General features: G+C 41.3%; 1 protein-coding gene and 2 pseudogenes across 2 annotated transcripts; 1 reads left to right on the top strand and 2 right to left on the bottom strand.

The window, feature by feature from the left end:
- Positions 1–8115: 8115 nt before the first annotated feature.
- On the bottom strand, positions 8116–8350 carry LOC119063632 (guanine nucleotide-binding protein G(I)/G(S)/G(O) subunit gamma-11-like; annotated as a pseudogene).
- A 17782-nt stretch (positions 8351–26132) lies between these two features.
- Positions 26133–91088, top strand: MBD2 (methyl-CpG binding domain protein 2). Of its 2 annotated transcripts, none has more exons than XM_037165043.2 (7): positions 26133–26776; positions 44314–44473; positions 59669–59806; positions 83327–83417; positions 84904–85081; positions 89181–89314; positions 90620–91088. In XM_037165043.2, the coding sequence occupies exons 1-6, from the start codon at positions 26241–26243 to the stop codon at positions 89305–89307; spliced, it is 1230 nt and encodes a 409-aa protein (XP_037020938.2). In that variant the 5' UTR covers positions 26133–26240; the 3' UTR covers positions 89308–89314; positions 90620–91088. The 2 variants fall into 2 exon arrangements, with proteins under 2 accessions (XP_037020938.2, XP_037020937.2); XM_037165042.2 differs by having other exon boundaries at positions 26134–26776; positions 89181–89319.
- On the bottom strand, positions 40643–41892 carry LOC128627259 (metallothionein-3-like; annotated as a pseudogene).
- Positions 91089–122440: the final 31352 nt, after the last annotated feature.

Here is a 122440-nt window from a genome sequence, read left to right as displayed (position 1 = left end):
GGTCAAAGGAACAATTTGAATTGGCAAAGGCACTAAGAGCTTGGTTTTGTAAGGCCTTTGGCCTAGTGCAGTGGTCCTCAATCGGGGTCACTTTTGTCCCCTAGGAGATATTTGGCAATATTTTGAAAATACCTTTTGTGGTCATATCAGGGAACTAGAGCTCTGGCATCCAGTGGGTGGAGGCCAGAGACACTGCCGAACATCCTTCAGTGCACAGGACAGCCCTTCACAGTAAAGAATCATCCAGTCCAATGTGTCCATTGGACCAAAGTTGGGGCGCTCTGGCCTGGTAGTCTTGATACCATCCTGCAGCCCACCCCTAACACCCTCCTCAGTTTAAGGTCCCCAGTTGTAATAAAGAATTGATCTTCAGATATGTGCTCTTAATTATAAAGACATTTTTTAGAGAAAGGAGGATGTAAGAGAGGTAGACAAGTGTAATTTAATTGCTTTTTACTGTGGGAATCTACATTCTGAGGATGCATTTGTGAGAAAAAAAATTTTAAAAAAATATGCACATGTTTATGGAGCTTATGGGTTGCCCCTGGGGTGAAACGCTAATGAGTCACAAATAATTTACAAGGCTTAAATGCAAAACTCCAAAACACAGAAAGGCTTCGGATGGTTGAAAGCAAACTATAATTAGGATACACTGTTGTACAATGTGCGTGCCACGCAGTATTTAGTAATGCTCATCCAAGGATCTGAAATCCTTGGTATTAAAAACTACAGTTGTCATGAAGAAACTCTCTCTCTTTACCTTCTTTCCTCCCTTCTCCCACCCCCCTCTCTTTCTCACCCTTACACACCAAAGCCTCCGTTTCATGCTTTCTCAGTGTAACCTAAAAATATTTGCTGCATACCATGCAATTGTGGCTGATAGAAGGTGTAAGAAGCTGGAGTTTTTCTAACAGCTTCTCTGACCTTTTTTTGTGGTTCCTTGTAGTTCTGATGAAAAGCCTGCATAGTCACTTCGGTAATGACATTTAAAATGTTGCTTGTCAGGGTGTACTCAATGAAATCTGCCTCATCATTTTGGATAAAGAGAGGTGGGAACCAATGTGATTACAATACAAATCATTTGCTCAAGGTTTGTAAATAACCTCTGTAAACTTCAGCCTTTGAGAAAAGAGAACTGCTGGATGTCATATAGAAAGTGTGAGCACATTGACATAGGTCAGGTATACTGTGTTAGACTAACAAATACCAAACTTGAGTGTAACAATTATAAGAACTTTTTCTGACTGTAAAAGTAATTTGCGATTATTGTGAAGAATTTTTAAAACAGAGGAAGGAGGTAAGAAGCAATGGAAATAATCATAATAATCCATAATCTTGGTGCTCAGAAGTAACCATCCTGTGTTTTTTCATAAAGCACAACTTAAAAAGAAAGTTTTTTGTTTCATTTCCCAAATGAATTTCTGAATTTTTTTACCAAACCACAAGACCATTGTGAGATGCATTGCCTGAGTAAATGACATAAACAAAACTTTGTATACTTGTTTTTTATGTTAATTTAAGGAAATGAATTAATATGGTCTCAATATCATCTTGGTAATGTTAATAATTTCAATTTAACCAATAATCTCCATTTTCCTGGTTTAGATTAATATAAACTCCCCGTAAAGGAAAATAGTATTTATATTTATAGGATATATTTCTTTTTTTTAAATTTTTTTTAAAGATTTTATTTATCTATCTTTAGAGGGGAAAGGAAGGAGAGAGGGAGAGAAATATCAATGTCTGGTTGCCTCTCATGCGTCCCCTGCTGGGAACTGGCCTGCAGCCCAGGCATGTGCCCTGACTGGGAATCAACCACGATACTCTGTTTCGAAGGCCCGCACTCAATCCACTGAGCTACACCAGCCAGGGCGGATTTATTTCTTAAAGTTGATTTCAAGACTTCATTAAAGTACTTACTAATCCTAAAAGTACTGCCTGTGTCTCTGGTAAAACAAACAAAAAAAATTCATCCACTGTTTAAGACATTGTGGTGAGACAAAAAGGTACCAGATATAACGTGAAAATCCATCCTAACCCCCACCGCACCCTGAGATAACTGCTGCTAACAGTGTGTGTTACTATGCTTCATCAAGTTTTCTCTGACAACGTTTAACACAGGGTGGACGCAGGGACAGTCATTTATAATTCATGAGTAGGGTCATAGTATGCAGACTCTTCCTGAAGACTCTGCTTCACCAAGTTGTTTAATTTACTTTATCTTGAGCATCATTTCTTTTCCCTGTTGGAAAATTAATGGCATTCTTTTGAATGGATGCACTGTTTTAGCAGGTCCGTATTGATAGACACTTGTTGCTGATCTTCTGCTGCAGTGAGCATCCTTGTGCATTTTGTATATCTCTGCAACCTTCTTCAGAAGTCTGACCCCACCCTTCCCTAGGACTAACCGAATCTCCTAAAATTCTATAGGAATATTATCTGTATCTTTTCAAATTAATAAAAACCCTATGAAAGCATACAATGATACATGAGTCCTGTCCGTTCTTCTTCCAATCGTTCTTTCAAATCCCTCCACTTCCCTGCATACATGCTGATGCATTTCTCGTCCAGACCACACACACAGTCATCTCTGGCTTAGCCTAGAGCAGTGGCCTCCTACAGCTGGCCCATCTGTGGGTCCTAGAGAGATCCTTTAATAATGTATGATATAATGTGACTTTTCTGCTAAGAATCTTTCAGAGGTTTCCAACAAACAACCTTTAGAGGAAAATTCAAACCCCTTTCTCAGCATGGTCCTCAAGGCCTCAATGGGGCAGGATCCACCTTTTGTTCCTACTTCTCATAGCAGCTTACCATTTTTCCTTGCACCTAGCTACACCAGACACTAGTCCCCTTTCTGTTCTGCTGACATATATTTAGTCTGCAGCCATTAAGCTAGAGACCCAGGAGGGCTGATGGTATAGTTCTAGTCTAAGCCTAAGTCCTGAGAACTGGGAGAGCTGATGTAAATTCTACTTCAAGTTCAAGTATGAAAGCGGAATACTGATGCCTCAGCTCTAAGGCAGAAAGAGTGATCTTCTCCCTCATTTCAGCCTTTTGATTCTATTTAGGCCATGAACAGGTTGGATGAAACCCAACCACATTGGGGAGAACAATCTGCCTTACTCAGTCTATTTGAATGTTAATCTCATCCAGAAATGTCCTCATAGACATACCCAGAATAATGTTTAACCAAATATCTGGACACCCTGTGGCTCAGTCAAGTTGACACATGAAATTAACCACCACAGGACAATTTCCGGACTTCAGACCACTGTGCTATTTGAAAGGTTTTTCACAGAACTGGCTTGTTCTCTTTCTCTAGTTCTCAATTCAAATGTCAACACCTCTAACTGACCTTTCCAAACCACAGTCTCTCAGATGGCCACCACCAGAACCACCACATTCTTTCAGGACATACTGAATAGCATTTATAACACATATTTCAATATGCAATTTTATATTTGCCTTTTACTTATTTTTAATATCTCTTCCTTACTAGAATATAAATTATATTAGGGCAGAGACCTAGTATCCCTTGTACTTCTTTGGTACCTACCAAAAACATGCTCAATAAATAAGTAGCAATATTTCAACATCAATTGTATAACTTAAGTTGGGATTTTTTAAGTCCTGTATAGACAAATACTCATGTAAGAATTCCAAATAACATATGGGGGGAGGTGTGCAAAAGTCGATTTACAGCTGTCCATATGGAAACATACTGTAATACTTAATACAAGAACAAGCTCTGTGTTTCACATACAACTGTAAACCTACTTTTGCCCACTCCGTCGGTAGAAAAGACCCTCTCTGGGCGGTGGAACTTAGTCTCCACACTTTCGCAGGTGGACTAGTCATTTGCTTTCAGGAATAGAGGGCAGAAAGAGAGGAGCAGTAAGTTTACAGTGGAGAAACTCGACTGAGTGTCTTAACCAAATTACCATGTGGCTACCGTGCAGCCCAGGAAGGACGCGTTCAGACAGGTGCAGCATCACTTTTGTAGAATTCTTGCCAAAAATGCATAACCTCCATGCAATCGTAAGAAAACCTCAGACAAACCCACCAAACTGAGAAGTATTTTACAAAACAGTTAACCAGTGTTAACTGGTTAGGATATTAATGGAAAAGCTGGTGTAATCCAAATAAAATTGCAAGTTTATAAAAATGTATCACTGCCAATTTCTCGTTTTGACCAAAGTAACAACAGCAGGAAAAATCGAGAAGGATATGTGAGACCCTTTTACTATATTTGCAACTTTTTTGTAAACATAAATGCATTCCAAAATGAAAAGTCTATTTTTAAAAATAGATAATTAGTCTATAGCCACATCACCCTGAATGCACTTGATATCACCTAAAAATAATCAGGAACCAGAAACTAAATAAGCAGCAATTTTTTCTAATCTTCACAAATAAAAAAAAATGAAAACAGTCCTTTAGATTCAACCACACGCACAGGTAACTATGTGAGGTGACGAATGTGTTAATTGATTATGATAATCATTTCACAATGTGTGTGTATATTATCACAGTGAATACCTAAATGTACATACTTTTTATTTGTAATTATACCACAGTAAATCTGAAAAAACCTTTAGATTTTTTTGTTTGAGATTTTTATTTTTTGTTGAGGTATGCTATACATCGCTATGAATTTCCCTCTTAGGACTGCTTTCTCTTTGTCCCATAGATTATGGGTTGTTGGGTTTTAATTTTTATTTGTCTCAAGATATTTTTTGATTTCTTCCTTGACCTCATTGTTAACCTATTCACTGTTTAGCAACATGTTATTTAGCCTCCAGGTATTTTGAGTGTTTTTCAGTTGTTTTGTTGTATTTGAGTTCTAATTTCATACCATTGTAGTTAGAGAAGATGCTTGATATAATTTCAGTCTTAAATTTATTGAGACTTGTTTTGTGGGCTAAGATGGGGTCTATCCTGGAAAATGTTGCATAAGCACTTGGCAAGAGTGTATATTCTGCTTTGGGATGAAATGCTTCAAAAATATCAATGAAATCCATCCAGTCTAGTATGTCTTTTAAAATTGAATTTATTGGAGTGACACTGGTTATTAAAATTCTGTAAGTTTCAGGGGTACGATTCTACAATAACATCATCTGCATATTGTATTGTGTTCACTACCCCAAGTAGAGTCTCCTTCCATCACCATCAATCCCCCCTCCCCCCTCTCCTGCCTCATCCCACCCTCCTCTCCCCACCCCCCTCTTCCTCTGGTTATCACCATATTGTTGTCTGTGAGGTGTTTTATTTTGTTTTGTTCTTTATTTGTTGGTTTTTGCTTAATCTCTTCATTTTTTTCACCCAGCCCCCCAGGCCCTCCCCTCTGACAGCTGGGTCATTGTGTCATTTAAGGCCCTTGTTTCCTTGTTGAATTTCTGGCTAGAAAATCTACCATTGATGTCAATGGGGTATTAAAATCCCCTACTATGACTGTGTTACCTTCAGTCTCTCCGTTTATGTCCATCAGTGTTTGTTTTATATATTTAGGTGCACAAATGTTTACCAGGGTCATATGCTATTATTGGATTGATCCCTTTAGCATTATATAATGTCCTTCTTTGTTTCTTATTACAGCCTTTGTTTTAAAGTCTATTTTGTTTGATGTAAGTATTGCTACTCCAGCTTTTTAAAATTCCATTTGCATAAAATATCCTTTGCCATCTCTTTACTTTCAGTCTGTGTGTGCCTCTCGATCTGAAGTGGGTCCCTAATTGACAGCATATATATGGATCTTATTTAAGCCTGGGGAAAAAACCTTAAATGTTGCCATTGATATTCAAAAGTGCAATGAAAATTCTGCCTTTTTACTAATTAATCTAGATAGATAGATATTACTCTGAATTCCATTCACGAAAATTTTAAACCTCTTCTATCTCAACTATTGTTATTATTATTCTATTGTTAACACTATTACAGGTGCCCCCCATCACCACCTCCCCTCTTTAACCACCTATTATTTTCCATTTTTGTTACCATTCTTTAAAATCCTTAAAAGATGCTATATTTGCAGTGAACGCTAATTTACTGTTTATAACGGAAGGATTTTTTTTAACATACTGGTATCAAGGAGATAATTACTGCTCTTAAAATCATCACTTGTTAAAAAAGAATTTCTCCATGCAATGATTCTTACTGCCTATGAGATTTAGCTTACTTACTTTTGAATAAAAGCCATAAAAATTACTAAGAAATTAATGGTAATACCTGAAGTCACGGTGCTGAATCTCTAGTCCATCTGAGGTGTTAGACATGGGGGCTCTACCAGCAGGCTCTTCCACGGGCGTCTGACCTGGTTCCTGCTGTAGGGCGGTAACTGTCTGAGAGCCTGCACGGCCCATTCGTCCGGGTGTCACTTAAGCAGGTATATTCATTCAAATAATGGCATCTGTTACCTTTATTTGTGTAAAATGGCAAAATGCCATATTAATCAATAATCCACTGTAGAAAATATCCTGGTTTTGGATTTACACAGAATTACCTAAGAAATCAATACCCACTTAAGTCATTTGTAAAATGCTGACTTGTTATACTTTTCTCTCCCTTCAGAGTTACAAGTCAAGGTCATGAAAAACAAAGACAAGGAACTGTCACAGCTTGGAGGAGACTAAGAAAATATAACAAATCAATGATAGGTAGGATCCTGGATCCGACCCAGGACACTGGGGGAAAACTGGCAAAATTCGAGTTAGTTTTGTGGTTTAGTTAATAATTTTATACCAATGTTACCTCTCGCTTTGGATAATTATGGTCATGTAAGTTAATAGTAGAGAAACTGGGTAAAAGGTAAACAGCAATTTTCTGAACTATTTTTGCAACTTCTGCAAGTCTAAAATTATTTCAAAAGATTTTTAGAAATTGCATTGGAAAATTCCTCAGGAAGTTGTTACTTCAGAGAGAGAGATAAGGTTTCTCAATAATTCCCATGCAGCCAGCCTTCCCACCAGCTTTGAAGCAGAGCGTTGTTCTTTTCAGTTGAGCAGCAAAGTGCAGTTGTGAACTTGTGCTTTCGGAATATTTTGCAGAGAAATACATATTTTGAGACACTAGAATTTTATACTTTGTACAGCAAAATGTTCATACTTTGAGAGGCCCGTTGGAAGCAAGGCCAACTGAGAAAAAGATTCACTTTTCTCATCTCATATTTGTGCCAGACTATTTGCTCACTGTGTGGAATATCAGGCTAAGTTGTCTAGGTAATTTAAAATCAGGCAGGTTTTTGCCTCTTTCCATTATTTTTCTGCCTTGTTTAGTGTATATAGGTAAATTGGAGTAAGTACAATGTATTTATCGTGTGACTATGCTGTTCTCCAGTGGAAGAAGTAAACACAGAAGAACTCCACTGAAGGGGTGACAGGGGAATCATTCCTTGAGATTGCCTCATAGGTGATAATCATTAAAAGAAGGGCCTTTTGTCAGTTCAGCAATTATACCCTGTTTTATGATTACCATCCAGTAATCATCTACCACATGCTTGCTCATTCGTCTATCTCTTGTCTAATACATAACTCAGCAAGGAAATGCCCTATTTTACAGATGAGGGAATGGAGGCTCAGAAAAGTTTAGTAACTGGCTGGGTCGAGGCTTCAAACACAGACTGGGCTGTCTCCAAACTTCTATTTATATTGGTTGGCCTACCTTGCAGCAAATTCTCTGCTTAGGGAATTATGTCATAGTAAGTGACAATATGCAAGTGTCACTTTTAGTATATGCCTTTTGACATATTTGAAATATCCTGTTAATTTTCAAAGGAAACATGATATTTCATTGGAAAATGGTCTTATATAAGTATATTTTTTCAAAATACAGAAACAGATAAGAAAATCCAAGGCCTTCTAGTTATTATTTGGTTTTGTTAGTAACAGAACAAATTTAGCTAATAAATTATATATTTTGTGAGTACATTAACTTAACTATATCAAGATCCTAGAGTACCTTTTAATAATGTACAGTACTGCAGTATACTAAATGAGGTTTTTTTCCTTCTTTAAAAAGCATGTCAGTTTTATTTTAGAAATCTAAAACACGCTAAGTTCTTCCACCGAGGATAATGTTTCTCCCCAGGATATTATTTATGGAATAATATTTCATTATTTATGAAATAAGGCAGCTGCCTTGTTCTTTAGAGGGGTTCTTCTGAAATTCCTTTCACCAGAGGATCCTCTCCAGAATGTTCTTCAATGTAGCTTTTTCTGTCTTCAGAGCATTTAGACACCTGTTGTCTCTGCAACTTCACTTCTCTGCGAAGTTGCTCAACTTCCATCTTTAGCTTTTCTTTTTCTAGCAAGTCTTCGATGTGCGGGGCCTGCATCTTTACCCCCAAACTGGGCCCAGGAGCAGCTCTGTGGAAGCGGAGCAGCTGCAAATGCCTAAAGGTGGTTTGTAAAAGCCAGGACAGAGTATCAGGAATCTAAAGGAGTACTCAATGTTTGCTTTAAAAGTCTACGACTTCAGCCCTTTATTTACCATTCAGAGCTATAGTGAAATATTTAAGATAAAACTTCTGGGCACAAAGTTACCCTCTCAAAGCAGAGATAAATAATCAACCCTATTCTGATCTCATGGAGAAGTCCTACTAAAAATTTTAATTATGGACTTTGGGTATGGAAAATATTCAGATGAGCTGTAATTTTAGAATGCTCTGTAATTGGATTGGGAGACAAAGATCATGCACTTGATAAAGAGAAAAAAGACAACTTTGTGGCTGTTGTTGCTTTCACCTTACAATTAAAAGTGACATAATTAGATATGGCTCTTTAGCACCCTGTTATAAGATACAGGTCTAAACCTATCCCTCACGTCATGAAACCAACGAGTTTCATTCCGTGGGGCCCCAGCAGCCCTTTGCAGCGAAGCAGAAAGGCACAAACGGGGCTCTGGGCTCCTCTTTGCCTGAGCAGACAGCTCAAGCTCTCTCTCAAGCTCTAATAAATGCAGCATGTCACCACTCCTTGTTTAGGTTTTCAAAGCCACAGCGTGGCCCAGGGGGTCATCGTTTCCTAAACTTTCCTGACTGCAAGAATCACCCAGGCACCAGACTAAAGTACCTTTTCCTAAGCATGTCATCTATAGATTCTAATAAAATAGATTGAGGTGGAGACTAAGGACCTAAATTTTAGACAAATATCACAGGTCAACAGGCATAGTTGAGGTGCAAGTTTTAAAAAAGAAAGTAAAGCACCTATTCCTCCTCTGGGGTGTTATTTATGAGTACCAGAAAGCGTAGGAACTTGACTGTGCAACACATTTCATTCAGCCTTCCTCATTTATGAATTTTTAAACCTCTCTTTCAATGTCTGCCTTAAATGAAATAATCATCTCTCTCTCTCTCTCTCTCTCTCAAGTTTATTTTAAGAATTAAATATGAAAGAACTAGGTTCTTGCTACACGGAGTATATAACGTAGCAGTCACTGAGAGGTTGTTAAAAAAGCAGAATCTCGGGCCTTGCCCCAGGCCTGCCGGACCTGAACACACTTACTTGTGAGGAAGATAAAAAATATATAACTGTGTGTGGTGATGAATGTCAGCTAGACTTATTGTGGTGATCATTTTGCCATAGATACGAATATGGAATTGGTATATTGTACACCTGAAACTAATATAATGTTATATGTCAATTAACCCTCAATGAAGGCGGAGGGAGGAAAATTAAGTCCCCTCTCCAAAAAGAAGATGCGCTGGATGATTCGCACGTTAAGGTTGGCACAGTGCCGACCTGTCGATGAGTAGGTATCCACAAACTGCCAGCTGTTTCCTTTTCATTACAGCCGCTGTACTCATACTTTCCATCCAACCGGGATTCAGTGGCTGTCACCACCATTTCTCTCTGTTGGTTTAAAGCCACCAGGTCCACTTTCAGCTCTTGCACAGGGGAAAGGCATTCGCAAACAGACAATGGCATGGGCTGGAAAATCAAATGGCTACAAAAGGTAACTGAAGATTTCATGTTCAGGCCTTTGCTTCCGTTCAACACCACAGGCGTGGAGATGACAACACAGATTTTTCAACCTTTAATGATTATTTGCGAGCTGGTATGCACCTCACTGGGAGTCTCCTACACAGCTTTCATACCATTCAGCAATTATTGGTAGCAGGGGAGGCATACAGCTAATAACTAAACTGGTCACTGCTTGAACAAAAATTTGAGGAAGGCTTCATAAAAGCGTTTTGAGTTGTTCTCACTTTCAGAGTTTATTATTGAACCCTGAAGAGTCAGAACAGGAGAATTAGGAAGAACCTGTCTTACTGCATCAAAGACGTTTTCAGTAATTACCTGCACTGAGATGTGCAGTACATGTTAGTACATGACAAATGAAAATGAAGGCTATATTTTAAGCTTTGGAGGCGCACGTACCCAGGGAACTATGGGTCAGGCTGCAATGACCCATATGATGCTGCAATGATGTTTTAGCTGCAATGCTTTTATTAAAACAGCAAATACATTTAGCTTAATGCTTAAAAATATATTCTTAGAAATTTAAAGTTCTAATTTAAAGTTTGTAATTCTAATCTAATTCTCAGACCTATTACCCTTATACTTTATTTCCCACACTTAGAGATATGGCAGCCACAAGAAAAAACAGACTTGTTCAATGTCTTGTGTTCCTTAAAAAATGTGCTCTCTGGCAGAACAAAAGGAAATCTGGTGTTTGTACGTGTTCTACCACTGAGTTGTTCCTTATACGAATATGCTTTTTATTTTCCCTTTAAATTGGTGAACACCCATTCTCGGAGGCTTCTGACCGCACTGTGTTCTGTAGCTGAGCCAGCAGCAGTTTGACTCCAACCACAGCCACACCTGTCCGATTTTCTGTGCGCTTAGGACAAAGTGGTTAGGTGTCTTCTCACCTGCAGTTCCCAACTTCTCGGGGAAAGATCTGTGCCTTGAAAGGGTAGAACACGGAGGTGTTGTGCCTGGAATTCCACGCGGTAGGTATTTTCATTTAGTGACCATTTTCTTCAATATTGCAGAGGGGAAGCTGCTGCTTGCTGCTTCTCCATTTCAGTGAGATAGATTCAGGAAAGGAAACGAGACATGCCCTGCTTGACATTGAGAGTAAAGAAGGAAGAAGCTTTTTTCAGTAAAATCAATGGGTTATTGATGGATTAGTCAAGAAAAGGGCTTTGCACCTAAGCACAAAATATAAACCATCCTTCACGGTATGGATTCAGTTGTGGGGCACCTATATTCATATGCTGAAGTCCTAACCCCCAGGACATCAGCATGCAACCTTATTGGAGATGTGGTCTTTACAGAAGTAATCAGGTTAAAGAGAGAACACCAGGGTACGTCTCAACCCAATATGACTTGGGTCTTTAAAATAGGAGGGAATTTCAACACATGCACTCATAGAGGGAAGATGATGTGAAGAGACACGGGGAGAAGACAACCGTCTACAAGCTGAGGAAAAGGGCCTGGAACATATCCTTCCCACCTGGAGGAACTAAGCCCTGCTGACATTGTCTGTGGGCTTCTAGCCTCAAAAGCTGTGACACAATAAATTTGTGTTTAAGCCACACAGTCCGTGAAACTCTGTTATGGCAGTTCTAGCAAGCAAATTCGCTTCATGAGTCATTGGGAAGGAAAATGGATGTTGTATCTGTCAGGATTAGGACAGCTAAACTGTCTACTATGTGTGTACATGCTAAAAAATAAAAAGACTATTCATTTAATGACTTTCTCAATTTTACCCTTGGCTTGCTTTTAGCTTAACAATAATAACTGTGTATACATTATAGTTATATTGTCCCAGTTCAGGGACACTTTCACTCATCATTATAAAGTACCTTCCTTGTTCATTACCTCTGTTGATCTTTGCAGAAACCTTGAGCCAGACAGGAGCTGAGTGTATCACCCTCAAGAACAGGGCCACATACCAGGACAGAAGCATCACTATCACCTTCTGTCTGTATCTGCGTGGATCTTCCGTATCCTTATGGAATTGAGTAGGTTTTTATTCCCCAGTCAAGAATAAATGTGTCAGATAGCAACAGAAAGTAGGAAGTATCTCTTCTGGTTTCCGAAGAAATCCACTGTCTGGCGAATCAAGGCACAGGTGGAACGAAGGCCAACCTCACGTGGAAACGGTAGATCTGCGGGCACACCAGGGGTGTCGTGTCCTTTCAGGTGCCCACGATCTTGCCCAAATGCCTGAAGCCCCCGCCCCTGGGAAAGGGTTCTTTTAGAGCCCTTCTGTACGGCAAATGTCCCTGGGAGGGAATTACAGAGGGCACACTAGACGTTCCTTTGGACATTGTATGGGGAGAGGCTAGGATCTTGTGGGAAGGGGCACAGACGAACTGTCTAATCACCACCAACGTCAAAAATGAAGCCTATGATGGTAGAACGAGGAAACGCAGCTCACAGTTGGACCCCAGCATGTGTACCCCAGTTATGCCGAGCTTCCCTGAAAGGCCACCTTTTTTTGAACTGAATGTCTATACAGAAGCCACTGGCTTTTTTGAAATGTAGAATTTATAGTGGCTTGCGTATATATAACACAGGAGTTGGCAAACTTTTTCTGTAAGGATCAGATAGTAAATACCGAGAATTTTTGGACACGAGGTTTCTTGGTGTCTGGTACAGCCATTTAGGTTTGCTGTTGTAAGTGAAGGCAGTCACAGACAATCTAGAAACGTGGCTGTGGCTGTGCTCCTACCAAACTTTATTCACAGAAATTGAACTTTAAATTTCATGTAACTTGTATGGGTCAAAAAATATCTCCCCCCCCCCACCAACCATTTAAAAATGTAAAAATCATTCTAGGCATGTGGGTGCCACAAAAACAATCCGTAGGCTGCCTTTGGCCCATCTGTCCTGCTTTGCCAGCCTCTGATGTAACATAGTTTTCCACTAAACAACTGAAGTCCATGCATTCATAACTGAAATTGTTCTCATAGGTCATCTAGTTCGGGAGCTTTGGGGGAAAATTGTTCTGGAACAGTGGGAACCTTTCTTCAAACAACTGCACCGTCCTTCCAGATAATGGGGAGCGGCTCTGGTTGAATGGGGACAGGATGGAAAGCAGGCCAAGGGCGACTCTTGTTTTGCTCTTCTGGGCCTGAAATAACTTTCAAGAATCCACACAACAGTTTAAAATCACTGATTTAGTCTAAAACCACAGTATTTCAAAGAGAAGTCCAAGATGTCAGAGCTACTTAGCAGACAAAGGGAGACAATCATTTATGTCCGTTGATCTCTTCATGAAAGATAATGTGAAGTCTTTTTCAGCTCTGTTAAGAGTCCTGCTACCTTGTTTAATTGCTAAGTGACTATGCTACTATTACCTCCTTTTTAACTAGCGTTTAATTGTGAAATAATTTTAGACCCACAAAAAGGATGTAAAAATAGAAGTAGATAGTTTTCTCATATATATTGTAGAAAGAACTCTCATGTACACTTTACCCAGATTCATCCAGGGTTAACATTTTACCATGTACATGTATACACACACATTTTTTTCTGAACTATTTGGGAGTAGGTCCCACACACCATGCCCTTTACCCTTGAATATTTCAGTGTGTGTTTCCTAAACCCTATCACTCTTTTTGACATGTAATTTTGCAGTCACAATCATTTTTTACTGCAATCCAACCATCAAATTTATATTCTATCCTAGTCTTCCTTCCTACATAGTATATTTTTATGTTTTTTGTATGCTATTGATTTTCAAATATTTTTAGTCCGTAAGTTTCTCAATTTACCTAGCTTAGTAGTGAGAGTTTCCCAATCCCTGGTCTTCCTCGTAGCTTTTTCCCCATACCACTCTCTGTACCTTACTTCTGCATTTCTGGTAATGAGTGATCATAAGTGAGTCATAACTTCTCTCAACACCACGGCTTCAAAGTTACCCACTAGGGCTCAGCTGTTATCTTTCGATCCCTTGTAATTACCCCTATATTCATATCACAGTAGAGCACTGGGCATTTTGTTAATTTTATTTCTGTTATTTACTTTTAGTCTGAGTGTAGAGTGGTTTGAGAAACTAAAGGAGATAGCAGTTGTAGAATTCATGCATGTGATCAGTGATTTCAAACAGTTTTGCTTTTTCTCATGTCTTTTCGTGGTTCACACGGGCATTTGCTGAGGTCAGAAGACCTGCGTTTATGTTCCAGCACTGCTGTTTATCCAATAGGTTGTCTTTGCCAGTCCCCTCACTCCCCACAGACACATCTAAATCATACCTAACCTCTCTGTCCTGTAAAGACTTGCCTCGTAGACTGTAAGGATTCTTTGAGGATAGCATGGTAAAGTATATGTGAAAGAGCTTTAGAACAAATGTCAGAGTATCTTAAAACCGTACATATTCAAGAATTCTGAGTTGGAGGGGATGATAGAGGTTTTCCAGTCCAGCTGGGTCATTTTACAGATGAGGAAACTGAAAACCAGAAAGATTAAATTGCATGTTCACAGTCGTTGAGCTGTTTGGAGGAACCAGGTTTTCTGGTTCCTACACCAGCGCTTTTAAAATCTCAGCAAACTGTCTTCCTAGACAGCGGCTACCTCTTAGGCTGCTCCCATCCCCTCCCTACAGCATGCTTTGATGTTGTGAAAACACAATCCAGAGAGTCAAATTTTTTAAAAGGTACCAATTGTGTGGAGTGTAAGTAAACAGACAAGTTTACACAGGGTGAGACACCTTAAAGAAAGCATACAAACACTACAGGTGACATCAAATTTTGTTTGACCACCTTTGAAATACCTGGCAGAAAATCATGCTCACTGAGGTGCAGGTTTTGTAAAAGTGTCAACAACTAGTATCTCTGTTACACTGGAATGGATTATTGCTTAGTTCAAGGTCAGTAAGTGGCCAATATAACCTGTTAACAATCGTATTTCAATTGATTTCATTCTAAAGACACAAACACAGAATAATAGGTCAATAGTGGAACAGCCTGCCTAAAGCTCACCTCAATACTGGCCGAAGAATTTAGTCTTGAAATTATTAAAGCATAATTTTTAGGTGAAATAGGCAACACATTTGTTTGTAGCATTGAGGTTTGGAAGAATATCCTTTTGGACATTAGGCTGAATCGACTCTGCCCATTCAAACAGAATCTCACTGCTAGACTTTAAGAAAGGTAAGAGGATGGCAGAGCTTGACGCTCACAAATCGAAGAAGATTTTTTGAACTGTTCTGATAGAAAAGTCTTCACTGTGCAAACTTCACTATTTAATTCAAACTGTTTATTCAAGTGGACTAACAGGAAGTAGTACTAGGTTTCAATCAGAAAAAAGGCTGCCATACAAAGTTCAGGGCATTCGTCATGGGGTATTGGAGCAGAGCAGGGCACCAAAAGTTCTGTCAGGGCTGGGTTTTCTGTAACCTCACGTACCAGGGATACTCCACCGTCCTTGGTGAAGGACTGACTGGCCAGGCCTGGGGTTTTACACACATATTTACAGGTAATAAGTGTATAATAAAATGGAAAATTATTGAGTTCTCAGATAGCCTCATCTGAGTTTGTGCCTCTAACTCACTAATCATGGAAGTTTAAACATGAGAAGGATAAAGTCAGTTTTAGGTTGTTATTGACCAATATCTGAGGCAAATTTTAAAAATAATAGAATTTGAATGCCCATTATTTTCAACCACCTAATTGATTTTTCTCTCTTTAATTTAATAAAAAATCCCCCAAAATATAAAAAAATATGGCAGTCCTTTACCAATCATGGAGGTTAAATTAATAAAAGTTACTGTGGTTGGCAAAACCCCTATGGCTGTAATCCTGATACACAAAGAATAAACAATGGGAGCAGAAAAACTTATGTCACAAAAATATCGTGTTTCTAACTCACTAAACAAAAGTAGAAAGTATCCGCTCTAGAAACAACCCAGATTTGCTTCCATTAAATACCTGGTCCAGCAGGTCACCCTCTTCCTGAGTCTCCTTTATCCATTACTCAGGAAAAATTGCTGAGATCAAGTCATCGTGTTATCAGATTGTCATGTAACTAGTGAATGCTTTTGAATTGGCCTTTTCTGTCTTGAAATGACTGTTTCTTTTACTTAGGCTTTCCTTTTCTTTTCTGCTGCTGCTGCTTCTTTTTTTTAGCAAGTCTCAGCAAATGCTTGTGTAATAAACCTGCCTTTTGCTATCTTGATAGTTACGACGAGAGGGGAGAGAGGAGGGAGTCTGGTCTTGAAGGCAAACACAGAGAGGGTGGGGCAAAAAACAGAGCTGGCCGTGACCCACATTTTGTGCATGTCTTCCGAGCTGGGTCATGCTGCAAGGAAAGGAACGGAATGGAGACACACATTTATATAAATCAGTCGAGCTTTTTAATTTTTTTGAATCTCAAAACCTTGAGGTCAGATTCCCTCCAGATTTTACTAATCCAGAAATAGGCCCAGGAGATAGAAGGTGGTTTGATCCTCAACTTGACTAGTGGTTAAACTAGGTTTGAAGGAAAAATTTTTTTAGCAAAAAATGAGATATTTTTTAATTTGTATGGAAATTAACTTAATCGCTGGTTTTTTGATTCAGGATAATTTTCAGGAATGTAAATGTATTACATTTTATAACATATAACAAAATATTATTTTTTCTTTTGAAGTCCACACTTTACAATGTTTATATATTTTGTTATTTTTAAAGTTTATGTTGCTATTCTCCATATCTTATAATTGTCTATACATAAAGTTAAAGTATCCAAAATATATAAAATTATCTTTATCTAGTCACTTTACTAAACACCAAAAGGTAAAAAATAAAAAAAAGTAATGTTCACACTAAAAAAGAGGTTTATGGATTATTACATATTATCATATAATAATTATTTAGAAGGTCTGACCAGCATCCTAATAGACAATAAAGAGAAGTATTTTAACATCGACGAGAAAATATAGGCACTGAAGATCATATTAGCCTATGATAGAAAATCTTAGAGAAATAATTGGAGGAAAATTTTTATCCTGAGGCCTCTCCCCTACTTCCTGCTATGCTCTAACCTCTGTCAATTGAAGATAACCCCATCTAAACAGCCAACCTGATTTTTCCACCCAGTGGCAGGGGAGGAAGCTAGTTCTGAGAGATTGGATGCCTATGGGGGCCTGCAGGAGGCCTAATACACCTGCCTGCTTTACGGACGGGAAGCAGGTGAGCCCACCACGCCTCAGGGGAGGTGGTCCAGGAAGGATTGTAAGGGCTCCGCCTCCGCACCGTTAAACCCACCCCGGCCTTATCATTAATTAAAGGCAGATCTGTTCTTGCCTTGGGGAAAAAGCAAAGAGAGGATGAAGAAATAAACAGAAAGAGAAAGAAAGTACACATACTGCCTCTGGGAGAGTAGAGCAGAAGTCCTCTTCATTATTAAAATATAAGAGCAGATGCGTAACGCCACCGCTCACTCCCCAATCTGCAATAGCTGGAAAAGTAAATAACCGCTGTTGCTTCAGATCTGACTCCATATTTTTACATGTATTTTGTTTTAATCAGGCAGTATTTATTTCAAAGTCCAATTATATACACAACTAAGTTTGGAGACAAACAGCTAGACAAGTTTAAAGAAATAGCATTTGCTGTTTGTTTAGAGTCCAAAATATCTATCCTGAGGAAGGTAGTGAGCAAAGGAGCTTAATTGTTTCTTAATTAACCTCTGGTTGTAGCTAGATAATGCTAAGTCTAGGGGTAAATACCAGATTCCCCTTAGATTTCTACTGGCAACATGCTATTATTTATTGATGCAATTAGAGGAAAGGTTTCTGTTTAAGTGGGCATGTGCTCTCTAGAAGTATAACCATAAAACAAAACAAAAAACCTTGCTTCCATTCTACACTGATTGCAAGGTGGCTTACAGTAGCTCCTGCATCAGTTCTAGTACTCGTGTCTCCAGTAACAACATCTCCCACTGGATATGTAAAATAAAGAGGCACCAAATGTAGCTGAACACTTTAACCAGCATGCTCTGGCTAGAAAGATATAAATACAGAGCTAAAGGACATCTAACATCCCATGTAATCACATCAGCCCAGAAGAGTCTTGTCATACAGAAAGGAAAGTGGCAATCCCCTCGAATTTGGTGGGGAACAAAGTGATTGACTCATCATTTCCTGATCCAAAACTTTCAACGTGATGAGATGGGTTATTTGAGTGCCAAGTCTTTCCCAGACCCACCAAAAACACACTGGAAAACCCAGGAAGCAAATGAGCAAAAGATTTGAACAGATATTTCACACACACAAAAAAGATGATCAACATCGTTAGTCATTGGAAATACTAAACTCCTAAAAACTGCCTACACCAGGAGAAGATGGAGATGCAGGGCGGCTGGAACTCTCATGCATTGTTCATGGGAATGCAAAATGGCGCAATGACTTTGGAAAGCAGTGTGGCAGTTCCTTTAAAAATTAAACGTAACGCCCATATGTCATTTCTGTCATTTCATTCCTATTTACCCTAGAGAAATGAAAACGTCTGACTGCACAAGGACTTGTATGTGAAACTCCTATCAGTTTTATTGGTAATAGTCAAAAATTGGCAACAATCTACATGTCCATTAATAAAGACTGGATAAATAAATTGGGATACACCCACATCATGGAACACCACTCAGCAATAAAAAGGAAGAGATGATTGATGTTCACCATGACATAGATGAATCTTAAAATGAGCAGCTGAGTGAAAGAAGCCAGGCAATAAAGAGCACTTATGAGGTGATACCATTTGTATAACATTAAAAAATGTTCATTAATCAGTACAAAAAGTAGATCACTGGTTCTCGGGGAAAAGGGTGGAAGCGGGGAGGGAGTGCAAAGAGGCGCAGAAAACTTTTAAGGCTGATGGAAACGTTTGTGCTCTTGGCTGTGGTACATGCGAGCGTTTAGATGGGTCCAAGTATACTCCTAGGTGTGTGTGGTTTGGTCCACTTCATAGACACCTCACTAAGATTGGGGGAAAAGCATCTTGAGAAACCTAACCCTTTAGGGCATTTAGATTTAGGAAATTAGCCTCATTCCAGGAGACAAAATCTTTTTCACTTCAATGGCATATACCAAGGAATCTACTGTGTTTGGGAAATTGTATATTTACAATTATGTGTGTGTACTACATATTTATTTAATAAGCTTATATTTTTAATTCTTATGATAAGTGCAATGTAACCAGAGAATAGTAACCACAGACTTGCTATGTAGGTTTTGTGGATGACAGTCGCTGACGCATCAACCTCAGGGTTCATTTCTGTATCGTGTTTGGTTTGCAGAGTTTTCAGAAACTCCACACTCATACAGACAAACAATTTCAACGGGTATATATATTTTTAACTTTATTTTTGTCGTTGGCACTATTACAGATGTCCCCTTTTTGCTCCCTGCTCCTGTGTCCACCTCTACCCAGTCCCTAACCCCATCCCCTGGGGCCATTGCCACACCGTTGTCTGTGTCTGTCAGTGTCCATTGTGAACTGAGTATTCTCTTCCATTAAACTGACCAAGAAGCTTGACAGAGTGTTAACTAATGTTTGTCTTCAAGAGGAATCACTAACAATATGGAATAACTGATTTCATTCCTTACCAAAAAAGGCAGGCAAGAAGCCCCGAAAATGTTCAGTAAGTGTTAGAAAAATTTGATGTGAACGTATCACAACTCAATCTGCCGTGTACTTACTTGTTACTGCACAACTTTTACCGCATGGTAAGCTCGCATAAAGCAGACATACCTGAGTCTCTCCTGATATTTCGCAATGGCGCACACATGTTGTAACAGTGTTTTTACTTGTACCATTTTATGTGTTCAGACATGCGAAACTCTAAATTAAAACTGAAAGAAGAATAAGCTGAGTCAGACCCAAGTAACAAACTCAATAGGCAGCGAAGCAATACAAGAAGTTCAAGTATCTAATCCAGATGGCAAAGGTGAAGGGTTTTTGCAGGTGTAATTAGTGTCCCTCGTTAGTCGACTCTGTGTTAATCAAAAGAGAAATTATCCTCGGTGGGCCTGACTTAACCAGCTGAGCCCTTTAAAAGAAGACCTGGAGATCAGAAGCAGAATCCAGAGACTCTTCTGTGGGTCTTGAGTAAATAAGCTGCAAGGACTGAATACTGCCAACCACCACGTGAGCTGGGGGAAGACCGGAGCTTCAGACTGAAACCCTGGCCGCAGTCAGTGTCTTGAACTTGCCAGGAGCAGAGGACCCAGCTGAGCTGTGTCCCATGGTGACTTGTGATAATAAATGTGTGATGTTTTTAGATGCTGACTTGTGGGGACTGTTATTCAGCAATAGAAAATGAATGCAGGTGCTTTATTCCCAGGCAAATAAGTACTGTAAACATTTCAGGACTATCATTCAGTCTTAAAAATGCTTTAAGCCCAGAAGTATAGCTGAAAGCAATCTCAGGTCATAAAATTCAAGTCAGCTAAAGGAAAAACATGAAGAGTCATTCACAATTACATAGTAAGAATGAGGAAGGCAGTCAATAACCCTAAGCTCCATGCAAATATGAGGTAAGCCACCAACTTAAATTGGCCTCCTCTGAATTAAAAGTTGATTAATAACATATTCAGCTGTGTTCTGTTATCATTAAACAAATTTAGTCTATATATATATATATATATATATATATATATATATATATGAAAATTACAAAGGCTAAATTGTAAGACTTTACAGTGGAGGCACTTGCCGGGCACCAGCCTCATCAAGTGGCCCAAGATGACTTCACCAGTCATGGGACCAACTGAAATCCTGTGTCAGGGAATAGGGTGTAATGAGGAAAATGCAGCATCGCTTCCATGATGTTCCTGCCAAAGGTGCATGTTACCTAAATGTAATTACGAGGAAACATCAGGTAAATCAAAATCAAAGGACATTCTGCAAAATAACTGACCTGCTACCTCCAAAAGCTTCAAGGTCATGGAAGCCAAGACAACACTGAAGAGCTGTTCTCAGCTGAAGGAGACTGGAAGGCATATGCGAGCCAAAGGCACTGTCTCATTGGGGACCAGCTCCTTCTGCGGTGAAGGACACTGTTGGGAGAAGTGGCAGAACCCGAATGGGCGTCTGAGGGTTGTGATCACATATCAATCTTAATTTCTTGACTCTGGTGGTTGTTTGTGGTTGTTACGGAGGAAAATGTCCTTGTTTGTAACAATTACACATTAAAAGTATTTGAGATTATAGGACATCATATTAGCAATTTACTTCCAAAGAGTAAGGGGAACCTGGTGAAGCATTTGACATGTAATCAGTTAAGGGCTGTGTCTGGTTAAGATACAGTAAGAAGGTCCCGTAACAACCTGAGAATGGGGCTGCCTGATCAAATCGATAGTGAGAGAAAACATCTGGAAGTGAGGCGAGGACAGGCTCTGTGCTGAGGAAGCTAGCGATGGTCTCATCAGGTTAGTTCCAGGAAGGGAAGTCAGTATCCTGGGTGATGCGCTGCTTCTGGGGGCAGAGGGGTGGGGGTTAAAAGGACAACTGGCTTGGTCTGCCTCTGGTTAGGAAGATAAGATCAACACTGAAGTACCAATGAGTAAAAGGAATGTTAAAATTTGACAGTATGATTATATTATCCATTCCAACAAAACAATTATTTATCCACAGACCACGCAAAAATTCCCTCCGCGAAGACACCCACCCCCAATCACGAGACTCTTGAATGACGAGGTAGCATGTACGCATAAAATGAGATTTCTCTGGCAAAGGAAATTCACGTTCTCAGGACAGCAACCAGAGGTTCACAATTCAAAGTAGGGGACGTTCAGAGATTATTCCCTTATCTCATCTGCTCCATAATAAGCCAAGGTTAGGCAAAAGTGAGACCTGAATAAAATTATATTTCTTTCCAATCAAATTACTGATTTTCTTTTCTTGTGCCCCCCCCTGCAATATTCATCTGGTAAAATATCAAAACTTGCTGTACCTCACAGAAAATTGTATCAGTATTTTATCTGTCTATCTTATTAGACCATTCAGATCATATGGCATAGTTATTATTCTAAGTTTAGAATGAACTCAATTGAGTATTTTTCAAACTTCTCAGACAAAAAAATAAAAATGTTAACATGATTTTGAAACATAACATTTGAAGGAACAATTTTCAACACTCACATGATACTACTGTTAGAAGGTAATATGTCTTTTCTACTCTTATTTTTAAACAGAGAGGGTTTGTGTTTGTTTGTTTTAGCCACTTCCTCTCTTCTCTTCCTCTTTGGCACTTTGCTGCCTGTCTAGTCTATTTATTCTTGGTATAGTCTTCATTATTCTTGGCCATGTTATAAACACTAAGAGTAGAAACCAGGTCCACCGTGGGAGGGGGGTCAGGGGTCAGGGGTTGAGGGAGAGACTCTATTTATTCTAGTCCTAATTGGACCAGTTCGTGGATTAACGTTTGGCATTCAGTAACAAGCCTACCGGGGAAGAAAGATACTTTAACAACTAATTACAATAAAGTACAGTAAATGGATGGGGAAAATACCTAATAATAGTACGGTACAGAGCACACAGCCCAGGAGGCTTCTGGAGTGAAGGGGCTGGGAGAGGTCAGAAAACTCTTCGAGAAAGGTATATCGAAGGGAGACCTAAGGGGTAAATAGGAATTAGCTAAAGAAAGGTGATAGGGTGGGGGTGGCGGTGGGAAGCAGCAAGATCAAGGGCGAAGAAAACAGAGACAGACAATCCGGCAATCTGTAAGCAGTTAGGCAGACAAGCTCTAAACCGAGTTGTATGCGAGGCTTTGTGAAGAAATTTACAGCACGAGGTGTCCTGGCAGGATTATTTTCCTCTTTACTCATGACCACTCCTCCCCCGCTTATGAATAGCAGCCATAGTCAGCCCTTATTTCTCACAGATCATGTGTGCCAGAATTCTGGTGTTTTGGAGACAGAAATACAGTTAAAAGCCATTGTTTAGCTTGTTAAGTGGTGTCTTAAGGCTTTGAAACCTAAAGGTCATTTTCTTTCTGCTGGTAGTACTGTGTTTCCTATTTTAGGAAGTTAAATCAAATAGGCATCTCCCCACCCCTTAATCCTAAACACGTAATAATATTGTACTAGCCACTTACCTATGGCTAATGAAACAGCTAGCAGAAAATTCTAAAAAATATCACACACTGTTGAAATAATTTCCTTCGGTTCAAAATTGACCTCTTCTTGTGTTCCCTTGCCTTGCAAGTAATTAACTCTTTTCATCTTAGTTTGAGCTAGGCAGTGTAAGAGCCTCTGTAGTCATACCAAAGTAATAAATAAATAAAAAATCTTTAAACTGTATGTGCTTGAAAGTGTCATTTGGCTTCCTGACCTGCCACCCCAGCCACACGCATTTGGTTTCAGCTGGGAATTAGGTGAACAGTAGTTGGGCCAACTCAGTGAATCATAAAACCTGCTCAATAGAGCAGGAAACGTGTTTTTGGCTATGCCCTCATTCCCATGTAATGTACTGATAAATTCTGACCATATAGTTTGAAAAAAGTAAGTTTTTCCAATATTTAAATCCTTCTCTCTCTTAGTGTCTTATCACGCTCAAAAACTCAAATGGAGGGTTATATATTTGTCAATAAAATATATGGGTCTCAAAACCAGCTGTGATCTTCCAACAGTTCACAAACTTGTTCTATTTTTCTCAATAAAAATCCAAACTAACACTTATTTTTCTTGAAACTACTTTTTCTTTACCCTCAGCTTTACTTGGTAAACAATAAAAAGAAAAATATTTTAAATGCAATTGTCTTTCAAGGGTGCAAATTGGCGTTTCAGCATCTGCTTTTACAACTGGGAGGCACAGAGGTGGTTAAATCTCTACTGTTTGTGTAATAGACCAGATTTCAAACAAAATTTTCTCCTGTTGTTGTCTTTCACATTTTCCATAAAGTAAGGCCAGTAAGAATTTTCCCATTGTAAGAGAGATAAAACTGACAAATTTTGTTACAACTTAACTGCCTGAGAACAACAGTATTGCTATTCTTCTTCCAGGAGTGCTATAAAATGCAGTTCTCCAGAATTACAGAAGTTCGTCATTTGTCCACTATTTTAAAGGAAATAAAGGGATCTATCTCATGTATTAAGCATCTGTTCACATTCAGTACCTTTAGGGTCTCAATCTAGCCCCTATACTAATTCGATGTCATTTTCTTTTAACTGGAGAATAAAAAGTGTTTTCCCCCCCTTTTGGTACTTTGCTCTATGGTATCATGGCAGAAAAATTCAAGTGTGACCCTTGAAATCTCTAAATTAGAGTTTCCTTAACAGAGGAAATACTGAACTAGCTCTACTGGGATTTAGCAAGAGGGACCTGGTAGTAGTTAGCTTAAATTGTTAGAGATTTATTCCTTTAAACATGTTTTTTATATCCACTCTGTCATTTGACTTGATCTATAGCCTTGGCAGACACAGCATGGAAAGGTAAAACTTTCCTATCCATTGTCTCAACTATCATTTCTACTTGGATATTTGCTCACATTTACCCTTCACTTTAATTAGGTGTGAAAATCAAAGCCCCTTTTCTTATGGAGTGTTTGTTATCCAGACTTCAACCTCATATTTCTATGATTTTTACTCCTTCACTTGACCCTTAAATGTAGGTGTTCCTCAAGATTCAGTTATTGGTTCCTCTTTCTTTTCTCCTCCACTTTTTGTCTCCTTCAATTGTAACTTTCACAAGTGACATTTAATGCACATCTCCACAACTGATTCTTCTCCTGACAATTTTTCAACTCTTTGCTGGACACATCTCTAGATAGATTTCCTGAAGTGTGTTTCAAATTAAGGACTTTAGAAGAAGTGTAAGGGCAGGCTCAGAGACCGACAAGTAGGTGTGGATGAGCTGGTGTTTGCACATATTGCAAAGGCAAATCAAATAAATTTGGATTTTTCATTATTTTATATGAATCATTTTTTTCTATACATTAAACCCGGCCCTAAACTTTTAGGTCCTATGTGTACAAAAACTGAAGATAATTAATCAGTGATCTAGTAAAATGTACTTTATGAGTTTCAGTCTTCCAAACACTTCATGACATATCTACCACTTTGGTTTTCAATAGCACATTTCTAGAAATGCAAAAGAACAAATAGAAAACATGCTTTTATAAAATGTAAATCAGTTAGTTTCCTTAATCAACTTGGCATTGTTCTTTAACATCATTTCTGAATGACGAGTGGGCAGATCCGAATGAATTACACACATTCTTGTCACAGTGGGCTAAGTTGGTCTTTCAACACAAGGCAGTGTTTACCAAGCCAAAGGCCACTGACATCTGCCAAAGGCCGTTAGTCAAGGAAGTCTAAATTAAGAAAAAAATCCTGAAATTTGGTAAATCCTACGTGGGTTCGGGGATTCTGGTCTTTTAAAAAAGAATTTACAGGTAGACTGTGTAGAACTGGAGTGTATGTTCCAAATTATCGTTTCCCTGCTTAGAAGCCTTACAAAGTTCTAGGAGGACAATCAGTTCAGGGTGCTAAGGCTAATCAAAAAGGTGCACTTTGACTCTTTCAATCAACGCTCTCCAGCAAGCTTTGCTGTAGAGACTAGAAAAGGGGTAACTTGTTATTCCGTTAAGTGAATCATTCAGTCAGTGAATATAAAACATGATACTTTGTTGTTCACTAATTGGGAAGCAAACATGGTTAAAATCACACAGTGGAAGGTATAGTTTCTGGTACAGAAACTGGTATAGTTTCTGAAAAAGTTCCTGCAACTATTATTTGTAGTATGAACCCCATTATTTGAACAATCATTTTTCTAACTGGTCTACTTGATGCCTGTTATTTGTAGTTTTTGGTTTCCTGGTAGTAGAAGGTCCCTGAGTCCTTGGATGAGAGCTGACCCCAGTGCAGTGACAGGCAATATGAATAGTGAGAGCCCAGGGCCGAGCATCTTAGGTTGAAGGTGTTGAAGACAATAGTTAGCGAATAATTTGCGGGTTCCTTTTCCTCTTTGAAACACCTCTGACCTACCCCACCAAGTAACTCGGATCGACCGCCTTCCGGGCTCCGCGTGGGGTGGGGACAAGGGCCGGAAGGGCGCGGCTGGGGGCGGAGCGGGTGGGGTCGGGGGCGTGCCTTGAGGAGGCGGAGACAAGATGGCCGCTGAGAACGTTTGGAGGACCTAAGAGGTGGTGGCCGGGGCCACGCCCCTAAAGGGAGGGCCGCTCTGTGCGCGCCCGCTCTATGATGCTTGCGCGCGTCCCCCGCGCGCCGCGCTGCGGGCGGGGCGGGTCTCCGGGATTCCAAGGGCTCGGTTACGGAAGAAGCGCAGCGCCGGCTGGGGAGGGGGCTGGATGCGCGCGCACCCGGGGGGAGGCCGCTGCTGCCCGGAGCAGGAGGAGGGGGAGAGCGCGGCGGGCGGCAGCGGCGCTGGCGGCGACTCCGCCATAGAGCAGGGGGGCCAGGGCAGCGCGCTCGCCCCGTCCCCGGTGAGCGGCGTGCGCAGGGAAGGCGCTCGGGGCGGCGGCCGTGGCCGGGGGCGGTGGAAGCAGGCGGGCCGGGGCGGCGGCGTCTGTGGCCGTGGCCGGGGCCGTGGCCGTGGCCGGGGACGGGGCCGTGGCCGGGGACGGGGCCGCGGCCGTCCCCCGACTGGCAGCAGCGGCCTTGGCGGCGACGGCGGCTGCGGCGGCAGCAGCGGTGGCGGCGGCGCCCCCCGGCGGGAGCCGGTCCCTTTCCCGTCGGGGAGCGCGGGACCGGGGCCCAGGGGACCCCGGGCCACGGAGAGCGGGAAGAGGATGGACTGCCCGGCCCTCCCCCCCGGATGGAAGAAGGAGGAAGTGATCCGAAAATCTGGGCTCAGTGCCGGCAAGAGCGATGTCTACTACTTCAGGTAACGCCCCCGGGGGGGGGGTGTTGAAAGGGTGCGGCGGGGTCAGCCCGGGGTCAAGGGTCACGCGCTGACCTGGGCGACGTAGTTTAGAAGAGAGTGGGGTGTCGGAGCTAAGTGGCAAAGACGGGCTGGCCTGGTAGTAGAAGGTCTCTGAGTCCTTGGATGAGAGCTGACCCTAGTGCAGTGACAGGCAATATGAATGGTGAGAGCCCAGGGCCGAGCATCTTAGGTTGAAGGTGTTGAAGACAGTAGTTTGAGAAGAAAGGGTTATTCTGGCAGGGATGATGAGTCCACTGAAGGGTTAAAAGGTGTAATTCATCGAGACTGGAAACTGTAAAACCCAGTCACTGTTGGCTCCTTTCCCAGCCTGTCCCAGACTCATCATCACAAGAGTGTTTAATCATGCACATGTACAAGAATTGGGTACCTATGGGAGCAAGGTTTCACTTTGTGGGATCCAGGAAACTTTCATATAAAGTAGTCATTTGGGATGCCTGAAGTTTATTAGAACTCTCTTGTTGCAGAATGTACACCCTTTTGAAAACTAAACACTAATAAGTTGTTAGACTCCTAGACCAAAATTAGACCCAGAGAACATTTGTCAATGTCTGGGGACCTTTTTGGTTGTCACACCTTGGAAGATGAAGCTCCTGGCATCTAGTGGGTTCAGGTGGGGATGCTGCTAAATATTCTGTAATACACAGGACTGCTCCCACCACAAAGAATTAACTGGCCCAAAATGTTACCAGTGCCAAGGTTGAGAAACCTTGGTCTGCATGATTCAAGTTGTCAGCACGATATGCTCTTGCAGTCCTGTGGTCATGTTGTCTGTGTCATTAGTTTGGATGATCCAGTAACATCAGGAAAGTGCCTGTGGCTGTTGATATCAGTGGAATTTTCTTATCAACAAGTTTACTAACATTTTTTAATAAAGCATCCCATTTACAGAAGGCAGTAGAAGCATGTTATATTCAGTGGCTTGTAGGCTGTGTTTGTGGGTTGACTGAACCATTTTCAGGGAATATATTTGGGTGTTTGCAACCAATTGTTGTCAGACATTTGGCCACTGGAATAATATTATGAAGGATTTCCATTCTTCTGACCTGGATTTGGTTAATACGAAAATACATTTGTGTGTATGTATTTATGAGTTGGAAATACTCTTAACTACTTAAAAGGCTAAAAAATACACACGTATGTGTATTTTTTACACATATACACAAAAATATCCTTACTGATATAACGTATAAATATGAATATATTTTTGACAATTGCTCAAATATATGGTTGAATAGTTGTAGTAAATTAATTTCACCTCAGTCAATGAAAGTGGTGTCTTAATAGAACTATTTTGTCACTTTATCTGAGACCACTTATCTTGAAATTTTAAATGATCAAATGGAAAAAGTACTTTAAGCATACAGAGATGGTTATCTTTTGTATTTCCCATCATTAAATATTAGTTTTACTTGAATAATACTAAGAAAGTTATTGTGGAACAAATTGTTACTCCTCTCAAGTTCACTTGTGTCAGGTAGTGCTATTTATAATTGTTCGTTTTTGCATATCCTTTCTTAATAGCTCCTTCTGTTTTTCTAAGCAGGTAGTGTACAGAACCTTTCTGTGAACTGTGTCTTCATGTCTTGTAGCCAAATATATTTGACGGGAATATCCTGCATCTAGGATTGAACTCCTTGAGGAATAGAAGACTAATCTGTTCTCAGTAGAACATCTTAAACTTTGAATTCTACTCACTGTGAAATTTCTCCTGGGAAATGGTTTGTTTGGTTTTGGGATGACATATTTGTCCAAACTAGCTTGCTTATTGCAAAGCTTTTTTGTTGTTGTTGTTTTCCTTGCAGTAGCTGGAAAAATTATTTCAAAAGGGCAGATTTCTGTATTCTGATTTGTGGTCACTTAATGTTGTTTTGAATGTTGTAAATTTTTGGACGTTTACTTTTTTAATACAAACGCAGTACATAATTTATGGTAGAAAAACTAATACAATCAATTTAAAACATACTTTTCAAACATTCACCTAAGACGAATCACAAGCCAATAGAGTGATAACTCTGAAATTAAAGTCTTTTTATGAGACAGTGCAACATAATATGCTTTTTACTTGCTCGTGCAGAATTTAAGGACACATTGAACAGATTTGTACCACATGTGCTTAGCTCAGGGCTAGAAGGAGTGTTGTCTGCTAACTACTTACAAAGTGTTAGTTACTATGCAGGATTGTAATACCCACTCTTAATTTCCTCCTGAGAGGTTACATTCTGAGGCAGGAGGACACGTGTAGCATGTGATACTTGTAATACTGACTTCCGCTTTCAGTGATGAATGATGGAGGTCACCTACTCATAGTAACGGCGAACACATTATTTTTCCGTCTGTAGTGTAATTGCTTTGCATATTAGCATCCCCGTAGATACCTGACCCTTTAAAAACCAATAGCTCAAAACACCCACGGTATCTGTTATAGTGGGTTAAGAGCTAACTTTCCTGTTGGTAACGTGAACACCTGCCCCAGGTTGTACAGCACTGATTCTAATAATGCTAACTCCTGAATTAGCCTGCCCCTGGGGAGATTAAACTTAGAGACGCCTGTGTCTGTCACCGGAGGGTGTGTCTTAACACTTATTAACTGGACTTGAGCTCATCAAGAAAGCTTCACATTTTGGTAGAATGGTGTTCTGGTTGTTTCCTGAGACTGCCAAGTAATGTGATAGGAAGGCGTGTCTCTGGTTGCCAGTTAGGCAGTATAATTACGCCTTCTGTCAGGACTGCTGATAGTATAGTGGCAGTTCATGTATTATCATCCAGAGTTTGTAAAAAGGGTGTGGTTTCATGAAGTGTTGGATCTACTGGTATAGTTTCTGAAAAAGTTCCTGCAACTATTACTTGCAGTATGAACCCCATTATTTGAACAGTCATTTTCTAACTGGTCTACTTGATGCCTGTTATTTGTAGTTTTTGGTTTCCTGCACTTGCAGATTGATGTTTTTGAAATACTATTTTTCTCTACATAGGAACCTTTAAGTAGCTATTTCATGCCTTTTTTAAATCAAGTCTAAACTTGTTGAGTTTTTAGACTTTTGCCCGTAGCTGGATTAAAGACCTGGGAGTTATGGTAAACTGTTACAGCTGCTACTGTAATATATTATCACGTAGGATACTGAAACATTTTTTACTCTTATCAAAATTATGATGCATTTGCACCTGATCACTTCTCTCAAAAGAAAAGACAATGGGACCAGAGGACAATTAAAATAATCATAGGGAGCCAGGTATATGAAGAGAGAATAAGATCTGGAAAGAGGAGGACTTGGATGCAATATAATTAAGGTCTATAAAACCAAGAGATATAGATAGAAGTAGAAGTCTCTCTAGAAGGCAGTAGAGCACAGGAGCTACGAGATCTGAGGTTGTTATTCTAACTCTGTCCTGACCAGTGGTGCAAACTTGAGCGTGTCACTTACACTTTCCAGTGTGGTAGTTTATTTTTCTCTCTATAAAGTGAGTATGGTGGTAGCTTTACTGCAGTGTTGTAAGAAGTCAATTCCAGAACACTAAAATCAATACATACAGCTCTTGAAGCTTTAGATACTCTTAAAGACCAATTAAGGAAAACAATTCATAACTCAAGTTTTATGGGCAGAACATACACAAATAAAATTTTTTAAATGTATAGTGAAAATTGTAAAAAAAAATCCCATCTGTTTCTGAAGACTAGTATGGCCATGGATTCTGAATTATTGAGGTCAAAATTTAAAACCACTCCCTCCCTTTTTTTTGCCTTAAAAAATAGACTCATGTATACTCTTTGTTGGAAAAAACTAGCTGAATAAACCATGGGGAAGACTCATTGCTACAGTTCTTAGATGTTAAAATCTGAAAATCTGGGACTTTCAATGAACTGTGTTCCCGTAATAATTTACTTTGGGTCATCTCTGTGTAGTTAAACCTGGTGTCCCGTGTAGTACTTTCATGTTCGTTTCCATGGAATCTGAGACTTTCTCACAGACCTGTCTTCTTCCCCCAAGTACAGTGCTGAACACACAGATGCTAAATAAGTGTTTTCCAACTGATGCAACAGTTAAAATTTTGTAAAAAAAAGTCTTAAATGGCTTCTTAGCCATTGCTTTATGTTACCTGTGGAGTTGTGGTAGGGTGGAGTAGTTCGAGATATTTTACTAAGTCCAAACATTTTCAAGTTCCTAATTTTTATCATTGATGTTGATGGTATTATAAAAGAGAGAAAGGTTTTTTCTCTCTTACTGTTAGAGATAAAGCTTTTTTAAATATTAGATATTTAGTTTCTATAGCAAATAAGATGCTCATCAGAGAGATACAGTGAAAAAGGTAGATAAGATTTTCATAGGGCAAAGACACTGAGAAAACAACATTAAAATTTTATTGTTGAATTTTATTGTTTTATACTATATACGATGTAGTGTAGGCTCTTATGTACCTTAATTTTACATGTATTCTGTGTCACAGATTGTAATTTTGTTAGTTGTTAGTACTGTTTTGCTAAATGGTTTTTGTGGATTATCTGGTCAGATCCTTATAACCCTATGAACCATAGGTACAGTTATCTCCATTTTACGTGTGGGGAGTTAGGATAGGGAAGTTAAGTAATATGCTTAAGGTTATACTGCTAGTTAGTGCAGAGTTAGAACCCTGATGCAGGTGGTTTAACTCCAGAGCTCTTAACCATCCTGTTCTGCAGCCTCCAGTAGAGATCCCTACTTGTATTTTCAAATATTGCTACACCTTGTGCTTAATCCACTTCATAGAGCTTGATGTGCTACTAAAATAATGTAATTATTTACTAGTATACTTGCATCTTAAAATTGACAAAGGGTAAATTTTAAATCCCATTTGGATTTAAAATAAAAAGATAGTCTTTATGCCAAAAGATAGTCTTCTAGCTCTAATGTTGGAAGAAGAAAATGAAAAAATTGTTGTAAATTACCACTAATTAAAGCAGTTTTATTCTGGGTAATAGAAGTGAACATTTTGTTTAAGAATGTTTGCTTCCCTCTCTCCCACCCCTTTTTTCAAATATGTTTAACCTAGGTTGACTCCTGTTATTTCTTAGATATTTAGATAGGCAACACATTCCCTAAGGAGCAAGCTGTAGGTCTTCATTTTAAAAGCATTTACTGAATTTAGAAGAAATCAGTTGTAACTTGCAGGTTAAATGTAGCTTGTTAAGATAGGTTTATATGGTTCATGCAAAAAGCTCATTTGCTTCTTTCACAGTTGAGATACAGTTGAAATGTACCTTGCCCACCAATTTAAAAAAAGCTTTTCATTGGAGAAAGGAAAGCAATGCAGTATTATTAAGCATTTATTGCATAATTGAAAGTTTGACTTGCTTTTTGGCTTTTTTTCATGATACTGCCTGACTGAAGCCTGGATTCCAAAAAAAAAAATGACATACAGTAAAAGACAGAGGTGTGGTGGAAATTGTGCTCTGAAAAGTCTCTGTTGGCAGTACCATTACATCTTTTTGTGATGTGCTGGAGGAGTTTTTGTTAGGATGCATCCTTGCTGTCGGTCCTACATCTGAGTTCTGGAATCTGACATGCAAAGTCTTATTACCCCCCAGACTCACAATACCTGCAGTAGCGAACATTCATAACTTAAAAGAAACTGATACACATACCTTCTAAAACTAACCTCCGATACAAACTGATAGATGAGATTTTCAAATTGCTTTGAAAATTCCATTTGTGAGACAGAAAGCCATAATTTGGTTTTAATGGAACAGAAATAAGTCATTTGCAAAGGAAGGGAGATTTTATAAATAAATAAATAAACAAACAAACAAACAAATAAATAAATATTTAAGATGTTATCATGGGACTAAAAAATTCATAACCTTTTATTCCTGTGTTTGAGATCTTCTCAGACTTGCATGATGAATTATAAATAAATCATTAACTCTTCATTTCATGGATTTACCGTTTGTCTAGGAATATTAATACACTTTTCAGATCTTGTTCACTGGTATTTTATCGCTGTTTGCCATTTCTACTAAGAAATGGCTAAGCAAGTTGTAAAATGAAGTTTTACTAAATTAAGTAAAATTAAGTAAATTTCTGATGAAATTACATCAGAACTTAAAAAAAAACCCAAACAACAAAAAACCTCTGAAAAACTTCCCAAGGAAGGAAAATAAAAGTATGGAATAGAATGAAATTTGAATAATCTCTGTGGATCTTTTGATTTTGCCTAGTCTTTAAAAAAATATTTTATTGATTATGTCATTACAGTTGTCCTATTTCCCCCCTTCATTCCCCTCCACCCTGCATACCCCTCCCCCACCATCCCCCCTTTAGTTTATGTCCACATGTCTCAAGTTCTTTAGATTCTATATTTCCCATACTATTCTTGCCCTCCCCCTATCTATTTTCTACCTACTGTCTATGCTACTTATTTTCTGTACCTTCTCCCTTCTCCTTCTCTCACTCCCCTGTTGCTAACCCTCTGTGTGATCTCCATTTCTATGGTTCCGCTCCTGATCTAGCTGTCCTCTTAGTTTGCTTTTGTTTTAGGTGTGGTTGTTAATAACTGTGAGTTTGCTGTCCTTTCACTGTTCATATTTTTTATCTTCTTTTCCTTAGGTCAGTCCCTTTAACATTTCATATAATAAGGGCTTGGTGATGATGAACTCCTTCAACTTGACCTTATCTGAGAAGCACTTTATCTATCCTTCCATTCTAAATGAAAGCTTTGCTGGATAGAGCAATCTTGGATGTAGGTCTTTGGATTTCATGACTTGGAATACTTCTTTCCAGCCCCTTCTTGCCTGTAAGGTCTCTTTTGAGAAATTAGCTGACAGTCTGATGGGAACTCCTTTGTAGGTGACTGTCCCCTTATCCCTTGCTGCTTCTAGGATTCCCTCCTTCATTTTAATCTTGGCTAATATAATTATGATGTGCTTTGGTGTGTTCCTTCTTGGGTCCAACTTCTTTGGGACACTCTTAGCTTCCTGGATTTCTTGGAATTCTATTTCCTTTGCCAGATTGGGGAAGTTCTCCTTTATTATTTGTTCAAATAAGTTTTCTGTTTGTGGCTGTTCCTCTTCCCCTTCTGGTACCCCTATAATTCGGATGTTGGAACATTTAAAGATGTCCTGGAGGTTCTTAAGCCTCTCCTCCTTTTTTTGAATTCTTGTTTCTTCATCCTTTTCTGTTTGGTCATTTTTTTCCTCCCTCTGGTCCACTCCTTTGATTTGAGTCCCAGTTTCCTTTCCATCACTATTGGTTTCCTGTGCATTTCCCTTCATTTCAATTAGTTTAGCCTTCATATATTCCTCTAATTTGTGACTAAAATCAACCAGTTCTGTGAGGATCCTGATCACCAGTGTTTTGAACTGTGCATCTGAAAGTTTTGCTATTTCTTCATTGCTTAGATTTATTGGCTCTGGGGCTCTAAGTTCTTGAGCCATGTTTTTATCTGTTTGTGCCTATTAGGTATTAGGAGCGGAGCCTGAGGTGTTCACCAGGGCGGGGCTGCCCAGGTCTCTGGGTTGTGACGCTGTATGTGGGGGCGGGGTCAGAGAAGGGCTACCCAGGTCGCTGGTTTGTGACGCTGTGTGTGGGGGTGGTCCCCTCTGCTGCTTCCTGTCATTGGGGCCTGCGCTGTCTGTCTCACTGCTCACTCCTTCACCTGGTTTATCTGCACGCGAATGTGTGACCACGGTCAGCCTATCGCCTTGCACCCTCACTGGGTCCGCCATTTGCTACCCCACACCTGGGATCCGCCAACGGCTGCCTGCGCGCCTGGGTCATTCTGGTGGATCTTTCCTGCCGGATCTCGCCGCTGGCTCCCGCCGCTGGCTCCCGCTTCTGGCTCCCGCCGCTTGCTCTGCCCCTCTTACCGGTCTGGCAGACTGGTTTGTGTTATTGGACTTCGGTATAGTTCAGTTTTCTGTGTTTTGGTTGTGTTTTTGTTACTAAAACTTTGTTGTCCTTAAACTTGGTTGTGCAAGGAGGCACAGTGTTTCCGCCTACGCCTCCGTCTTGGCTGGAAGTCCCCTCATTTTGCCTAGTCTTATAATTTAAATTCAAACTAATTTGTTTGGAAACTTGACTACATGAGCTGTGTGCGAATATAAATAGTAAATGTAATTTAAAATTAGATTTTAAAATCGAGCACTTAATATTTTTCAGGAATAATTGTGAGTGATTTATATATGTGAGAAATGGAACATCTTTTAATGATTTTTAAATAATGTATCTTGATAATTTTTTTACTTGTTCTTTTTATACTGGAAGAATCCATAGATTAAGGCAAGGGTGCATGTCCTTAAAATTCTTTTTTACCATGTATGTAGTGATGTAGGCATCATTTTCAAAAGATCTATCCTGGAGTCCCCTAGCCTCTTTTAAAAAAATATTATAGTATCTTTTGGGAGTATATTTAGCTATCTATTTTTTATTATGGAAAAGTTCAAGCACATGCAAAAGTAGATAGGAAAGTGTAATGAATAACTCATGTGCTAGTCAACCAGTTTTAACAATTAACAGCTCCTAGACAATCTTGTGTGATCAATATCCATCCTCCCTAATTTTATTTTGAAATAATTCCAAGACATATTTAATTTGACTTTTTCACAGCAGTGTCCTGAGTCCTGTTTAACCAAAATAATAGTGTTTCTCCTTGTTCAGAAAATGAGTGCCTTAAAGCAGTTGTTAGGATAGGTAGAATTTTGTATTCATTCATTTTTTTAAGTTTCTTAGTGGATCATTCTGGCTTAAAAAAAAAAAAACCAAAACTTACGATTTTATAATGGGACTAAGAAATTTATAACCTTTTATTCCCATGTTTGAGATCTTTTCAGACTTGCATGATGAATTGGAAATAAATCATCAGCTCTTAATTTCATGGATTTACTGTTTGTCTAAGAAGATTAATACACTTTTCAGATCTTGTTTCTTCATAGCTGTGATGCAGAGGTAGTAGAACTTGCTACCAGCAATACACTATTTGTATGTAATTTTTGTTACATAAGGTCTAGTTTATGAAATGAAAATGATTGGTACAATTTGAGTTACATTAAGGTATTTTATACTGTTTAAAATTGTGTTGTGATTCCTTAAACATTTATTTTAAAGGAAAAGGGGAATGCTGTTACTTTTTATTCGTAGACATATTGTAAATAATTTTCTTCCTATGAATACTTTAAAAATAATTCTGTATCCTCTTATCCCCCCATCTGCTAAAGAAAATCTTTGATTCTCATATTTACTTGCCTGAACCCTTCATATTTTTAAAAAGAACATTCCAATTTTTAGGGGAAATGCTCAGGTTGTGTACTTTAATGTTTATATTTTAAACATTATAGGAAATTTCAAACATATATATAAAAGAAGAGGGAACTATATAAAAAACTACCAGGTACCCAGTTCAACACTCGTCTGTCTTATTTCATCCATACCCCAATTCACTACCACTGATTCAGTCTTCATTATTTTGAAGGGAATTTGACATCATCGTAGTCCATGCATAAATACCGACTTCAGTATGTTCTTCATGAAGATACAATTTAAAACTTGTGGAAGTTTTATAACCATGTAGAACTCAGTATTTCAGACTAGCATATAGAGATGCCAACAGGCAATGCATGATGATTTGTTTGGTACAGTGATTGCTGTATGGTTTTCTTATGGCTTACAGATGAGGTACAAGGTGGATTGGTATTTCTGGTGTCTTTATGATGTTAGAGGTGAAGTCATGTATTATGGACCAGGTAAAAGACAGAGGGCTGAAGAGGTAAACCATTCAGCCTGTTGAAAATAGAGTGAGTAAATAGACTTGGAGCAAACGTCACTGGGTAGGAGGAGTGGAAGGTAGGGTGGAGAGGTTCAGAGGGGGCTGATTTAAAAGGGATCTTACATGCAGGGTAAGATAGTTGGCTCTCTTTTGCTAACCAGTTAAAGATTGTGGGCTTTAATCATCCGATCAGTGATTGTAGTGTTTTTTGTTGTTTTTTTTTTGTTTTTTTAGGAAGAGCAGTCTGTAGAGTTTAGAATGCAAAGAGACTAGGAAATACTAAATCAGTTAGCCTATCATGGTGATTTAGACCATGATAAACATAAATGATACAGGCAACGACAAAGGAAAGGAAGGATGGATTCCAAGGTGGTTATAAAGGTACTGGATTTATTAACTGATCAGAGATGGACGATATAAGTAAGAGAAGAGTAGATAAAATTTCCAAGAACAAAGTAAAGAAGGGCTCAGGATGGTTCATTTTAGGAGATGTCTCCATTTAAAGATTGGCAGGAAAGGAGTTAAAGACTAGGGAGCAGAGAGCTGGCTTTTAGATGGATTTCTCTGCATGTATGCCATATAGTTTTGAAGCAGTGTTATATATATATATAGTCTTTGAATTAATTGGTTTGGCAGTTTTCTTTATTTTTTTAAGAGATTTTATTTATTCATTTATTTATAGAGAGAGGAAGGGTGGGAAAAAGAGAGGGAAAGAAACATCAATGTGTGGTTGCCTGTCACGTGCCCTGCACTGAGGACCTGGCCTGTAACCCAGGTATGTGCCCTGCCTGGAATCCAACCAGGGCTCCTTTGGTTCACAGGTCAGCACTCAATCACTGAGCCATACCAGCCAGGACCAGTTTTTTGATTATGTGCTTTGTACCTTATAAAGATTCCCAGACCTAATTCTTACGTGTATGTGACAGCTTCCCTACACCAGCAGACGAACCTCTGACACCAGCCGGGTGTCTGAGAATTCAGCTCGATTCTGAAACTGTTACTTGGGATGAGTTCCACAAGTTCAGGGCTCAGTCCCCCAAGACTGCCCTCCACTCAAGCTGCCATTCAGATGCCAGGCTTGAGCCCAGGCTGTTACCCGAACCAAGACCATCTGTAAGTCAGAAGTTCCCACAACCTCCTCCTCGGAGGCTGTTAGTTTTTTAGCACTGTTCACAGCACTCAGTCAGACCCATTGATTCTCTAGATCACTGACACATTACAAAGGATATTGCAGGATACAAGTGAACACCCAGATAAAAAGACTCAGGGCGAGGTACTGACGGAAAGCACTTATGTCCTGGAGCTTGGGGCATGTGGAAGCATTCTGGTTCCCTGTTGTGGTTGCGCTCCCAGAAGAGGCTGACAAGCTGTCCCTGTGGATTTTTGTGGAGGCTCATTACATAGTCATAACTTAAGTCTTTGGCCACTGGCAGTGATTTCAACCTGGAGTCTCTCCCTGCTTCCAGAGATCAAGGGGGTGCGACTGCAAGTTCCCGTTCTGTAACCATGGGGTTGGCTCCTGTTGGCAACCAGACTCCTTAACAAAGCAAGAGACACCATTGTTGCTTTTATCACTTCGGAAATTAAAAGGGGTTTGGGAACAGTGAGCCAGGAAAGGATGAGGACCACAGGGCATTATCACAGAGCCTAAATCCAAACAGAGGACCACAGTGCATTATCACAGAGCCTAAGTCCAAACAGAGGACCACAGTGCATTATCACAGAGCCTAAGTCCAAACAGAGGACCACAGTGCATTATCACAGAGCCTAAGTCCAAACAGAGGACCACAGTGCATTATCACAGAGCCTAAGTCCAAACAGATAACTTTATTTTAGATTTTTAGTCCCAGCTAAAATCTGATTCCTGGAGACTGTTATTATTTAATGTTAGAGAAGTCTTTTTCTTTCAGTACTTTACTCTTGTAAGGAACTGGTAAACTTTAACATTTAAGGAGGTAGGAAAAGGCAGAAAGTTGATGTTCCAATCCTTTCAGACTTTTCCAGTGCTGTAGCTTTACAGCACTTTCAGTGTGGAGGTCTTTACTATTCCTCACGAAATACCCCTTGACATTGTTGGAGAGGGGTTCACCTCTGACCGTGCTCTGTAGCCTCATGGTTAAACATCTCCTGTCCATAGCACTGCTTGCCACTCATGGGCCATGTTCATGCTGCTCTACTCTGATTATTGCCACCCCCTACAGTTCATCCTGTTATAAATGTTTCAAAGCTATACTTGTGTTTGCTCAGACTTCTGGTCCCTTCATGATGGTTCCACTAAATGTCACGATTTGCCATACCAAAGTAACATGAAAAGATCTGTTCTGTTCTGTAGGATGCAGTTTCATATGCAAACGGCCGGTCTTCATTAGACTTAGTTTGTGTGTCACAGAGTGGCACAGCATATCAGGGTTGTGTACTTCAGGTGATTATGGTTACAGGTGAGCTCATCGAGTGACAGAATGCGAGTACCATTAAATTAAGGTGACCATAATTTAAGTATCACTGGTATCTCAGTTAGTTTGTTTTAAAAGCCGTATGCCAAATAAAATATTTCCTGGTTATCTATAATTAGAAATCTCTGAGATAGAGTTTGCTTTAAGAAGTGCTTTTAAAAGTTTAATCAAAATGAAAGCAAGCGAAGACGAAGTTCAAGTGAGGAAATGTTCTTATGTACACTGGAAAAATACAACTCATGCTTTTGATTTCCACTTGATTATCACTGTTCTTCGGGTGCTCAGTGGGTTGAAGCTAGAGGTGAGATCACAGGTTGGTTCAGGATTGGCGCCTACAGGGGGCGGTTGGTAGGGAATGTTTTTTGTGGGTGAAAGTGAAATATTAGTATTTTATTACTGGGATTAGAAGCAGTTACTCTGGACAGAGAAAACTGAAAATGACTGATATTGTTCACTAGTCTACCAGAGTTTTTCCTTTTTTTTGAAGCAAATTTCCTTAATGTGCTTTTAGTCATAATAAGTCCTGGTGTGTCTGAGACTGGGACCTACAGCAGCCATCTTAGGATGTAGACATGTGATGATACTGTCACGCAGGGTCAGGCTAGGGCTTAAATTACTTTTCCTGCTGTTGTCGTTCATCTAGCATTCACTTTCTTGGCCACTTCCAAGGTCATTTTGCCGCTGTGCAGATGCTCTCTATGTGATGGGCAGAATGCCTGCTGAACTCTTTCTTCCCTTGGGGCCTAGTCTTTTCTGTACGGTTGCCTTCATTTTCTGCAGAGAGAGTCCGTGGTCTGAAAATGCACTGGGGTGGCCATGCTGACTTGACTTTAAGCACCAAGCACAAGCTGTAGCTGTTACAGAGAAGGGAGTGCTGTGTCCCACCCTTCTGAAGACCGCTGTGTGTGTGCCCAGTGCCTGTAGCTGTTCAGTTACATGCTTCACAGAAGTCTGTCTTTATGGCAGGAGGTGGGGTTTGGTGTGAATTACATCTAACTGAGTACTGGTTGGTATTCCAACTTATTTTTGTAAACCCTCTTCTGCGGATATGTTCATTGGTCTTAGAGAGAAAGAAGGGGGGGAGGGAGAGAGTGAGAGAAAAAACACCAGTGTGAGAGAGAAACATCAGTTCTGTATGTGCCCCAACCAGGGATTGAATCTGCAGCTCAGGCATGTGCCCTGACCAGGAATCGAACCTGCAACCTTATGGTGTATGGGACCATATGGGGATGACATTCCAACCAACTCGACTGAGCCACCTGGTCAGGGCCCATCTTTCTTTTGATATGCTAATAGTTAAAACTTGATTTCTGCCATTTTCCTTCATTGTTCATTTAGTTTATCAATAGAGTGTGTCAGGCCTTTCTTACAATACCACTTCCTATTTGATTTTCAAAATTACTAAACATAGGAACTAGTTTAAGCCATACTAAATTGCTCATCTAGATCATAAACTGTGCCATCACTTTTCATGAGGTGTTTCTTTTATGCCAGTCACAGGACTTGTCCCTGCCAGCAGTGAGCGGGGGTGGGGGGGCACGGCGAGCCCTCCCCACAGGGAGAGGTGGCATTGGGCCACCCAGCACCACTCGCGCGGTTCACGGAGGGGCAGGCCCTCCTCTCAGTGGCAGCAGCTGCACTTCTGAGGTTCAGTCTCTGCCCCCCACCTTTGCACACGCAATCCTGGGTCTGTTTCTTGCACTGTTGGGACAGCAAAAGCAGTGGCTTTCTGGCAGAAGCTGCCTTCGCATCCCTCACACTGGAAGGATCCACCAGTCAGAGAGGGGCAGGTCTCAGCTCCCTGTGGAGCAGAGATACCACTAGAGAGGGTGAGTTGGCTTCGCCCGGCAACTGGACACTTAGTTGAATTCTTAAGTATTTTGATTTCCTTAATTTGGGGGAAGGGTAACTAAAATTGATAGATCTCTCATGAGTTTTGTTCTGCAGAAGAATGTTTTAGTGAGACTTGAGTATGTTTTCCTTTGTAGTACGTAACTGGCATTTCACCTGTTACGTAAAGAACTTCTTGTTGCAGGGTTAATTTGTGAAATGAAGTCAGTGGATTCAGAAATGACATTCTGGTTGCCTCTCAGCTATAGCCTGAGAGTAATAGTGCTTATTGTTTTGGTAGGGGTTGCTCTCCTGATGTGTTCATCTTTGGACGTTAGCTGTAAAACAAAGTCCACTCTGGACCTCAGCTTTTTTATCTCGCTGAGAAGGTATTACCCGAGGGCTAGCTGATTGGGGACTTTTACTTTATTTTTTAGAGAGATTTCTTTCCTGCTTCTCAGGTACACTAAACATTTTACCAGAATCTTTTAAACCAGTAACTGGAATATGTAATTATAAGGCATGTATAGCTATTTTATCTAAGTCAGAATTAATTGTAGTTATGTAAGTGACATGGTAGTAGACAAATATTTACCAGTTTTTAAAATTAATTTGGATCTCAGTAATATTTTCTTATGTAGTATAATAGAATCATGAAAATATTTTCCAGTTCAATTTTTTTAATTCTATGCAATGTAACTCTTAACTAAGCATAGGATTGGCCATTTCGGTGTGTCTGGAAATGAAAACCATATTCTTTACTGTTCAACTGATACAAGTTTTTGCTTTCAGAAAGTAACTTTGTTTTGTGCTGTCCCATACAAATCGTGTTTGAGGGTTTTCAAAAGTGGCATCCTGACTTCTGGTTGTTTGTCTCAAGAGAATGTATAGGAATTGTAAAGGAGTAGAATTGCAGGGATAGGAGAATTATTTCTAACTAGGATTGGAGAATCGCAGACAACTTCATAGTGAAGGTGACATTTTAGCTGGGCTCATGACAGGTAGGATTGCTTATGTTCATCCTCCCACCTGGAACGACATGGCTGGAAGTCAAAGGTATGGGGCATATTTTGGTGACTTTGAGTTTCCAAAGGTAGTGGGAAAAGAGAGTAGAAAAAATATCTCACCAGATTGAAGGGTTTTGATGTGTTTCTAAGGAGGTGAAGCTGTCCTGTCAGCGTGAGGAGTCTGGGCATTTAGAACTGGGACTGGGTGTGTGCTCAGGGATGGGGGTGCTGAAACGTTGAGATGTGCTTTCCAGCGTGAGGATCAGGTGCGAGTGGGCAGTGAGGCTGCTGCAGAGGGCCATGCAGGAAGACCAGGTTTGAGGTGGAAGTTTGTGATGGACAGAGATGATTCAGGTTTGGACAGTAGTGAGGGTTACAGGCTGTTTTATTTTATGGAATTGAGCATGTTTTGAAATCAGGGTTAGTATGGGAGTCAAGGTTTGCTTCCACATAATCTTTTGCCCTTTCCTCTGCTGTGTTTTTGTTCTTGTTTGTTAAGTCTGCTTGTTACTGGTTATCTTCATCTCTAGGCTGAATTCTATACTTTGAATTGTGTTTCAGGAATACTTACGTCATGTGATTATGGAAAAAGAATGTTGATTTGATCTTCCGTTGTCTGAAGTCGGTGGTGGCAGAGTACCAGAGTGGGACAGAGGGTGTGGGTTTGGGCTGGACCCAGACAGAAGTTCTGCTGGTCCAGGGCAGTGTTTTACTGCTTAGTTTTGCAGCTCTTTCCCTTTTGTCTTCCTGTTGAATTGTTTTTCTTTAATAGTAGTCAGTTGGTACAAGGTTAAGTTATAAATATAACATGTTGGTTTCTTTGAGAGGTGCTCTAGAATTCTCACAATCCCCTCCTGGTTATGTATCCCTCTGATCATCGTAACAGTTAGTTTATGCTACACATTTGGCTCAGAAAATTTAGATAAGACTCTGGGGCAATGCCACACAGGAAAAAAATATGTAAAACAGACTAGTGTCTGTTTAGATTCTATATAAATCTAGCACTTTTTTCCAGCTTTGATGGTATTTTGTGCAGGAAGTAAATTCCTATTGGGATTCTGTAAGTGGTTGCTGAGTGAGTGACCAGAGGGATAATCCGCAGTAACGTGGGCTTTGTGCCCCAGTGGTGTACCTGGTGGAGTTGCATTAGATGATATGTTGTCTCTTTTTATACTGCAGTTACATTCCTTTAAAACGTCAACACTTCTTTGAGAATGTTACAGAACAGACCCAAGGAGGGGTGTACGATATACTATAACCAAAAGGTTTTTTGGTAAGGGGTTCCTCCCCCATACTAGGTTCGCTTTGCCTGCTGCCAGAGGAAAGATGTCTCTTAATGCCAGAGATTTGTGAAAAGGAAAGGAATTATTTATTTAAAGGCTATACAGACTTAGAGTAATGACTTAATGTCTTCATTAAAATACTAAAGTTCTTTAGAATACCCACAGATGCACACAGTCCTTCCTTCTCCCCTCTGCCCAGTCCGGGGTACTGTATTTCAGGAAAAGAAGTAGCAGTCCTTGATTTAGGCTCCTGGCACCCTCAGCTCTATCTGTCGCCACCATGATCTCCAGTTAATCCAAAGCTTTGTGGCACCTTCTCATGGCCCATCAGCAATAGTCCTTTCACCCCTTTTCTTCCAGGCAAAGTCTTTCCTGCTGCCTAAGCCACATGGCAAAAGGGAGCACCCCAAAGCTGCGGGGTCCCTACTCTGCCAAAGCCGTATGGTTCTCTCTTCTACTGCCACAGCTGCGTGGTCCTCTCTCTTGCCCAAACCACATGGTCCCAACAAGACGCCAGAGCCACGTGGTTCCCCTACCCCCCATGGCCTCCCTGTCTCAGTTTTAAATTTCCGGGCCAGTCTTCCTCTGCAGCCCCTTTTTCCAACTCCTACAATTCCTGTACTCTTCCAGCTTTACTGGGCTGCCATAGTAAGTCTGGGCATGGCCCCATGACATGGAGCTGATCTTCTCTAAGGTCTCACACAGGCACTATAACCAGGGGGAGCTGCCCCCCAGTTATTTCTTGGGTGGAAGTCACTTCTGTCTCCCTGGCTCAAAGCATGGCCGCAGCTATTTAACATATCTATGAAACCAGTTAAAGGTTATAGATATGTTCAATGACCCTGCCAGAGGTTAGCTGCAAAGCTATTGCTATTCAGCATAGCTCCCAATGGCCCTGCTCCTTGTGTCCCATGCCCCAGCTTAGCCTTGTGGGGTGGTGAGGACAGCCTGTATATTTTTCTAATATTTCCTGGACACCTTAAGTTCTGGACCCCTTTACAGATCCCTATATGGGGCTCCCCTCTTGGCTGCACCCTATTACAAAAATATAAACATGTGAAACTGTGATGTGGTAACAATTGGGACCAGGAAGGACAGCATGAAGAAAAGGTTTATGTAGCATCTGGGGTAAATATTGCTGTCTTGTACAATTTACATTATCTTTCTTCTAGTCCAAGTGGTAAGAAGTTCAGAAGCAAACCTCAGTTGGCAAGGTACCTGGGAAATACTGTTGACCTCAGCAGTTTTGACTTCAGAACTGGAAAGATGATGCCTAGTAAATTACAGAAGAACAAACAGAGACTGCGGAATGATCCTCTCAATCAGAACAAGGTTGGTTAATTCACTTACAACATCTGTGTGCCATTTCAAACATTCTCCAAAAAGTACCTTATATTTTAAATATAATACTGGAGTTTTGGTTGTCTGAATTCTAGTTTGTTTTTCATTCCTCCCCCTGCTAAGCATTTTGACTTACAGATCTGATTAATTTTCTGGTAGTTGGCAGTACATACAGAAGGGGAGCCTAAGTAAATTGTACACCATTAAAAACTCCATTTCATATCTGTCTAGGTCAACAGACGTCACACTTTTGGCCCATTGGGACTGTTCACAAAAGATTTCTTTGTTGATGTTACTTGTCTCCTTTTTTTTTCCTTTAAAATAGTTCTTGCCCCCAAAGTGGCAACATTTTAATGTGGCAAATATTCTTCCCACATAGTTTATAGTTACCTACCCATTTTCAGGATTAGGATTTGAGAAAGGGGAGTTTTTATTTTGACTTGAGACCATGTGGAGGATAATGACTTTCATGGATAATCTTCTCATCCTAATACTGGGATTGGAGACCTTTCCAGTAGCTCTTATTTTTATTGAGCTGCTTAGTTGATGGCTTGTTATAGGAGTTTAAACTAGTAGCATTTGAATTATAATGCTAACATAATTGTATTAATGCACCCGGTATCATTACAAGGCACCTTTAACATCCCTACCCTGCCCCCTCATCCCCACGCCTACCCCCATGCTCAAGGGCAACTAATCTTACAACCATTTTTTCTTAGTTTTTCTTTAAATCTCATTGTGTGTGTGTGTGTGTTGCCAGTACTGCTGTCTCACACTGACTGTGCAACAGTGAAGGGAAGAGTAAGGGCTTTTCTTTCTAGGGACACGACTGTCGTAAGTAACCCTGCCTGCCACTGGGGAGTGTGTGTTCCTCTTCAGAGCCCGGAGGCAGCGGAGGGGAAGGGCTGTGGATCCTGGCAGGTGGAGCGTGGTGTTCTCCCTGGCTCTGCCGCTTACAAGCTCATGCAGTCAAGAGCAAACCTCCTTAACCTCTGATGGCCCCCGAGTTCTTGTTAAGCTCATAAAATCTTTCCCTTCGCACAACTAGGAATTTATATGAAAATGTCTAGTCTACTATTTGGCTCATGTTTGTTCCCTTCCTTTCCCTGTTGTACCTCCTAAAGCACTAAGCTACCTCAGTGAGCAGTGTTGCCTAGTGGCCTGTGTGGGAAACTTTCTACCCCAAGCTGTTCTCCTTATCTTTTTACCTTTCCTAAAGGGTAAGGGGTCTCTGCTTCATAGCTCTCTTTATTCAGCTTCCTCGTTTGTTTACAATGGTTTAATTCCCAAAATTGTTATGGAGGTTAGAATGCACTGTTTCCAAGAATGCATTGGCTACTTTGCATAGGTTTCCATGGGACATTGGCAGGTACCTTGTTTAGAGAGGCAGGATGGGAAGGGAAGGCTTGAATTGCCTCTGTCATGCGGAACAGCGTTACTCTAGGTCGGTAGAGGTTAAGAAAGGTTGGAGGTGATTGGAATTCAGGGAGCTCATGTTAGCAAAAGTTAGGACCTTGAGTGTGTGTAGGCAGAGCTGTGTGATTGCAGCTTGGGAAAACTGTGTTCTAGGTTTATTTTGCTTTTTATATATACAGAGGAAAATTAAGATTTTTTTAAAACTGCCTTTTAAAAATAACCACAGTGCTGGGTGTCTGTGGAAGGGACTCACATATTTGTGACATGATTGGAATGCTTTCGAACTACCTTATTGTTACCAGACTCACAGTTAAGGTACACTTAGTGTAATGTGAAGATAAACTTCCTGATGGTTATGATTTCACTGAAAACCGAAACCTAATTCATCTCTTTAGTTTGTGTGCACCTTTCCGCTCTAGCTGCGCTGGACTGCATCATCCTGCACCATGGCATGTGCTTTCAAGATTCTGCTTGCTCATGTGCTGTTTCCTCTGCTTGGAATGCGCTCCCCCCTCCCCTCATCTGGGACTCCTTCTCATCCAAGGCACAGCTCCATTGTCTCCGTCTCGGTGAAGCCTGCCCTGCATTCTCCAGGCAGATCCAGTCCCTTCTTCATAATGCCTCCCTGGTGCTTGGCTGTTGTGTTTGTGGTCGTGTGTCAGCCTCAGTAGACTGTGAGCTCCATGAGGGCAGGGACCGTGTCTTTTTTGTTGTGGTTTCTGTGTACGTTGCCCAAAGCCCAGGACACGGTAGGTACTTAATAAGTGTTTGCCTCATGTTTGTTTGATTAAATACCTACTTCATTTCAGAAGTTTATAGTGGTCATGGATGTTTATTGAATAAATTAATATGCCATACATTTTTTTGGAAATGCTTCTCATTGTCATTGTTTTCTAAAGCTTTCTATCTGAATTTGGGGGCGGGGCATAGTCTTATTTTGCATCTGGTTTTATTTTTTTTAGGTAGTCAGAAAATGGAGTTTTGCATTTTTTAAAATAAGTTCTCTTTTGGTGTAACACTGTCATGAAATAGCTCTGTAAGGCAGAAAATGTATTTGGGAGTGATTAATAGTAACATTTTTATTATTGTTTTAATAATAATGCAGTATAGAGAAAGCTGGGAACTTGTACTGATAACGGGAATATGAGGGAGTGTTTTGCTGTGTGGTTGTAAACCTGGTCTAAAGCCCTTTATTAATTGTGTTTTGAGGGGTTTTTTGTTAACTCTCACCTTCAAAGAATTAGAAATGTAGTTAATAAAATAAACTCTGAAAGAGGCTAAATTGTAGTTTATAATGATGGATTATAGACTGATTTTTTTTTTAAATATTTTATTTATTTATCTTTAGAGGGGAAGGGAAGGAAAGAGGGAGAGAAACATCAATGTATGGTTGCCTTTTGTGGGTCCCCTGCTGGGAACTGGCCTGCAGGAAACTGGTCTGCAACCCAGGCATGTGCCCTGACTGGGAATTGAACCGCGATTGTTTGGTTCGCAGGCCTGCGCTCAATCCACTGAGCTACACCAGCCAGGGCTTAGACTGATTTTAATATATCTTCCATATCAAAGGTGAATTTACTGGGTGAACAGTATATTCAGATATGGTTGGAAAGATACTTTCTGAAGATCTTTGCAAAGTGGCTTTTAATTGTTTTAGGATGAGCGGGTACAGTGGGATGGGAATTGTCTTCTGATTAATATTTAGTGAGGCCGTTGAAGTACCTGTTCTCTCTCATCTCAGTCTCAGTATTAACCTGACTCTGAAACTCTGGTCCATTCTTGTAGACGTTGTACCTTACTGATTTTCTTTCTGCTGCCTTAATTGTTCCAGCCAGAACCTCCACCTCTCCAGCTGATAAAGTAGGGTTGCCATGTTAAGTAGAGCACTGAAGCTATTCCATTAGGTTAATGGAGAAAGACTAGAGAAAGGTTTGGAAGTCATCGCCATCAAGTTGATAGTTGAAGACTTGAGTGGCTTTCTCAGAGCTCACTTGAAGGGGGGAGTTAAAGAGCAACAGAGTCCAAAAGTCATTTCCTTCCTGATGGGAATGTGGTGCTCACCAGCCACATGAGGCTATTTAATACCTGAGATGTGGCTAGTGTGACTGAATTACTGGATTTTTAGTTTTATTTAATTAATTAAAGATTAAATAGCCACATGTTCCTATCAGCTACCATACTGGGCAGCACAGTTCTAGAGCTGTGTCTCTCAGTGTGTGCACACGACGACAGAACGTTTGCTTCCAAAGCTGCGTATAATTCAGGCATTTGTGCAAGCTGTTGTTCTTCAAAGATGAGGCGTTTCAAGGCTTTAGAGATACGATTCTCAACATTTTAAGACGGAAGTTAGTTTCTTAAAATGTAAGTTTCTTTTTAATTGGAGAACACTAGGATAAAGAAGAGTACAATGATTATCAGTGCAAGATATGTTTAAGGAACTTAAGCTTGGTTTTGTTGCTAGAAAATTCTTTTATTCTAACATTTCAGATGTGTAAACATTAAACTCAATTCCTTGTGCTTCTAGCTCTTAACTATATCACCAAAATATTGATCAATTAAAGCTACAAACTGATAAAATTCAAGTTCTCTAACATTAATATAACTTACGGTATATTTTACAAATTTCTTACAATATGAATATGATATGGAACTAGTTATTTTTTTAGCTTGACTCGTCAGTGCTAATGATACCTTGTAAAGACTCAATTCTTTCACTACATTTCTCTATTTACATAAATTCGATACAGTTTTGAAATAAAGAGCATCATGTTCTCTTGAATGAATTACACAGTCTGTCATAATTCATTTGTCATGAATTATCTTGGCTTATGGTACTGTGTTCCTGTGATTCTACACACACTTTGAATTCTGTGTGGCCGTGCCCTCAGTGTTCAAGCAAATGATCTAGCAGGTGCTCGTTTCAGTTATCTTCACCAGCACACTAAAGATAAAGGATTGCAGAGAGTTACTATGTCGTGGGGACAAGGTCTGTGCAGTTTGGGAAACAAGGGGCTACTTCGATGGTGGGAACCAGCTTGGGTGTTGAGTGTGGAATGGGTGCAGGTGGGGAATGGATTGGGAAAGGGTGAAGCTGGAGGTAGAGTAGTTTGGGCTAATGCAGTATAGAAAAATAACGATGGCTTGGATCAGTGCTGTAACAGGAGGTATGGAAAGGTGGGAGACTCGGGAGAAGTAGTACACATAAGTATCCCTGCGAGCGGGGAGAGGCACTTGAGGCCTGCTGCAATTCTGGCTTGAATAATCTGGGGCAAGGGTGAATAGGAAGTGGGGGGAGATGAGCAAGTTTGGGGGTGGTGTGAGGAAGATGGAGTTAAAATATTTTGTTTCTTGGACCTCTGAAAAAAGATCTTGTGTATCCCTGGGACTCCCAGGTCACACTTTGAAAACTCCTGTCATGGTGGTTTGCCATAGTGTATTAAGATAACCCAACATAGGGGCAAATAGAAGAGAAGTATCTTGTCGCACTGTTAAAAAAAAGAATGAATAAGTCAGTCTTAAGGAAAGTAAGAAGGAACTTCCAGAAAGGTGGTAGGAGAAGCAAGAGAATGTGGGGATCTAAAAGCCTAGGAAAGATGATTTTTGTTAAATGCTGGGTAGAGATCAAGATGGATAAGGAAATCCGTTTGATTTCCCACTTAGAAGGCAGCTGGTGATCTTTAAATACCAATTTTGAGGTTGGAAGGACGAGAAGTCATTTATAAAGTCAGAAGGCTTCTGGGAAATGAGAAATCAGAAGCAAAATATAGCTTACTATTTTAAAAGTTTAAAAATTGATTTATTATTAGATTGGTTTGTATACATGGTGAGAGGAAAAAACACATATTCAGTGAAAAATATCTTCCTCTTCAGTCTCTCGGGCTTAGTCATCTCACCTAGAGGAAACTGTTACTAAGCCATTTTTGTATGTCCTTCCAAAGTTTCTATGCATTTAGAAACATGTACACATCTGCATTTTTACTGCCTCTCATGAAAATGGTTAGGATACTTTCCTGAAGCTTGAAAGAGATATGGAGGGGAGAGGACAATATTCAGAAGACAAAGCACAATCAAGGAACATTATTATTTCCTTTAAAGGTTGAAAAAGGCCAGCTTTTTCATAGAGACAGGGAACTGTCAGACCTGAGAGTCCAGGAGGCCCTCTAGGAGTCTTTGAACTCTGTGCAGTATGTTCTGTTGTGCATTTTTCTAAGGAGAGAGTCTACCCATCAGATTCTCAAAGGAAATGTATCTATCTGAAGAGTTAATCACTACTGTTTTAGAAGTAGAGGAAGCAAGGCCTTGGCAAACTATGTGAGGGACCAGCTTACTTTCTATGGCTCAAATTTGGTCTTTTTTTTAACTGGTAAGGAATTCTAGTTACTGAAGTAGTACCTTAGCAGGCTGACTTACTGGTTCCCTAGGGGCCCCCTGGTCAAATATTATCACTAGAGGCCTGTGGTCGAATCATTCCGGTGACCAGCTCCTGGTGGAGCACAGTGTGGTAAGAACTGCCCCTTGTTTTCTGCTTTGCTAGAATCTCTCCATCCAAAGTGAAAACAGAGACTTTGTTCTTCCCGCCATATTCCTTGTGTGTGAAAACAGCAGCTAGAATCTTCCCCGGAAATGCTGGTGCTCTTTTCCTCCGCACCTTAAACTGTTCATGAGCAGCATCTTCCAGTCTGTCTCTGTTGGAGCTGCTGGTGGTGGAGAATGGGATTGAGGAGACCACAGGTGAGAAATCTTTCTCGGCCTTGAAGTTCTCACAAAGCATCACTGGCCTCTCCCTGAAGTGAGGGCCACTGTTGAGTACAGGTTTCTATGAATTTGAAGTGAACTTGACAGAAGTGGAAGTGAGGAGCCAAGTAGCTATTGGAGTAGCCCAGTTAGAGACACGTGGAGAGAAGTGGACAGAGTCTAGGTGTGTTGGAACTGTGCTTCATTTGAGAGAAGTTGAGGGGAGGTGTTATCTGCAAGGGACAGCCAAGTTTCAGTAGGTCCAGGGACTAGAGGGAATGTTTAGAGAAGACAGTGAGGACATAGAAAAGCCTGCTGATCAGTCACTTTCAAGAATGTACAATGTTAAGGATTGAGGTTTTCAAACTTCAAATAATTAAATCAGTGTAATTGTTCATGACTAGAGTTTTTAAAAAATGAAATACAAGAGGATTAGAAAATTGTACATCACATTGAGTACAAGGGAGTATTTTAAGCGACTCGTGTTACATACTTGCATGTACTGAGTCATCATGTAAACTGTCTCTCTGCTTTTAGTTGAGGTCAGAAAAGTTGGACAGCCCCTGTGGGGTGGATGTCCGACGGAACACTCTGGAATGAGTGGTGGATGATAGTGTGTGGTCTGGCAGGCTGACCTGGGTACTTGGTTATTACCAAGACAGGGTTTGCGGTGTGCTGGGATTCATTCTGGTACGTGCTAGAGGAGCAGAGTAAATCGTTAAAATAACTGTGGTCCTGACTTCTAAAAAGTTTTTATGGTCCTGACTTTTAAAACATTTTAAATTTTTTAGCCTCACCCAAGGACATGCTTACTGATTTTTAGAGAGAGGGGAAGGGAGGGAGAGAAACATCGATGGGAGAAACATCAATCAGTTGTCTTTCCTATGTACTCCCACATGGGACCAAACCCACAGCCTAGGTATGTGCCCTGACTGGGAATCGAACCCACGACCTTCCGCTTTTCAGGATGGCGCCCAACCAACAGCCACGCTGGCCAGGGCTGGTCCTGACTTTTTAGAAAGGAGGCACGTGTACCTCTGCTGGATTGCTATTACAAACTATAATTGACAGTGACTTTGTCAAAAACACCATCTGTAGACACGATTATTTTCCTGTGGGATGCTTCTGTCGGGCTGGCTGTGTGACTCAGAGGAAAATGCTGGGCACATATCTACAAGCATGACTTCATGTTAAATAGTAGTAGGCAGAACAAGTCTGGGGATTATTTCTCTTACATTTATAATCTGGAGGCAGGTAATACAGATGACTCTATGCTTAATAATTTTGAAATGGATATTACAGACTCCATGAATTACAATATTTTCCACGGATGTGGCACCTGTAGGTTTAAGACAGAAAATGAAACTATCGAAGAGTAAGGGCTACATAACACAAGACCTAATGTGTAAGAGACATTTATCATTTATTTCACAGAATTTTTTTTAGCACATTCCATGTGCTTAATTAAGCATTATTCCATATTCTGTGAATATACTAGAGCGAGTTTCTGTATTTGTGGAATTTATATTCTAGTGGGATGACAAACTGATACACAATTTAAATGTTAAATGCTACACAGTGAATTAAATAAGAATTATTGAGGTTGACAGGGTGGCTATTTTAGGCTGAGTGATGGGGGAACCTCTTCTTTGAGGGGTTGATTTTTAGGCCATGATCTGAATGATGGAGTCAGCTATACAAAAACCAGAGGGAAAGACATTCCATGCAGAGGGAATAGCCAGTGCAAAATCCCTAAAGCATTTAGCATTTGAAGGCAGGTAGGAGGCAGGCCACAGAGGCGGGAGTTCAGCAAGTGGGAGCGGAGAGGTAGGTGAGTTCAAGGAAGGAGACAAACCTAATCCCAGGGCTCGGCAAGGCAGCTTAAGGAACAGCACGGAGTGCTGTTTGTGGGCCGTGTGTGGGGAGCCATGTGAGTCCTCAGCTATGGTGTGGACAGTGTGGTGGCAGGGCAGAAGTGGAAGCCAGGACCAGTTAAGGAGTGTGTTACTGCATTTGTCTAGGCAGGGCTGAGAGTGACTCGGACAGCGCTTGTTTGACGAAGAAAGAGAGGAAGGAAGGGTAGGGTGTGCAGAGGACACACTAAAACTATGTAGGAGTGTTTCATCCAAAAAAACCCTCATTTTCTCATAAGTAGAAGTCACTTTATTAAATATTAAATAAAGGATATTTATCTTTAATGAAGATAACAAGCTATTATCTGCTAACAGCACTGCTCCTTTTCTTCTTTTGGTTTATTTAAGCCGAGTATTTAGATGTTGATTGATTAAAGGTTGCTAGGAAGTACAAAGTACCAGAAGAAAGTTAGCTGTGTGAGCAAATTGGCTCGCTAGTGAGAATCGTCTCTTCAGTATTGTAGTAGGTTTATCATATTATAAGTTAGTGCCTCACATGTGCCCAAGTATGATAGATAGACCTTTAGAGATGTTTGGGACTGGGCATTCACGCTAACAATGAAGGGAGATTGGGTGAGATAGTTGCCCACGGCATGGCTTTGGAAGGATTTATTTTGGATGCCCAGGTTTCTGTTGATGATTAAGGTTTATTTCCCTAATTTACAGGTCTTGAAGTCTGACTTTGTGGGCTAGTTTAGCAGAATAATTAAACCTACGAAAAACAGTTTGTGTGACAATTTCCACAATTCTAAAGATGTGTAGTCAGCTAGCGCCAACCCAGATGTAAAGGAGATCATGAACTTTAGACAGTATATTCCTTAGTTTGAGTACAGCTAGCTGCTCTAGGTATCTCTTGGGAACTCAGCATCCTTTGCCGTCAGTCCTCTAATGACCTCTTACTAACTGCTGCTCCTAGAAGTTATTTTTCAAGTAGAACTCTTCAAAGCTGTTTTCAGTGCGTTCCAGTCCTCCACATCTTCAGTTAATTACAAGTGTAAGTCCTTTTGTAATGAGGTCAAATTGTACTCCGAATTGTATGTTCAAAGTAAGATCCATTGATCACCTTAAAAATATTTTTAGGATATTACATAAGTGGATTTCAATACAAGTTTATAGATTCCACATATGTATTTCTTTTTGCAAAAACCAATGAATGTTGTATAACCTTGTGAATATACTAAAAACCACTTAATTGTCCACTTTTAAATGGTGGATTTTATATGTGAATTCTGCCTCTGTGAAAAAAACCTAGTAAAGCTCCTTGTATTTGTTGGCTTTTGATTTTGTGGGAAGGCATGAGCTGTTGGCTCATGTACATATTCCATTGCAAATTTGAAATTGCTCTTTCAGATAACCCTGCTTTGACCCAAAGGTGCCACTCAGGTTCCTTTGGTGTGAAGCAGGGGATGTTTTCCTGCTGGGATAGCATAGTAGGTTAGTTTCTACATTTCAGTAGTAAGTTCAGTGACACGTTAATGCTCAGAATGGAAATGGTTGCTGTTAACTCAACATTCATGTGCCAACGTGACTACAAATTATAAACCTACTTTGTTTAGCTTGTCTTCCTCCCACCCTGAGAACGTGAGTGCTGAGGCCTGGAGTTTGGTGGTTTGGTAACTAACGGCTGTCTTCCCAGCCTGCAGTGAGTGCCTGACAGAGAGTGAGGGGCTTGGTACTAGTTCACTGACTGGCTGAACAAAGTGGCAGCAGCAGCAGCAGCATTACACATGTGTTATTACCTCGTTTGATTTTCACGAGGCTCTTAGGAAGTTACTGTGATCCTCATTCACAGATGAGGAAAGGGACCTTAGAAAAATAAAGTCTGGATTTCTCATGCCTCTTGGGGTTATGTGGTACATGCAAAGCCAGAGAATTAAAATGATACTTGAATGGTAAGTGGAAATATCAATTGTATTAGAACATTACAGCATTTTTAGATAGAGCAGCATTTTTACATTAAAATTTACATTAAAAACATGGATAATTTTTAAACTAAAGTATACAATTTGCATTGATTTTTTAAAGATAAATTATGTGCATAGAATATGTACAGTTGTGAACTGTCACACAGTAGCTTTATTTCAAAACCAGGCTGAGAAATATGGCATTTAGAATACATAGTTTAAGTCCTTGCTGTGCAAATTATACTTATGTGAAGGCTTTACAGGGTGTCCCCCACCTGGATGGGTCCACAGGAATTGTTTCGCTATCCTGAACTTACATATTTTTATTTATCTCTATATTTCAGTTGATCTGAGGATACACCTAAGAGAGGTACAAGTTCTTTTTTGCCAGTTCCTCTTTCATAGTCAGCCTTCAGTTTTACAGGAGGTCACACTTCTCACGTGTGGCAGTGTTACCATGGAACAAAGAGTTTGATCTCCAATAAAGGCACAATTTGAAATACTGGTGTTGATATGGAAAAACGAATGACTTGGTCGCAGTGAAGTCTTCCTGCTAGTACGAGTCTTCGCTTGCAGCAGCATTTACAGAGGACTTAGTGTAGGTGTCCATTGTTCACGTTTTTGGTGGTGCACCTGTGATATTTTGTCCCGTGACTCAGAAGAGGTTCAAAAAAATTGAGTGACAGAGTACGTCATTTTATTTACATTTATGTGAACAAGGTTTCTTGGTGTCACATCCAAAAAAATGAATATGAAGAGAATTAATACTAAATCTTGACCCATTCTAGCAATTAAAAATACTGATTCAAGACCATAAAGTTATCTTTAAGTAAAAAATCCTTCTATTAATATGTTTATCTAATTTTTTATCTCAGGTTTAATAATTTGTTAAAATTAATTTATCATTTTTGGTCAGTTATATACTAATAATTGTAATAAACTAGAGAGATTTATTATTTTTATCCGTAAAAGCTCTATAGTCACAGGTTAAAAAATATTTTCATGAGATAAATGATCAATTAAAGGTTTTCAAGTTTAAAGTAGAAAATAACTTAGGGAATGGAATTATTCAAAGAGAAAGGAGAGAAATGAAACTATAATTTGAGGTTGTTATTGTGTAAATGGTTGGTGGTGGGTATATTTAGAGTCTGTTAGATATATTTTAAAGTGATGTAACAGTTTATTAAAATGCCAGTATTTAAAATACTCGGCTAAGTGGATCCTTTGAAACTATCTACTTTACTATCTACTTTAACATATGAAATATTCTTGATGTCAACTTTAAAATGTAGGTGGTGTATAAATGTTTTCAAAAGAAATTTTAGGGGCTCAGGAATGCAAAAAAACCCCCCACTGATTTATGATGTTTTCCATCCACCTTTTTCATTATTCTCTCTCTAAAGCCTCAATGGAGTTAGATCACTGCAAGGCTATACAACAATGAGACCATGCTGGTTTAGTTCCTTTCAGAATCACTGTCACTGGCTTGTCCTTTAAATGTTATTTTCTTGGTTTTTATGGGAGATGACTGAGAAAAGAAAAGGCACTTAAATTTTGCTTAATTTTCACTGTGATGTTAAGTGTCTTAAATTTTTTTTAGATTTAATATCAGGACAGCTTGTGTTTTCTTTATTAATTGGTACCCTTCCTCCTTTCTGACCATGATATCTATATACTTTAATCTCTTTTCACCCAGGCCCCTAGAAAGTGCACATTCATATTAGATGCTCAGCTCTGTAGTCAGTTGCTATTATTACCCTTTTCAAAATTTGCTTACGCCTTGTCCTTGATTTTCTATTTTTAAAATTTAATTTTTGCCATTTTTTCTGAAGAGCCATTTCAGATACTTACTGGAAAGAGATAAAGTAAAAGGTAAAAAAAATTTTTTGTTTTTTGTATTCTTAGCAAGTAGGGGTTTGAATAGACTCTCAGAATTGTTTGAGTTATTTGAATACTTTCAGCCTAATAGATACATTATTATAAAATATATTATTAAACTTTGATTAGAAAGCTAGATAGTATACTGAGAAAGTTTATTATAGGCTGGAAACTTATTCTAATATTAAAATGTGTGTGTTTGCCAGTTTATTAATTATATTATATTAATTTTGTAATATAAGGAACTTCTTCACATTTTCTTATATTGAAAGGGAAGGTTTCAAATATGTGTATGGACAGCTTTAACCTTGCTCCACACAAAAAAAAAAGTGTTAGTTTTATAGCTCCTAAGTTTATGGCAAATTGGTAGTCATCAAAATTCAGACACACAGCCGGGCATGAATGAACAGGGACCCTGGAGTCCTGCGGGCAGGGCGGTGGTGAGGACATGCACTGTTTTTGAGACAGTTTCTGGGAAAACCAGTTCGTCCAGCTTTTCAGATGACATGGTACTGTTTTGGAATACACAATTAATTAGTGAAACATGCTTTTTGTCTTCAGAGCTTTCAAGACCAATTAAAAGGAGAAAAATAGTACAAAAACAAAGTAAGATCAAGAGAAGAGTAACAGCATGCTCTTAAATCTCTTAGTTCATGCCACTGGGGATGAATTGTCTCAGTGTCAGACAGTGGAAATTAATTGCATATTTTGAATATTTTTAGCCAGATATCCTAATTTTTAAAGAATATAAGTTAATGGAAAAAAAAAAGGTCAGTCTTACCATTGTAGTACCAATATTTTTACGTTTCATGCTTCCTTCCAGTCTTGTGGATGTAGAATTCATAGTTTAGAGTAGTCGCCGCTGCTTCCTGCCATCCTTCGTAACAGCGAGGATCTTACAGGCTGGACTGCGTTTGTCCGTGCGCATGATTGCAGCACACTTTCGTGTCTGCTGATGCTGCCTCTGCCCCAGTACCAGCAGAGTACATTGTTTTTCATGAAAGAACAAAAGCAAAACCGCAGGTACTGTTTTGTGATAATATTAATTGTAACTAGTGACAGAAAATTATAAGTTAGTGACACGAAAATTCTCCGTGAGTATTTATGCGTGAAGCTCCTTTAGGATTGAGTATCAACTATTTCGTTGGTTGGGTGGCTTCGCTCAGGGCCTCCGAATGATCTAGATGTCGTAAATCAGAGGTGGCCAAAGCTGTGGTGTCACAGAATGACCCGCAGGGGTTTTGAAAATCGACATTTCTGTGCCCCACACTTTTTAGAAATGACATACTAAGTGGTTGTTTTGCAGCGTGTTGACCAAGTTTGTATGCTTCTAAATCAAAGTTTTTTCTTTAATCCATGAAGATAAGAAAGCTAAATACCTGAGAAATAATATTGTTAGAGTTATTTAAGATGAATCTGTCTCTTAAAGGTAAGAACATACACGTTGGGGGGAAAATTGAGTTCGATAAAGGGACGACAGGCCTGCCCAGGGCACACAGAGGAGAGGAGTGTGGAGGGCGGGGAGGAGGGTGGAGACACATTTAGTCGTGGGTCCAGGTAATACTAAATGATACTATAATGGTCCGATTAGCTTATTGTGATGCTTATGTTTGTAGACATTGGTAATATTCTTTAGCAGAGGTCATGACTCAATACCTTCAGGGCTCCGACAGACAACACAAATGTGAGTTGTTGAGAAATTCTGCAAAAGGAGGAGCCTTGACACCTGGGTTGGCAGCCGTCACTAGTTAAGTGTGGCCTGTTGTGGCTACATCAATTTCAGTTTTTAAGAGAAGCTAGAATCCTGCATTTTATGCAGAATCTCCAGATTTGTAGCTGTTGGCTTTATTTTTTAAAGACCCTAAAAACTGAGCAGACACATCCATGGGGTAGATGTGGCTTGCCTGCCACCAATTTGCAGTCTTGTAGAGTAGCGGGTCTCCAAGTGTGGGCCCTGGGGCAGCAGTAGCAGCAGCAGCAGCACGGGAGACCTTAATGGAAAGGGTCCCGGGCCTCCCTCAGATGTGCGGATTCAGAACCCTTGGGAGGGAGACCCAGGGATCTGAGTATTAATAAGCCCCCTGGGTGAATGCTCACATTTGAGAACTACTATTTTGGAGTCTGCAAGTTGATAATTATAATTTCTATCTGGGGATAATTATAAAGATAAAAGTTCACTGACCTGTAGATTTATCAAATATATTTCTATATCAAAATATCAGATGTGTATTGTTTTTTTTAATTTTCTACTTTTTTTAAAGATTTTATCTTTTAGTGAGGGGAAGGGATAGAGGAGGAGCGAATCATCATGTGTGGTTGCCTCTTGTGTGCCCCCTACCGAGGACCTGGCCCTCAACCCCGCATGTGCCCCAGACTGGGAATCGACTTGATGACCCTTTGATTTGCAGGCTGGTGGTCAACCACTGAACCACAACAGCCAGGGCAGATGTGCATTGTTTTTAGATAAATGTGACCTCTTATATTTTTGGCCAAAATCATATTTTGTTGTTTTTCTCTCACCTCCCCTGGCCACCTGACCCTACTGCCCTTTGCTGTTAAAGTATTGTAGGTGTACTTAGTAATTCTGTACTTCACTAGAACACATGTTTAATACCAGTTGATTAAAAGTAGATATGTATGTTTGACTTTCTGAAGCTTAATTTTAAGTCTCTCAAAAGTATTAATTATCATAAAATAAGTAATATTTTCTTATTAAAGATTGAATTGTTTGCTAGAAAGAGAACTTCTATTTCTAGTTATCTTTGCACAAAAGGAAAATGTGAAGTTCTGTGGTTCTGTGTAAGCCTGGCCTCCAGACGCTGGCCGGGCTGTCTGTGACCGAGTGGCGGGTGTGCCAGTGTTGCCCTCCGTCCTCAGAGTGTAGAACTGCTCACTGTCCCCATTGTTGACCTGGAAGTTCTTCCTTTTGTATAACCCAACTTTAAATGTATTTGTTCATTTGCGAGTCCATAGTGTTTTGCTAATCGAATTGTGAATTTTATGCACAGAATTTTCTTACATTTAAAAGTATATCAAGAACAACAAAAATATGTACGGGGTGGAGGAAAGTAGGTTTACAGTTATAAGTATGCGAGATAGAGTTTATTCTTGTATCATTTAATTTTATTATTTTCTGTACAAACAACTGTAAACCTGCTTTGCCCCACCCTATATGTATTACATAATATAGTACTTAAAATATACTTTAGAGGATTTAAAATATTGATATTGAGAAGTTTGAAATAATTTGATTTAAAGTAAGGGATATTGAATTAATAAAAAAGAATTCATCTAATTACATTTATGTATGACATTTATTAATGAAAACATGCTTATATCCACAGGGTAAACCAGACTTAAATACAACGTTGCCAATTAGACAAACAGCATCAATTTTTAAACAACCAGTAACCAAAGTCACAAATCATCCTAATAATAAAGTGAAGTCAGACCCACAACGAATGAATGAACAGCCACGTCAGGTAAGAATCTAACTGGTTCCCCAGTCTTTATTTTTCAGAAAATTCTGGTATTTTTACCAGATAATAGTTCAAGTAAACACTGGTTAAAATGGAATATATTTGGAAAGAAAATTGTTTTATGTCCTAGGTGATTACATGAATGCTGGAGAAGAACTAATAATTCAATATTTAGGTAAAATGTTTTAAGAAAACAAGACGTTAATTAAATGAATCAAAATAAATTTAATGTTATAGAATACATTTTTATGTTTTTGTGTGGTAATGTATATCAGACTTGATTCTGCTAATCTTAGTTTTTTAAAGATCATCTTTCTAGGGATAGTATTTCCTAAGGGGATGAAGGATGCAGTTTGTGTTGCTTAGTTTAAAAATATTTTCTCTTATTTGGAAACTACTTTTTGTTCTGATTTCTTATTACATGAAAGCTATCCCTCCCCTTTTGAAAAACAGAATTAAATGAACTTTGTAAATATGGTATATTGTCCTGTGACGTGTATAAATTGGATATATTATTCTCTTTCTTTATTGACTCAAGCTGTATTGGACTATAATCTTGTCTTAGGAAAACTGTGTTACCTGGAAGGCCTCCCTACTGCTTAATAATGCCATAGAGCCAGGGGAGGGAGACTCGACAAAACACTTGAGCTTTCCAAGTAATCTTGCTTATTCACTCCCTAATTGTGGTAAAAAAGTATAGGTACTTGGTGAATTTTTAGTAGCAGTTGGGGTGAGGGAGTGGAGGGAGAAACTTCTGTGCATTTTTTTCCTCTCCTTTCTCTGCCTCCTCCCACTTACGATGAGAAACACTGATTTACCTACGACGATTACCTTGTGCTCTCATATTCCCCTTTTAGATGTCTCACTCCACCTTTTCGTTTGAATTTTGTTTTCCACTAGTCCCTCAAGTGTCTCATCTCCAGACTTGATAAAGGATTGGGCCAAAACTTTCAGACAGTTGCTCTAGAAGAAACTACATAAAGAAATTCAGTTCCCACATCCTCTGTAGTGTTTTTTCCTCTTCAGGTGAGCCAGGAAAACAGAAGATATTTGGAGCCACATTGGATCAGCATCTTGCTATAGATGTCTCAAGATTTGAAGTTCTAAACTTGCTTTACTGTTGGTCCCCAAGAGATTCAACAGGGGCCATGTAAGTGTATCACATCCAATATAAAAGATGCGTACCTGCATGTGCCTTTAGGCTCTTGTCACCACTTAGGTTTTTCTTTGAGCCAGTCAGCTTTTTGTACCAGGCTTTCCCCTTCTGTTTTACTGCTGTGCCCAGAGGTAGTCACCAGACTGCGCCAGTAGGTTTAGTGAATTCATTATAACAGGGAGAGGATTCTGCCATTCTCAGGGAGAGAACTTTGCCCACTTGGAAGCCTTTTCCTGATTGTATTCTTTCTTATATACTCTGAAGTCTTGAAGTCTTGTCCTGTGGCTTTTGGTGATTTTAAAATCATTTCCTTGTAAAGATTTTTGTTGAAAAATTTGAAAGTATGTAATTGGCTAAGAGAATTTGCTTCAAATACCCCAAAGAAAGAAAGAGGATTAACTAAAACATTGGTTCCATGTTGGAAATCTGCATTGTCTTATTGAGGACAGGTTAAATACTTACTAGATTTTATTCTCATCTTTTCTTTGCCAAATCATTCTCAGTGTAGTCTGTAAACCCAAATATTTTGGGTAAAAACCAATTGAGTAGCAAAGTTCAGTCATTTTAATAGTAATTTGTTTTCTGTACCTAAGTTCAGTCACAGATTTTAAAAACTGTGGTGATTTTATTTCCTGAGTGTGTAGCTGGCTATAGAGATATTTACTGGTAACCTAGATTTTTGAAGTTGAAGTAACCAGATTAGTTGCTCCTTATTCTTTGGTATGTTGAATGTTTTCAAGTTTTTTTAACTTTCATTAAGGTTTATGAGATTATTCTCAAATGAAAAAATGTAAAAAAAAAAAAAAAGCCAAATCTTACCTCCCAACCTACACCCCCCCACCCCCCAAAAAAGCATGTCTTTGTAACCCAGATCTTTTGAGGTTTTTATTTACGTTGTAGCTTACTTAGATAGGAAGTGTTAAAATTATTTAGGGGGTTACATTTCCAAGAGTTTGAACTGTTTTTCACTTATCCTCAGGCTACCTGACACTTTTTGCTGGATGTTTTTGATTATACTAAGACAATAGTTGTTTTTCTCTTTATCTTCAGTGTAAGAATTGAGGTAATATTTGACTACCCTAATCACTAATAAGATTTCGAAATACAGGATTGTGCAGTGGGCAATTACAGAAAAATAGTAAAGAGACAACTTTTGTATTAATGTTTTTAAAATTATGATCTGTCATTCTGACTATTCCAGTTCAGGTTCAAGTTTTTTAGTAAAAGAACTATGTTGATCTTAATTATATTTTAACATACATATGGCAGATGACTGTTAAATCAACTATCGTTGAGGAGATAGCAGAAAATACATAGGGAAAAATGATTCTTCCAATTTTGCTACCTTTTGCAAGCCTCACTGAACTATTGTGATATAAATTGCCAAATATTCCATGTGGAGAAATTATTTTGATCATGGAGTAAATAATTAGACAATGAGGTTTCTAATTTTGAGGTTTCCATAGATATCAGTATTTTTATTCTTTAACCATATCTTATTCTCTTAATAAGATATTCAAATTAGTGGTATTGTAATTCCTTTTAAAGTGTTGAATTTTCAGATCTAGAACTAGGATTAGATTTTTGGATCCTAATTGAGGCTCTACCTTGAATAGATGTGAAGCATGTAAATCAGATATGAAGCAATCATAGAAATTAATAATTCTGTCTTATATAACAGACATCTTATGCCTAGGTCACATGGCATTCTTACTTTGAATTCCATAAAATACATAAATTTCGAATTTTTAATGTATTGAATCCTTGAAAATGCCTTAGCTTTAAAAGTACAAGTTAGGGTGTGTCAGCAAAGGTGCATCAAACAGAATTCAGCAGTGGTTTCTGCCTATAACTAAAAATGTAAGGTAGAGATGGGATTTGTAAAGCCTGATTATGGTAGGGTAAGTAGCCAGACATGTTTATGTCTACTATCATCATATTTAATGAGTGCTTGTCTTTTTCGTATTTTACAAAGAACTCTGGAGTGGGGTGGAGGGAACAGTTTCCAGGTATGAGACTGTCATCCCAAACTGTAAGGTCATTCAGCCAGATATGTAAAATACGTCAAATTCCTTTACCTGTAATTGAACCGTGATTTTGTTTTTAAAGGTGTATTTCCCAGGTTCCTTCTTCCATCATCTGAAGAACTTGCACTTCTGTTTCTTCCGTAATTCTTGATGCGGTCATCTTTGATGCTTTCTGGTCTCTTGCTGTTTCTCTTTTATCTTCAAATCAAAGAAATTTTATCTTGGACCCATTACTTCTTTCTTTTAATTATTAGGCTCTAGGGTGCTGATAGGCTTTAGGTGTTTTTGATAGTCTTTGAATATTAATTAACATTCCTTACAGAATATTCCCTTTTCTACCAAAAAGTAAATATTTAAGTCAGTGAAATGGATTTAAATCTTCCATTTGATCCTAGTGTTTTTTTATATTGTTTGGTAATTCTTCTTTCAAAGGATATGAAACTTTATGTCCTTTCAGAAGTCTGCCTTTTTTTTAGAATGACTTTTTCCCAATTTTACTGAGATGTAATTGGCATAGAACATTGTATAAGTTCAAGGTGTATGTCAAGATGATTTGATATAGGTATATGAGGCAGAATGATTAACACAGTAACATTAGTTAACTCACTCATCACCTCACATCATTACCTTTTTTTGTGGTGGTGGTGGTGGTGGTGAGGGCATCGACAGTCTCTCTTGGCGACTCTCAAGTGTACAATAGAGTGTGGAGAACTGCAGTCACCGTGCTGTACGTTATCTCAGAACGGATTCACTTTATAACCGAAGGCTGGTGCCCTTTCACCAACTCCTCCGCACTTTCCCCACACCTTGCCCCTGACAATCACCAATATGCTCTCAGGTTCTATGAGTTTTTACTTATTTTTTTGTGCTGTTCAGTTACAGTTGTCCCCATCTCCCTCCCATTGCTTTCCCCTGCTGTACCTTAGATTGCACATAGAAGTGAGCTCATGCAGTGTTTATCTTTTTTTGTTTGACTTATTTCACCTTGCATAATACCCTCAAAGTTCATCCATGTTGTTGCAAATAGCAGGATTTCCTTTTTTATTGCTAATAATGATAATTCAGAGAGAGAGAGAGAGTGTGAGTGTGTGATGTCACATTTTCTGTACCTGTTCATCTCTTGGTGGAGGTGGAGGTTGTTTCCATTTCTTGGCTCTTGCAAATAATGTTGTGGTGAATGTGGTGTGTGGAGGAAACAGGACACATTGTCCTGAACTACTTAAAGGCGTTATTCTGGGCAGCGTTGGGAAGGTGCCATGTGCAAAAGGTCAAATAAATAGTACAGACAAGTGCAACAGGCGTTCGAGAAGGGTGAGGTTACTATGGCTAGGAAGTGTGGAGAAATCACTAGAGAAGATGCAAGAATACGCTGAACTGTGCAGATTGAGTGGGATTTAGAAAGCAAGTGGGAGGGAGAGGATGTTCTACTTGTGGAAGGGAGTGCTTGGAAAGCCGTTCTGTGGGAATTGGCAAGGAACGAGGGGACAAGTTGGTTGGAGATAAGGGTTTTCGTGGGAAGTAGTGGCAGCTGAGAATGTTGTCGTGGGTTTCCTGGAAGTTCAGTCTTTACAATTTAGAGAAAGAAATGTGGGATAGACAAAAGAAAAAATACTCATGATTCCCTTTTAATAATATGATTTCAGTTGCATTTTAACATTTTTTCACTCTTCTATATTTTAATGCATGTTTTGAAAACATAATATACCTGTGTATGCATACTTAAACATTTTTTACCTTCACATTATTTTCACATTTTGTCCATGTTTTATATAACTTGTGTGCCTTGTTCCCACCACTTTGTATTGTGCTAACATGATTTATTTAGCCATTTCCATATGGTTATTCCTGGGTTTTCACTATTGCAGGTGGTACTCCAGTGAATATTCTTATGTGTACAGTTTCTTCCCATGTTTTACAGTGTTTCCTTGGCTAGATTCCCAGAAATATGATTATTTGACTATCTGTGATTTTTGAAATATTCTGGAAAATTGATTTCCAAAGGGTTGTACCAAACTAAAAGTCTTGACAAGTCATGTGCATTCCAGTTTCAGTTTACCCTCTGTGGCATTGAGTATTATCAAAACTTTTTCTGTTTTGGGTAATTCAATATGTAAAAAAATGTTAACTTCATTTTAAATTTGCATTTATTTGAATATTTGTGAATTTAAACAGACTAAAGCGTTTGTGCTTAATTTTGTAAATCAGACATGTGTAGAGAATTTTGAACAAGGGAGTAGCTTTTTTTATTACCCCTCTGAACTTTACTTGAGTGTATCTCCTTATTGTCTTTAGGAATTTTCTTTCTTTCCCCTTTACAGTCAAGACTTCCATGAGTTGTATTTATTTACCATCTACTTTACCTCTTGATTTTTATATTTCTGAAATATAGCTTTTGTCCCCACTATGCCACTTGAATTGTTCTCATCAAGATTGCTGATGACCCTTATTAATTGTATGGATAAATTTCAATACATAAATTACTTGACCTGCTTAAACATTAGGCACTTGTGATGACCGCTGCCTTCTGAAATACTTATTCTGTGACACTGTTCTTGATTGGTTTACCTCCTTCCTTGTTTTTTTCTTAATCCCTTGCTTAGATTGTTCTTTCTCTGTCTTATCTTTTAAAAAGATGTGGTTTCCCGAGGAATATTGTGCTTTCTTCTCTATGTAAACCCATAATGATTCCATTCATACTCATGGCTTCAGTTATTATTGCTTCCAAATTTATACCTTTATCAATCCATCTGCTAACGACATTGTTCACTCTGAAGTCTCACCAGCACCTCTGTTTATCTTACTGAACTCCATCATCATCCCACCCCTTTTTCTACAATATGTGCTTTTAAGTACTACTGTCTACCTTGCTGCCTAAGTCAGAAACTTGAGCATCACTCTGGACTCTTCCCAACCTTTTGACTCTTCCCAGCCACAAGTCTTGTTGACTCTACTTCCCTAAGGATTCACTTAGTGCCTCTCTGTATCAAGTGACTATCATTTCAGATCATCTCTCTGCTTTTTGCCTTACTCTCTTCAGTTCAGTTCAGTCTTCCTATTGCACCCAGTAGCTCCATCTGATAAGAAGATCTGATGCTGTTGCTGAATGTTTTGATGCTTCCTGTTAGTTTTTAAGTCAGAAATCCTAAAAATGACTTGTAAAGTCTAAACACCTAACATTACTTACAAAGTCCTCTGTGATTTGCTTTCTAGTCATTTCTCCAGCCTCACTTCCTTCTCTGGCTCTATACTTGATCACACTTTTTGCACTTCTGAATATACTGTTCATCTCCCCTCTGTACCCTGCCCTTGCATTTCCTGAGCATGTTTCAAGCTATTTTCTTTCCCACCTATAATTATTGCTTTTCTACTCTTTCCTTTTTTCTGATCTTAGATGTCACTTCATCGGTTCAAAAAACCTCTGATTCGTCAAGTCTGGACTTAGTGTTTCTCCTTTCTCCTTTTCTGGTCATAACTGTATTTTTCATTGCTTTATCTACAGTGTCTATTATGTCAGTATTTAATATGTATTTGTTGAACCAATGAATTCATTGATGTTTTTAAGTTCTAAAATTATTAGTTGGGGTCTCCATTTGTGCCAGGCACTTTTCTAAGTAGTGGGGATACTGCAGTGAACAAAATATAGTCCTTGTTCTCAAGGAACTTGCCAGTATCTCCTAGTGTGATAGGGAGAGAGACAGGCAAATCAATACAAAAGGACGGGTAGAAAATTCTAGACAAGTTTTAATCTGGCTGTCGCATGTAATATGAGGACTGACGTAAGGCTGAGAGACCACTGGAAACACCACAGGAAGTTAGGGCGTAACTAAGATTTTTTCAGGTTGGTTGTAAAATAAGTGACAGAATTTATTAACCGGTAGCTGTGCCTGGGAGGAGAGTCGTAGAGTTTAGGTAACTGGGGGATGACGTCATTAACAGGAATGTGGGAAGATTAAGGGCGGCTCAGTATATTTTTTAATAGTGAAATGTAAATGTGAGTGTTAGGAAGTTTATACTCTTGAAGCGATTGTGGGACAGCCGGGCAGTAGAACATGATGGGTTGAAGCGCTGGACAGAAAACAGGTTTGGAGACTTGTCAGTCTTCAAGGAGTTACAAGTTGCATCTAAAAGATGAAATAAGAATTTTTAAAAATATTCATTCATGGTAACCTCTAATCATCATTTACTATTCTTATCCACTTAATATTTTAACTATCCTGTGGAGAGATCTGTGACATTTTCTTGAAATTTGAAAATTCTCTAACAGGAAAATAGGAGAAAAAGACTAAGAAACTTATGCTTCAAAACAGTAGCTTCTCTCTTTTATGTCTTCTAGTCTTGTTTCCAGAAACATTTATTCTGAATTCCGGTTATTTTCCTTTATAATTATCTCTGGGTCTCTGAATATACTTATTATGCTGTTTCTTTAGTTGTTAATTTTAGACACTATTTCTTGACTTCCTACAGTGGTCATTGAGTAAATGGTTCTCTCCCTTTCCCCCCCTTACTCTTATGCTTCCAACATCATTGATCTCAATCTTAGTTAAATAGGTAAAATAGTCAAGGTTTGTATTATTACGACAAAATATTCATGAGTAGAGCAATTAATGCCCTATCGTCATCAGGAGAATTGCTTTCATGATGCTTTGTTGTTGTTAATCTTGAGAACTGTATGCTAGCCCTTCTTGACGGCTTTAATGTTTCCTGGTGCTGTAACGTTTTTGCCACATGTCCATCAATAATATTTTTCTTACGCTGCAATCTGTGGGGTTCATTCTTGTGTTTTCCCCAGTCATCTCTGTCCTCCTTCAGTCCGTATCTGTCCTCTGGTCCTGCTGGGCAGCTGTAGCTCTGGGGATCTCCTTTGCTTTGTTTCTACGGTGAAATTTGTTTTCTGAACTTCTGTCTTCCTCTGTCTCAGCATATACCCTCGGTTTGTGATAAGTCTTCCAGTGGCTTTCTAATAAAATATAATGGGGGCTAAAGTTTTTGGGAAGCTGCACATTAGAAATAACTTTATTTCACCTGGACACGATCAGGTTTGTTTGGGTATGAAATCCTAGATTGAAAATCATTTTCCCTGGAGTTTCGAAGGTGTTGCTTCATTGTTCTCTCACTTCAGGGTTGCTGAAGAGAAGCCCAATGTCATGCAAAAATCAGTATGTCCCTTTTGGCCTTTTTTCATTCACCAGACCCTTAGTAGGTGACAGAGGTGACTCCTGTCCTTCGCATGATACCTTTTCTCATGTCTTTTTTTCCCTCTTCTTCTGAAATCCCCAACTTTCTGTTCTCCCTTTGTGTAAGTTGGGTCTTAGTCATCTCAGAATTTTTCTGTGACTTTTGTATTTTCCATCTGAATGTTGTTGTTTTGCTTTCTGGGGCATTTTCTTGATTTTAACTTTTAGTCCATTATTGAATTTTTATTACTGAATTTTTGAATTTCATTGAGTTTTTTATTTTAATGATCATAGTATTTTTAATCTTTCTTGGCTCTTTCTTGGCTCAATAGCTCTTTCTTGGCTTTTATTATAAAATTTTGTTGCTTTTTATTTTACAGATACAACCTCTACATTCACTTCTTGGGATATATTAATTATAATTCATTTTTTATTTGTTTGATGTTTGGTTTTCCTGTTCCCTGAATCGACTGTTTTCTTGGTGTTGTTTATTTTAGGTTCTGTCTTACTGGCTATTATGAATATTGCTTCAATTAATATTCTGGTGCGTGTTTTTAGTTTTGGGTTTATACCTAGGTGTAGAATTGCTGGGACGTAGAGTATGCATAGTTCAGCTTCATTCAGTAATACCAAAAGGATTTCCAAAGTGGTCACACAGAGTTCCCCTCCTGCCAGCCTTGTACAGTGCCTTCAAATCTGGCAACACTTGGTGTTGTCAGTCTTTAAATTTTAAACATTTTGGTATGTGTTTAGGAGTATTTCATTATAGTTTTAACTTTCATTTCCTTGGTGACTAGTGACACTGGGCACTGTGTACATGTTTATGGAGAAATCCTTCATTTTGAAGTGCTTATTCAAGTCTTTTATGCATTGTTGTATGGAGTTATTAAGTTGGTGGTCTTTTTATTTTTCGTTGACTTCTAGGAGTTCTTTATATATTCTGAATGAGTCCTTTGTAGGATATATTTCTCAAATATCTTCTCCCAGTTTGTGGCTGCCCTTTTTTACACTTTTAATCTGTCTTGGTAAAGGCACGTTCATGATTTAAAGGGTTGGGAGGTAGGGTAGAGACTGAGGGGGGGCGGTGTTTCTGGAGTGGCCGGGGTGTTACTTCTGCATCGGGGTGGCTGCTACCTGCGTGTGGAACTTGCTCTGTGGAACTTCGGGGAGCTGTATGCTTGTGTTTTTTGTTATTATCTACTTTTTGTATGTAATACTTCAACACTTCAACTTACAAAAAGTAAAGAAATATACTTCAATTTATCAGTCTCTTCCTTTGTACTTCCGTGACGTGTTTCGGGAAATCTTTCCGTGCATCTACGCCATGTGCCTTTGTTTCCTTCTGACCTCAGCTTAGTCATGTCTGGACAGTTTCCTGCCGGGATAAGGAAATACATTCAAATGCAGCCACAGTTTTTGAACAACTGCAGGAAAGTAGATGTGTTTGTTTGTTTATTTTAATTACTAACTTTGTAATCCTTTACTTGGCTTGAGAACAGATCATGTCTGATTCATTTGTGGCCGACCACTCATTCACCACCCTCTTTCTTTTACTCTATTATCTTAAAACATTAAGGATCTTTTCATACTTTCCTTCATTACTCCAGGGCCTTGTACAAATTAAACGCTTTGTAAATAAAGTATAAACAGCAGATAGCTATTGTATGAGATCATAGTGTCTTTTGTTTCTGTTTGGAACTGCTGCATGAACTTTGTGCCAATAAACTCCAGTTTATCATAATAAAATTTTTTTTGCTTACTCTAATAAGTTTATCAATACATTCCCCTGATTTCTAAAAGGTTTGTTTTATTTCTGCATTTAGCTCTACAACCCATCAGAAATTGGCTTTTGTGTATGATGTCAGGTGGATTTTTTTCCCGGTTGACCCGGCACCATATACTGAAAAGGCCATTGTTTTTTGATTGCTCTGCATTGTCACCTCCGTCATAAGTGAAGTGTCACATGAGAGATGTCAAATGTCAAGTGAGAAAGTGTGACAGACATGTGAAAGTCAGGTTTTCGGACTCTTGTTCTAATCCTTTGGTCTGCTTCTGCACAGGAATCTGTTTCTGCACTACGTTCTGCTGTGTCGGTCTGTCTGTCTGCTTTCCCCATACCTCAGTGTCCTAGTTACCATACTGTTGTTTCATAGGAAGTGTGATTCCTGGTAGTGTGAGTTTTCCAGCCTGTTGTTCTTTCTTCAAGGTCATTGTGGTTGGTCTTGGCTGTTTGCATTTCCATATTAATTTTAGATTTTTTAAAACCTACTAGCTATAGCTATAGATCAGTTTGGAATAGAATTAATAATACTAAGTTTTAAAATTCAGGAATCTTGTATATCTCTCCATTAATAGTTTATAGTTTTCAGTCTAGAGTCTTAAACATCTTCAATTGATTTCTAGTTATTTGGTGTTTTTTGATGTTACTCCAATTCCATTAAACTTTAAAAATTTTTTCTACTTGTTTGTTACAAATATATACAAATAAGTTAGGTTTGTAGATTGTGTATTCAGTCATCTTCCTAAATTCACTGATTAAATACTCATTGATTTTTTTCTTTATACATGAACAAACATGTCATCTGCGAATGAATTTTTTTCTTCGTCCTTGATCCTTAAACCTTTTTTTTCTTGACTTATTTCACTGGTTTGAACTTTGAACACAATCTTGAATAGAAGTGAAAACAGATGTACTTACTTCATTTGTGATACCAGGCAAAATTTTTAGTGTTTCTTTATTAAATTTGGTGGATGCTGTAGGTTTTTTTTAAATAAATCCCCTTTGTCAAATTAAGGAAATTCACTTAGATTCCTAGTTTTTTATGATGATATTTTTCATGAATGGGAATTGAATTATATCCAATTCTTTTCCTCTACCTAGTTAAAGGACAAGAGGATTTTTTAAAACTGTCATTAGTGTAGTGCATCACAGCGATTGGTTTATGTGGTGAATTGTACTGCTTGGGTTTTCTGGGTTAGTTTGTCTGTCTTAATGTGACACAAACTTTGAGTTCCTAGATTCAGCGCAGTGTGGTCCCAGCGTAGCATTGTTACTGCTGTTCAGGTTCATGGTTGTTTTGGACTTTGTGCGTTTATACTTGTGAAAGAGATGGACTTGCATTTTTCTCGTCTCGTAATCATCTTCTCAAGCTTCAGTATCAAAGCTTTGCTGGCCTTATAAAATAAACTGGGTTATCCCTCTTTTAATCTCTGGAAAAGTTTGTGTCACATTGGTTTTCTTTTTAAGATTGAAAGAATTTAATTATGAAGCCATCAGCCTAAGTATTTTATTTTGAATTGGAAAGCTTAAAGTTACAGATTCAATTTAATAGGTACATGGGTGACTATTTGTACTTTCTGTTTCTTCCTATACAGATTTTGAGAACATATTTTTCTAGGAACATGTATCTCAGAATTTTTAAGTTTAGTAATATAAAGTTCCTAGTATTTTCTAGTAATATTTTTAACATTTATAGTAACTGTCTGTTGGGACAGCCCCTTTTCCCCGGTTTTGGTGGAACCCAGATGGAAGATGAAATGAAGTATTGCGGAGCACTTTCTTGACAAGCTTCGGACGCAGTCTGTATGTTCACTTTTCCCCATGGAAATCAAGCTCCAGTTTTATCGTCAGATTTGTTAAGGTGCTGTTTATTATACAGAAATCCATTAATTATAATGGGTTATGCTTTGTCTCATTTGACAATTAGTGTCATGAAGTAATCTTATAGTAGTATTGGAACCTTTCTTAATGCCTGTATTTGCTTGTTATTTCTTTGCTCTTTTTTATTTTTAGCTTTCTGAGTTCCTTTATTTTTAGATAATGTTTCTTGCATAAAACATATAGTTGATTATTTTCCCCGTCTGATCTGACAGTCTTTTTATTTTATAAGTGAGTTTTCCATTATACTCATTGATAGTCCAGATAAGTTTGGTCTTGATTCCCTCATTGTGTTTATGTACTGTTACTAATATATTTATTAGTCATTTTATAGTACTTCTGTTTATGTTCTATTGTCATTTTATAGTACTTCTGTTTATGTTCTATGGTATGAGTTTTCCATTTGAATCCATACTTCTGATGATTTTGAGGATTTGTAACCCAATTTTCATTTTTGTGTTGCTTAATGTCATATTTTAAATAGTAAATATATACCTGTTTCCTAATTTATCCATATTAGAAAAAAAGTAGTTCCTACTGTGTCACACTATTGAAAAGTGAGGAATTAACTTACATTATTGGAATTAGTTTCAGGAAAGTTTTTCTGGGCAGGTTGTCTCTGGAACCGTTCCCCGCTCAAGTCTGTGTCTGGACCTTTCTCTCCTAAACTCTGAGGGCCCCAGGGGAGCAGTGGGCGGCGGCAGCTTGTCCTGGGCTGACCCCCCTAAACCTCTCCCCGAGGCCCCCTTTTCTCTGGCTGTGCATTGAGCGGACAGCGGCCCCGCCTCGGCCCCCTTCTTTCCCACGACGTTTCTAGAGCGCCAGGGCAGCCCGCCTGGGCGCTCTGCTGTTGCTTCTTCTACTCAAGCGCTTCCTTGTTTCACTGTCCCCAGCTTTAATAAACGTATTTTGAAAATTTAAAAAAAAAATGCTTTTTCTGAAGGGCATCTCTTCTGATAAACAATGATACTGAAAGCTTTTTATTACAGATCAGAGTTCGGGCCATTGAGTGGGTTTTGAAATTATTACTTTATTTATTCAGCAGCATTTATTACAGGTGCTGTATAAATACAATGTCAGACATGCACCATATATCCTCATAAAACTTTCAATATAATAAGGAAAAGAAACATTGAACAAATAATTCCAAGTGTGTGGAACTGTGACAAGTAAGTGAAATGAAGGAGCATACCTATGTCCCGATGTGAACTGATTATGTGTTAATAAGAAAAGTACTGTTACAGCTTTTCCTGTGGCAGCGGCACGTGAGAAACTTACAGGCGTCATAAACGAGTGCTCTTACTGCGCGGTCATCTTCGGGTAGCAGTACCTTTCGTCATGAATGGTCATCTTCGGGTAGTGGTACCTTTTGAGGCATTTGACGGTACCGAAAGCCCACGCTGCGTGAGTTAGAGGCAGTGTGACGGAGCTGGGACAAGCAGCCGTAGCAGATGGTGACTGCTCCCCTGTCCCCTTCAACTCCTTTGTTGCGTTTTGCTTCATACTTCCATCCTCTTCAGCCCCGAATGTTATCTTTTGCCTTAACAAGAGGTCTTCTGTAGTTTGCATGGCCACATGAATCGAGTTTTTCCTTGATTTACATAATAATTTTCTTGTTATTGTCTAGCCCTTTCTTCCCAGGCCACTCTCACAAAATAAGGGGGTAGCTCATGGTTGACTTTTGATGTTTGCAGGCCATGGTGTTTAAGCTAAGCTGGTTTTTGCTGACCGAAATTAGACAGCCCAGAAGTCACATGGGGCTGATTGGAAGAAGAGCAGTCTACAGACTGCGTGGCGAATCCCTTCTGGGCAGGAAACGCGCCCCTCTATGCGGCCTAACCCAGTGCCTTGTGTTTAGCTTTTCATGAGTCAGTGCATATGAAGTGTACGTTTTCTGGGTTTTGCTTCAGTCTGCAAATACATGATAAGATCCTTTGTTCTTTGATTATATTTAGCAAAAGCCTTAGAAAAGTGAATAAGATTCATTGAATTTATGAAATCCTAACATTAGGAAGCATCCTGAGCAATTCAGTGAAAAATTGATGTTTTCGAAGAATTTTGTCATTTTTATCACTGTTTTGATAACTTTCTGAGGTAGACAGACACTAGTGTTCCTATTTTGTTGGTGAAAATACAAAGCGATTAAGTGACTTGCCTAAGACAGCACATCTGTTTAATGGCCGAATCAGAAATAAAGCTCCCACACTAGTGTTCTTTCTGGTCCCTGTGCTCCCTCTACCCAGCCGCAAGTTCATCATAAATGCACACAGTGCCAGGTGCGTGTCCAGCACCATGCTCTTGACAGAGATGAAGACTCTACCCATTAACACTCTTAAAATGGCGAGATATTAACAGTATATAACGCCTCTTAGGCATTCTAAGTATTTGTTGTCATTAGAAAAAAACGCCAAGTCTTATTTCTTTGATGGTTACTGTCAGGAGTTTTAACTTTTAATGTTAAAAAATATGAAACACATAGAGAGCCATCATGAAAGGCAGACCTTCCCAGGCACTCTGACAGCCTGTGCTTGCAGCAGGGAAGTAGGGCAAAGCAGGCGTGAATCGGGGACTGGGTTTGGTGATTGGAGGGTTGCTGTGACCGCGGCAGGTCAGGGTTAATACAGTAGTAGGAGGAGAGTCCAGGTTAGAAGGGAAAAGTTGAATGGATGATGTTTCTCTCCTAGTGGAAAGAGGAAGATAGAGGTGGTTTGCAGGAGAAGTAATCTGCATGAACACAATTGGTAGGTTATCGATGATTGAGTATTTATCTGTCACTTCATGGGAGATTCCCCAGGAGAGGAGGAGGAAAGGGAAGCGGGAGAGGAAAAGCTGGGCAAATTGATGAGACAAGACCAAGAGGAGGCAGGAGGAAATGTGACCAAGAGCCAAGAGCAGAGATAGTCTTAGACTGGTGGTGGGGCCGGGAGATGAGGGAGGAAGTTCCGGTGGAACGGCGCAGAGGAAGCCTGGGGAAGGGGGTATCTGAGCAGACTCGGGACTTCAGACCTGAGCACCCGGCTTTTGTAGTTTGCTGTAGAGTTGGTTATTGCAGGCTTCTGGACTTAGGAGCTAATATCCAGTTTATGGTATTGAAAATAAACAGTAAGAGACAGGAGTTCAGATACAGAAGAGATACAGATAAACTACATACTTTCATTATTGAAATTTCAGTGTTTCTTTATAATAATTTTTTTCTAATAGAGATTATAATTTCAGAAGGCAGGGGAAGATGCATTTGAAGACAATAAATGAGGGCTAAAATAAGTTTTAAGTTTTTGTGTGGCTCAGTTTAGTGAGATACCTTTTCTCTGGGCTTTTAGTTTAGAATTGGCCAGGCCCTACTGATCGGTACATGCTAAGGGCATTTACGGAACTCAGTGTGTTCACAATCGGTTCTGTTTTGTTACTGTACCTGTGCTTGAACACCTAAAGTTATTCTGAATACAGCCGTGCCTTTCTCAGTATCAGTCACAGATGAGCACATGTCTGTGTTCTCAGAGGCTCCTTTAAGTTCTGTGTATGCAGGTGCTTTCTAGCATACGGGGTGCAGTGTAAATGGCCACGTTTCAGTTGTTCGGAACTGTACATCTTCCAATACAAATGACGTTATAAATGTCTCTAGTATCCCAGATCAGCCCCCAAAAGACTACTGAATCTAAAGTGTGTCTGAAGTTTTAATAATAATTACTGTTTCTATCAGAAAGTCATTACATTTCAGCCTCTAAAGTAAGAAGCTCTAAGCCACTTAGGGTGATTCTCATGAGGCCGGGAATGAGTCTCAGGAACGTGGAGAGTGGAGGTAGCTGAGGTGGGGGAGTCCGGTCCGCCTTCCGTTCAGCCCTGAGAAGTGGGTCCCTGCCTTTGTAAACCTGCTGCCCTGTCCTCTTCCTCTGGACCAGTGGGCCTCAACCGGGCTTGATTTGCTCCCAGCTCTCCCTCTTGCCCCCACACACTCGGAAACCTTGGCCATGACTGGAGACACTTTTGGTTGTCACAAATGGGGCGGTGTCCCTGGCATCTAGCGGATGTAGGCCAGGGATGCGGCCACACGTCCACAACAAAGAAGTGTCCAGCCCCAGACATCAGTGATGCTTAGGTTGAAACCCTCTGGTACGAGTCTTTTTTTTTTTTTCTCCTTCATTGCAAAACAGAAATGTAGTTTGCGTTCCCTGGTTCTCGTCTACCTTCTCTTCTTGAAAAACACTCAAAGCCCTTTTGAGGTTTTTCTAAAGGCTTTACTGTCATCACAGCATGGAAATAAAGACGGATAAAAATAACCAAATTACAGTTTCAGGAAATCTTAATTAAAAGGTATCCATATTATCCACTGGATTTAAATAAAGCAAAATTCTATCCATTCTCCCCCATTATGGTTCCCGCATTCCCTGGGCTTCCCTCCTTCTCTCCCTGCGCTCCTCAGCTGCGGAGAGTCTGGGCCCTGCTCCATTCGCCTATCCTCCACATGGGGAATGATGAGAGGGATGAAAAATCCTTGAGTAATTTCCACAGGGTGTGAAGGGAAAGCGCCTTTGTATTGCATAGGTCCAGCCAGAACTGTGTCCAGTTGCCTTCCTTCTTTGAAGAAGTTCCCAGAATAAGATTATGTCACAGCATTTCCCTAAGTACTACTGCAACAGCATGGAGGTCTTCTGCTTTCCATGGTGCACTGTCCTCACCACCACCACCACAAGCTACTTGGGCAAGCAGCTCAGAAGGGCCCCATGCCTGGTTGAATGCTCTGCTGACGCCGTCAAGAAATTGTTGATACTTTTTGAATGAGGGGCCTCACATTTTCATTTCGGACTGGGCCCTGCAAATTATGTAGCCAGGTCTGCTTACTACAATTCTTCCAACCTTTGGTCCTGGCTGAGAGGCAGTTTGGCTTGGAGGAGAAGAGGGAGATGTTTTAAGATTCTTGTTGTAGCAAGAAAACCCCAGCTGCAAATCTGGAGGGAGGAGCAGATTCCTATGTACATGCTCAGTCTTCATGTGGGAATACACTCATCTTTCAGAGTTGATTAAATTTGTTTGTTTATATTTATTAATTTTAATGAGATGACCCACTACTTATTAAGTGCTAGTGCAGGAGCAGCAGTGTGCTGGGTGCCAGGATGAAACTGAGTCCTGACATGATACTTGCTCTCTACTGGACATACCCAAGTGCTTTTAAAACCTCCTCCTTTAGTCTCCTTGACCCTTTGAGGTTGTTTTTATTGTCTCATTCCATAGGGTAGGAAACTGACACTGAGGCAGGTCAAGTTGGTTGTCCAGCTTTATAAAGCTAGTAAGTGACAAAGCGAGGATTTGAGCATAGGTCTGTCTGACCCTGAAGCCCAATCCATTCATTCACGTTGCTACTCAGAAGTTAAATCTTCCTACCTGCTGTGTTGACTCTCAGGTTGAGGTCATGGGTATATGTACATAGAAGGTCAGCTTCATTTCATCAAGGAACTTTTCTAAACACGACACAGACACATCAATGCTGTTCAAATTAAACATATTGGTGGAGGAAAATAATCCTGGTATATTTGATGTAGATGCTTTTTAATGTGCTCATGAGAAATAGATGTTAGCAGAATTAACCTAAAACAGTATTCTGATAGGAAAATTTCTAAGGCCTTCGGTTACATGTGCTTAGTAAATCACTCCCTCTCTCCTGTTTTATGAGATACCTGCTGTCACTCCATTGTTAGTGTGACTTCGCTGAAAGTGTTTTCTTGGAGTGGAGGTCTCAGTTTTTAATATTCATCCACCAAGAAAAAGAATTGCTGTTCACTTGGTTGGTATTTGCCATTAATGCTAAGAAAGCAAATTTGCAGAGAATATATATTATACCAATTCTTTAGTTTTAGTCATGTGAGCTGTGCTGAGCTATGGTTTGATATTTTCGTAAAACCCTGCCCGCGTTAGGTGACAACCCTGGTCTCACAGTTCCGCATGGGGAGGAGGCAGCACAGATCGTCCTCCCCTGGTGACTCACACAGTATCACCTAGCAGGTAACTGGATGAACTTGATAATTTCCTTAGCATTCATTGATCTTTATCCACCTTTAGTTTTATGGGTAGAAAAGTCTTAAATCTGTTAGTACATCATCTGACATGGAGCCAAAAGTGTGAATGCTCTTCCAAAGCCTTTATTGTTAAGGTAGGGATGTTTAATCACACTGACCTGAGTTTTCATTGCAGCCGCACCACTGACTTAACTGTGTAGCCTTTGGTGAGTTCATGTAAGTGGGACACACTATGTCCTTTACAGTGCCGCAGGGAAGATGGACTGGATTCCTGTACATAAAGCACTTAGCAAAACTCTGGGCCCAAAGGAAGGGCTTGGTGGGTGGGTGGTAGGTGCTCCTCTCCCTCTTCTTATTCCACCAAGAGATTGTGACTGGGCAGGCAGAAAGAGAACTTTGGGGGAAGCCCCCTTTCTATTTACCCTAGACAGTTGGGTATATTCTTAAATATACTTTAACCCAAGTCCTCCTGCTATGAAAAGTAGAAAGGCAAGCATCTTCTGCTAGTCCTCTGTAGGGAGACGATAAAGTAATGTTTTTTTATCTTCTGGTGTAATCAGGAGTAAAACTCAGAGGTCTTGGTGGTAGGCGCACACCAGCTCTGCCTGCGCACTACTGTTCTCGCAGGTCGCACCAGCCTGCCTTCCTGAAACAGGTCCCTGGGCCTGCCCTGGGGTTCCCGAGATGTGTACTGAAAGTAAACAAACCAAACAATTCGGCCTTCTAGCCCCAGACACTGAATGGAATCTCTGGGGCTGAGGCCTTGGGATACACATTTTAAAGAAGCCACTCTGCTTGTTTTTGTGCGTAAAAACACTTAAAAATACTGCCTTGTCCTCTCTGCCTTACCTCCTTGCTTTTGCTCAAGCTATTTTTTTGGCTTGGAGTAGTCTTCCCCCTCTGTTGAATTCTTACACACTTTTCAAGAGCTACCTCTTCCTAAAAGACCTCCCAGATTCTCCCAAATTGAAGTTGATTTTTGTGTCTTCGTTATTGCACTTACTGCAGTCTTCCTTGTAGAGTTTTGCTACTTTCCCACCAAGCAGTAAACTGTAGAGCAGTGACTATCTTCATACCCATCAAATGTTTTGTGTATAAGGGGCACTGGAAGAACATACATTGAACTTGGATCCATCCTTGAACTCGGGGGTGCTCAAGCCCTGGGCTATGGACTAATACCAGTCCCTTGGCTGGTATTAGGAAGCCAGGCTGTGAAGGAAGCTGGCCCAAGCTCCACCTCCTGTCTCCCCATCCATGGAAAAACTGGCCCCTGGTGCCAAAAAGGTTGGGGACCACTGCTCTAATTACTTTTTTCCACTAAACCATCCTGTCTGACCTCCCCAACTGAGTACAGGGCCTTCCACAGTACATAGGATTAAGCTCGGGTGATGGACAGAACTAAAAATAACTGCAACCAGCCTGAGTTGTCAGTGCATTACGATGGGGAGTGTTTGTGTCTGGTTGTGAGGGTGGTTCATGATCCCTTTCTTTCTCATCCTCTGGGTCGTCCTTAGGCATGTTAAGCAAGTCCCGCAAAGCTCCAGGTAAAGCTTCAGTGAAGAAAAGGCTGCAGGTATATTCGGGGTTGGTTTCACTTTCAGGAAACAGGTTTGGTCTTTCCTGTCGCTAAAGCAGCACCTTCCGTTTCACACCATCACCTTTGTCCTCCGGGACAGAGTCCGGCTTTGTTTCCGCAGATGTCATGGTGGTGCTTACTACCTCCACTCAGGAACAACTGCCCGGAGCTGGATTCCGGTCTTCAGCAGATGGGTTCTCCCAAGTTGTCCTGCCTCGGTCATTGGTGTTTTAGGCACTTCTGTGGTTTTGGATGACTTTTAATCCCATCCTATGCTTCTCCATCAACTGACTGCATAGGTCACTGCCCAGACTGCTGGCGGTACAAAATGGTACACAGATGGGCGCTATCATTTTTCATATATTTTGGTGGGTGCCCAGGAGAACAAGATATTAGAAGCACCTAGAGGGTTTGATTAGTTGGGGGACTAGGAAGGGGTATAATAGCTGAGGGTGATAGCACATTTTGGAAGTCTCCAAATACTAAAAGTTTCACATTGATTATTTGGCTTCACACCAGGCAGCAGGGTGAGGCTAAGAACACCATTGGATTAGACAGGGAGGTCAGCTTTTCGGGGGACAGGTTGGGATCTATGAAAACGTAGTGGAGGAGATTAGAGGGCTGTCGTAGAGGGACCCATTTGTTCAATATTTCTGTCTTTAGATTTGCAGTGATTGTGGAGGTAATGCAACAGGAAGGACTCCATATGGCCACGTTAATCACCCAGTAAAAACATGGAATCCACAAATGAACAGATCAGGAAATTTTAAATGGGGGAGAGGAGACCTGCCTCTTTCTCTGCTTCCCTCCAAAACATTCAGGGCTATAAAGTGACCAAAGATAATGAGGAAAGGGCATTGAATTTGGTGAGAGTCGCTGACTGGCCGTCAGAGTACATTTAGTGAAAATTCCTGGACAGGGGATGGGCCTGAAGGACTGGAGACACTGCATGTTGATCATTCCTTGAGTGACTGGCTTGGGAAAAGAGAGAAAATGGTATTTGTAGCATCTGGATAAAATCAGAGAGAGTGCAGTCCCAGCACCCTAAAGAATTCCCTGTGCCGACCCTCTGTAGTCAGACCCTCGTTCCACCCGAGCCCCTGCCGCCACGTTCCTTCCTTTTCAGAGTGGCATATAAATTGGGGCACATGGTGCAGAAAAGACTGGCTTCTTTCACCTAGCAGAATGCCTGCTCTGCGTAAGTTTTAAAGATATTTTAAATTGCAGAGAATACGCCCTCCTCAAAACAAACAAAACTGGTAGGAACCTGAAAAGATGAATATAGAAAAGGTGAGTTTGGAACATACATGGTGGGGCAAAGGTAGGTTTACAGTTCTTATGGAAAATAATAGAATAATTCTAATTGTAATAATTCTAATACAATAATTCTAATATTATTAGTAGTAATTCATTACTAATACTGTGTTGTGTACTCACAACTGTAAGCCTGCTTTTGCCCCACCCTGTACTGAAGTGTGAACATGAAGGTGTAAACATTATCTCATGAAGATTGTTTCAGTGCTCACGAGAATTAGGTGAGCCTGCTAGGTGTGAATAGTGGTGGAAGAGGATGGAGAAGTGGGCAGTGGTGACCTTGAGCACTTACCTGTCGTCTTCTTCAAACCAGCCTCCTTTTCTCCTCTGACCTTGCCCTCTTCTCCACCTCCTCTGGGGGTTGGGAGAGATGAGTACATACACGCATGACTTACGGAAATAGGTGCGCCTGCATGTTTGTGATGGAGGCACTTCGGTGATTCTGAGTCATTCGTGGGTATCAGGTCAGACTGCAGATTTCCTTGAAGATCATCTGGTGATTGGTGGTGCAGGGAGTTGCATTCTATGGCTGTGCGTTCCTTTCTCAGGCCGAGGTTTATTTTGCAGAATTTTCCTGCCTCGGTTTTTTCAAATGAATGGGAATTTAAAAATTATGGAATGTAAAAAATTTAACTTGTGACATTTTAGAATTGGAATTTTTAGGTGTAAAATATTAATCATCTGTACATGATTTTTATACTTTTGTTTTTGGTAGTGTTGATTAGTTTTTTGCAAAGTAAAATTTTATACATGTGATTTTACTATAAAAGTACTCACTAATTTCATACTTAGTGATTCCTCTGAACATCTTTTCATTAGAAATTAACTGACTTTTGTTTTCCTTGTCTCCTTCTGTTGTTGTGACGTTCAAAACTTAGATGATGTTATTCCCCTAAAGAGGAAATAGAAAGCAGGCAGGGTTTCTTGGGACATTTGTCACATTCATCAGTTACAATCTTCACTTAACTATTTTCACCCAGGATGATTAATGTGTTCGTGTCCTCGTATATGTTGACTGCATATTCAGCTCCTGACGTAATTTGTAGGGAGACATAAGGGGATCTTACTGTGTCCCTGAGGCCTTCGGAGGAAAGGGAACATCTGACTGCAGATTGCCCTTGGCACTAGCATTGACATTACTGTAAACCCACGTGTTACCAATCTGCTGTAAATGTAATTCTTTTATTGTATATTTGCTTTTGTCTGGGGGGTACACAATTATCTGATGCCTTTTATATATCCGGAAGTCAGAATTAGAAGCCCAGAAAGCCCTCAGAATGGTCCAGATTTAAGGAAAGTAAACATCCCAGACCTTAGGTTTACCCTAAGGTTAGATGTTGTGTTAGATGCATAATCTGTGTTAGATGCTGTGTTAGACCCTGTGACCAGTGCTGTACATGTGCTGCCTTGTGTAATCCCTGCAGGCTCTCTGGTGGCGGTCATTGCTGCCACAGTTTGCAGAGGGGGAAGTCGAAGCTTGTCCAAGGTCATACATCTGGAGCTGGGGTTTCAACTTGGGTTTGTGTGCCCCTCAAGACCCTCATTCTGACTCCAGTTACCTTAGTATTTCATCATTCACATGAACAGTTTTTCAGTACCCACTATGTGACAGGCCTCGGGTAGCCAAGGTTAACGACATACAGAGTCCAGTGGAATTCCTTTATCTGTTTCGTGGGCTGCAGTAGATACGAAACAGACTAGAAAAAGATGAAGGCTTGAGGACAAAAACACTATGTTTTCTACTGTTGCATCCACAGGGCAAGCACAGCACATAGTCGGAGCTTACAAATACATGCTGAATGGATCAGTGACAGTTGTGAGAACTAGTAGCTAACCAGGAGAGAGAGTGAAGTGGAGAAGGGATGTAAAATCAAACAGCAGAGCCATCTTGGCCCATTTAGTGCTCCAACAAGCAGTCAAGTACTCAGTAGCTGTGCAGGGTATGGAGGGCCTCCAGCTTGCTCACTGACACCCAGAGGGCTGACCTGCGGTCATGGAGTGGCCAAGGTGACCCAGGCTCTGTGCAGCAGGGTGGCGGTCACTGGTGAATGTGGCATGTGTTTTAACAAAAGCAAGGAAGTGTGTAAAACATTCCAGAAAAGTTCCCATAAAGAAATGGCCTTTGTTTTTCTCCGTAAAGTATGCTGAAGGACTAAACTTGATTGCCTTGGAAAAAATCACAGGTGGAAGAGCTCTTTCTCTAATATACTGGATAAAGAGGCTTTATGTAATGTAATCTCTTTTCTTTCCCCTTATAAAATACAACCCTACATTTCTATGCCAAATGAAGCTTTAAAAATTTAACTTATATTCTTTGGAAGATACCTTATGAAGAAATATATATAGTATATAACATAATCTTTAGTACTGGGATAAGTGAATAGGTTGCATAAATTAACAAAAATTGTTTTTTGAGTAATATCATTTGAAAGAATCATGATGTATTGAAGTAATTCTTGTTTGGAGTGTAATTTGGCTTTTTGTAAGAAAAAGAAGCGGAAATTAGGGAACTATTGAAATGATTTCAATTTCATTATTCAACAGCATCGATGCGCTACTTTCTTGTTCCGAGAATGTATCTATTAACAGTGATGTTTTGCCTTACAGCTTTTCTGGGAGAAGAGGCTACAAGGACTTAGTGCATCAGATGTAACAGAACAAATTATAAAAACCATGGAACTACCTAAAGGTCTTCAAGGTATTATCTCAGCTCAGCTGAGCAGTACGCACAGTGTGCCAGGCTCTGTGTTAGATGCTGTGGAGTCTGAAGTGATTGAGACGAGGTCTCTGCTCGGGGGCATGTATGCCTTGCTGGATGACGGACCTCTTGGGTTTAGTGAACCCAGGGGAAAATGTACACGTGATGCTTCTATGTTGCAGGGATGCTTCAGGGCAGTGTGTTACCTAAGATTTTTTCTGTGTATAAAGATGTTGGCTGTAGGTTAGGTGTCTCATATAAATTAACCCGTGTGCTGCTTTCAAAACCAAGGGTAGCTGAGTGGCAGAATTTCCCAAGCTCCTGCCTACACTGACTCTGGCCCCACCCCAGCACTTGCTCTTTCTTGTCTCTTATTGGAAGAACAGCTAGCAGCTCTTCTGCCTCTCCCTCCACAAACTGTGCTGCAAACAGCCGTGGGACCGGACGCACCTCAGTGCAGTAACAGCAGCCAGTCGGATCTGGAGTGGAGGACGCAGTTGTCCTTGTGCCTGTCTTACCATGTGAACTCCAAGTTTTAGAGAAGCATTATGTTTCAAGTATGAGAACTTCAGCTTCTACATTTTGATGTATAGAGGATTGCTTAAAATCCTCACAGTGCATGTTAGGATATCGTCTCATCCTTTTCTGTCTTCGGCAATTATTGCTTTAACTGGTTTAACATGTTTATGACTTCAAGCAGTGCATTTAAATGTGGCCATAGTGGCCAGTCTCCTAAAAGTAGGCAAGGTGTGCACTTATTAAATAAATCTGTTGGCCCTGGCTGGTGTGACTCAGTGGATTGAGTACCCTCCTGCGAACCAAAGGGTTGCCAGTTCAATTCCCAGTCAGGCCATATGCCTGGGTTGTGGGCCAGGTCCCCAACTAGGGGTTTATGAGAGGCAAGCACACGTTGGTGTTTCTCTCTCTTTCTCTCTCCCTTTCCTTCTCTAAAATACATAAATAAAATCTTTAAAGCAATAAAAATTAAATAAATCTGTTAACTTGGGTATTTTGTTAAGTGTGTGAGGAAACGGTAAAGCTGTAGGTACAGCGCACCTGCATTGACTTCTCCTCTGAGGTCTTGAATGTCATTGTTGAGATGTTGCTAGAAATTAATGTTGAAAACTCCAGGAGACACTATTCCAGGAGAAATTCAGGAATACGTTAATCTTGGTTGAGGAAATGTAGCTAACTTTTATAAAGGTTTTTTAAAACTTTGGAAAATGTATTTTAGAAGTTATGTTAAAATTCTTTTGAAGCACGCAGCTATTTTATTTATTTATTTATCTTACTATTTCTTTAATGTTAATTCTTTGGTATAATAAATATTAAGGAGATATTGTGTAATGCTTTGCTCCTTTGGCTTATTTCTATTTTAAGTATATAAATATAAAGTGAATATGAAAACATTGGTTGCTCTAGGTGACATAAAGTTTGCTAACACATCTGGAAGTTTCCCTTAACAAGCACGAATGTCTGATTGCAGGAGTCGGTCCAGGTAGCAATGATGAGACCCTTTTATCTGCTGTTGCCAGTGCTTTGCACACAAGCTCTGCACCAATCACAGGGCAGGCCTCTCCCGCTGTGGAAAAGAACCCCGCTGTTTGGCTGAACACGTCTCAACCCCTCTGCAAAGCTTTCATTGTCACAGACGAAGACATTAGGTAAGGCAGCTTGACCAAATTCAGAAACTTGCTTTTTACCTCCGATAAATTGCATACTGCCTGTTGGGTTCAGTGGCATATCTGATAAGTGAGGAATCCCTTGGAAAGTTATGTATGTATATTTACAGAGCTTTTGTGACACCAATGGAAGGTGATGTGTAGGACATTTAAAACCAGGCACATGTTGAAAAAGGTAGCAGTGGTGTGGATAAGGGTGTCACCATGATCATGTCTAAAGGACAGGTCAGTCGTACTCTCTACTCGTCACTTTGCAGTGTCTTTTGTACTTTGGGGTCTTCTTTCACCCAGTGAGACCTATTTGTATGGCTTCCTGTATTGGTGTGTCTGCAAAGCAGTCTCTCTTTAAAGCAGAGCATACTCATGCTTTGAACTCAGTTGTGTTTTCAGTATTTAACTTGCTTACCTTGATTATGTTTACTTCACTTTAGCTCAGTTTAGAGATTTATTTATCTCTACCTTCAAGGAAAGGTTTAAGGTGGTTCCCGAGAGAGAGAGAGAGAGAGAGAGAGAGACAGATGGACGGACACACTTGTGCATGTGTGCACACACCCCTAAAGCAAATGGGAAAGATGAAGCAAAGGTTAAAGCAGTAAAACAGAGCCGGGAGTAAGGCATGGGCATGATCCGTTAATGTCTTTTACTCTTTCTGAGGCTGAGCCACCAATCAGGGTATTAGCAGCTAACAGTGAAGGGGAAGCATATGACTGAAATGGATATTGCCCAGAAGGCGTAGCGAGACCGTTGACCAGAAACAGCAGCACTACGCTAGATATGCAGACCTCAGAGATGGTCTCAAGGGATTTGCGACCTTGAGTGTCATTGCTTTATAATGACAGGGTAGCACACCAGATTTTCTTCAAAAACACAGCCGTGTGTATATACAGCATTGCTTCTATCCTCAGTATGGAAATCAGAAAGCTTCCTTGGGTATCATTCCTGGACAAAACCAGCAGATGGCACTTTCGAATCGCATAATTTACAAATACGTTTCATATTTGTATTTTTTTCTGAATCCTTATAAGTTGGCATGAGAATGTTTTTAAATGCATGGGTCTAGCTAGGTTTATAATGTTGTTTAAACCTTTTTGGGCTTACAAAGATGGAGAGTGGTTCAGTGTTGAATTCATTCAGACGCCTTGATTACATAGCATTTATGATCAGGATTATTTTTTAAGAAAAACAAAATGTAAAATCAAGGCGAGGAATCAACTTGCTGTTTGGCTCATTCTCACCCCTGAGGAAGGAAATTACTCAGGAGACAAGTTGTTCTCTGTGTTGGAGTGACTAATCAGCAGGACTTCACCAGGGCATTGGTGCTGTTGACTGAGGTTGTCTGAGAGATGGCTTGGGAATGTTGACGCTTCCACACCAGCTCTTCTGACAGTAGAGGAAACTCTCAGAGCCAGATCTGGGCGGTTTCCTTTTAAGGCAGACTTGTTTAACAAATTGCCCGTTTGATTTAATTGTCACAACAGAAATTATTAAGCAAACATTTCTTGTTGAATGAGTACAGGTTCAAACGAAATTATTGCAATTTAGACTGGGATTGTTGAAATGTAATGGGATTGTTGCCCTTTCTCCAATTGTATTTCCAATGTTGTTTATGTTAAATCTTCAGCTAAAGATCTCAACATTAAGTATATATTTTTTCAGCATTTTTGATAATATTCTCATCCACGAGTATATTTGTTTTCTAATACTGAGTAACAGATTTTCATAAACTTAATAGCTTAAAACAGTGCCCATTCATAGCTCAGTTCCTCAGGTCCAGAGTCTGGGGCAGGCGTGGCTGGACTCTCTGCCAGGGTCTTATGGACTGAAACCACAGTGTCTGCTGGCCCGAATTTCCTCCTGGATCCACGGGGCCCTTCCAGGGTCCAGTGGTTGTTACAGAAATCTGTGTGGTTGAAGGACAGAGGCCCCTGTTCTCTTGTCGACTGTGGCTGGGGGGGGGATGTTCTCGGCAGTTAGAGGCCAGTGGCAGTTTCCTTGTCCCACGGGCCCCTCTGTACTCCCTTCACAGCTTCTTTCAGGAAGGGCCAGCGCCTTTCAAGGGCTCTTCTTACTAGGTCGGAACCTCTATGATAATTTCTTTTGATTGACTCAGGCTCCAACTGATTAGTAGCCTAATCATGGAGTTTCATCCCACCATATTCTTGAGGTCCACCTCCCCTTGAGGGGAGGGATTTATACAAGGAGTATATATAGGGGCGGGACAGGGGCAACTTGGGAACTGTTAGAATTCTGCCTGTCCTGGTGGGCAGATGCTTTAATTTCAGCTTCCATGAGTGTGGAAAGTAATTCTCAAGACAAGAGAATCGTGGCAAGTACTAGAGTCTGAGATGCACTTCTCTAACCAGAACCATTCATTCTTCACTCCATTTTCTGTGTCTTCCTAATGGAATGACTCCAGGGCAGTCGTGCACATTGTCAAACTCTATTATTAGGAGCGAGAGGCTGCCAGTGAGACCCAGATGTCATTTGTCATAAACCTTGAGTCACTGAGCCAGAGGCAAGACCAACTATGTAAGAAATAAACAATGTGTTCTTCTTGACCTTGCTTCACTGCATGAAAATCTGTGGGACTCCAGCTTCTTTTGAAATGACAGAGGCTCTAGAGCTCTGACCAACTCACTGACAGGCTCCTTCTGTTAGAAAATTGACTTCAAAGGGGAGGTCCATACGTTTCCACATTTTGTGCTGATTTTAGAGTTCAATAAAGATGACATAGAAGGTTTTCATGGCTACACAATTTGTTAACCTCACTACCTTGTGGGTAGTCTCATGAGATAAAGAGACATGTGGACTGGAAGATATGAATGCAGCTTTCCGAGTGGTTGGGCACCCAAGGAATGGCTGCTCGGGGCGTCTTAGGAGTCTCCTGGAACATTGCTTCTCTACCCCTCTGCTTCCCAGGTGTGGGCGTTGCTGCAGTGCGTCTTCCTTAGTTGCTGATGGAGGAAAACCATGTGTGTTGTGTCGTCCCCCCCCCCCCCCCCCCCCCCCCGTGCAGCCCTAGATGTTCTTCGTTGCTGCCTCTCGTCAGGGGCTTCTCCTGCCACTCGACATCTGTCCTCCTGCCTGCCCCCAGTCTCAGGAGGCGACAGTCTGTCTTCTAGTCGAGGCTAACCTTCCCGCCTGTGCTTCTGCCTCTCTCCCTCTCCCCCTCCCTTGTTTTTTCTGTGACTCTTATGTGCCGGTCTCTCCTTTCTTCTGTGTTTCCTCACCTCTGCCTCTCCACGTGGTTCTGGATGGGACCTTCTGTTGTCCACCTGTTTGCTTGAACTGTTTTAGTTAGGAGTCCCTCCCTGACCCTGTCTGGAGGCAGCTCATTTTTTTCTGCTTTTTTGAGATAAAGTACATACCAATAGCCTTTGTTCCTGTGCTTTGTTTTCCGTCTCACAGTTCAGAACCTTTTTTTTAGTGACGTGGTGTTATTGACCCTCTTTTGAGGGTTGCAGGCACCAGCACACAGACACACTTTGCCAGGCTATGACCTGCTCAGCTCATCTCAGTTGAAGACCTGCTTTTCTGTTCCCGTCCTCAGTGCAGAGGAGCATGTCATCTGTTTCTTTCACGATGGCCTGTTGCCAGCAGGCCTGGGAACCCAGGAGAGGGCTCTCCTGGCTTTCTGGTACCGGCCGCAGATGCCATGCTGTCTCCCAGCTTGCCCCGCCCTCTGCCTCCGTGTCTCAGCGCTGCATTGGACAAGTCTTTTCTGCTTCTTTGTCTTCCATGTTACTTCCTGCCCTGTCCCTGCCTCCGAGATGTTCCTGATTGCCCTTTATGGGAATAACCCCAAATCTCCATGTATTTGAGATTCTTGAGGTTGAAGAAAAGGTCACTGAGATAAATCTGCTCCTGCCAGAATTCTCTGTGAGGTGAGGAATGCTCGCCCGTCTCTTGTGTGATTTGGTTTTGTGAGAATAGAAGCAACTTTTGCAAAGTGTAAGGGAGAAGGAAGTACGTTTTTCTCAGGAATGTTGATGATTTTGAAGTAAAGATGAACTTCAGTGGCAGCTTCTTATTTCCATTACTTGCCCAGTGACCCGAGTCTTTTCATTCTCTTGTTACAAAGGAAACAGGAAGAGCGAGTACAACAGGTGCGTAAGAAATTGGAAGAAGCCCTGATGGCGGACATCTTGTCTCGAGCTGCTGACACAGAAGAGATGGACATTGAGATGGACAGTGGAGATGAAGCTTAAGAATATGGTCAGGTGAACTAACTCCGGAGAGAGAGGGGCTTGGAGCTGCAGACCTTTTCTTTTCTCGCTTTTGCCTGTCATTGCCTCCCTCAGCAGGGAACAGGAAGGCTCCACCTTCGCATGGGTGGTGCGCGAGCTCTTGTTTGGTGCCTCTCTGTAGTTAAGGACCAGATCAGTTATTGCAGCCATTGGCTCTCATTACGTAAAACCATTCGCAGCCCCACAGCCACTTGGAAGGGATTGCACCTCCTTTATTAAGACGCGGGAAACCCCCAAGGTGTCCCCAGAGAAAAGCGGGGGAGGAAGAGGAGGACTCTTCCAGGAGGGGAGGGATGGATGGCCACAGGAGGCGAGGCGCGAAGGTGGCCGTCATCTCCACCACACCAGCTTTCTGGGGTGTGTCGTCTCCCCTTTATAGTTACGGCTGCAAAGGAGGCAGAAATCTCTCCCCTTCTCCAGATTCTCTTTAGCGTAAGATTTGATGCAGGGAGAATGAGGACATTTCAACTGTAATAAATAGCTTACCTTAAAAAATACAGATTTTGATCCCGTCCTCTTCTCCCGTAAAGAGTTGCATGGGCTGTGCTCTGTTGGGTGTGGGTTCTCTTCTAAGTAATCACACTCAAACCTCCCGAGTGTTTATGCAGCATCTCATTTCCCAGCTTCTGTCCTGCTTCCTTCCGACAGGTTTTATCTTACTTTCTTCTGCTTGTGCTGGATTATTTATTTGTGTTCTTTGAACCTAAAACTGAGGGAGGGGGAAGAAAGAAAGAGGGAGGGGAGAGAGGGAATGAGCACAGTGAGTTACAGAGTTGTAATTCTGACCTTGGTTTTGAACCCTTCCTCCCTTTCCTTTCAGTCTTGGGGGTGAGTGACTCATCTTGAGAGTCATCCTAGTGTTCAGTGCTAGGGCCTGGAGGTGCAGTGATGGACACAGTCACCCAGTTCCCATGCTCACAGAACCTTACCATAGAGTCAGTTGTATTGAATAGACGCTCACATGACCATGTAACTACCAAGACGTACGTGTTGTCAAAGGAAAAATAAAAGCGCTCTGAGAGTTGCTGGCCGGGGAGCTAACGTGAAGTGAAAGGTCAGCGCAGCCTCCCTGCGGAACTGGTGTTTCTGTGAGCCTGCAGGATGAGGGGATGTGTTGAGCACTTTTATGTACAACTCGCTGCAACTAAATGCTAATCAAGGCTCCAGAAATGTGGTGCTCAGTGAAATTTAGCCTCTAATTCTTCTTTCCAGTTTTGCTGACCTCACCTGAGAAATCATTGAATTACTTAAGTTTGTTTGTTTTTCCTTCCAGGTAACTTGGCTGATGTTCCCCAAGAGCAAATTCCTAGAATTGAACCAAAACGTTTCCACTGGGTTTTGCCTGTAAGAGAAAAAAAATGTACCCGAGCACATAGAGCTTTTTAATAGCACTAACCAATGCCTTTTTAGATGTATTTTGATGTATATATCTATTATTCAAAAAATGATGTTTATTTTGAGTCCTAGGACTTAAAATTAGTCTTTTGTAATATCAAGCAGGACCCTTAAGATGAAGCTGAGCTTTGGATGCCAGGTGCAATCTACTGGAAATGTAGCACTTATGAGAAATGTTTGTTGCCACCCAGTTTTAATATGAATGGATCAGGACACCCAATAAATTTCCCAATTAAAGATTATTGTGACTTCACTGTATATAAACAGATTTTTATACTTTATTGAAAGAGGACATCTGTACATTCTTCCATCATCAGTGTAAAGACAAATAAATGATTATATTCACAGACTGATTGGGATTCTTTCTGTTAAAGAACACAGACAATAAACAGCCTCTCCTCAGCATTCCTGATTTCCATTCAACTGTGCCCCCTGAGCCTTAGGTTTGAAATGGAAGTGCTAGCAAGTAGTTTATATCTTTGCAGCAGGCTTCCAGGTGTCGTGACCATTGTGTCTTCACCAGAACTCGTAAGTTGCCATCTAGCATATGTGATTTTTTCCCTTTGCCTATGGCCAGTACTTTTGTTAGTTCTATAAGAATATGTAAATTTTGTCCTTGGGCAGGAATTAGGTACACAAGTACCCTTGGATTTTCCAGAAGCCTGTGTTTGTTGTTTTTTCTAGATCATTGTGCATTTTCTAATTCCCAGGAGCTTACTGAGTTAACAGGTGGGGTCAGACTGTTTGCCACCGAGAGCAGCACCTCTCCAGGTGCAGCGGCATGGCCGCCCAGCATTTAATTCTTCACCTGGCCTCCAGAGCATTAAAGCGTCCACTTATTTTCTTTTCGCTGTTAAAACTCGTAAGTGTAACTTCATTACCACTTAAATTCCTTGCTGTCTAATTATTAAAAGTGCATAGTATTATTTTGAGTTCTACAATGAGAACAGAAGTTACTCTGATACCAAGGAAAGGAGGCAGTGATAATAAACCAATTTAAGCATATTTGGAGACTAGAGCAAGCATGGTATATTTCTACATGATGGGTTTATGTACTCCTTAACTTTGAAAATGGGACCCAGAAACGATGTGTTCAAGGCTGTGACCAGTCCCACGTAAGTGTTGCTCGTGCGTCTGACTGACACTGCCTCCTGCACCCTTCAGTTCCCCAGTGAGCGAAAGGAGAGAAAACAGAGGAGTGTGTAAGTGGCTAGGTCTGGGCTGCCGTCTCTCTGGACCCTGTGCCAGGTGACGTAAGTAAGCCCTTCTTGGAACTCCTGATCCACATTCAGCTCTGATCCCTGGGCCTCAGGCCACCAAGGCCCTGGGAGCAGTCCTGCTGGTGGATGAGCAGGGACACTTGCAGATTCTAGGAAGACTGTTGGCAGAGGGGGACTGCTCTGGGCCGACAGACTGTCCCCGCTGGGGTGGCCATAGAACGTTGATTTTGAGTTTTTTGGAGAACTGGTATGACTAGTTCGAATGCTGTCCAAAGGCTTTTCTTAGCCTCTCCTAAGTCTGATTCTCCATTTGTAATCAGGCTTGGGGTAACTTCACCTTGGTGATCATTTGTTCTTTTTACAAAGCAATCCCACCAAGATATCTTTTGTAAAAGCAACAACACAATGTACACACGTACAGAACTTTGATTTTGTTCTTACATACTTTGCTCAGGTAGAGAACAGGTATGAAAGCCATTACATGGTGTCCAACTGGGGACCAGCTCGGAAGTGCAGGTGTTCCCAGTAACCCACAGGATGACATGCCCAAAGTCAAGTCTGTCCTCTCATCCTCACACACCTGTCGCCGTCTTGCATTCCCCAACTTGTGTAAAAGCAAGTCATCCGGCCCAGTTGCCTGAGGCAGGAGCCCAGGAGGCCAGGAGGGATCCCAGAGGCCACCCCTTCCCTTGCCTCCCCAACATCCTGTCCATACCGTTAGCACCAGCAACCGCACCCTCGTGTCTGCGTGTCCATTCCCACAGCCACAGCCACCATGCAGTTTCCTCTCCTCTGCACTTCCGCAAAAAATTTACCTGTCCGCTTCCCTTTCCTTGTCTGTCTCCAACCCTCCTTTTCCTCCTCCACAGAGTCATCAGAATGGTCCTCAAAGCAAATGCGACTGTGTCATTTCCCTGCTCAGAATTTCTCACTTATCTGTATATATAGTTTAGAGTAGTTTTTAAGAGTGAGCACTTTGAAATGAAGAGAACCTGTGTTTGAACCTTGGTTTGCCATTTGTGTGACTTGTCGGGTTCATTAATCTTGAGCTTGTTCCTCACCTACGACATAGGAATAATCATACCTACCTCATAGAGTCGGTGTGAGGACTAAATGAGATGCTGTTTCTGAGATGTTTAGCACAGTGCCTGGTGTGTAGTGAGTGCTACTGTTGGAGCACGTTATTACAGTCCCTGCGGGTATCATTTTTGTCACTTCCAAGAGGCATTTGCTGATAACCCCAAATAATTTCAGTGACCCCGCCATAATACTTATTTTCTGCCTCAATGCTCTGTTTATTTCCTTCAATGGAATTTTCCAAGTCTGTAATTTATTTGTTGACTTTTTGTCTGTCTCTCTACTAGAATGTGAGCTCCACGAGAGCAGGGGTGTGTCTGTCTTGGTCTCTTGTTAGAACCCAGCGCTTCGCCCAGTGCCTGGCACACAGTGTGCACTCAGTAAACGTTTGTTGAATAAATGGGAGATTCGTGACCCGATCCCTGCCTACTTGTCTAGCTGCTCCTGCATAACCTGCTCCTTCCACGTGCCCCTTGGGCCTCTGTGTCTGTGCACCTGTCGTTCCCTTTGCCTGCCCGTCTGTCTACATGGCAGAGTCCTGCTGGTCACTGGTCAAGTCTCAGCTCAGTGGCTACCTCCTCTGTGAAGCTGTCCCCGATTTCTCCAGGCGGATGACCTTTTCCCCTCTTCCAAGTTCCCACTGTACTTTGTAAATACCTCCGTGGAAGGAAGCACTTTACTGTATTCTATTGTAAATTTTGTTTGCATGTCTGTTTCTACTTTGAGACTGTAAAGAACCTTGAAAGCCGAGATTGCATCTTTTCTTCCTAATGTCCCCGGAGCCCTCCACAGTGCCTGGCACGTGACAGTTTGTCAGTAAATACTTGTTGATTGGATTTGTGGATGAACGGAGTCCTGCAGTTGGACACGTTACAAGTCTGTATAATCAGGGAAAGGAGTACCCCCTGTGGCTTCCAGGGTACCATTCTGTTCTAGAGAGGAGACCTCAAATGCATTATATAATGTCTAAGGTTATTTGTTTTGATTTTTAAAAATAAGTTGAATAATAATAGGTCTTCATAAATGATTGCAAAAGATCAGAAACCTTTGTGATCTCTCAAATGCTACCAAGTCCAAAATAAATATTTGCACTATTAGTATTTCCATAGTAAATGCTATGCGAAAGTGTACAGCAATAAATTTTGAAGCTTTAAACATGCTTGTGTAAGTCATCTTCAATGACTCAATCCCTGAGGACGTCTCTGGCCCGCGTTTTTCAGACCCAAGGGGATTCCGACCTGGGTTTCAGGCCCCAAAGCTTTCAGAGCTTGCGCAGTGACACCGCGCGGATTTGCTCCTGCGACCATCGCTCAGTCGCTCTGTGGGCGTTTCTGGTGAACAGAAGGCCTGAGAGGACTCCACGGAATCGGGATAGGCCACCCTAGACCTCGTGAGGCCGCAGCCTCCACGCCTGTGCCAGGGCTGCTGCCTGCCCCATCTGGCCTGCCTTCACTTCCGGGGCGCGGATGTGACCCCTATACCACTTGAATGGCCTCTGCCAAGTTCACAGGTCGCGCACTTACACTGGCCACTTAACAGCAGGATCGGCAGGGGTATTGGGAGTTGGAGCAACTGGGCTGTCAGTCTGGACCTCTCCAAGGGCGGGCCTGGGGCGGGCCTCACAGTTTTAAGTTAATTAACACCCTGGATTCTCTAGAAGGGTACCTGTAAGTTGCTTTGTGAATTATTTGGCTTTGTTTCTATGGCAAGAAGACCAAGTTTCTATTTCATCTATACAGCATTTTATAGTTTATAGAACACCTTCACCCCTGTGTCATGTTTGACTTTTTATTTATTTATAAGCCTTGTAACGGGCACAGGTTATTGTCGCCATTGAAGAGTTGAGGGATCTAAGAACCAGGCAGGCTAAAAGCCTTTCCCAAGCTAAACTGAAGAGAAGGGAGTTTGAATGGAGAGGTCTTCTGTTTCTAGAATGCCATGAGACCTTCCAAAGCTCACTGCCCACCCCACTCAGATCTCAAGCTGCCTTTCTGTGGCAGAACAACAGGCCTATGAAGTCCAGTGTGACTGGCTTACATCGGGCAGAGGGACTCTTCGCGGGAACCCTGGTCCTTCTACGTGTAGTCAACGGCTGTTCAGGAGACCTCTTCTGCTGGGAAGTCTTCACTAGGATTATTGGTCTTTTGTAAGAGGTGGGAACAGGTACAGTTTCTTAGTCACAAAAAGTTGAGAGTTATTTTTGTCTCAGGGGCTAGCATTTTTCTTTGTGCTCTAGTACTTTTAGCTTTTCCATTTCTTTCCCTTTTCCTGTTTTCCATTTCTTTAACCATTCATAAACTTGGTGTTGTGAGAAGCCTGGCAGCAAGCTGCAAATGGGCCATAGCCCCTGGGGCTTCAGAGTGGGGGGCATGCGTCTAGGACACGTGTAAAGCTTTCATGGGGGGAACGTATCTGACCTCAATATTTGTTTTTATCTCCTTTTCAGATTTTAATTTTTCAGTGTCCTATGAAGCAGGTTAGTAGAGTAGTCCATGTATGAAATTTATGAGTTAATATCCATAAATTTGGGACACATGCTTCTGTTTTATTTAAAGTGTATTAGTTTTGATACCACTTCTGGAGGGCAGGACTCCTTCTGAGGTTCACGACCCGTGGAGTCAAGGAGCCCGCCAACTTGCCGTCCTAGGCAGTCCTGTGACCATGTGCTTATTCTCAGGTGGTATCTGTGGCTTCTGTAAAATTCTTCAAAGGGAAAATACATCGCAGTGCCTGGTATATGGTAATATATGTTGTAAATGGTAGCAACCCCTCTTCTCAAAAGAAAAAAAAAAAACCTGCCGATTTCTTTTGGGATTGGAATCTGCTCTCGGGGGAGCTCTGAATTCTGGTGGCTGGACAGACCCTGCGTGGACAGAGTGAGAACCAAAGCAGGACTTGCGTGGGTGTTGGGGAGGCTGATGGCCAGATGTCAGGGGGCCTTGTTGACGCAGTGTGATTTATGGGGAGTGGCCTTGTACCCAGCAATAACTAGTTCTGTGAAACAGAGCCATTCGGAAACTTAAGGGAGAAAATACGAACAGCAACGTGGTAGAATGTGCTATTTATGGTGAGAATGTTTAAAAGAATGAATGCCTTCTTTCGAAACCTTTCTCTTTCCCTCCTCCATCTCCCCGCAAAGTGCAGAGTCATTTAGTATAATGTTATACATGAGGAAACCCCAGCCGTACGCTATGACTCATATACATCGCGCCTCACTGGAGCAAACGAGATTTGGGTTTGTCAGAGCCTGCCGTGAGGGGGATGGATTAGTCACCTCACACTGAGAACCGACACTGGGGCAGAGGCAGTATTACTCAGTGAGTCAAAAACATCCAACTTTCCTGGAACTTTAAATTCATTCAGGGGACAGTGACAGTCTTTGTTCTTCCAATTTTTGAAATGAAATCTAGGCTCAATTGCCATATTTTCAAGGACCAGTAGAGAGGCAAGAGCAAACGTGGGTGAGAGGTAAAGAATGGAGATAACCCACGCCACTAAAGGGTATTTGGAGATCGGTATCTCAGAGATCATTCGGGGAAAAAAATGTAACATTAGAGGAATGTCTTCTTACAAACATGTCCCCTTAGTACTCTCTTAATTCAAATGTCCAAAACTGAATTTAGCTCACATCCTCAAGTAAAAAGATTTTACCATCTTTTCCATTTCTCTATTAGGCATCTAACATGTGGCAGACGGCCTTGAGGACTGGTAGCTGGGGGGTCATTCTCCACTGCCAGAGGCTTCCCACATTCCCTGGCTGGTGGCTCTTTAACTTCATCTTTAAAGTCAACAAAAGGGGGCCAAGTCCTTCCTATAGTTTGTAACTTGCTGATCTACGCTTCTGCCACATGTCTCTGAGGCCAAAGATTTCTGGTTGTTTTTTTTTTTTTTTTTTAAAGATTATTTATTTATTTATTTATTTTAGATAGATGGGAAGGGAGGGACACAGAGGGGGAGAAACATCCCTGTGTGGACGCCTCTCACACGCCCCCTCCTGGGGACCTGGCCCACAACCCAGGCATGTGCCCTGACTGGGAACTGGACCGGTGACCCTTTGGTTTGCAGAGGCAGGCGCTCAATCCACTGAGCCACACCAGCCAGGGCCGATCTGTGTTTTTAAGAGCTCATTTGATTAGATTAAGTAGTCCACTACAAATCATCGAGGATAAATTCTCTATTTTTATGTTTCACAGCCTTAATTGCACGTGTGAACACTGTTTTGTTGTGTAAACATGTTTACAATTCCTGGGAATTACAGAATTGGATGTTTTTGAGGGGCAGTTCTCTGCCACATGCTGTTTGCTACAGATAACAGAAAAATCAGTCTGAAATGGTTTAAAAAAAGAAAGAATTTCATAGTAAATGTCTGTAAAAGACAATGCTGGTGGAAGACAGATCCCAGTGCAGAGCGTCAGGGCCCCGCTTGGCTTCCACGTGGTCCTCGGGCCCTGGCCCCCTCTCTCCGTGCATCACCTCCATCTTCTTCTCAGGAGCAAGATGGTTCGGTTGACATGTTCGGACATGACAATGGCCAAAGAGAAAAGAAACAGTTTCTTCCTGTGCCTCCATTTTAGAAGGCCCGACACCTTATTGGCTAGCATTGGGTAACATGGCCATTTCTAAACCACTCACTGACAAAAGGGACTTGGGACCACACCAAGTGGCTCTGATTAATTATATGGAAGTGATAGAATTGTCGGGAGTCAAACACAATACCTGCTTCAAGGTGCTAAATATTCCTTTTGGTCATACTTCTGCCCACCCCACACCAAACCTTTGTGCTTTCATTTTTATTGGTTTCTTGGTGGAGTTAGCTTCTTTCTCTCACAGTCAGTTTAAGTGCTCGATTCTCTTTAAGCTTAAGAGCGTTGCATTTCTGTCTGAAGGCTGCCCGATGCATCCTCCCCTCCAGTGTCTCCCTTCGTGGTAGGATGACTCTACCTGACACATTGCATATAACTCCATACTGACCCTTCCTCAGATACTTCTCATCTTAATCAGTGTGTAGGTTTCTCCTGGACATGAGCAATGACTTTTAAAAAGAGTGAACTTAGGGGTGAGATTATGAATTTAGTTCCTGGCATTAGCTGTAGTGTCTGAAAGCACAGTCCTCTATGAGAGCACTTCTGACAGTAACTGCAAACTGAGGGGTCCTCCAAACCACCCTCAGTCTCAATAATTTGCTAGAAGGACCCAGAGAACTCACCAGGAGCTATCATCTTCATGACTAGGGTTTATTGCTGGGAAAGGATACAGACTAACATCAGCCAAAGGAAGAGAAATGCAGAGTCTGGGAGGGTTCCAACGCACAGGCTCCATCTCCCCCTCTCTGTTGAGTAAGGACACGCGACCCTCCCAGCATCAGTGTGCGATAGTGTGCACAGGGTATTGCCAACTGGGAAATCTCACCCGAGTCTCAGTGTCCAGAGATTTTTGCTGGGACCTAACTCTGCAGGCATCATTGATGGACTGACTGACTGCTTGCCCATGTGGGTGACATGTCTCCAGGGTGACTGGTGCAGCTTGACCGAAAGCACTTGCCCCAAGTCACATGGTTGGTCTTTGTGGAATCACTAGCCTGTCTGCCCCAGATTGTTGGGTGCGACAGGTGCTACCCTAAAATTTAGTATGGCCAGGCCCTGCCCTAAAAGACACACTGCTCCAGAGTATGACACAGATTACCCCCCAGAAGCAGAGGGCAATAACCAGTCCTCTGGGCAAGGCCAAGTTCTTTACTATATATTTCATGCTAAGTATTTCAGTGGCAGATACTAACTTGATTATTACCAGGGTCTTCAGCCAAGTTCTGTTGATGATCAAATCAATATTCAGATATTCTAGAACAATAATACATAAAGAGCGTTGAGCATTCGGTGAGATTCCGGTGGAGCCTTACTTTGCAACTCTCCACTTGGTACTCTTACTTGCAAGTCACCATGTTAAACAGGCAAGAGAATCTCTCTGTTGCTCTTTCTTCAGTAATTATGTAAGATAATGAAGACATAATTGCTTTCTTTTCCCCCTTAATCTGAAGCAAATAAATGGTGTAAGAATAAACAACAAGGCCCCAGACTGAGTAATCTTGCAAACACTTTACCTCCTGGAAAGAAAAGAGCAATGATCCCTATTGAACTTGGGCAACAATACTTAATTATTGTAGCAATTACACAGTCATGGGTCTCCCCTACCTTTAATTTAATATTTTTAGACTTTGTTAACCCACTGTTTTATCCATGTTCCATTAGAATTTTCTTGGTTCTAATCTAACGATGCTAGTAAAAGGGAGAGGCCCACACGGTGAGCCGAGGGACAGAGATGCATGTTATTTGTAGAATGGACTCATCCTATTTGGGCAGGGCTGTCTTGAGCTTCCAGCATGTGAGGTGAAAATACCTTTAGTCAAAATGTGGAGCTATCTGAGCATTTTAGCTTGCCTCTCCAGAGGGGAAAGGGAGTGAGGAGGAGAGTGTGTGGAGAAGTGTAAAGTGCTCCCACATGTTTAAAGGATTAGAAACCATCTTGGGTTTTTAGGAAGATATTTATTTTAAAAGTTATATTAAATTTAGTCTTTTGATATGCAGGCCTATGAGTATGGATCAATGATAGAAGCCTATGTCCACCACTGTAATTGAGACAGAAAGTTCTCTCACCACCCCCCTCCCCAATTTCCTCGTGCTGTCCCTTTGTAATCACGTACTCCCTTACCCTAAACCCTGTCAACCACTGATCTGTTCTCTGTCCCCGTATGCTTTCCTTTCCAGAATGTCACATGAATGGAATCATGCAGCATATAACTTTAAAGGTCTGGCTTCTTTCACTTAGCATAATGCATTGGAGAATAAGTCATGTATCTAAAGTTCATTCTTTTATTTCTATGCATGTTGTTTATCCATTGTCATTCATTTACCTGTTGAAGGGCATTATTGCACTCTGTTTTAATACAAAACTTGATAATCTTAACACATTTTAAAAGACTTGTTCATTATGGGGAGATTCAAACAAAGGAGTAGGCTTATATTGTACGCACAGTGAAGTTCCAAGTTCAATGTAAGTCAAACACACATATGAGGCAGTTGCTCTATTTTTAATCATCCTGTTTTTTGCTTCAGAGAGTTGCATTCATTCACCTTAATATATGCTCAAGGTTGTGCTGAGTACAATAATGAAAATACAAAATACTCTCTGAACCCCATACACACCAGTTAGACATATATTTGTCCTAACCCAACACTCTATGGGTGTGCTGTTTGCCTGATAACCACAATCTTTGTGGGGCTAAAAAAAAACCATTTTAATGATGTTCTTACAAAATCATAACTTAACCCTGACACTGATTTTAACATTTTCTTCTCGGGTGTATTGAGTGATCTTTTTCTTTTCTTGGGCACTGTGATCTCGAGTGAGCAGAATAGCTTTGCCTGCCCTAACGTCAAACAGGCGCATGGGAGGGCTTTCTGGCTGCAGCCGCTGCCCGCCACTCTGCTGACCAGGAGGCGAGGGGTGTGCAGCCCTCGAAGCTCTGTGAAGAAGCTTACAGACAGATCTCGGGCAGTGGCAGTCCAGCGCGGAACTTATAGTAACATCTCCCTTATTGTAAAGTTCAGTTTTTAATGTCTTTGCTTCCTTGGTGGCAGACTAGTTTCTTTGTTTTGTTGGTTTTGGTGACAGGTTTTGGTTAGTCCTTAGGAAAAAAAATGCTGACAGCCGTCTTCATCTTCCATGGTGATAGAAATGGGCAGGCTGGACCAGTGACCACAGGAAGTAGTCAGTGCCACCCAGCAATGCAGCCGCCCTTACAGCTCCGTGCGGAGGTGCTGATGGGAAGGGGGGGCAGGTGGGGCATAAACCCAGCGTCACCCTGTGATCACGTTAAGGTGCCACCTTAGAGCAGGGAATTGACCTCTGCCATGACCGGGCCTTCCTGGCACGTCTTCCTGCCAGCACAGAGGAAATGGACATCAGTCAAACACTTCCAGGATAAACATGACTTTGTTCTACGTGACGGTCCCTTTTCATTTCCACAGAACACAACAATGGGGTGGAGAACTTCCAGGGACAGCTCACTGAGTGAGTAATAAATAATAACGCCACACACAGGCACTATCTCATTTTAGACTCACAGTCACCCCACAAGAGAGGTAGTACTGTCCCCCTTTTGTAGATGAGGAAACCGAGTCCTCGGGGACCTTCACCAAGGGCACTCAACTGGCGGACATCAGAGCCAGGGCTTGAATGTGGGTGGCCCGGTGCCAGAGCGCACACAGGATCCCCGCTTCCCCTCTCCCTCCCGTCTGTGTGAATTTGGTCAGTTTATTCACAGAAGGGACAGCGTGGTGGCCATGCCAAATCCAGAGAGGAATGGGTGGGGTTGAGGTGCAGGAAAAACCCTCCTGGCAACATCTCAGTAAAAACCCAGAATTGAGAGGAAACTGTGACCTCTAGCAAGCGGAAAGTGGGGGGCCTGAGGAGAGCAGGGGACCCGGGGATTAGAAAAGCATGAGAAAAGTGAGAAAACATGACTTGGGATTCACATACAGTTGCTTCCATGGAAAATAATACAATAGTGAATAAATGATAATGCAAGAATAAACTCTGTTTTGCATACTCACAATGGTAAACCTACTTATGCCTCACCCTGGGTATGGTACACCTACACACCCGGGGAATGATCAAGAAAAATGTAAAGAAAAAGCTTGTGTCAAAGTTTATAAAAATAGGGGCCCTGGTCCCATGCTGAAAGACAGCATATTAAGATATCTTAGAAAATATTGCTTCTTCAGCATTTTGCATCTCTGCTGAAATGGCATACTCTAGTTCTTCAACGCTTCACTTTTCCTAGTCTTTGGTTGGAGAGGCGGCCTCATTGCCTCCACTTTTCCTGGCTGGCGAGATAGCTCAGGTTCAGGCCGACCAAACCGAGGTAATGACCCGGGCAAGGTAAATGGAAACTTTCTGCACTCCGGGGAAGAAGTCATCAATTCAATGCATTTCCGGAATGCTACATTCTCTCTAAAAATAATGGGAAAAAGTACGCAGGCTAGGTTCTGAATTGTTTTTATTTGAGAAAATCTAGGATGCACATTGCCAGCTCGTTCATCAATGTCCATGGAATCCTTAAAATGAAATATGCTCTGTGAGGAACAGGTCTCGAGGAGCCAGTGCCGGTTTCTGAAATAACTCTCTGAAGTTTTAGTTACCTCCCTCTTTCAGAGCTTTGTCCTCATTCTTTCCCGGAGCTGGTCTGTCATTCTTGCTCAGTTCCCACCGAAGGAGCCTGTTGCCTGATGGGGTTGTCCTTCCTTCTTCCCTTCCCCTCTCCCCTCCTTGCTTCTTTTTTTCTCTCTCATCAGTACAAGAGCAGAGTCGGAAATTTGTGTATAACTTTCTACTCTACATTCAGTCCTTTGCACCTGCAGATTCAACTAACCCTGGAAGGAAAACAGGATGTGTTTTTTACCGAGTTTGGGAATCTGCAGTTGGGAATGTGAAAATACTGTTTCTGATTCGTGGTTGGTTGAATCTGCAGATTGGAAACCCTGGACAGGAAGGGCTGATGCCATTTATTGGAAAAGATCTGTGTACAAGGGTTTCTGTGCAGTTCAAACCTGTTGTTCAGGGGGCCAACTGTATAAATCTTCTTCTCTCTCTCTCTTTTTTTTTTTGGTAGTTTGGGAGGATTTATGTGCTCCCGGTTTTTCAGAAATTGTAGAAATGGCTATGAAGCCTTATATCTGGCAGCCGGTGCTTGTTCTGCTACTTTTTTGTAATTGAAAATATGTGTGGGAAGAGATGCCTTAGGATTGACTGTGTCAGGACCCCTTGTAAATGAAGGGGGGTGGGCGGACTGTAGGCTGAAGGTTGCCAACAGTGAGGTGGGGATATTGGATACGTGCTTACGTATTTATGCATTTCTTTTGCCGCAACTTCTTGGCCTAGGTCATGAGTGACAACTGCAGTGGGGAACTAGAAATTTTTGTGAATAATTGTGACGCTGTGTGACTCCATGAAGGAAATGCACGAGATGCTAACACACAGAAGATGGCGTGTTAAGCTCCTCATCTGTGAAAATTGTCAATCCAATTGTTTTGGCTAAGTCACCCATCAAATCAGATCACTGCCCAGTCAATTACTAAATTATCAGTAGTAAAGACAGGCTGCACTGCCAAATGATAGTGTCCGGGAAGTTTTGAGGGCACAACTGTAATTTTCATGAAACGGGCAGCGGGTTTAGTCACAGACATGAGTTGTTGAGTTACATTTTGTTTTTATGTTAGGTGTCAAATCAAGTGTCTAGTGTAGAAATCCTGCCCCACCCCCTTGTAGGTATTCATCTTTATTTTTATTTTTTAAATCCTCCCCTGAGGACATACTGATTTTAGAGAGGGGGCAATGGAGGGAGGGAGTGAGGAAGAGAAATATTGATGTGAGAGAGAATCACCTCTCTTGCGTCGGTTGGTCGCCTCTTTTCCGTGCTCTGACTCGGGGTGGAACTCCCAACCCAGGCATGTGCCCTGACTGGTCATCAAACCTGTGACCCTTTGGTTAACAGAGGATATTCCAATGAACTGAGCCACAATGGTCAGGATGGTATTTATTTTTAAAAAGAAAAAAATTCATCTATGTATATATAGGCTTAGAAATCCTCCCACAGTTCATAGGGATAAAGAGGTTTACCGGCGATTATATTTCTCAGGCTTGACACTTTTCAATAACTTCAGCGTCTTTACAGGTGCGTGCTCTGGAGAGGCTTGCGCTTTTCAGGGATGTTAACGACATGTGTGATTATCACCGCCGAGGAGAGGAGCTTTAGGGCAGCTGTGTTGTAGGTGAGACCGTTACAGCCCCGAGGAAAGCTCATTGGGACCTCCCTCCCAACTCTTGCCTGCTCTGACGGAAACCACCAGGGGGTGATGATTTGTACACCACGCAGTTCCTCTCATGGACCTCATGACCTTTCCAAGGTCACTGGCATCCCCTCTGGGGAGTGTCCTTCGGTTCCTGAGCTTGAATGTTTGGTCAGGTGCAAACGAAGCCACTTTAAAACCAGAGATGTCCAGTGAGGGTGGGGCCTCTTCAGGGAGGTCTGGGCTGCTTCACGGATGTCAAGTCCAGCGTGGGGCAGACAGTCAGGATCATTGTAATGACTGTGGTGTCAGATGGTGCCAGGCTTGGCAGGGGATCATTTTGTCAGTTATGTAAATGTCTTGTCACTTTGTTGTACATCTGAAACTAGTATTGAATGCTAAGAAAAAATAACACACACACACACACACACACACACACCTCTATTTAAATGGCAAAAAAAAAAAAAAAGCCTACATCACCATGATAAGTCAAAAGACAAATGGGAAACTGGGACAAAAAAGAGTCTACACATGATGTGAGAGTGTGATGGAGCCGTTGTTTCAGAGCGATTGCTTCCAAAGGCCCTTACAGTGTTTCCTTCCATCCCTGTTTGTGCCAATGTGTGGGTTTTCTGGCCGTAAACTGCGGGTCGTTTGGCTTTTCGAGTGCATATCCCAGCCCCTTTTGGACGGATCCACTTGCACTGTTCTTAGCTGGAGCGATTTCTTACTGCCGCCTTGGGAGTCACCCTCCGGACCCGGCCCCGCCCGCTCCCTCTGTGTTTCCTGTGCTCCTTTTCCTCCCTTCCTCCTCTGTACAGAGGCAGATCCCTGGGTGGCTGTGTGTTGGAAATCAAGGTTTCTGTTACCGGGAGTGCGTCCTGAAGGTTTCTGGGAGAGAGCTTGGCGAGCCACTGTTTTCCTCCCTCCCTGTGTCCAGGGGAGCTTGCCTCCACCTTCTGTCCTAGATGAGAAACGAAGCAAGGCCAGGAGTGTGATTCCAGGGACGTGGCATCCGGTGGCCCGGGGACACCAGCAGGGACACAGCTTCCCATCGCCATCCCCACGGCAATGGGACGGACAGGTTGGGCTGGCAGCCGGCCTAGGGTCGCAGCTGCCACATGGGGCAGGCAAGCAAAGGGGCGCACTTAAAATGCAGGCCGTGGTTTCCAATCTTGCTGACTAATATTGTGGCAAGTGTAACCAGCGGAGCTTGGGCGTGATACATGCACTGACAGAGTTTGCTTCTATTAAGGTGGTTTTATTGATAGCACTTGGCAGCAAACTCCCGCGTTGCTCCTTTTCCCTACTCTTCACATCGCTTTGGATTCTAAGAAAGCAATGCAACCCTACTCCTCAATTCATTTATTTCTTTCCCCATGGGCCCCTTGCCTAGCGTGCTCTGAATGAACGGGAGAACCTCTAGAGGTCAATGCGGGGTTAAAAATGGCCAGCGCCTCCTCGGAGCTGAATCAGGAGGATTCAATCACAGCCTTCTCCTTATTTCATTCTAATGAGCATCTGATCCCATTACTTCGTGCTGAGACGGGCTCCAGAAGCAATCCCCTTGGTGGCCATTTTCCTTTAATGTAAGTTTAAACATTTGCAATCGAAGGCGGCTCTAATTTGAAATTTAGGACTGGTAGTGCTGTTTTCAAATACTATGTGGCTTTTCGTCTTTTCTGTTTGAACTTGGAGTTTGCCCCTCCCACTCTCCTTTCCAGTTTCACCCCAGGGTGGGCAGAGGTCTGCTGCCCTTTCACCTCATTTTAATTCCCTTTTATTATTATTTTCTTCCAGTAAAAGAGTCTGTGTGTGTCCTTTTATATACATATGTGCTTTTGGCCTTTGTCTTTCCGATTTGGAAATTCCTCATTTCTTCCATTAGGTTATCAAAGGAGAGCTAAGGTGTAGGGCAAGGTGGGGGTCCTGGGAGTTGGTGGGAGAGAATGATTACAAAGCACAGCACACGCCAGACGGGTAGGTCAGGGTGGAGAGCCTGGGATTCGGGTGTGAGGGACGCCGGGAATTTGAGGGCACAGTCTGTCCTCACGGAGGTAGTTTCAACTCCTCCCCTTTACTGCTCAGTTCGCCCCGGTTCTGCCCCCACTGCCCCACTGAGCAGAGCTCGGTGAAATCACAGATGTCCAAATGCCAGCATCCTTTGCTTGGCTGGTAGCCCTCCAGATTTCCCCGAGGCACCCTCCCGGGGTGAATGTTGCTTTCTGAGGTGCTTCCTGCCGTGCGGTTGCAGTGTTGTGACTGTGGGGCGGCACTACCACATCAAGCTCCACGCCCCCAACAACCTCGTGAATCCATCTGGGGGGGGGCCCTGGCATTTTTCCTGGGGGCTCCGAGGAGACACTGCCCATTGATCAAGGCTGATAGGAGGAATGGTGCCTCCTTTCCATCCTGCCTGAATCCTGTCTCTTCTACAAACCTGATCCCATTTGACATCCATCCTTCCTTGGGTGGTGTCACCTGTACCCACAGTTCTAATTAGCACGCGGATGTGGAAAACATCCCAAGCTCCATCTCCAGAACGAGCCTTCCCCCTCCAAGCTAACACCGACAGCTGTGTAACCCATTAGATTCTTCCATCTGCGACTCTACTGATGCTTCAAATGTAACGTGTCCCAAACCAGGCTCATCATCCTACCCTCCCCGACCTGGGTCCCAGGTTCTCCAACTTTGTTGATGGCACCATAGTCCATCCAGTAGCCCAAGGTAGGTGTGTCTCTTCCCTCATTCCAATCATCGCCCCTTGTCTACCCCCCACCTGAGCACTGTTTTCCTTCCAAAATCTAACCAGTGAGAAATCGGGTATTTCATGGGTGTCCAAGGAGGGGAACGGGACGCTGATTTGTGGGGGAGGCTTTCGGCTCCTTCACACTCCCCCCTAAACACACACTTTAAGTGTAAATGTTCGCACTCTGCAAACACAACGTCCCACCCTACCTCTCCTCCCAGGAAAGCAGCCCTTGACCCTTTGCGGGAATTTTAGAACTCTTTGCAGGGACAAGCTTTCTAAAGCATACATCTGGTCACACCATTTCCAACTTAGTAAGTGTTTACTCATTTCCCTTTGTCCGTAAACCCCAAACTCTTTCACGTTATCCAAAGCTGTGTCTGGCTCCAGTCTACATCTCCTGCCTTGTAACTGCCTTTTCCCCCTCCACGTGCCTGGCATGTTTGTTATGTACTTAGTTCATGTTGCCAGGAGACTTTTCTTGCAATTATCTGTCAGGTGGACCTTTTCTTTCTAATTATCTGTTTGGTCACTCAGCTCCAACGTGTGAAAACTTTCCAGATTCATCCAAACAGACCAATCAGAATTAGACAGTGTCCGCTCTGTGCTCCCAGAGTACAGGACCTGTTTCCCAGTAGCATGTGTCACGCAGCCCTGATGGGGTGTCACTCTCCACCACCCCATTCCCAGTTCCTACAGCAGAAGACGGCACATCTTGGAGGGCACAGACCCCTGCAAGGCATGTAACGCATAGCAGGTGCTTAGAGTCGTTTCGAGAATGAAGGGAGGCAGTGGATGTGCAAAAGAAGAAAAGGGGTGTTGTCAGTGAGAAACGGTTACAATTTTGCTCCAGCTAACCCCTAGGAAAAAGGTTTAAAATCTAAAAGTGCCCTTCTGGGCTCTGTGAGGCAAAAGAAGCTCCGCCCCCGGCCCCACCCTTCTGGGAGGAGGAGCTCAGCGAAGAGCGTGTCCCTGGAAGCTTAAAGTAAAGTGCACTCTGGCCAGGTATTCTGTGTGTGCATGCGTGTGTGTGCACGCGCGGGGAGGGGCAGGGTGGAGGAAATTCCCCACAGAAGCATCTCTTGGACAGACCGTTTCTAAGTATAATAAATCTTCGCGGCTTGTCCGTGGTCAAATAAGATCTGTTGACTTCCCAGCGTGGTTTGAGCTGATGCAGGGGAGGTGAGCAAGTTCCCGTAATGGAGTTAGTCACACTCCAGTCCAGCCACGAAGGTGAGTTTTTGCAAAGGTAGGTTTGATAAGTAGGGTGAGCATGTTGTAGCACCCAGACAAGGGCATAAAAGGGGGTGCTATTTCACATTTCAGTAGGAACACAGGTGCAAACCAGGAGTGTCTCGTGCGCACCAGGATGCAGGGTCAGGCTAATGAAGACCGTCAGATGTTTCCTATGGACGCTAAATGCTTCAGGTGTCACGAGATTAGTCACGGGTGAGGGTGCGGGTTCGTAGAGCCTCGGAGGAAGGGTGCCTTGACACAGGAGAAGGAGCGGGCAGGAAACGCGGCAGGGTGGGAAAGGGTGTGAGCGCGAGCACGTCGTGAAGTATTCGATGGGTCGTAGACGAGACGGAGAGCAGATCCAGGTGTTTGCCGCAGAGGGTTCGCTGGGAGAGATCATGAAGAGAAAAACCAAACAAAATCTGGAGCCTGCTTACGGGAGTCGAGAGGTAGGGAGAGATTCTAGAAAAATAGGAGATTTGTTGCAGGGTGATCAGGAGTTGGGCCTAAATTAGTAGAGAATAAAAAAAAATAGAAATAGTTTGGGAAAGATAAAACTGGGAGAGTTTCAGATATTTTTGCTTCTGATGTTAAAAGCGACACATGCTTATTTTAGACAACTTGGGTGACACGGGAATTATAGATGAGAATTCCAGCATCTTGGGATTCCAATGTGTCTCACTCCCAATGTCCTACTAACTCTGAAAAACAGATGTGAAAGCAGGAGGAGCAAAGGGTAAACCCTGATTGCACTGTGAGTTTTCAAAATGGTTTGCTTTTTCTGCGGGAGAAAGTATTTCAGCCATAAAATGTGTTTATTTAGAACTTACTAGCCCTCCATTCTATGCCAGGTGCTGTGGAGGAGATGGCTTTCTGTCTCTGTCTGTCTCTTTCTTTCTCTTTCTCAAGATAAAAAAAAAAAAAAAAGGAAGATAGTTCTCTAGTTGCAGGCAATTTCTGTAGCAGGAACCAGAACAGCCAGCCAGGCCTGACGTACTAACCTCGTGTTTCCACTAGAGGGCAGACTTGCCGCATCTACTGAAACATATTCAGGTTAAGTTTTCCGATAAAGAAGGCCATGATAATTCAACGAAAAAGTAACAGAAAATTATATTCTTGCATCTTTCTATATATCTTTAATATTTATGGTCATCTACAGGGTATCTTAGTGTATGTAATATTAATCTCTAACCTCAGTGAATATGTATTTCTCAGGATGGTTTTACTTCTGCATTTACCTATAATGTTTTTTACGGACATAGAAAGGATACTTAGCAAGGGAAATAGTTTCATGTTACCCCAGATTTTCTCTGAAGCATAAAACATACATCACAGGCAATTTTTAAGAATGAAATAGATATAGACTTAATTGGTAGGCCATGACATTTTGTAAGAATTTTTGCTGTCAGATCCTACTTTTGCCTAATATATCTTTGAAACAATTCTGATGATTTATTTCTCCTTCAAGAATTTTTTTTGGTTTGTTTGCAGAAGAGCTGCCTGCAATTTCTAAAAGGTAACACGTTTTGTTTTAAGTATCTTTTTTGCTGATTTACATCTACTGGGCGGGAAGTTAAATCCTGGTGAAGGTATGACTGATCCGTGGTGTGAGGGTGTTCTCTAAACCATGTGGAAATGGAATCCCTGTACTGTGAGTGTGAGGTGCATCTTATTGTGACTGAATTCACTTTGGCTGTTGGGAACACCAAGATGTAGAAATTGCCCTGTGGTCCAATGAAAGAGAAATTGTTTATATGCCTTCATTTGGGCCATGGCTTTTTAAAAAATCGCTACAATGGCATATCTACAATTGTTCAGTAAATATGTTTCTAAAAATAGAGTCTCATAGTTAGTTTCAAAGTTGATACAGTGTTTAGAGCCCAAAGGTGTTCTGGGACTAATATACTCCTTTTGTCTTAGTTCAAAGGGAAAAGTTTCCATATTTGGCACTGTTGTTCCCCAGGCATCTCAAGAGAGGGAGTGTGCCGGGGTGAAATGTGTTAATTTTGTTGGAAGACTGAGCGTAGGGTGGCTCAGTGGAATTGTACTTCCTGAGACCAAAGTGAAAAATCTTTGACCATTTCCAGTATGTTCTGCCTTTCCGTTGTTGTTATGAAATATGAAGTCTTTGCTGAAAATGTTGTGATGGCTGAGCCTCTGCTCCAAACAGAGCTCCCCCCACCCCAGGCCCGCACCCCAACAGCAAGGGTGGGGTGTGCTATAGAAGAGAATGCAAGGAACAGGAAATACCATTGGAAGTGATTTCCTTTTTTTCTCTTGGAGATCTCAAAGGCATTCTGCCTGGATGTTCCAGTTGCTGATAAACTGAATAGTCCAATGTAGGCTTCTAATCATCTCTTTTAGAAACTCAGCTTAGATCCTGGCTACTTAAGAGCATGGTTAGTGGAATAGCAACGTTGGCATCATCCAGCAACGTGTTAGAGATACAGGACCTCTGTGCTGCACCACTGACCTCCTGGATCAGAATCTGCACTTTCACAAAATCTGGGGGACTCCTGTGTGCATTACAGTCTGGGAAGTGCTGGCTTAGGTTTTCCTTCCTCCCTTCTATCCCCTCCCTCCCTCCCTCCCTCCCTCCCTCCCTCCCTCCCTCCCTCCCTCCCTCCCTCCCTCCCTCCCTCCTCTTCCCCCTCCTCTTTTTTCTTCTCCTTCTCTCTCTCTCTCTCTCTTTACCAGAAAGTTATGTCCTAGGTTTTTTGGATACTGGTTTGCTGGTACAAGTTGTCTGAAACTGGGGCCGCTGCTGGCACAGACCTGGTGACTGGCATTCATGTGGCATTTACCCGCCAGCGTGAGTCATGTCCTCCAGACCACGTAGTAGTAACAGAAAATATAAGGTGCAGTTTGCCTTTCATTTAGCCAGCTTGACCAAACTCCAGGTTACAAGACATAAAATAAGGAAGTGTTTATTCACATGATAAAAAAGAGTCTCAGCTTTGTAAGGGAATTTACTGAATTCTTTAAATTGCCCTGGGGTACCACTGAAATAGAATTTGACTCAAATGTTGATTTACATTCCAAGTTTTTGAGATAACATGTAATATATAAATTGAGACATTACTGCGCAGACAGTAGTTTGGGGCACATTAGTGATACATTTCTGAAAGAGCTCTTGACCATCTTCCTCATTTCTTTTTCCCATTTCATTCTAATTTTTCTAAGTCTACAGTCTGGAATGACTTTTTAAAACAATTCATCTACCAACCCACATAGACCTATCGCTTCACATCCGTATGAAGCCAAAGATGTGAGAGAGATTAAGTAAGCAGAGGAGACATCTAAAGATGAATACTAGAAAAATGACCCTTTAGCCCAATGACTAGTAATAGTGACATTCTGCTTGATTAGAGTCTGTAACATCCTTTTTGGTAGTAAAATCCTGGCGGGGGAAAGCAGATACATCCCAGAGGAAGACCGAGCAACACCACAGAAGTGTTTCTCAGGCCCCCAGACTTTACGTACCACTGGTAAACCACATCGGCAGAGCCCCCCCCGATCGCCATGTCCTCTGTGTGTTCATGGCCCGAGTTCATGTCCTGTTATGGTACTTACATCTCTGTCATGTAACTGGTGTTTTTCACTTTCTCCTGGGAGTTTTTGAAGGGCAGGCACTTTATTTTTTCTCACTTTTAGTTCCTCAGTGACTTGCGCATAATATTACTTTACACGAGCTTGTTGGATGAAAGACTTAGGACCCTGGGGCTCTGTCAGTGACCCCTTTAGGGAGGGGCAAGACTTTGACATCTGAGCAAAGTGCCTAGAAAAGGGGGTAAAACACTGATCTGTTCTCTCTCTTTTAAATTCTCACCCAAGGACATTTTTAAAAGTTGCTTTTAGAGAGAGAAGGAAGAGAGAAACATCAGTGGGTTGCCTCCTCTGTGCGCCCCAACTGGGGATCGAACTCACAACCCAGGTATGTGCTCTGACCGGGAATCAAACCCTGAACCTTTTGGTGTACGGGCTGATGTTCCAGCTAACTGAGCCACCCAGCCAGAGCTGTGCTCTTTTTTCTATGGTTCAGGGTTTATTTAAAATATAAGGTGGTATTTGACTTAGAACTTGTGGCTATATTTGAATATTAAAATCTATGAAGCATTGGAAACCCTAAAAACAAGAAGATTAGGAAGAGGGGACAACTGCAGCTGTTCCCACGAAAAGCTTCACCGTGCAGTTACTTACATCTCAGGCCCTTTTTCTTGGTGGCTAACCCTGCTTGTGGACTGAGTCGCTTCTTACTTAGGTCAGTACCAAGAACTTATCTCTGCGGGAACTCCTGCTTGTTCGAGTAGGCAGGTGAGGTTTTTTGTGTGTTTGTTTTTGTTTTTTAATAAGACTTTTTCAAGGCCTTGCTTAGGAAGAAGAGCCAGAATCACATCATGGTCGTCTTTGTACAAAAATAAATGCAAAGAACACTCCCAGGTGGATTAAATACCTGCTCACCTCACATGAGGTGAGCGATACTCTGTGTGCAGTTGGCGGCTTCCTCTCCTGGTGACAGAGTCCTGATTGCTGTGGTCTTTGGGCTCGGCATGTTCAGATACCCCCTGCCTTGCTATCCGGAGGAAGCCTTTAATTCAGAATTTTGTGACGTTCTATTAGTTCATAGTGATTGCGCCCTTGCTTCGGAATGAAGACCACACAGGCTTTCTACACACTTTAAATAACTATATAGCAAATCGAAAATGATGCAGGTGGGGTCTGGTAGGAACTTCTAATCCTTCCTCCCTAAGGAAATGATGAGCGGACATGAAGAGAAGGGTCCCTGTTCTTGTCTGGGCATAGCTTTCAACATGAAAGTGTGGTTATCCTCTCAAGTGTATTTTTTATACTGTTCTATTTCCATGTTGATTTATACAGAGATTTCACTTGCTTCTGTTGTGGCTCCCCTTGGCAGAAAACACTTATTTTTTGTTTCAAGAAGAACAAAAAATTATTTTACTTTCAACGTCTTACCACGCTATTCCTAATGAAGCCCATTACTTCCAGCAGAACTATTGCTTGTTTTGATTGTTTCAAGGGGAGGCTGATAGCTGTTCGTTCCTGTGGTTTTCTCACCCTCTGCTCCCTCCCATTGTTCTCGAGGTTTTGAGCGTCTGCCCTCACGTTCTCCTGACTTACTCTTTAGTGCTTTGGGGAAGAGGATCTCCTCACTGGTGAGAAAAAAGTAATTTTTGCATCAGATTCAGAGCTGAAAATGGATCCCCTGTTGGGGAGAAATATGGGCACCCCGGTGCTTCTCAAGTAACATTAAATAATGTCCCACTCTGAATTATAGAAGCTAAGTCGTGATTCTCTTGACTTTTTATTTTTTTAAGAATATGTTTATTAATTTTTAGAGAGAGAGGAAAGGAAGGAGAAAGAGAGGGAGAGAAACATTGATGTGTGAGAGAAACATGGAAGAGGTGCCTCTCGCAGGCCTCCCACTGGGACCTGGCCCACAATGCAGACATGTGCCCTGACTGGGAATCAAACCCACAACCTTTCGGTCTGCAGACCAGCGCTCAGTCCACTGAGCCACACCAGCAAGGGCTAATTCTCTTTAAAAATACCATACCTGATATACCATAGGGTTTTAAAAATAGTTGGTGTCAAGAATTCAGAAGGACAGAATATAAAAGGAGATATGAAAATCGTTGAAGATAATCAAGCTGGCATAAACCATGGTCAGGAAACACCAGATTTCCCATGATGGGGGTGGAATACAAAGCCAAGGTGTCTTTGTTAGTGAGCCTTGGAATTACATGACACAGTCCTCTTCCTCCCCCTTGAGAAGAGCTGACACTTGGAGATGGACAACTTGTGGGAACATTCATCATACTCATCTGTTTTCTTTTAATTTTAAAAACTTACAGCCATTTCACCAAACCTGCAGAAGTGAAGCTCAGTACACAGTCGAATGCGTGCCCGGAATGCCAGTCTCTTTGGCTTGCGTGGTGCACGGCTGTGTGATGGGAGTGTGCACAGCAGCCCTGACCTTGGAGGGGAGGGGAGCGTTGGAGACAAGTGACTGGGCCCTCGGCATTTTCTCACTCTGGGGCTTTGCAAGCTGTTTGATTCTCTGGGCTTTTGCAAGCTGTGGTGCACCTAGGGACTATTTTTTTTTTCATGTGGCTGCCATAGGTGTGACCAAAATTGTAATGGAATACAGTACAAGGAGCTGACAAGTGATAAAACAGTTGTTTCCTAATCCTTTATGGGCTGTTTTAATGCTCTAAGTACTCTCTTGGAGGAGATAGGAAGCAAAGCTATTGATTTTTGCTCCATTTGGGGTAGGTTAGGCTTTAGCTGTATTGACAGACGCTTGTCCCCAGGGAACTTGGTGGGAGGAATAAATACATCTCTGGGTCAGACGGGCCCTTTCTCCAGAGGGTTCTAACAAGGAGTGAGCATGGAAAGACTCTTCAGACTCATGTTTTTTACTACAAAGTGTTACCACCTGCTAGTGGAGAATGCTGGCTGCTATTCTTTCTTTTTGTACAAACTGATTTGCAATCTTTGGGATTACTCAGTAACTGAGGGCCATCAATCCCAGTTATCCGAAGATCAGAACCTCTTGCTTCTGGCCTGAGTAATTGGAGGAATGTGTCTAATGATGCATCCAGGCTCCCCAACATCCGCCAGCCGATCTAGAATGATTACATTAGTCTGTAATTGTTGGTTTCAATGTTCAAATTGTTTCCAGTCAGGAAGCTGTTTGAGGCACATGGTGTACTTCTTGGAAGTACTTATAAAAGAAAAATCACACTTCGGCACGTTGAAGGAAGTGTATAGCCAGGTGTGACCCGATGACGAGTGAAGGCCAAGGCAAAGTTTAACTTCAGCACCTGGTGCGTTCCCTTGGGGTGTTAATTGCCCTGTTCTGAATTCTCCGCTTGGTCTGGGAATGCCTGTTTTGTTTTTTTTACCTTAATAAAAAATTGGCAACATCTTTCCACATCAATAAAATATCCATCAGCAATTTTAATGGCTGCTTATTATTCCATTATGCACATGTTTTTAAGCAAACTCTGATGGGCATTTATATTACTTTTGATTTTCCATTTTTCCTTACGATGCTTAGGTGGACGTCTTCAGACATACAACTTCGTGTCTTTACCAAATGCGTCGAAGGGTGATTTCCTTTGAGTGGAGTTACTAAGTCAGAGCGTATGTCCATTCTGACACTGACTTGTGTTACCGAGCTGCTTTCCAGAAGGTGCCAGAAGGTGCCGACCGTGTCACCATTGAAAGCTCATTGATCGTGTTCCTTTTCTCCAAGTCTAACCTGCTCTGTCTCTAGCAGGTTAGATAATTAGCAACTGATAATTTCCTTTATCAGTTGAAGAGAGGAAGAATAGTTTCTAATTACTTCAATTTTTAGTTTTTGACTACTAGTGATTTTAATTCTTTTATGACTTCTAGGGTTCTGTAGTTTTAGCTCTTACATTTGAGTCTTTGATCTATTTTGAGTTAACTTTCTTATGCGCGGTGAGGGAAGGACCCACTTTCATTCTGGGGGTGTGAATGTCTGGTGGTCCCAGCGTTACTAGTTGAAATGACTATTCTTACCCCATTGGGCGATTGTAGCACCTGTGTTGATAATCAGTTGACTACAAATGTACCGATTTATTCCGGGACGCTCAATATTATTCCACTGGTATGTACATCTACTTTATACCAGTGCCACCCCGTACCGCTGTAGTACCTTTGAAGTGGGAAAATATGAGGACTCCAGATTTTTTTCTATTTCGAGATTGTTTTGGCTATTCTTTTTATGATTTGATTGACTATTTCTATTTGTTTGAATTGTCTATTAATGCCTGCAGCTGATTACTTATTTATTTGATTAGTGAAAGAAGTTTGTTCCTCTCTGTGGGTGTTGGGGAATGGCATGAACGGACCCTGTGATGGGAGACCCAGTGCAGGACTTGGGGCATTATCTCCCTTTTATTCATTTCTGTGTGAATCTATGTGAGGCAGAATGGTAAAGAGACAAAACTCTTTAAACTTTGGTAACCATCATGAGCAAAACCATCTAAGACAAAGATGGCTTGAATGAAGAAGATGCAGCCCAACATTCCAAAACACAGACTGCCTCAGTGAACTCATCAATGGTTTCTATCCAGGAGAGTGAATGTGTTCCAGGACGTGCAATGCTCCGCTGGTGTGTGGGAAAACAATATTAACGTTAATGTTAAAATTAATTGCCTCCCACTAACAAACATTTGTGCATGTGGTCCATATATATTACTACAGTGATACATGGATATAGGTTATAATAAAATATCCATATTAGAAGCATGTGCTTCAAATGCGTTTCTGATCATGGTGAAAAATGAAGAAAATTGGAGGTCACTGCTCTGATTTTGGCTCAGACCATCTGCTCTGAAGCATTTTCTTTATTTCTGTGCGAATCTCCAATTTGACTCAATTTCCCTATAATTTGAACCTAGTTAGTTGGCTGTCCAATTTCACTTGCTCTTGGTAGGCAGGTTATTGGCAGCTGAACTTCTTGGGGTGGTGCTGACGTCTGCCTTTGAAAGTTGCCCGTGGCTTCCTACTCATTGGCTGGACAACTTCAGGCCCCTGCTTGGGGCGATCAGCACCCAGGAGCAGAGCAACATGCTTCTCCTGCGCCTTCCCAGGCCTTCGCTGGGTGTGTGGACACTCAGCCACCTCAGAGCTCTGGGTCTTACTTCCGACTTCTTCGATACCCATCAGAATGTGTCTGAGCCTCATTCCTCAGTGCCCCACCCTGTGTACTAAGGAATCCTATGCTAACAAAACCCGACACACTGGGAAGAAGGTGGGGTCTGGAGTCAGGAGGGTATGGTCTGGTGCCTGCTGGTAGAACCTGTCTCTCTGTTACATCTGATCTTGTCAGCCAGTCAAAGCCAGCAGTTTGAAAAGGGTTTCCACATTATTTAAGTTCATTAATGAGGTTTTCCCATTAGAAACGATCTTTAAAAAGGGCTTCTATGCCTGAATGGTTGTTGGGAGACTGAGTTTTGGTTGTAGGGGGATGATAGCTTTGCTTGTGAGATGATAGCTTTGCTGTAGCATTATATTGTTATATAATTGTAATAGCGGTTATAACGTTTTATCTAAGTACATTTACTAAATTGCTGGCAGCAATACACCTTCCCCATTACCCCTGGGCAGGTCTATCCCTGCTTTTGTAGGTGGGTAGAATGCGCTAGCATCTGAATTCCAAGCTTTGAATGCATATTTTTGAGATGTCTTTTAATCTAAAGATTACATTCATAGAAATTTATCAGAGATTTTTTAAACACCCCAAAATGTTAACCATGGTTATCTTTCAATTATTGGGATGAAATTTTTTGTTTTGTATAATAGAGTTTCAGAATTAAAAAGTAACAATAAAAGTAACTTTTAATTAGGAAAAACCCAAACATCATTAAAAATGGATGTTCTGGAAAACACAGCACACAGAAGTAACACTGGGAACCATTAGCGTTTATTGTGAACTTGTTCTATAACATCTGGTCTTTATAGTTGTTCTATAACATCTGGTCTTTGCCACTTCTTACCTGTTTTATCTTGGATAGGACACCTTTCTGTACATCACCTTCTCAACTGTATAATGAGGGTTTCCAACAGCGGACATTTATCGAGCACCTACTGTATATGTTAGAAACCGTTTTCAGTGGTGAAAATGACTCAGTGAGCAAAACAGAGAAAAATCTTCGCCTTCTCAGAACTTAATGTTATCAACATGTGAAAATTAGATGAATTTAAAGATACAAAGCAAGTAGGACAGTGACGGACACAAAGAAAGTATTTAATAAATGTTAACTTTAACAATAATTATTATGAGCATTGTACTTTTTTGTAATAGGAAAATGAGATCCTGGTATCAAAAAACTGAATTAAGATCAAAATTGTGAAGGATGAATTGGTACATCAGGACTTGCCTTTGCTGGAGCTGTGTCAGGGTCTATCGAATGACACATGCAAGGTCGTTTTGTCCCATTAACGAACCCACTTGCTGTGTGAGCTCACAAACCGGGTGTGGGATGGACACCGAGGTGGACACTTCTTCCCCTGGATTCAACATCAACTCAGAACTGGGGCGTTTCAGTGGCAAGTCTTCCCATCCCTCGAGCCAGCACCATGCAATCATATAAAACCTACTCTGTCTACATTCTCCTTTACATACATTTGAAATTGCATCTGTTATATTTTATTGTGATAACATGTATATGGAACACCTCAGGGGAGGGAAATGTTTCAAGAAAATGATCATCTGCAAAATTGCCCTGGGGGTGGGAAACAAACAGAAAAGTTGCCTTTGAAACACCTGCCAGCAGGCACTTTCCTGTGTACCAGTTACTGTTTTTGAGAATTCTCTTAGAAAATGGGCATAAATGTTTTTCACGGGCTCAGAGTTTAAGTAGCTTGAGGTTTTTTGCATAATTATTTGTAAGAGATTTAAAGAAGAAGAAAAATGATGGCAAACACAGCCCTGGCTTGTCCGGCTCACCTTGTGAAGAGGGTCCTCCCATAACTGAAGGGTTGTGGCTTCTGTTTGGGTCAGGGCACGTGACTGGGCTGCAGGTTTGACCCCCAGTCCCGGTGCGCACAGGGTGCGGTCGATTGACGTTGCCCTCTCACATCAGTGTTTCTCTCTCTCTCCCTTCATCTCTCTCTAAAAGCAATGAAAAAATGTCCTCAGGTGAGAATAAAAAATAATAATAAAAACAAAGCAAACCTATGTTCCTTTCCCTTCTCTTTTCTACTAACTTTTGCCAGTACACAGCTTAATTGAAAATGCTGCATTTTTAGGGTTTTTTTTTTTATGACTCAAATCCCTTGAGATAATTTTGTGCAATTGAAAGGCTGTTCGGATCACATTGTTATTATTTATAACAAGCTCTCATTGGTTGGTTGGTTGGTAAGGTCCTTACTGCAGCTGAGCAATCTTTCTCAGGAAAAAAATATCCAAGCTCTGTGGACAAGAAAATTAGATCATAAAGGGGGAAATGGCACGGTATGGCTTATTTTGTAAGCAGGACCTATTTAGGAGATACATAGGGATTTTACAGCTCTTCCGGCTATATTCCCTCCTGATATTTATTGAAGAAGCTTACAAAGGAAAAAAAAATTAAACACCTTCAGGTTTTGCCTCAGGCTCCATGTCTGTCTGGCATAGATCTCAGCAAAGGTCAATATTACTACTTTGTCTGGAGTTTTATTTAAGGCAATGAGTGAAGCGTTATTGAAAATAGATCTTTAAACAAATCTTGAAACAAGAGCAACCTGCCATTTCAAGAGGTAAAAGTGAGGTGCAGTTTTGTTTTTGAACAGAATTAGTTGGTGCAGTGCCAGGATCATGGGACAAGAGTCCGAGTTACTACATTCTAAGTACGACATCACCACTAACTAGTTGTGTATCGCTGGGCAAGGTGTTCTGCTGCTCTGGGCCTCAGGGTACTTGCATGTGAAATGTGGGCGTGAGGCTGCACCACCGGCTTTTACGTGGTTCTGGTTACAACTCACAGTAAGAAATACATTTCACATTGTAAGCCAGTATACACATATGCATGCATGAATAGGTGGGTAAACATAAATAGAAATTTTGTAAAAACAGTGAACACCCCTCTGTTTCGGATGCTCTGATATTTTCTGACCCAGTCCATTTCATTCTGTTTCATTTAGAGGAAAGTGCTGGTTGAGGTGCACTGCATTGATTCCACCCTTCGGGGATTGCAATCAACAGTTTCATAAACACTGGGTTAGATAATGTTTAAAGTCTTTTTCATGTAGAAAAACTCTGAAGTAAAATAACGAGAGATTGTGGAAATGCTCTTAAGTAAGAAAATGCCACCTCCCAGTGAATGAGTAGCTCTTTCCTTTTATGAAACTTGGCAGCATATTTGAAATAATCAACTAGGTTTTTCCATGTGAGAACATGATTTTTCTGCATTCTGGGCGTGCGAGCTCCTGGAGTCCTGTGTGGTAGTGGCTGTCTCACTGGCCACTAGGCCAGCTTTTGGTAAGATCATGAAACAGGTGACCTTCATTTGAAGCATCTTCCCCTCCTCTGTGCAAACCTCCTGCCCAGGTTCCTGCTTTATTCTAGAAGGTCCAAGAGGAGGGTAGACACGGTCACTGTCCAGGTGGACTTGTGTTCTTGGGGAGCCAGCTAAGTTCCCATCTTGTTTCCATCAGAGAATTTAGTAGAATGAAGACCAAAATTCATTTTTCATGCTTGAGGGCAAACTTGTCTGAAAACAAGAATCCAGGTCTCCAGGCAAATCTCAGGTCCTCTATGGCAGTCTTCCTGACTGTTGCTCTTTAATGCTCTCTTATTTTCCCTAATTTTTGGAGCCTTTTAAATCTATCTCACTCTTCATCAGGATTCAGAAGAGGTCATGGCCATGCCATGTAAAAGCATCCAATGAGACTGACATGATGGTAACAGAGTTAATGGGTCTTTTTACTCTTACTAGACATTGTGGATCTCTGCTCACGGGATTGGGTATGCAATATTTACTGTACTTACATGACCACAAAACCTTCCATGGGCTCTTCTAGACTATAAGCCCAGGGAGGGCAGGGAGCTTATTGGTTTTCTTCAATTGGGAGTGAACATGGCTGTTGTAAACTATTTGGTTATATTGACATATCATGAAAAAGAATGAGTCACTCTGAAGGCAGGTGCCTGTGGAAATACAGGATAAGTGGAGTCTTAACAGCACACACAGGCAATATCTATCTGGAAGGAGTTTTAGCCTTTGAGTATTTCCAGTCTTAAGGATAGGGCTACCTTCCTAGGCTTTGATGGAGAGGACTCTGGATTCTGAGTATTGATGCCTCCATTGTGCGAGACGGATGTGCATTGCAGACTAAATCATATGATGTCTAATGTCCATTTGATGGTAATTTCTTTTTGCAGATAGTAAGCTGTTTATGTGAACATGACTTATAAACCATTTATATGCATAGCCATATTTCATTCATCTATGAAATAGGTATTATTCTTATTTTATAAGTGAGCAAATCAAGGCCTTTGATGTGACTCACCCATCTAAGTGCATCTAGGAGGTGGAGGAGTTGAGTATGTTATTTTAAAAAATCTTATCCAGGGATTTATTTATTGAATCTAGAGAGAGAGGAAGGGGAAGAGAGATGGCGAGAGAAACATCAGTTGGTTATCTCCTGTATGTGCCCTGACCAGGGACAGAGTCCACAACCTAGCATGTGCCCGGACCAGGAGCCGATCCCAGTGTCCTCTTGGTCTAGCAGGGGTGTCAAACTCATTTTCACCGGAGGCCACATCAGCCTCGCAGTTGCCTTCAAAGGGCCAAATGCAATTTTAGGGCTGTTTAAAAAGGTAACTACCCCTTAACTAGGGACAAGGAGCTCTACATTTGGTCCTTTGAAGGCAACCTCAAGGCTGATGTAGTCCCCAGTGAAAATGAGTTTGACACCCCTGGTCTACAGGCTGACGCTCCATCCAACCAACTAGCCACACCATCCAGGGCAGATGTATTATTTTTAATTAAACCTCTGGCTGATGTTACTGCCCAAGTATGAATTACTCCTTGTTTTCCCATAGATTTTGGCAAACATTTAATGACGTATAACATATATAACTAAAGTGTTCATGCAATGAGCTTTCACAAAGTGACCATAGCCATGCGACCTGCACCAGGGTCATGTCCAGGCCCTCAGAGGTCTGTTTTATGCCCCATCACATGCATTGGGTCTGCCTGCCTTAGCCACCAAGGACAGCATGGTCCTGCCTTTTGACACAACATGTTCTATTTGTGCATTTTCAACCATTATGTAATTAAAACCATACAGTGCATTCTTCTTTAACACACATTTTTAAAAAGGAAATATTGGGAGCTTGTACATATTTTAGTGGAAGTTGCGTATTATTTTAGATGATTTTCATCGATTCTCTTTGATGAGCTCCTTTGTTCTCCCATGATGAGTCGAGAACGACGGCTTAGAGATGAAGATGAATACACTTCTGTCAGAGGAAAGTTATGCTTGATTTGGAGCTCTGTTTGAGCAGGTCAATTAATCAGATCGTAGTGGTAAAATATTGCCACTTTCAGGAATCATTGCAGGTGGTATTAAATTATAGAGTCTAGTCTTGATGTTTATGAATAACTCATAATAAATAAATAGACTTAGCATTTCCACAGAGTGACTAATAGAGTTTGATTTATTCCTGTGGGCTGATTTAATGTGTTCAATCAGCTGCCAGGAGTGGGTGCCAGGGAAGTATTGCCAGTGAGCAAAGTCAAGAGGAGGCCTTTCTGTTAAGGGAGGATAGGGTATTGCTCTTAATGGGTAAAACCCTCAGACCTTTTACATAAACCTTGTGGGTCTCATCACCTTGGAGAATCTTCTAATCTGCTGGAAAGTGTGCTTTAACAACCAGGCGATTTGGTTGTCTGACATCTGGAGAGCTCCCATTATGCCTTAAGAAGACACAATAGGCGGTATCTCTGTGCTTCAGTCGGTGAAATGGGCACGGTGATCGCACCAGCCTCACAGGTGTGAGGATTGTAAGGACTAAGTGAGAGAATACACAT

Source organism: Artibeus jamaicensis, unplaced genomic scaffold (genome assembly GCF_021234435.1).
Source record: "Artibeus jamaicensis isolate MK-2021 breed Jamaican fruit bat unplaced genomic scaffold, CSHL_Jam_final contig_354, whole genome shotgun sequence".
In the NCBI taxonomy this organism is placed as follows: Eukaryota; Metazoa; Chordata; class Mammalia; order Chiroptera; family Phyllostomidae; genus Artibeus; species Artibeus jamaicensis.
The sequence above is the reverse complement of the archived record's forward strand: the minus strand, read 5'-3'. Positions and strand labels throughout refer to the sequence as shown.

Bases quoted from the DNA above. Each gene is read 5' to 3' on its own strand.
- MBD2 (XM_037165043.2), top strand. From the start codon at position 26,241: ATGCGCGCGCACCCGGGGGGAGGCCGCTGCTGCCCGGAGCAGGAGGAG. The intron at 26,777-44,313 runs GTAACGCCCCCG...TCTTTCTTCTAG, and splicing joins AGCGATGTCTACTACTTCAG to TCCAAGTGGTAAGAAGTTCA. The intron at 44,474-59,668 runs GTTGGTTAATTC...TTATATCCACAG, and splicing joins ATCCTCTCAATCAGAACAAG to GGTAAACCAGACTTAAATAC.